Source organism: Ambystoma mexicanum, chromosome 1p (genome assembly GCF_040938575.1).
Source record: "Ambystoma mexicanum isolate Mex_15411 chromosome 1p, UKY_AmexF1_1, whole genome shotgun sequence".
In the NCBI taxonomy this organism is placed as follows: domain Eukaryota; kingdom Metazoa; phylum Chordata; class Amphibia; order Caudata; family Ambystomatidae; genus Ambystoma; species Ambystoma mexicanum.
Window position 1 is genome coordinate 1,139,179,049 of NC_090921.1, and position 144,179 is coordinate 1,139,323,227.

General features: G+C 47.0%; 1 long non-coding RNA gene across 1 annotated transcript; it reads right to left on the reverse strand.

Annotated features, from left to right (window-relative positions):
• Window positions 1-12,445: 12,445 nt before the first annotated feature.
• On the reverse strand, window positions 12,446-97,619 carry LOC138449754 (uncharacterized). The gene is made up of 2 exons (XR_011260176.1): window positions 97,514-97,619; window positions 12,446-15,649 (listed from the first exon to the last, which is right to left on the reverse strand). It is a non-coding gene; the product is annotated as an uncharacterized lncRNA (long non-coding RNA).
• Between the last annotated feature and the right edge of the window lie 46,560 nt (window positions 97,620-144,179).

Consider the following 144,179-nt stretch of genomic DNA (forward strand, 5'->3'; position numbering starts at 1 on the left):
TTTTGTCAGTGATTACTCTCTCGTCTTTAATATGCTTTCATTTCAGTCACACAGCAACAGTAATGCTTTGGGTGTGTTGCAGCCAAACAAAAGAGATGATGACTGGAAGGTTTACAATGAATTTAGGGCTACTAATACAGCGTAGCAGGGTAGAGGCGAGACGACTCATTCAACCTCGCCTTTGCAGCAAGAACGGGAGCACCAGCTCTGGACTACGACATACCCAATTCTGAGAGAGACGCATCCATATCCAATTCCTATGAGACACTACCTGGGGCAACATCCCCCACCTTCTCATCATTAATCACTGCCTTGATAAAGACTCTATGGGTAGAAAGACGTGTTGACTGACCACTTTTTAGACTATGGGCCTCATTATAAGGCTGGCGCTCCCGTAATGAAGGGGGCCGGTACGGGACCGGCCCCCTTCATTCAGGGAGCGCCGATTACGAGCTTCCCATCGCGGGACCTGGATTGCGGGTCCCGCAAGGGGAAGAGGGAGGATATAACGGGCCAGATGTAATCTGCCCGTTATTACCTCCCTCCCCATTCCCATTGGGCCCTATCGGGGCTCAATGGGAATGGGGATGGTTCCTGCAAGGAGGAATTACCGGGTCCTCCTATGTCGGAGTAACCCGGTAAGTCCCCATTGCAGGAACCCGGTAATGGAGCCTGGAACGGAGGCAGCCATGGAGCTAAGAGATCCATGGCTACCTCCATTCTCGTAATGAGGCCCCATGTGTCTACACCATAACTAATGAATACAAATATCATTGAAAACACTGCACTTAGCATGGAAATCTCATTATGTATGAGATACAATAATAAACAAAAAATTGCAATGTAATCAGGACTGCCCACATTTTGCTTATTAGAGGTGTGGGTTCGCCTCTACCAACCTGTGACCTTGCAGAGACATACCCAGATCATCAGAACTAATAAACGAGGGCAGAACAGCAGTGCTCATTTCTAGAGCCTAGCACCCCTACTAATACAGCGTGGCAATGGTATTTTTCAGAAAAATAAAGATTAAGTCATATTAAATATTGTATTCTATGTGTATTGGTGAACACATCATTGATTTTTGGAGTGTGGATTTTGTGAATGTCTTTTGTGTATTTTATAGGATTATTGTTGTGAATTAATTGTAGTAATATGTTGTTGACTTATATTATCGATGTATATGTAGTGTGGTGGGATGTTTGTTATTTATTTTAGACTACCCATACTCAACTAATGAGGAACATATTGACAAATGTTAATGTCCCTTCCTTGATTGTGTAATATTTACAATTAATGTTAACATCTGCCATTGCTCTGTGCAACCTTCCAGACCATTGTTCTTTGGCTGCCCGGCCATTGCAGAAAGGAGAAAAACCAAATGTAAACCAGTCTTGGTCCCACCCCCAAAGGGGCAGTCCAGCCCGAACTTCCAGGTCACATCCCTTTTGCACGAGACCACAAGCATTCCCTTGGCATTTGGTCTTTTCAGGAACTTTATTTTGTAAACTTGATCAACTCGGGGCAAAATCATCAGAGGTCTGTTGGTACACAGTTAGAATAGGCCTCATTACGAGTTTGGAGGTAGCCATGGTGCTATTAGTGCCATGGCTGCCTGCAAAATTGTGTTCGGGTCTGTGGTCTGTGAATGAGGAATTACCGGGTCATTCCAACCTTGGAGGACCCGATATTACTCATTCACAAAACCAGTCCCCATTCCCATTTGAGCCCCCATAGGGCTCAACGGGAACGGGGATGGAGCTAATAACGGGCCTGTTAATAATGGGCCCGTTATTAGCTCCTTGGTCCCCTCGCGTGACCCGGAAAGGACGCCTGGTTTTACCAGACGTCTTTTCCGGGTCCCGCGAGGGAACCTCATTATAGGGCAGAATGGGTTTACCAGCACCAGCACCATTACCGGTAAACCTATTCCGCAAGGGCCGTAATGAGGCCCAATGTATTAAAAGGGGCAAAAAGGGTATGTTGGGGCAAATCTATAACAGGTGTGTTTTTACAGGGTACCTTACTAGCATGTTGGGGCAAAGTGATCACATGAGTGTTGTGGGAGAGGCAAATTTAGCATATTGGTGCAAAACCATTGAAGATGTGTTGTTACAGGGACATATACTGACATGTTGGGGCCAAGACACAACAGGTGTGTTCTCACAGGCATAGGCACTGGCATGTTGGGTCAGAGGCAACACAAGTTTGTTCTTCTACCAATGAAGTCATTTCAAAGGGCTGACCCTTCACCGTGGCATATGGTGTACCTGCCTGGGGAAGCCAAGCCTTAGACTGGTGGGAATGAGAGCAAGCACAAGGGTGAAGATAGAGGAAGAGAGAGTAGGAAATGAGGTTGCAGACACATGGAAGAGCACAGGCATGGGGGAAATGCTCTACATTAGTGATGATATGTGTTTGTGCACTCGTAATGCAGAGGGCCAACTGTTGTTGTGATTTTGTGAAAGGATGTGCAAGCTCTGGCTTGCATACTGCTTACGGTCCACTGATATGGAGGGAAACGCAAGGTAAACTGCTCTGAGGGTATCTACATTATCATCTAACTTTCCGCTACCTAGAGACACAGGATGCTATTCCAGAAATGGGTTGCGAAGGGATTTTTTTAAATAAATGTCCTGAACAAAGTAACTCCTTGGTCCAATTCTGTAAAATGGACAGACAAATCGTCACAATCCAGTCCTGATTTGCTTGCTTTCGTGTTGGTAGATGTAAGAAACTACGGTAGTGCACAAAGGAAGGTCTAAATCCAGGTAGTGTGAATTCAGATTAAAATGTTGACCCCACATTGAAAACAGACCACTCTCCTAGGGATTAGGCTTGCAATGAGGCGAGTGTCTATGTGAAGCAGCTTAGAGCAAAAATATATAGTTAAAACACATACATTCGGCTGTGTATTCAAATTATTTCGTGATGGTGTAGGTGATTGACATGATATGTTATTTATAACGTGCTTAATACCCAGAGGTTTCTAAGCGTGGACCCGGGATCAAACCTGTGTTGCTTCAGGCAAGCATGTTGCCTCTGAACTATCCTCCCGAAACGGATGTGTTCGGTGGGGGCGTTTTAGTGTTTGCTGGGCTAGCAGCTATGAAATGTGTGCATAACTGGTGGGGGTGCCAAGGTGTATAGTCTGAGGTGGAGATGAGTGTGGTGTCTGATGGGGAGAGTGATGTGGGTTGCTGATGGGGAAAGCAATGCGCATGACTGATGAGGAAAGCAGCCTGGGTGTCTGTCAACAGAGTGGCATGGGTTTGAGATGCGGATTAGTAAACACGAGGTTTCTGAGATTGATTGGAATGGCTACAGTGATCGATAGGGGCATTGGAATGGTCTCTGTGTCTGATATGATCACTGAGAGGGCCTGACTGTCTGATATGCTAGACTATGCATTTACCCTACTTTCACATTCACGTATCTGTATGCCTAATGTAGCCCCCTTACCATGAGGCGTGGCTTTGCTAGACTATGCATTTACCCTACTTTCACATTCACGTATCTGTATGCCTAATGTAGCCCCCTTACCATGAGGCGTGGCTTTGCTAGACTATGCACATAGCCTACGTTAACATTCATGTAGCTGCATGGCGAACGTAGCCCCCGCCCCCCATACCTTGAGGTGTGGTCCAGCTAGACCCTCAAGAAAATGTAATGCTTGCATGTAGTTGCACTTGTAAGATTGACAGCTCGCACTTACTGTAAGTAGTGCCCTGATACCTGAGGGTTTGGCGCACTGCTATAAATGCACAAATAAATAAAATAGATAAATAAATATGGAGTTTTGGTGTGCTTGGTTGACTTATCTGGTGATATGAAAGAGGGGTTGTGTGTCCAGGGATATTCACCTAATGTAAGATTTATATGTGGATGTGAGAGTGCCTGGAGCAGGAGGGGTGTCTAGTATGAATGTGTAGGTATTTGAGTGTAGCATGCATTGTTGAGAGTATTTAAACATGTTAGAAAGTCATCAGAGGGTGTGTTGGTAGATGTGGGGGAATGGTGGGGGGCTTGTAGCCATGACATGTTTGTTTTTCCTTCTCTATCTTTTGTGAGTGCGACTTTGATGAGAGAATCAGAAAAGAGAGGTGGTTGCAGATGTCCACCCACACTTCAAACAGTAAAGGAGGCAGGCACATGGAGGTGATTGTGAAGAAATCGTCTGTCAAGTTGGTACATTAGGGACGAGGTGGCGATTCCGAAGCTGTGGCATTCTGTGGAGATGCTTGTGATGCAGCGTGGTATTCTTCTAAGTAATTTGGTTTTTCACACTGAAACAGATGTTGATAAATGGTGAAAGCCTATGTTAAGTTTGACTGTAGCTAATCTTCCCATCAGAGTGCTAACGGGTGGTCAGAGCTCTGCCTTACACCCGCCTGTGTGGCTGGACCATGGCAAACTCACTGCAATGCTTTCTTTTGCAGCTGGATATCATTGCTGATGCCACTTAAAAACGATGAGGGCACGGAAGGACATCAGCCACAGCGTGTGCAGTTTGTCTGTACCCAAGCCGCCCATCAGAGTGTCAGAAAACTCCAGAAATTCAATTCCGTATGTATGGTGAAAATGCAAACTTGAAAATCGCTATGTTGTTTCTCAAGAGTGCAGTGATGACATGACTAAAGAAATCAAATGAAACATTCGTAGCGGTAGAGGTGGGGGAGATAGCCTAACAAAATCCTTGAAATTGAGTGCATATTTATTCCAGTGAAGGCAGAGTTGAGGTAAAACAGAAGCTTGAAATTCAGTGGAAAAAAAAGCTTTAGCAGAAGTGAGGTTAAGGTGCCAATTTCATTCAACAAAACCCTTGAAATTGTGTAGGTGTGGGTGCATGCCACGTTACATCGGGCCCCTTTTTGCACAGGCCACGAGTACAATGGTGACATTATACATGACATCACATATGACAACATCAATGTGTTGGCACCTGGAAACACCGTGTATTGGCGCCATAAAAATGTCCAATAAATACATGACATCATTGGAAACTAGAGCACATGAGGGGGCAAAACAGGGTGCTGTTGGTGTGATTGATGCATCTCACTTGGGATGCTCTCTGCCTAAAATGTTTATTGCCCCTTGTCCTGTTTTGCAAACTGTATGCATCACACTGTGCTTGCAGGCATTTTGTTTTGATGCGTACTTGTTGTTTTTCTCCTGCCTGGACAAGCTATACTCCTCTGATGAGTTCTAATGAGACGGAAACATCTGTCAGGTTTTACCTTTGCCATATGTCAGTTTGGCCCTCGGTATTTTAACAACCCAAAAGATGTAACACTGTGCCTGGAATGGTAAAAGGCATTGGCCCTCATTAGGACCTTGGCGGAGGACCATGGCGCTATAAGCACCATGGTCCATGGCGCTAAGCTGCCAACTCCGCCATGGTGGTTGGCGGACTTACCGCCCCATTCCGACCTTGGCGGGGCGGTAAGTCCCCAATCCCCATTTACCCTTCCCCATTCCCATTTTTGCCCCATAGGGCATAATGGGAGTGGGGAAGGCGTTAATTACGCCACCGTAAATTACGGTGGCGTAATTAACAACAAGGTCCCTTAGCGCCATGGATTTTAACGCCCGCTAAAAGCAGGTGTTAGATCCGCCATGGCGCTAAGGGAACTCGTACTCAGGCGGTAAGGGTCGGCAAGGTTTACGCCGGCGTAAACCCCTTACCGCCTGGGTCCTAATGAGGCCCATTGTGTTTTCTGGCACAGCACGGATAGTGTGTCACGTACCCAAAAATTAAACACTTTGCCAGAATACAGGCATGTGAGTGGGCAAAAAAGGGTGCCATGTTTGTGATTGGTAAGTCTCAGTTGGGATAATCCCTGCATTAAATATTAAATAGGAACTGCCCAAGAGTTCCTCTCCTGTTTTTCCAACTCTGGTCACATGTGCAAGCAGTACTGTAGATCTTCCGCAATCCAGCATCAATCGGGAGTCGACATTGCGTGGTTACCAAAGATACCATATAAACTAATGCCGGTAATCCATACAGTTTCCCGGGTCTCTGTTCTCTTCTCTGGCCTTCTGCTAGGGTGACCAGATTTAAAAAGTAAAAAACCGGGACAGGGCAACTATCATAAAAGTAGGACTAACTCTTGAAAGTGTCTCTCAAGACACTACACTGCAGTAGAGGTTGGAGGAGAAGGGGGTTTAAGTGTTACTGTTCAAATAAACACACATTATAATGAATGTATAACTAATTTATCACAGACTAACACTATCTTAAGTTATACAATGCAGCATTGCTTCTGTGTATTTCTGCCAGCTATGAAGATTTAATACCAAAAACCAGGACCACTGCAGTTTCAAATGGAAACATAATCTTGACAAAGTGGACGGAGCTGCAATTCCCGGGACAGCAGAGGTGTTGCTAGGAGTGGTCTGTTAGGGTTATAGCCCCGGGTCTTTTGATTGTATCCCCGGATAGAAGCTCAGGGGCTACAACCAACATGCTAGCTAGCCCCATTTCCTAACAATTCTGGCAGTAGCATAGCCCCGGATCTCTTCCAGACCGTGCAACCCCCCTGCGGGACAGTCCCACCAAAACCGGGACGTCTGGTCACCCTACCTTCTGCCTTCCAGAGTCTCTGTCATCTGGACCCAAACCGTGTTAGTTCGAATTGCATGAACCAGAACATGCTCTTGCTAGCAACAACTGCTTGGGTGGAGGATTCTGGGTAATGGACTGCTGGATGCCAGAGCATCTGCTGTATATGGCTGCATCCACGATCGCCCTGATCTCCCCTCGCTGTAAGTGCTGCCCCCACAGCCCGACCATTTGAGGACCTTTGTGAATCTTGCTTGCAAGGCTTTTTGCCTGAAATCTGTCACTGGACAGAGTCGCATATTCCAGGGCGGAAACGGCAAACTATTCTGAATCCAGAAAGAAGATGATGCCGCGGACGGATTATTGGTTGGGCTGAATGAAGACGCAAATAGCTTAATACCTCTGACAGATGGAACTGCAAGGTCAGCGGTATCACTGCGTGGAAAGAATGAAAGCGGTTCTGAGTAGCTGTCACTTGGAGGGGGAGAGGGCGGGTGGAGACGGATGCGACCAGGCTGCAGAGTCTGTAAAGTATTATTTTTTGTATGGTAAAAGACACTTTCTGTGGAAATGTCCAAAATCAAATTGGATTTTCCACTAGCAATGTTCTTCAGTATCAAGCATCACTGTCCCGGCTCATTTCCCTTCCACGGGGTCATGTTGAGAAACATGTATATCCCAAATAGTGCAGTGAGAGAGCCAAACAAATGGTTCCTCCCTGTACTCGGGAATGGGGATTCCAGTAGACTTAACAGGTGTCACAGATCAGTGCTCATTAGACAACAACTCTGCAGGTAACATGGCTTCCGCCTCTCCCATAGAGTGGATCACAGATCCTCCCCTCCAGAATGAATCCATAGCGACAACCAACCCCACAAAGGAAGGAGGGAAGTACCCTGCCTGCAATGGGTGTCAAATTCTCTTTCTTCAGAGACCTGGAGTGAGGCTGTCAACAAGGTGGTGGAGCGCTCCCAAGCACATCTGGGGCCTTCTCCAGCTGTGCTGCAAGATGCACCAGGCCCCCTTCAGCTGGCACAATCATGACGCCGCATCGTGGACCCCGCAAATGCAATGTGAGCCCGGGTAGAGCGCAAACGCCTACACCATCTCTTCCCAAAAGGTTGGTGGGGGAGTTCAACGCTAGTGGAGGGCCTGCAGCTGGCCCATTGGGATCCCGCTGGATTGTTGTCCAGTTTTCCTTCAGCCCTTGGAAAAAGCGGGATCAAGGTGCGACCACAACAGCTTCCCGCTCCCATAAGCTAAATTACATTTGATTTTTAATAAGATGATCAATCTTAATGCACAGAAAAACAAACTTTGTACATATATTGGCTTATTAATCGCACGAGAAGAAAACGGATCCTTTGCATGAATGGAAGAGCAGCATAATACACCCAGAAATGATCGGCAAGCAGATTTGCCCGGGACAAGGGTTCGCCCAATGTTCCAGCCACATACGGCGGAATATGCTGGCATACTGGAGCCCTTGGCTGCTTCTGCACCCTCAGAATTCCAGTTCCTGCTGCGCTTTATGGGACTTCTCACCTTCGCTGTAGATTTCTAGGACCCCATATTTATTTACTGTATATTCAGAGCATGGGCACGAGCCCGGATAAAGGAAATTACCAATCCCAGTGGCCTGCTGGGTTCGCCAGCTCTGTTCTGCTTTCACAGTGAATGTTTGGATTGTCAGTTTAGGAATTGTTACAGTGTAACCTAACCCTGTACTCTCCTGTCATTGGCTGCCTCACAAATGGAGGCCTGACTAGTCAGGCAGCGTCACGAAGCATGGCAGTTACATAGATTGGAGGTGATGCTTTCAGTTGTTGAGACCAAGTTTGCTCCTTCAGGCTCCCTCCTGCAATGGAACATATTACTATCCTAGCCTTAATTACACAAATAACACAAGACAAATCTGAAACTATGAACAAGAGACAAAATTGCACATACAATGTGAACAGTGATTGCTTTAACCCTAACAGTGCCTCCGTGTAGAAGGTTTTACATCACCTGCTGTTGCCAGTCAATTCATCTCTTTGAGCTGCCCTGACAGCAAAATGCTTGCTTTAAACCGTTAAGCAATAGCGCGAGGAATTCGTACATCCGCACGGAGAGTGCGCTCGCCTGGGCTTTTTTGGATATTTTGAAAATAAAAATTACTGATGGGAGATCAGCCTCCGAAAATGTGTGGGGCTAATCTGCACACATTTTCTAATGCTCTCCGCATCACAAACACGTAGTCCAGTGTACTCTGGGCGACACAGCCTTCCACCGCAGTCCTCCATGTCACATTTATTTGACAGGTGACAGCGAGGAGTGCACGAAAAAATCCAGAGGAGAAGAGCAACACCTTCCTCCTCCCATGGCCGTCCTAATTAAATATCAAAGTCTCCATGGATCCGCCCTGTTCTGTTGTCTAAGTTCTGTGTGGGTGCTCTGCATACTGATGAGAGTTAATTGAAGCAGGCCTGCGAATAGGCCTGGTCACACAACTTAACAATGGGCAGGTAAACTAACAATGTGTCACCTTGAAGCTAACTCCCACCCCTCTGTATGAGATGATTCTTGACCCTGAGCCGCCGTGTAGGCCATCCTGCAGCCATCCGGTCAGCCTTGCTTGCCAAACTGCCTGCCACCTGATACCAACAGTTGTCTCCCATCTTGAACTCTGTCACAGGAGCTGCAAAGCATCCTTGAACCAACTCGACGCTGTTGAGCATCAAGATCATATTAAGCAGCATTTACATTGTGGTTCTGTCCCCCTGGTCCTTCTCCGAAGGCCCCTAGTGACATTTACAACCACTTGCTCCCTTGGTGCTGCAACCAAATAACCTTGAACAGTTAAGACTGATTGCTTTGCCAACTACCCTTCTGTCAGTATGCAGAATGCATCCATTTCCTTCATGAAACTGTCTGTCCTCTGTGTTTCTTTACAGGGTGGTTGTATTTCGCAGGGTGTGCTAGAACTGACTGTTTTAATAACAGTAAAGTAGATATTGTTATATAACCTTGACTGGACAGTTCCTTTTATCATTGGGTAATAACTGTATTTTCACTGTGTTGCAACTAAACAACGATCCAAGACCTTGTGGAGATAAGCCTGCCATTTCGTCCACATTCTCAAAATTGGACAAGGAGGATTATAAGTTACTTGTGTTTCCAATCTGTTCAGATCCCTTTTGGTGTTCTAGAGGTGTGGGGCTGATTGATGGTTTAGAAACCAATATTCATCCCTGGACCACTGGTGCCCGGGAAGTTGATTCATCACAAATAGAAAAGAAGCAAGCATCCAGTAATAACATCAAGGCAAACTCCAGAAAGAACTTTATTCAAAGCAAGGCTCCCTCAGCAGAATAGTCATCAATCATCCAATGCATTCTGTTCGTGAACTAAAACCCTTTATAAAGACTTCCTTAAGGATCTATGTTATTTGGGAAGTGCCTTAATAATAAGTATGCACATGCTGCTTTTTTTTTTTATTTTTATTTTTTATTTATTTATAAGATTTTACATATAGATAAACAAATAAATCAATCAAAACAATTAATACAGAAGAGTAAAGTATACACAGAACAGCAGAACATTATATATTCATAATCAGCCAGAAACTAGTAAATGTTCAGAAAGTCATCCCAAACGCTTCCATGCAATCTCAACTTCCATTGCCTCTTAAAAAAACACTGTTTCCATGCTGCTGTGTCCGGTTTCTGCCTCTGCTCCCCACAGTATCATTTTCACAATGCACATGCTCGGGCTACTACCAACAAACTACAACCATCTTGCGAATTTAAAAATGACCCCACTCATAGATGGAATTGTTGGAATTGACTTGCTAGCAGTGTATCGCATTCTTTTCCAATCTCCAGGCTACTTTAAGCTAGTCTCACATTCTGTTCAAGCACACGGTCTAAATTGTGGAACACAGTATGTTTTGCACAACAATGTACCTCCACCCAACCTTGCAGCGGGAATAATTTTGGAAAACCACAACAGGGCCCTTTGCCCTGTACTTTCAGATGCTTCTGTGGCTCACTGAAAACAATCTTCCCTGACTAAATAGAGGCATATGCATGATAGAAAAATAATGGACTCCTCCGACAATCCTAGATGGTTGATACCCATTGTTACATGATTGTTTCTTTAATTGCCTCCAGAAATATAATTTTGTAATAAGCATTGGCTACTCCAAAATATTTCTGCAGCTATGGATCTCTCAATCCAAGGAAAGGGTTTCTTGGCATTGTTTTAATGTTATTTACAACAAGAGGCGATCAAACCACAATGAAGTGGCACAAATATTTTGAAGAGAACGATTTAGCAGGGTTGTGTTGCTGATACATAATCTTCTTCAGCACCTTATGACAATTCTCTGGTGGTACCACACAAATGTCAGATTCAAATGTTGTGTAGGAGCCCACTACAGCTGTCAACGATGTGGTGATGATTTAGTTCAAATGCCCAAAAAGTGTGGTGCTACAGAGAGCTGTTGATCTTGGGCAGATATTCAAAGTGGGGCTATTCAATGGGTTGTGTGGAGTAGGTGTTCATTTTGAGGGTGTCATACTTGCAAGCCTGCTAATATGAAAAACATGGAGTTTGATAAGCTAAACAGTACTATATAATCTCCTAAAGGATGTTCAATCCTCTAGCTAAAGCCTGCTATAATTCATGCTCCATTGTGGGTTTTGCATGGCTGTGACATTGGGGTATACAAGGCAGGCGTCAACATATCAACAGCGGTATGGGATGACACCCCCAAGTGTTCTGCATGGTGCAATACCCGTGCAATGGCCCCAGCAGGTACAACAGCCTCACTATCAATATCAAGCACCCGCACCGCAGCAGATTCCGGCTCCAGCACCCAACAATACACCAGTGCATGTACAACAGCAAGCACAACAGCCAGCCTTCCATGTTTTTGACAAAAATGCTTTGCTACATGGCACAGTGACATCGTTCACAGGGGAAAGGGTGGTGGGTGAAAACCCTTTTGTATTCAAAGGGATGAACACCTATCCCAAATAGGACAGCCGATAGAGAGCCGAGACGTACCCAATTATGTCATTCACTGCTGACCCGGAAGAGAAACCCCTGGTAGCTATGGCAACAAATCATTCATTTTTATGGTTGACACAGGTGCAACAAAATCATGCATGAAGGAAGGGCACTTCTCCTTATCATGTAAAGTAATGGGCATGCAGGGATTCTCTGGAGCAATACCTTTGGTTTCATTTTCAGAAGATTTACCTATCAAAGTAGGTAACAAAGTGGTATTACCGCTAATATTGCTTTCATAGGCGATGCAGTAAATTTGCTGTGAAGGAATTTTTTAAGTAAATTGAATATGACCACTTCATTTTCAGAAGGAGAGGTAGTGTGTTCCATACAAGGAATTTGTTATGCTAGGGTCCTGGTGATAACACAAGCATTGTTCAGCAATGCTGCTACTAGGGTAGTACCCGTTCACAGAGATTTGTTTATGTATGGAGTAACAATGTTGTTCAGTTTAGTGACAGGCGTTCAAAGCAAGCCATAGAACGTGCCGTCAACATTTTTGTTCAGACCTGCAGTGCCCCAAGACCATGTCCCAGGAACCATTATTATGGTAGATTTAGAGGGGGTGTTGATTGGGGATTAGAGAATAGTGCTCATAGGGATTGATGTAGAGGGAGGTGAGTGGTGAACAGTTTTTAGCCATTGGCCCTGCTCAACCATTGAGTGGGGTGACTGACAGACAGTTGTTCGAAGATGCTGACAATGACGTTGAGTTGTGAGTTCCCTGTCAGATAAAGAATCAGCATAAGACTGCCCATGTCCTGAAAGATTAAAAGAATATCGAGGCTTAATACCATATAATAGAAATATGCCAGTCACAAGTACTAAGGTACAAGTACACTTTATTTTAGCAGAACAGCTGTCTAGCTCTCAACACCTGAAACGTGTGCAAGCAGACACCGTGAGATGAGAAAGTGCTGGACATTTCAAAAACATGAGTATTTATACATTCTTCTCACAATCCCGGCCACATTTTCAAGCCCCTCTTCGTGTAACACATTTACCTAGGGTACATAGTCTTTCCACAAAACTAACACTTCCTATGTTTTTCAAACATTGGACACGAAGGTAACAGTCCTTATTTTATTTACGTATATTTGGCTAACATTTGTTCTTAAGTTTAAAGTCAGCTTAGGTTGAAGGAGCGAAAACAAAGATTTCTGCAAAAGCACATGTTCAGCAATTCATCATTCTGTTTCACTGTTTGAACGGGGAAGACACTGTTTATACAGATGTCATCTAAATTACTGATTAGCACGGCTCTTGTTTAACTCCAAGGTTTCCTTAGTGCAGGACAAACAATCCACCTTAGCAGCTTCAGCATGTTTATCTACGTTGACACAATACAAAGTTCATTTTGCTCTGCTGGAGCCAAAACACAAATTCTAACATGGGACAAAAAGCAGGAGTTAATCAAAATGGTGGATAACTTAAAATGGCGGCGTAGTCAGCCTTGTTCAGGTTAATTCAATTGCGATTTACAGTGCGATGCGAATGTGCTTAGGCCAATGTTTACTATCTGATGGTATATATGTGAAATATACTTTTACAAACCCTCCTTTTGGCCTAAACCAGGAGCATTACTCACACATTAGCATCATCTGAAAACCATGTATCATCTTCAGAACAATCTGAACCGCTATCCTCAAAAACATTGACCGGCATTAACTCCTTTATAGCAATGTCCTGCATTACCAAGGCATTAGTAATCTTTCTGGGCATATGTGTCTTAGATTCTAATTTACCAACCACTTGTGCACAACTTCCCTCTATCATAGAACAAATGACAGGCAAACACTGTATGCAACAGCAGCAAAACAGTACAATGCCAAGGATCACCATTAGAACTGCAAAGATTTTCCAGCCCCAAGATCGTAACAAGTCCCAGAACCATGTGCCAATATCCCAGTTTCCCTCTGGAACGTGTACTTTAGTACTTAAGGTGTGCAATTTCTTAATTGCCTTAAATATGGTGATGGAGGGATCGGGTGCAAAAACACAACATGCAGCTCCCACCATTTTGCACACCCCACCACACTCAGCTAGAATGATGTCTAGCACCATCCTATTTTGAAGAGCCACTAATCTAATAGCATTTTGCTCTAGTGTCATGTTGTAAAGGATGTCAGTGGTTTCATTAATGGTTTTCTCTAAAACTCTCGCAAATTTTCTAATATCTTGGGAGTTTATTATCTGTCCCCAAAATGGCACAAATGATTTAGCAACATCACCCAAATCTGTGAGGAAGTGTCACCATCCTCATGCCGCCTGGGACGAGTTCTAGAAACTTCAGCAGTGTTGGTAACATATACGCATGGTAATAGTATACCTAAATCACAAGTACCCTCCCAATCTCTTGCCAACCAAGGATATGCCTCATTACCGCAAACAAAGTAAAAGGATCTCCTACATATAGAGGTCTATCTTCACTAGTTAGCACAGCAACATCCATACATCCCTTAAAAGTGCCCATTGGTTGGGAACCCTTTCTTCATATGCAAAATGGAACAGAGTTTGGACTATGGTTAACAGTATAGGAAGGAGGCATGGCATCTCTATTACCTGTAGGAGCCATTTTAAAGGTAATCATTGATTGGAAAGGTCTGGAAAGTCTATCATAAGGCCTAATAGAAGCAACATTTAGCTTGCTCCTATTCACAAACAGAGAACATCCTAAAAGTGCTAAAACTTATTTTTCAAACTCATTGAAATTAGTCCCATCAAAATTCCCAGTGACACTATTGTTCTATCGGCCAAAGAATAATGCCCTAAGTGAAGCATAATAAGCAGTAGTTAGAGGGAGAGTATGTATGTACCAGCCCAATCCCTTTTCCCCATGTTGTAGCAGATGTGAACATATCCAACAATTGGTCTTATTTAGAATGGCATGGGTTGCGTTCATGATCATCAAGAGGGTGTTGTTATGATAACGCCCTCTATTTTGGAGTTCTCGAGGATGAAGCGTGTGTGAATGCACATAAGGTGGAGACACAGTGGAGACATGCAGTTGGCAATAAAACATCAAGCTGATGTGTACTTTCCAGATACCAAAACCTGAATGTCAATGCAATCATAATACAAGCTGTTATTGTGATCATTATCCATTTGGTCCTTGGGGACCATGACCCTTAATGGGCAGACTCATTATCAGCAAAACAATCAAGATCCTTTTTTAGTATGAGTTGCCCCTAAAATAGGCATAGTTTCTCAGCATCTGTTAAGAAGCCTCACTGTTAGGCTCTTTTAATTCATCCCTGGGTGGCACTTGACCACGTGGCCTATCTTGATTGAAGGTAACTTTACCGGTCCCAGCCTCTTATTGTATGCAGCAGAGGAATGACGAGGGACTGGCTCAACAGTGGTTTCTTGTGGGCTTCTTGTGGGCACAGAATCCTAGCTGTACTTTCCTATTCTATTACATTAATGTAATGTCAGCAGGCCCTAAATCTAAATCCTGATCCGTGATCGCAGATTGTACCTTACAACTCCAGGTACTGAATGATCGGTGAACAAAGCATTGTCGTTTCCTGAAGAAGATGAAGAAGCAGAAACAAGATCAATCGACGGTGAAGAAGTAAATGAAGAAGCAGCAATCTCCCCAGGCCCCACGCGCTCAGGAAGGACTTTTAAAGAAGAAGCAACAATCTCCCCAGGCCCCACTGGCTCAGGAAGGACTTTTGAAGAAGAAGCAACAATCTCCCCGGTCCTCACGGGCTCAGGTAGAACTTTCGTGACACCCTTGGTGTCAATCAAAGCAGGCTCGTTGTGAGTGTCAGGATCATCAATTCCCTTCTTCTCCCCTTCGTCCTAGGGCAGAGGAAAAGGAATCTTCTTCACAAATGTCGTGTGGATTCAGTGTTTTATTCCGGTCTCCTATCCTGCAGTTTGCATAGCCAAAAGGATCCAGTGTGGTCCTTTCCAACGAGGTGCAAGGTAGGTGCCCCTCTCAAAATTCTTCACCAGGATCCACTAACCAGGTCGGAGTCCATGACCTGGACCCTTGTATTTTACAGGGAGGGCTGCTCGTACCTGTTGGTGAATCAAACACAAGTTTTGAGTCAACTGATCACAATAGTCAGACAAAAGCGGATATTCAATATCTTTCAACTGCTTGGGTCTCGGAGCATTCCATACATTGGCTGGTCTCCCCATGACAATCTTATAGGGGGAGAGTTAGTGCTGTCTTTGATTGTGCAGTCGTCCGCATTGATAGTAAGACTATTGGCAAAGCGGCAGGCCATTTCAGATTGCTGTGCGCACACACCTTGGCAATTTTGTTCTTTAGAATTCCGTTATGGCGTTCCACAAGGCCGGCACTCTTAGCATGTCTGGCCAAGTGGAACTGTTTATCAATCTGTAATCCCACACATACTTGCAGGATGACAGCAGCGATAAAGTGTGGACCATTATCGGACCAAATTACTCTCGGCAAGCCAAACCTAGGAACATATTCCCTAAGCATGGTCTTTGCCATTGACATTACTGTGGCATCTTTCAATGGGAAAGCCTCAAACCATTTGCTAAAGGCACAGATCACAACTAGGACATATGGATAGTTTTGGCAACATTCCTTCTCAGTCGTCAAAATGGATCACCTCTAAAGGCCTGGCGGGGGGACCAAAACTGCCCCTCGGTGATGGTGTTCCCTTCCCAATGTTATGTTGTAAGCATATCATGCAACTCTGGACCAAATGTTCAGCATTTTTCTGGATATTAGTGTTATACCAGATGGGATCAAACTGTTGGCAAATCTTTTTGGCACATATCTGTGTTGGGCCATGAGCCATGGTGACCATAGCAGTGACATAGGCATTGGGTAGCATTCATCTTTGCTTCTCATTATAAATTATGAACCACCCCAAATGCGTACTGACTATCTGTATATATATTTACACTAAGCCCTACAGAAATTTCTCAAGCTCTGGTTAACGCAATAATGTCGGCGGCCTGCACAGAATTATGCGCAGTTAGTTTAGTTTTTACAACAGTGCTTAATGTGGTCATTGCATAAGCAGCGGTGGATGTACCATCCGGAAGTTTAAAACAGGAGCCATCACAGAATAGCTCCCCTTGCGGATTCTTTAAGGGTGTATCAATTAAATCAATTCTGCCCTTAGTTTCTTGTTCTGTAATAAAGAGGCAATCATGTGACATTTCGTCACTGCAATCTTTCTCTTGTGAAGAAGGTAATAATTCAGCCAGATTCAATGAACAATATCTCTTAATTTGGATATACGGTGCAAATAGAATCCGCTCATATCTTGTTAATCGGGCTGATGTGAGATGTTTCATCTGCATTCTGTTTAATAGAAGGTCTACGGAGTGGGGTACCATCACGGTTAAAGAATGACCTAAACCCATACCCTCACTTTGTTTTACAGATGCAGCAGCAGCAGCTACAGCTTTCAAACATCTTGGCAAAGTGTATGCAACAGAGTCTAACGTGGAGGAAAAATAGCTGCATGGCTTATTCTTGCCCCCATGTTCCTGTGTCAAAACAGCCAAAGCAGATCCATCACATTCATTCGCATACAAAACAAAGCCTTTTTCATAATTTGGTGTGCCCAAACTGGTGCTGAACACAGCACAGACTTAAGCAGATCACAAGCGTTCTGGCAATCCATGTTCCACGGTAAAGGCAAAGAAATGTCCTTCTTTGTCAGTGCCAACATAGGTTTTATCAACAAAGAAACATTTGGGATCCACTGTCTACAATATGAGGCCTGACCTATTAAAGATCTGACCGCTTTCTGTGTATTTGGAACAGACATATCAGAACTGCTTTGTATCCATTCAGGTGCCACTCTTCTTCCCTTCTTCAACAGGAGATAGCCCAAATAGGCGACCTCCTGTCGACAATACTGAAACTTCTTCAATAAAGCCTTATGCCCATGCTCTGCTAAATGAATAAGCATCAACACAGTGCCTTCTTTGCAAGCAGCTTCAGAATCAGCAGCTAGAAGTAGATCATCAACATATTGCAACAATGTGCATGTGGAAGGTAACTCAAGCATATCAAGCTGTTCTTTCATAGCTTTACTATAGATGCTTGGACTCTCAGTGTACCCTTGCGGCACACAAGTGAATGTGAATGAGCATCCCCCTAGGGTGAACGTGAACAAATACCTGCTATCAACATGTACAGGGATACTAAAGAAAGCGTTTTTCAAATTCACAACACTAAAATGTGTAGCCGTGGCTGGAATCATAGTCAGAATTCGGGTAACATCAGGCATAATCGGAAACTGTGGAGCAACAACCTTATTAATTGCACGCAAATCAATAATAAAATGAAAAGGAATCGCATTATCCCCTTTCTTGTAAACTGGTAAAATCGGACTATTACACACATTCCCTGCAATTTCCTCAATTACACCTCGGTGTACGAAATCAGAAATAATACTTTTCAAAGCCTGATCACCTTCAACCAAAATCTTATACTGCGGAATACGCAGCAATTTAACTCCTGGTTTCAACACAATTTGAACGGGATACATTTTTAAACTTCCAATGTCATTATCATTAACTGCCCATAAACATGTCGGAACTTTATTCAATTGAATTGGTAAAGGCATAGACAAAAATTGTGGAATGGAAGTTTGTTGGGGTGAAATCGTTAAGTACACTCCATGTGGAGAGCAGTAAATCACAGCATTCAATTCCTAGAATAAATTCAATCCCAACAAATTTTTGCCGCAATTTGTCGTCAATAGAAATGGACAAGAATCAGTGAATGGTCCCAGTGAAATTGGTACCAGCCGAGAGACCGGACTTACCATTGGCGTACCAGAGAACCCTACAGAAATGTTGTTCTGCCCTGACAGTGGAATATCTGCAACCCGTGAATGATCACTAGAACACTTCTATGCTCCTGTATCTATCAACAAAAAGATGCTCCCTTTTCCCCACCTTCATTTCAATGAAAGGCCCTTTTTGATCGACGGGAATAGATATTGGTTCCAGACCCTGCTTTGGGCTGTCCTAACGGAACAGTATATGGTCAGATCGAAAATCCTCAGAAAAATAGACATTCAATGGATTATCAAAAATATTCCCACTAGTAACACTCTGTTGCTGATTATCGTGTGATGGTGTCTGTTGATTCTGTGCAAACTGACATCTACCAGTACCCCCTAACCCAGGATGGCCTCTGGCTCATCTACCCATGGCACCATATGTGCTGTTTCATTGCTGTTGGAGGATCGGGCATTGTGCTCGGCAATGACCCTCCTGTCTACAATATGCACACTGGTTCATGTGTATGGGACCCAGTTGTGCACCACCCAGTGGTGTAAATGGACTTCTAAACTGTGTATTCCTACCTCTGGCTCCTCTAGCTATTTGCTTCAATAATACTCTAGTTTTCAGATCTCCCTTCTTCTTTCCCACCTTCTCCTTCTCTGTATTAACCCTATTTTCATAGTACTGAGCCATGTGTAACACTTCAGATTGTGATTTTGCTTGCCATGCACTCTCAGAAGTCATGATCTGTGATTGGAATTCAGGCAATAATCCATGCACAAACTTATCAACAAACAGCCTCTTTCCTGGCTCTGTACTTAAGTCTTGACCACTAAAATCCGAAAATACTTGCTCAAATCTGTTAAACTACTCAGTTGCACTCTCTGACTTCAATTGCATGCAAGCCATACGCTTATTCCATATGATTCTTTTTTCAGGAACCAGAGTTTTCAATTTAGTCACTATTCTATCTGGCAACATCAGTATCACCTTTGGCGGTTTCTCACCGGCATTCCTTTCCCCATCTACTCGTACTAAGGCATTCCATGTATCACCTATCCCTGCCTGATCGTCTACAGTTCTAATCTGCTTCCACAAATCAGCAGGAAGGATCACGGGAAACAACAAATCTATATTACCCAGCGTGAAAACTGACAAATCCAAAACAGATTCAATTTCTTTATAAAATCATGTTCGATTCTTCCTGATATCTGGAATCGATTGTCTAATGGTATTCACTTCCTGTCTAGAAAATGGAACATGGACAAACAGTGAGACATAATGTGCTTCAATAGTAGTGGCAGGTGTTCCTGCTGCAGCATTAGCTGTAATCTCTACTTTTGGAACAAATGTCAGAGGAACCTCCCTCATTGGCAATTGTAAAGTAGGCAAATACGAAGGTCTATTAAGCAACAAGGCTAAATCAAGTGACAAAGTAGTCAAAGCAGTATCAGGCGAAAATGCTCTTTTATAAATAACCATCAAATCTGCGGGACAACATTCCTTTCGCTTCATAAATTCATCTTGTAGATACTCTACCATCACCTGCAACACTTTCCTTTGCATTGCCGGAGCATACTGACTAAACTAGTCATGCAATTCATTGGGAGAAATTGAAACATCTGAAATCCATCTAAGAGTGTTTCTTGTGCAAATGTGCATTTCTTCACTCAATGGTTTCAATGGAGGAAGAAATTGCTTCTGCACATATGAAGCTTGCCGTTCATTACCATCCATTCCATCTTCCTGTAATCGATCTAGCTCCCTTTTAAACTCAAATACCTTCTCTACATGCTCATATACTTTCTCTGCAGTGTCCCTCGAGCAGGCATGGACATTCAGATCCCTCAACCCCTGTGAGACATTCATGTCTGTTCAATCACTCAATATATCATCTAAATACGTTCTCATCCGTTCTATCAATATATTCTGTTCAGGAATACCCCCTTGATCAGGAATTGCAACTAAAACAGATGATTCATCACCCTCTTCTATGTACTTTTTAGCCCACGTGTACACTTCTCTTTTTCTGCCTTAGATACTTTGACACGAGTCACTATTCTTGGATCAGCTCCCACCCCTTCAACCACTACAGGTGGAGCAGAACCACCTGGCAAAGAGTCAATAGATAGCAGAGGCAATACCGCTGGAGGTACAGATGGAGCTATGGGGACGGCAACTGTCAGCAAGGGAGCAGGTGCAGGAGGGGGAACAACAATGGGAGGAAGAGGAACAACAATGGGGAGAGGAAGAACAACAATGGGAGGAGGCACATAAGGAGGTGGTGCAGTTGAAACAGTTCTATGTTCATTCAATAATTTATTAAGTAACTCATCTGATGTATGAACATCCTGAGAGGGATATATCATTTGCAGATCTAGTTGAAAAACCCTATCCATACTTCTAATGGATTCTGACTGTATCTGCTGATCATTCAATAATGCTTTCTCAGCATTCATCATGTGTCTACATGCATGCTTTTCTCTACTTCTGAGTTGCTGCATAGCTTTCTTCCTCCAATTTCTAACTTCATCAAATGCTGCATGCCTAGCCTTTTTTCTGAACAATACAGATTGTAAATGCTCTAGGCGGGCAATTTCAAAACTACCATAGATTGGCCACTGAAGTTTGGAAACATGTCTGGTCTGTCTGTGCCAAATTTCATTAAATACTATAGTTCCTAGGCCATACTTACAATACATAAAATAAGCCGGCGACCCATCGGGTGGTGTCGGTTGGCCTTGTTTCAAAGATTGGCTCTCTGTGTGGAATAACACCCTGAAACAGGATGACAATTTCCCAGGCATATCAAATCACTGGGCCTCATTACGACCCTGGCGGTACGGAGTGAACGGCGCCGTAAAAGGTGCCGGCGCCGTTCACTCTGTACCGCCGCATTATGAGTTCCCCTCGCGGGACACGATAAGCACGCCTGGGAAAACCAGGCGTGCTTACCGGGTCCCGCGAGGGGAAGAGGGAGCAAACAACGGGCCATCTCGTAATGGCCTGTTGTTTGCTCCCTCTCCCATTCCCATTCAGCCCTATAGGGGCTGAATGGGAATGGGGAAGAACCGTGTCCGGGTCCTTGGAGGGAGGAATTACCGGGCCTTCCGAACTCGGAATGACCCGGTAGGTCCTCATTCCAAGGACCCGGACCCCGACCTGATTTTGGCGGCAGCCATGCCGCCAATAGCGGCATGGTTACCGCCAAACTCATAATGAGGGCCACTGTCTTTACCTGGCATTGTTTGTTTTTGCAAAAACAAAACTGCAACCAATATCAGGACTTTTAAGAATAGGGGCACGACTCAACTGATTTCAAATTTCAAAGGGTTCTGATCGGATTAAAAATCATTGTGGCTGGCGTTTTTGCAAAACAGGCCTCGATACGGGGACCCTCGTCGTGATGTCCTACTAAACGCTGCTCACCATCCAGGGATCAGGCATGCAGTACTGCAGAGGAATCGCGTCTCAATTTGCAGGGGCCCCCTTCACTATCCGATCCCAGTTTGGCAGACTCGTCTTTGTCTAGCGATGTGACATCAATCCTGAGGGGCCCTATTCGGGGACCATCTGAAAGATTAAAAGAATATCGAGGCTTAATACCACATAATAGAAATACGCCAGTCACAAGTACTTGTTACGCTCACCTGGTCTCTGTAGGGGCGTTGGAGCATGGTTGGGCCCTACCTCGACTTGGCTCCCCTGTATCGGCTGTCTTCCCCAGCTGCTGCGGAGTATGTTGCTATGGATGCTGGTATCACCCCTGGCAGAGGAGGAGAGGTAATGAGGATGGCGCAGAGGTATCACAAATTCCCTCACCCCTTTCGTGCCAAAACGGAATGCGCAAGAGCCTTCCCATGCAAGCTCACCTGTTATTTTGTAATGCCGGGCTCTCTGTCCTGCTTCCTTCAGCAGGGGCGCGTAGAATGGTCCTAGTTGCTTCACTGGCCTGTGAAGTGGTGATCCAGACCGGCTGTGACCAATCCACTTGGAGGGTAAGTCTTTGGTTATAGTTATTGTTTGTTTTTCAATAATGTCTTTAACAATGAGTCTAGACTTGGTGGTAAGTAATAATGATGTCTTGTAATGTCTCTGCTCTTCTCTAGGCGTGAAGATGATATATCGGAAGCATGGAATGGAACTTGGGATTCCCCTAAGGATGATGGATTTTCAAGGTCAACAGGTAACTGGCCGTTATAATGGAAGTCAAGACTCAGGTATGATGTGCCCAAGAGTTTGTTATTATGAGGTTCTAACCTGTTGTGTTCTTTTCCCCTTGTAGGAGCAGTCCGACGGCATGGAGCAGAGTCCAGATGCTTGAAGATAGTTCAGCGGCTCCGGAGGAAGATATCGCGTTGAAGCGGAGAAGAAGCAAAGAGTCCCACATCGCTGGAAGTCCCAATCGGGTGAGAAAAGGCCCAGACTCCGATGGAATGCAGGTAGGGTGCGCGCACAGCGATGGAGTGGCTGGAATCGAGTAAGCGTGCCTTCAGCGACGGAGTGGCTGGAATCAGGTAGGTGTGCCTTCAACGATGGAGCGGCTGGGATCAGGTAAGCGCACCTTTAGCGATGGAGCGGCTGGATTCAGGTAAGCGTGTCTTCAGCGATGGAGTGGCTGAATCAGGTAGGTGCGCCTTCAGCGATGGAGCGGCTGGAATCAGATAGGTGCGTCTTCAGCGATGGAGCGGCTGGGATCAGGTAGGTGCGCCTCAGCGGTGGAGGGGCTGGGATCAGGTAGGTGCACCTCAGAGGTGGAGCGGCTGGGATCAGGTAGGTGAGATGATCTTCAGAGGATGGAGTACCAGAATCAAGGTGAAGAACAGCGGTAAGTGTCACGCTGCTAAGCAGAGTAACGCGAAGCGAGGCCAAGTGGTTGGGCTGGCCTTATATAGGCTGGCTCCGGCCCCTCCCTTTAAACACACCTTTTGGCTCCACCTGGCCCCGCCCAAGGGCTCCAGCACGTGCCTCTCAATGCTGTTCTATGGCCATGCCTTGCCCTGATGCACGTGCCTTAGCCACAGAGTGTTCAAAGCACACATTTCCATGAGCCTGGCACCAAAGGTGCCAGGACTGGGTCCATGTAGACCCTGAGGGTGATGAAGGCCTGGGCCCTTGCCCAATGGCCGTGACAGTACTAAGGTACAAGTACACTTTATTTTAGCATAACATCTGTCTGTCTCTCACCACCCCACAATGTGTGCAAGCAGACACCGTGAGATGAGAGAGTGATAGACATTTCCAAAACATGAGTATTTATACATTTTTCTCACAATCCCGGACACATCGTCCATCGCCCCTCTCCGTGTAATACATTTACCTAGGGTGCATAGCCTTTCCACATAACTAATACATGTTAAAACATTCTTGAATAGCTGGTTGTTTTCTGTTAAACACTTCATATGTTTTTCAAACATTGGACACAAAGGTAACAGTTTATTTCATTTACTTATATTTGTCCACCACTTCTTCTTAAGTTTAAAGTCAGCTTAGTTTCAAGGAGAGAAAACAAAGATTTCTGCAAAAGCACATGTTCAGCTATTCATCATTTTGTTTCGCTATTTGAATGGAGAAGACACTGTTGGTACAGATGGCATCTAAATTACTGATTAGCAAAGCTCTTGTTTAACTCCAAGGTTTCCTTAGTGCAGGACAAACAATCCACCTTAGCAGCTTCAGCATGTTTATCTACATTGACACAGTACAAAGTTCATTTTGCTCTGCTGGCGCCAAAAACACAAATTCTAACATGTGTCAGAAAGCAGGAGTTAATCAAAATGGCGGATAACTTAAAATGGTGGCGTAGTCAGCCTATTTCAGGTTAATTCAAATCTGATTTACGGTGTGATGCGAATGTGCTTGGGCCAATGTTTACAATCAGACGGTATTCATGCAAAATATATTTTTACAGTCCTGTACTTATGGACAGACAACCCTCATGACGTAGGGTTCTTGAAGAGCATAGGAGCAGTACGTATTAAGTTGAAGTAAGGAGCCGTGTTGCCCAGAATGCGACAGTACCCATTGCCAACAGAAGCAGATGAAGGGATACATGACACAATTGTTGCATTATGGTGTCAGGGCATTACAGTACCCTCTGAGTCCCTGTGTAATACAGTCATACACCCTGTCAACAAAGCAAAGGGCTCAAGTTTGAGGTTCATGCAAGGTTTGCGACCATTGAATAGTATAGTGGAGGCTGAGTTTCTAACTGTACCAAATCTCGCCATGAGTCTTTGCAACATACCAAAAGATGCCACACATTTGACTGTTATTGATTTGAAAGATGTGTTCTTTTCTATCCCATTACACCCTGATTCTGAATATCTTACCGTGTTTATTTACTGCAGGCAGCGATTTCAACACACAACACTTCCAAAGGAGTGCTGTGTGCCCCCTTGTATTTTCAACAGAGTATTGCATTTGGATTTGGGTAACATACATGTACCAAGTATGATCATTCAGTACGTAGCTGACCTTTCAATAAGCAGCACCACAGAAGAGATGTGCAGTGCAGATTCAATTACAGTACAGACATTGCTTGCAGACAAAGGATACAAAATAGATAAGGAGAAAATTCAATATTGCGAGAAAGAGGTTGTGTACTTGGGACAAATACTATCATCAGCAGGGAAAAGAGTAACTCTGGAAAGAGCTGCTGCTGTGCAAAATAAACCACACCCTACTGTCGTTAAAGAGATGCAACAATTCCTGTGCTTGTGTAACTACTGTAGAGCTTGGATTTTTGACTATTCTAGTTACACAAGAGCTCTCCTGCAGGGACTTTAAGAAGTACAGTAGAGGTAGGGGTCACTGACCTGTACAGGTGAAATGGTGACATGTTTTGCAGAATTGAAGAATGTTATCAGCAATGCTCCAGTACTAGCAACACTTGGTTATATGCAATATGTGTATTTATTCTCACATTCTAACTGACAGGTAATGACTGCTGCATTAGCTCAGCAAACAACTCTGGGGCACAACCCGTTAGCATATTACAGTGGTGTCTTAGATTCAGTAATGTAAGATAAATTCTCATGTGAGCAGGCATTGGTCTCTGCAGCATTTGCTATTGAAAATTGTTTGAACATCACTATGAGGTTCTCAGTTACGTTATATGTAGAGCATGCTGTGTTTTCACTGGAACAATCAAAATCCACATTAACCACATTAACACAGAGGGCCTCCACGTATGATGTGATCTTTTCCAGCTCATCAATTCATATCGTAAGATGCCACACAGTGAACCCTGTCATCTTTATTGCAATGTCCATTGAGGAAGGAGAGGAGGTGCATGATTGCGTTACTTATGAAGGCCCCAAAGATGATTTAATGTGGGCACACAAGGATGCACTGGAGGAAGAAAGAATCCTTTTTGTTGATGGTTCCTCAATAATCGATCAGGAGACTGACCAGAGACACACAGGTGCAGCAGTGGTGCGCCTTGTAGATGGGGAATATGAGGTTATAATTCAGAAAAGATTACCAACACATTATTCTGCTCAAGCAACAGAACGTATTACCTTAATTGAAGCATTAGAAGCAATTCAGAGATGCTTGGTGACCATTTATTTCAATTTGGCATTTGTCACCACAGCCGAACATTCAGTGTTGTCCAGATGGAAAAGGAGGAGGAATTGCAGGTCCGATGGCATGCCTGTACAACATGCAGCCTTGTTGGAGAGATCGATTTATGCATTGTCCCGCCCCCTCCTTTGTAGCAGTGGTTAAATGCACCATCCTATTACACACAGCAACGATGCAGTTGACAAGGCCACCAAGGAAGCAGCATAATATCGCGACCCAGATGTCACAGTGTATCCTGAGGAGGCAAATATGCAGCTACAATTTACAATTCCATACACTGCAATACCGATTACACAAACAATTGAGTTACAGGCAGAGGCACCCCAAGAGGAGAACGATTTGTGTGTGAGTAGGGGCTGCTCGCAGCCCCCGGTGGACCTCATTTGGAGACAAAAGATTACAGTTAAGGTGCTAGTCTCACATTACTTTCTAACGGTTGCTTTTGAGCAGCTGCACTACCCAGCGCATGTTTCAAAACAACACATTGCTGCTGATATTTCGGAGGACTGGTTTGTCCCCAATTTGCAAGAATGTCTCAACACATCTGTGGCAAACTGCACAACGTGCCAAGTTTACAGCACTGGCCAGATTCTCAGGACATTGCGCGACACATTACCCCATCGCACTAGCCCATTCTGAGAGCTTTACATGGACTATAGGGATATGTCTAACATGTCCAGTAATTACAATGACCTTATCGTTGTGGTATGTCCATTCATCCATTGGGTTGAGGCTGGCCCTTGTGCTCACCAAGATGCAAAATCTGCAGCACTAATTTTAGCATGCAAGGTATTTCCTCATTGGGGGGTGTGTGAGGTCCTAAAATCAAATAACGGAGCTCACTTTTTCAATGATGTATTTAAGGAGATTGCATCTCTATAAGATATTTTGGCATAAATTGTGCTTCATGTACAACCCTTAAGCCAACTGGATTTTAGAAAAAATGAACTGATTTCTAAAGAGCAAATTGTCTAAGTTATGTGTAACGTTAAGGAGGAACTGGGCACAATATCTCCCTCTGGCTTTGTTTAGACTGAGAACACAGCCGAGCAAAGACCACCACTTGTCCCTGAACGAGATAGTGCCAGGGAGAAGGATGCATACACCACTTACTCCTACATGCACAGCATCTGATGCTCACAGGACAGCAGGTGCTTTGGGAGAGGAGTTTCATGGGTAATGACATGAATTAACCAAATGCATTAAAGTGCTCTCTCGACAGATTCCTCCTAAAAAAGAAGATGCAGCTGTAACATCGGCGACTGATGAACTGAACTTGCTGCAGCTACAGTTATTTCCAGGAGAGAAAATATACATTTGTAACTGTGTCTGCAGCTTGAACCAGCAGAGGTTCCAGGGGCCCTTCACCATAGTGTTTGCAAAGCCTTTTGATGTTACAGTGAAGGAGTTGTATTACTGGGTTCACCTAGCCGATGTTTTGATGGCACCCGACACCGCTCCACTTTTTGAGGAAGCGTACCTAAGTAATGAAACCGAATAAAGTGCATATTGCACTACGTTACTGGCTACCCCATTAAAGTTTGAACTGACCTAATTATTGTGCCACTATGATTTGCATCGTGCATTGTGTTCCCTATTGACTTAGTACTGTGCACCACGTTCCCTTTCTGACTCAGAAGTTCATCGAGATTAATGTGCATCAGCTTCTACGGTCCCTTTTTGACATTACAGCTTATTCCAGTACCTTTTCTATAATGTTGGATTTGCCGTTTATTGCATCAATGTCTGTTTTTTTCTCTCCCTCTGCAGGTGCCACACCAGAGATGTTGTGTACTATATATATATGTTATGCTGTATATGTTGTTTTTTACTAGCAGGTTGTACATTCTTTCTATACGATTATTGTATATGGTGGGGGCATATAAAAGGGGCTTAAGGGGACTATGAAATGCTTTGAAAATGAAACACACTTGGGGATAACACGGATTAGCAGGGAAACTGCAGAGGAGACAGAGTACAATCGTTATAAGGGCATTATAATTGACACCATAGCTGATGTGCACCATCCTGAATTGGACAACATGTGATAAAATCACTTCTGTGATGTGGGGAGGGAGAGGTGAAAGGAGAGCTGCTATGTATGTTCTTTGATACCTCATGTGACAGCCGCACCCAAGTTGTATATGCCCCAAGCAATGCCACCTTGTATAGCCTGTGTCTGTACACTTGGCCCTGTGCAGAGTACAGAGTCTTTTCCAAGGGCACGCTGTCAAGGCAGTAATGATAGTCAGGGATGATGACGAATATGCCAAGAAGAAAGAACAGGCATAGTGCAAGGTGCGACCATTGTTGAAAATGGATGGAGCATTGTTTTCCAACAATAGATGGGTGGCAGGAGTAGTGAGCTGTACAGCGGGGGGGGCAGAGGGGCTACTGGGGATTCCTGAAGATTTGGTGGCATGTATGAACAGCAACTGTGGCCAAATATGCGTTTGCCATTTGCCAATATTGACTTGGATAGAGCTAAACGGTGCACCAGCCAAAGTACTAAGGCCAGCAGAGTACTCCTTTTGCTTTCGAGGGGCTGTCACTATACCCATAGAAATGAACCTCTGTTGCAACAAGACGTTGCTTATCCCTTATCTAACTGAGAGCACATCAGCATTAATGGGTGTGTACTGGTTGTGTGGACAATATACGTATTTACACCGCCTACCATCATGAAGGGGTGTATGCTCGCTGACCACCCTACACTCTGTGGTTTTAGTAGTTCCTGATGCCCATCTATCAGGTATAAGTGTGCCGGCCCCAGAACCAACTAAGAGCTCAAACATTAAGCAAGTTCGTCACTCACTAAGAGGTCATCACCAGAAGAGATCTACCTACTTGCCCAAAGACTCCTCTGCGGAATTAAAGGACATTCTCGACCAATACCGGTTGTTCACAAAGAGAGAACATTTTTTTACCTCCCTTTTGGTGCCAGGTATCCAGACTCCAGCTGATTCGAAATGGCTGCCGATAACTAGATGGGAGATGTTTCAAATGGTAAACCAGACAGAGCAGAGCATTAATTCAATAAGGAGCGAGTTGAGAGCCATTTGGTTTATGACTCCCCAGAACCTATAATTTCTGGACCTGCTCACAGCTATGAAGGGGACATCTGCAAGAAAATTGGACTGTCTTTTTGTATGTACACACCAGCATTATCAACAGTTACCATATCTTCCAAAAAAAATCTATAGGTCAATTATAAAATATTCTTCATTAGGATTTTAAAGGTAAAAAATCTCATTGCATGAGAAAAAAGTGCATATTTAGTCATAAAAAACAACAACAACAACTCTAAGAACATATACAAATATAACAATGACATAACACAAAATTCTAAAAATAGAAACTAAGATATTAAAATACATCAATTATTGATGAAACCTCAGAGTTCTGTCCTTTCAAGTGAGGTTCAGATCTCTCAGGATCTCTAAATACATTTGTGCAATTTGGTGTCACTCCAGATTATAAACTCAACATGTTTCATTCCTCTCTATCATAATGGGACTTTCATCAGGAGTGGTCATTATAATATTAGAATTTATGCAAAACTAATACAGATTCTTCTTTTACTGAAGCCTCAATCAATGTCCTCAGGGTATAACTGTTGATAAAACGAGAAAGACAGAATCAGCAAACTGCTTGTATTCTTTAGACACATTCAGAGGCCGATTCATGGAATAATTAGCGCGGCGCAAGTGGCCAAAAACGTGCGATTCGCATTGGAATAGCGAAAATCGCAGTGGAATAGCGAAAATCGCAGTGGAATAGCGAAAATCGCACGAAAAGCAGCGCACATCGATTCATGGAAGGCCGTGCGCGAGAAAACCATCGGACGTGCGATAAGAAAGTGCGCGGCGCACGTTGGCGCACAGGCCATCTAACGGCATGCGCCAGGTCACAGCGAAAATCGCACAGTCCACAGCGAAAATCGCACATAGCGCGGCGCACGCAACAAAAGTAGGCGGAACACGGGGCGTAACACTCGGAATGGGGAACAACTTGCCAAAATGTGGGCGTCACGGGGGAAGCACAGGGTAAAAGTGCGCAGAACGCCCACACGCTCGCCTACAACACGTATTCATGGAATAGAATAGGTCAAAAAAGCGCACGCTCAAACCAGCGCACAGGCACAAACACGACCGCCACAAGAAAGCAGGCGGTAGCGTCTCAGCGGCTGTAAGAAATGTGCGCCAAAAGGTGCGCCAACAAATAGCACCCATATACTGCCATGATGAATGTCCTATACTGTGGCCCTCCAGGACAAATGACGTGCAAAGGGGTACCCACAAACACGGACACGCTGACAAAAAATACGTGTGCGCGGGAAGTCTCACACGCGATTTGGCCGAGTACGTGGATTTCAGGGGTGCGCGGGAAGGTCCACACGCGAATAGGCTGGGCGCGTGTATTACAGGGGTGCGCGGGAAGTCCCACACGCGATTACAGCAGGGTACGTGTATTTCAGGGGTGCGCGGGAATTTCCACACGCGAATAGCCTGGGCGCGTGTATTTCAGGGGTGCGCGGGAAGTCCCACACGCGATTACAGCAGGGTACGTGTATTTCAGGGGTGCGCGGGAAGTTCCACACGCGAATAGCCTGGGCGCGTGTATTTCAGGGGTGCGCGGGAAGTTCCACACGCGAATAGGCTGGGTGCGTGTATTTCAGGGGTGCGCGGGAAGTTCCACACGCGAATAGCCTGGGCGCGTGTATTTCAGGGGTGCGCGGGAATTTCCACACGCGAATAGGCTGGGCGCGTGTATTACAGGGGTGCGCGGGAAGTCCCACACACGATTACAGCAGGGTACGTGTATTTCAGGGGTGCGCGGGAATTTCCACACGCGAATAGCCTGGGCGCGTGTATTTCAGGGGTGCGCGGGAATTATCACACGCGAATAGGCTGGGCGTGTGTATTACAGGGGTGCGCGGGAAGTCCCACACGCGATTACAGCAGGGTACGTGTATTTCAGGGGTGCGCGGGAAGTTCCACACGCGAATAGCCTGGGCGCGTGTATTTCAGGGGTGCGCGGGAATTTCCACACGCGAATAGGCTGGGCGCGTGTATTACAGGGGTGCGCGGGAAGTCCCACACGGGATTACAGCAGGGAACGTGTATTTCAGGGGTGCGCGGGAATTTCCACACGCGAATAGCCTGGGCGCGTGTATTTCAGGGGTGCGCGGGAATTATCACACGCGATTTGGCTTGGTACGTTTATTACAGGGGTGCGTGCGAAGTTACACACGCGATTAGGCTGGGTGGGTCCTGTCACCCTCGACGGCCCCTGCAGGCAGCCCACAAAACAGGGGACTACCCTGCACACCTGCTCATGTCTCCCACCACCCCCACCCCCCCAGTCACCAGGGGCACCCTCCACCAGGCCCCCACTCATGTCACCCACCACCCCCACCCCCCAGCAGTGCAGGGGCAGGCTCCACCAGGCCCACACTCATGCCTCCCACCACCCCCACCCCCCCAGTCACCAGGGGCACCCTCCACCAGGCCCCCAACCATGTCTCCCACCACCCCCACCCCCCACCATCCAGGGGCACCCTCCACCAGGCCCACACTCATGCCTCCCACCACCCCCACCCCCCCAGTCACCAGGGGCACCCTCCACCAGGCCCCCAACCATGTCTCCCACCACCCCCACCCCCCACCATCCAGGGGCACCCTCCACCAGGCCCCCACTCATGTCACCCACCACCCCCACCCCCCCAGTCACCAGGGGCACCCTCCACCAGGCCCACACTCATGTCTCCCACCACCCCACCCCCAGCAGTGCAGGGGCAGCCTCCACCAGGCCCACACTCATGCCTCCCACCACCCCCACCCCCCCAGTCACCAGGGGCACCCTCCAACAGGCCCCCAACCATGTCTCCCACCACCCCCACCCCCCACCATCCAGGGGCACCCTCCACCAGGCCCCCACTCATGTCTCCCACCACCCCCACCCCCCAGCAGTGCAGGGGCAGCCTCCACCAGGCCCCCACCCATGTCTCCCACCACCCCCACCCCCCAGCAGTGCAGGGGCAGGCTCCACCAGGCCCCCACTCATGTCACCCACCACCCCCACCCCCCCGCCACCAGGGGCACCCTCCACCAGGCCCCCACTCATGTCACCCACCACCCCCACCCCCCAGCAGTGCAGGGGCAGCCTCCACCAGGCCCACACTCATGTCTCCCACCACCCCCACCCCCCAGCACTGTGGGGAACCTGCCAGCAGGCCCCCACACATGTCCCCCTGGCCCCAGGTCCTGACGATACACAATCATGGCAGTAATGGCCAGCATACCCAGCACAAACACCCAGGCAAGGATTGCATCCACCCACATAGTGAATGCAATCACATGACACAACCCCAATGCCAAGCATGCAAAAGAACACATGTCCGTCACACACACATACACAATGGGTGCAAGTGAATGTCAAAACCCATATCATGACATGTAACAAACCAATGAGAAAATAACACAAGTGTAAGAAAATATAAAAAATGTATTAAATACCAAAAATAAGTGAAATTTTCAAACATACAATGATGTGGCTAAGTAAATAAATGGTCCATGTCCGAGAACAAAAGTGATAAACAAAAAAACAAAGGAAAAAAAAATTAAAATGAATTTGTCCAAAGCAATATCATGTAATAGGAAATTAATGAAAAACCATTACGTCATGGTGAAAACAATAAGAAATTAAAAAAATGTATCTCCCAAAAAAACAAACTATATACAGGAATGTTCCAGGGTCCATGAGCCCAACACCAAAAATGAAACCTACCACTAACTAATGAAAAATATATGTACAAAAAAGTGGCCATTGTCCGAGCGGTCCAAAATAATAAAAATAAATAAAGGAAACCTAGCACTAACTAACTAAATAACTATATACAAAGGCAGCGGGCAAGTCCTGCGGCTCACTTGGTGATGTTGCTGGCCAGGGCATCATCGAACTCCATGTCGATGTCCTGGAGGCGGGACTCTGTCCTGGCCCCGAGGTCTCGCAGGGACAACCCCATGTCCACCTCAAACTCCCTGCGAGCTTCCTCGAGGCACTCAGCCCGCCTCAATGCCCGACGCATGGAGAACTCCGCCCTGACCATGGCGAGCCGCTCCTCTTCCGCCCGCTGCCGCTCCGCACCTATCCGCTGGCCAAACTCCTCCCACACGGAACACACCACCATCCCAGGGTTGCCCTGCCCTCCGGCCGATGCCTGACCCTCTGATCTTGATGGCCCCGAGCCATGATGCCTCCCACGTCGAGCCCGCTGCTGCCTCCGACGCCACTGCCTCTGCCAGCACGACGGCATCCAGGCTGATGGAAACCACCGACGCCGTCGTGCACGTGCCCTGCCCGATGATGCCGTCACATCTTCCATCTGCTGGGGTCCACTTGCTGTGTTGTCCACCCCTGCTGGACCTCCGACTCCCAACTGTGGCAGGGATGGGATCCCCACCGAGCTGGCTGCATTGGTCGGGGCAGGTCCACAGGGGGCCCTGGTGGCATCTGGGCCGGAAGACGGCAAGGAGAACGACCGGTGGATAGCCTGCACAGAGGAGGAGAGGGCCGTCAGATTGGCCAACACATGCAGGAAACCCCCGAACATGGCCGATCCCAATTGGGCCACGTCGGCACGGTGCACTTCGTGATGACGTGCGTGCTCCTCCCGGGAAGCACGCACGTCATCACGAATCACAGCCGTGCGCATCGCGACCCCAATCAGGACCTTCTCCACGCGGCCAGGGGTTACCACGTCCGCAGGTGGAGGGGAGTCAGGTGACATGGACATCCCCTCTACCTGCGGACGGGCCTGGGACGGGGCATCCCTGCTGGTGCATGGTGGTGCACTCACAGGGTCAGGGACAGTGACATGCACAGGCCCCTCCACGGTGACCTGTGCTGCCTCCTGCCCCTGGCCCTGGACTGCACCACTTGCACCAGCAGGGATGCTCCCACCAGGCCCCATGTGTGCACCAGTGTCGGCCTCCTCCTCCTCTGTGCAAACCACCAACCTGGATGGCTCCTCACCGTCTCCCGCCGTAGCAGGCCCCTGTGGGGGCTCACCCACCCCTTCCGCTGCAGCCGTGGGGGCATCCCCGCCGCCTTGCTCCACAGCGCCGTCTCCGCCCTCTTCTTCACTAGCCGCTGCGTAGAGGGAGACAAAGGACACAAGCATCAGGCTACTGTACAATGGTCCCCTAGACAGGAAGCAATAGCAGATGAGCACCACTGTCAAAGTACACTTCCATCATGTCCCTCCACAACACATGGGTCAGTCCAGGCAAAACACACAGAGTAACAGGCATGGTGCATGCCATGGACATTTCTGTTATGAAGTGACTTCCAGGCTTTCTTAGTTACTTCTTAGGTTTATTACAGGACTTAAAGACAGTTACAAGAAGGATAAATACATGAGAGTATGGACTGAATCAGCACTGGCCCCATCACCCAGGCAGGGGAGCTCTAACTGCCTCAGTATGGAACCTTCAGATAAACACTCCACCATCCACACGGTAACATTCCATGTGACATCACAGGCTCACAGCAATACAGCATTACACAGACAGCCACTACATAACACATCTCCTTTCCTTACCAGACACACATAGAAGGTCACTACACAACACATCTCCTTTCCTTACCAGACACACACACAGAAGGTCATTACACAACACATCTCCTTTCCTTACCAAACACACCCACACACAGAGGCAAGACAATAAAGATTTCCAACTAAACACAGCCTATCAGGTGTAACCAGATTAGTCAAAACGACCAAATACCACAGATCACCATGAGACACTGGCCAGACATCCCAAGTCCATCTGCGTACCAGGCATTTGACCACTGATGACCCAAAAAAAAACATTACCAGAGTACTATGCCAAACAGACTGTCTGGAGAAAACGCAGTCTTTGGCACAGCAAACTATAGGAAGAATATCGCAAAAAAAAAAACGAAGGCGCTACCTTCTTTAGATATCTGTGGAAACAATCCAACGCGACACTAATCTACTAAGTTTTTAGCCCTACTCCATACTGGCAGAGGCGCTACCTGTCGCACAACAGAATGTTCCACACGCTGGAGGCGCTACTTCCCTCGCGTACACTAGGGTCCATGCTCACCAGAGGCGCTACCTCTCTTCAATACAATTCTTCGCATACGCACCGGAGGCGCTACCTCCTTCAAACACCCTGGTGACACGCACATCAGAGGCGCTACCTCACTTCCGAACTTATTTTGCTACATTAACGGGAGGCGCTACCTCCCTCTAATACCAATTGAGCCACACTCACCAGAGGCGCTACCTCTCTCACTCGTGACCCACATACCAGAGGCGCTACCTCTAACTACTACTACCATGTCACTCAAGCCGGAGGCGCTACCTCATCTTCATACCAATCGTGACACGCACATTAGAGGCGCTACCTCACTTCAGCACTTATTTCGCCACAATATCCGGAGGCGCTACCTCCCTCAAATACAAATTGAGCCACACTCACCAGAGGCGCTACCTCTCTCACTCGTGACCCAACATACCAGAGGCGCTACCTCTAGTTAATACCAATCGTGACACATTACACAACAGAGGCACTACCTCATGATATAACTACAGCGTCACTCACACCATAGGCGCTACCTCTGAGTGACAACCTGCCTCCTATTACCTTCATGCCTTTCTTTGTGCATCCATTACACAGTCAACTTTAACTCAGGCACAAAACACTTTGCATTATCTAGCTATTAAATGCATTGTTGTGACTGTAGTATAATGTAAATGAAACTTATAACTGTAGAACAACATACATTTCAACAACTTTGTCCTAAAAGTCCATGGCCAGGTTATGACCCTAATCTGACTTGTGTAGTCCTACAAGTCCATGGCCATCTTATGACCCTAAGTAGGAACCCAACAAACCTATAAGTCCATATTGCTGTATAGCAAATAACATGCCTGAAAATCCTCAAAGAAAGGTTATACTAGCCCACTCTTCCACATGCAACTCCATTTGATACAACCCAAACTCAGACTTCACCTCTTCTTTAGGGCCTACTTCGATCTGCATGTTGACTTAATAAACATTATTAACTTTACTAAAAGTCTATGGGTGATCCACACCCTTAACCTGGAAATCCTCAAACACATTATAACTGGCTCACAATACCACTCACAACTTGACTTAACGGTAAAGGATACAGTGTATTTGCTTCTTCTTTTTGTACTGTGCGCTACACAACTTCAACTGTGCCGCTTCATATCTTCCTTGTGAATGGCCAATGTCAAAGTTCCGAATCTCCTTCCCTTACCGGAATTACAGAGGTCTCCGTCATCCTTCGATGCTCCTTCACAAGACCACTTGCTTTCCATACAAATCTCTGTTCTTTGCTCTTTAACGGCATTGCGTGTCATACTTCCTGATTTTAGAACGGTCGCTTCTTATGACAAACGATCGCAGATGACACCTCCCTCGCTCCACAACTTGTTCGTAACCCGATCGCACCAAAATGCCTGCATCCATTATCTGCCGCAAGCCTTGAGCCTTAAGCTGTGATCCTTGCAGCTACAGCCACCATCGCACTCCAGATTCCCCCGCAGTGAAAAGATACCACGTATGATTCGTCGTGCGTTATCAACTCCCACAGACCACAGCGGTGTATCAAGATACGTTTCCTCTTCACGCAGCGTCGTACGGCAGGTGCTTTCCTCAGAACGTCAGCTGACTGTGCTGGGATGTGCACCAACAGATGCTCCAATTCAATTTAGCAACGTTCTCTGTACGAACGCCCAAGTTACGTTCCAGCTGATCGCCAATACTCAAAGGCCCTCAATGACGTCATCATTGCTGAACAGAGACCGGGGCTCGACAGAGCTCTCCGTTCCCAACGGCCGCTTATACACGGTGAGAGGCTGGTGGCCGTTATCACGCACTCTTTCAACTTCTACACAATGTGCGCTGCGCGCAATATGCAGCAAAGCGTCCATAAACATGCCGGAGTGACAGGGCCTTTTCTGACTCATTCCCTATAATAAAACAGGACTTTGCAGAGTTGTGGGCTTCCGACTGCTTGTTCCCACTACCGGTATTAGGAGGCCCATTAAGACAGGCAGTGTCCACTTGCCCCCCCCCAGTTGCTTGACAGGACTGTCACTTTTACCACGACACTTTTGCTGAATGCTAGGAAGGGTGGGACCTCTTCATCTTAAGGGCTTAGCTCCACCTGAGCTTCCTTCAATGGCCCTTCTTCTTTCTTCAGCCCCTCTTGATCCACTACTCCCTCTGGCTAGTGGACAGCTGATCCCTCAGGATATGGGGCTTTCTTCCTCCTCAACCCCCCCATTAGCCCTGGGTGATGGGTCTTACTTGTCATGTGGGGCAATGCTGATCTCTGCTTTGTCCTCCTCTCTCCTGCACCCCCCGCAGCAGGCTCCTTCAAACTTCAGCTTCTTCTTGTGCGCAGATCCTCGTCGCCATTGTTATGAAGTGACTTCCAGGCTTTCTTAGTTACTTCTTAGGTTTATTACAGGACTTAAAGACAGTTACAAGAAGGATAAATACATGAGAGTATGGACTGAATCAGCACTGGCCCCATCACCCAGGCAGGGGAGCTCTAACTGCCTCAGTATGGAACCTTCAGATAAACACTCCACCATCCACACGGTAACATTCCATGTGACATCACAGGCTCACAGCAATACAGCATTACACAGACAGCCACTACATAACAATTTCCATGCATGTCCAATGGACTCTAGAAACATTCAATGATATGTAACTCACATGCATCATGGCTCATGCATATCACATGCACACACTTCACCTCAGTCACATCCATCTGGCCCCAAACACACCGAACACAGGCGAAACAAGGGTAAGTTGGGTGCGTCACTGAATCTGTGCATTGTCACACACATGTGTCATGCATCCATGGCATGCACAAGTCACAGACACGCAGGTCAGGCACACAGACATGGCTACCATATATGTACCTGGCATCAGCACCCATCCTTCACCCCCATCCATGTCCAGGTACAGAGACTGGCATGCTCTCATGTCCAAAATCTGCATAGGGCTCCCCATGCCGCATTTCAACACATGCAACAACCATGTGGGTCACACATCACTGGTCGCACATGCATTACCATGATGTCCCTGCACACATACATGCATACATGGCCCATGGCACACATACAGGCAAGTATCATAGAACCAGCACACCGCAACATGCCCTGTCTCACACAGTAATGCTTGGACACATACCGCTCAACTCCAGACGGGCCTCCCTCTCAAGGACCTGGGCGTGGAGCGCTGGGCGTACGCGTTCCAGGACCCTCTTCTGGATGGAACTCATGCGGCCCCGGCCCCCCTCCACGAGGCGCCGGGCCTTCACAAGGGTCCTGGACCTCAAGTCCTCCCAGCGCTTCTTGATCTTCTGGACGTTGCGGGTTGCCACCCCCTCCGCGTTGATGGCAACCACACAGTCGGCCCAGATCCTCTCCCGTCCTTCCTTGCTGGCGCGGGACGATCCAAAGAGGGCATCATACTGCCCCAGGACATGCTCCACCAGGACACCAACTTCGGTGGCAGTGAAGCTGGTGCCCCTCTGCCCCTCTGGCCTGGGGTTGCCACTGGTGCCAGATGTGGAAGTGCCCGACATGGCAACCCCAGAGGCAGGTGTGGGTGGGCAACTGGGTCCTGGGGCTGGGCTGTGGAGCGATGTAATCCCAGTTGGGAGTCTTCAGTTCCAGCAGGGGGGGACACAGCAACTGGACCCCTGCAGATGGCTGATGTGCAGGCACCAAATGGCAGGGCACGGTGGCAGCAGGCAGGCAGGCAGGCAGGCAGCAGCAGATAGCACGTGGGAGGCTGCTCGGGGCACTGGGGGGCAGTAACTCGGCCTTCTGGGCAGGAGCGTGGTGTTCCGTGTGTTTTCGGGTGGCCAGCTTGATACGGAGTGATTTGGCACGTGAAAATCCTGCACGTCAGCGTGAAATCCGAGGAAAGGCCCTTAGCGCGTAAGCGCGTCAGCACGCATACGCGATTCTATTGGACCAGAGTCCCTCAGCGCGTAAGCGCGTCTGACGTGACCCGCACGGGCGTTCCCCACTCAGCACGTGATGACGGAACACACGTGGAAATACTGCACGTCAGAGTGTCATCGCGTGATTGGCCTATGTACGTGTATTTCATTGCGTGTAATTGGACAAAAGTGCGCGTACACGCGATTGGCCTATGTACGTGTATTTAATGGGTGCGCGGCCACTTACACACGCAAGTACGTCAGCGAACCTGTATCCCGTGGTGCGTGTGAATTCCCACACGCTACTGGACTGGGAACTGGATTCCAGGGGTGCGCGGGTCACACGCTGTATCCCGTGGTGCGTGTGAATTTCCACACGCTATTGGACTGGGAACTGGATTCCAGGGGTGCGCGGGTCACACGCTGTATCCCGTGGTGCGTGTGAATTTCCACACGCTATTGGACTGGGAACTGGATTCCAGGGGTGCGCGGGTCACACGCTGTATCCCGTGGTGCGTTTGAATTTCCACACGCTATTGGACTGGGAACTGGATTCCAGGGGTGCGCGGGTCACACGCTGTATCCCGTGGTGCGTGTGAATTTCCACACGCTATTGGACTGGGAACTGGATTCCAGGGGTGCGCGGGTCACACGCTGTATCCCGTGGTGCGTGTGAATTTCCACACGCTATTGGACTGGGAACTGGATTCCAGGGGTGCGCGGGTCACACGCTCGCCTAGAACACGCGCAAAGCATAAAATTGCGGACTTTAACAATAACAAGCTCAGACGCCAGGATGAACATACCGTTCCTAGCAGCAGTGGCAGTGGGCTACCAAAGGAGGAGGAGGAGGATAGTCAGGGCCAGAATATTCACACCCAGAACCAGCCTTTTCGGGATGCCTGATGACCAGGTGTATGGGAGGTACAGGTTTCCACCACACATCATACTGGACCTGGTGACTGAGTGGGAGGATGACCTCACATCACCCACCCTGTGCTCCCAAGCACTCAGCCCCCTGGAGAAGGTCCTCAATGTACTGCACTTCTTAGCCACTGGATCATTTCAGCGGACAAGTGCCATAGTGGGTGGGGTGTCACAGGCCACCCAGTCACGCTGCCTACACCAGGTCTTGAACATCATGACTGCACGCCCATCAGTCCGCAGGCACATATACCTGCCCAGAACACCTGCAGAAAGGCATGCTGCCGCCCTGGATTTTTACGGAGTGGCACGATTCCCCAAAGTGCTAGGTGCCATCGACTGCACCCATGTGGCTCTACGTCCCCCCAGGGCATCAGAGCACATCTATAGGAACCGCAAGCACTGGCATTCCATCAACGTGCAGGTAGTATGTAATGCCAAGGGAATCATCACCTCAGTATATGCCAACTATCCCGGGTCCACCCACGACAGCTTCATTTACCGAATGTCCACCCTATGCCGGGACATAGATGCTGGGCGGCATGGCGATACATGGCTGCTTGGTGAGTATGTATGCCACTGCACATGCATGCATGTTGGATACTGAGCAAGGTCACAACCCCACCAATGATACCAATCACCACCTCCACAGGGGACAGTGCCTACCCTCTCAGCCCCCACATGATGACGCCAATTCGGAACCCCACCACGCCACCCCAGGTAAGATATAACACAGCCCACATTACAACCAGGGGCATAGTGGAGCGCACATTCGGAGTGCTAAAGTCACGCTTTCGCTCCCTTGACCGTTCTGGCGGGCAGCTGTTATACGCTCCTCCAGTAGTGTGCAGGATCATAGTGGCAGCATGTGTCCTGCACAACGTTGCAACACGCCGGGGCCTGGCCGTGGACATGGTGGTGGCCCCACATCCCCAACCACATGCACAGCCGCTGCGCATGGGAGGGGAAAGGGCACGGGGGGAGGCAGCCCGTACACAGCTAGTGGCTAATTACTTCACATAGAAATCACACCCCTGTGGAGTGCACACTGCCCTGGCACATTCCATCTGACAATCAATGATGACTCAACCTGACACTGATCCTGAATGTCTGGAGAATGAACCGGGAATACCATGTCAGCCTGAGATTGTTCACCTGGAAGTGTCACAATGTGTGCATCCCTACCCACACAGACACCACCAATGCAGTTTTGTGAAGTTACACATTGAAGCAGCTAAAATGAATACCCACTTGCAAAATGCAACAAGAGGACAGTGCCATGTCAGCCAACCCAACCCCAGCACCGCCACACGACACACCGTGCCATGTCATGCTAATTGCAGGTAAACAAAGTAATCCCCACAACATGACATCAGTCTCACTATGTACAGTGGCACTATTAGAAACCTGCAACACCTGAAATGCTCACAGCAATGCCGGACCAACAACATACTTGAGCACGTAGTACCATTAACATGACATCACAAATGTTACATATTGGTAGTCTCACCACCTGGAAATGCCTGCACTCCCACCACTACCAACTGTGCAGTGTTGTCGCCATGTAGAGTTGTAGGTGCACTGCTGCCAACATGGTCCCCATCTCCAGACTAGAGGTCCTTGTGTGGACATGAGGAAGGGACCTGCAAATTGGGAGGTAGACACAGAAGAAGAGTTACACATCAATGCAACATGCAGTGTACAACACAACAGCAATATGCACTATGAATGTATACACAGTATTGACTACAGACTGGCCACACAGCTCATGGGAGTCCAACGTCACTGTGTAATTCACTGTCACTTGGGCACACCCTTTGCAAGCCCATGGAAACGGGAAGCAGGAGGGGTGTGTGTGACTCAAACCCAAGCATCTGAACCAAATACATTACAAGCCTGCATGTGCCCAGCCACAATGCAGCGTATGCCCACAGGAACCACGGAAGCCAACAGATCGAAGCCAACAGATCGAAGCCAACACATCGAAGCCAACAGATCGAAGCCAACAGATCGAAGCCAACACATCGAAGCCAACACATCGAAGCCAACAGATCGAAGCCAACACATCGAAGCCAACAGATCGAAGCCAACAGATCGAAGCCAACAGATCGAAGCCAACAGATCGAAGCCAACAGATCGTCCCAAAAAAATTGGGAATAAAAGAAATCAAAATAAAAATAAAAATAGGAAACAATCAAAAATGGCCATTGATGGGCCCGGGGGGGTTGGGGAGGCCACCCAGGAGGTCCGAGGACAGGATGCACACCAGAACCCACCTGCGTGGATCCTGGGAAGATAAAACACCTCCATGGGCTCATGGCCCACACGGCTACCCTATTGTGGGAGTATCACTGCTGTCGCTATTATCACCCTGTGCAGCTGCATCCGGAGGTGGTTGCACTATGGGAGGCAGCCCACGCAAGGCCCTAGTCTGCTCCTCCATGGCTGCAAGCATGCGGGTGTGGTAGGTCTGGTTCTGGAGGATGAGTGTGCGGAGGTCCCCATGCAACAACTCACGGGATGCCCGGACCTCCGCCCTCGTTGCCTGCATCTCAGCTGAGAGCGTACGGGTGAGACGCTCCAGCTGCTGTTCTGTCCTTTGGTGTGTTGAAGCCTCAAGCTCAACAAGAGTCGTCCTGAGGTGTAGGAGCTCCTGCCTCAGGGCTTCCCTGTGGCCCTGGGACTCAATGGAGATGGCCTCCTGCAGAGTCGCCAGTGCCGCCCGCCTGTCCCTGTTGGACCCCAACATGTCCTCCCTGTGTGACTGGCAGATGGAGTCGGTTGCCTGCTCTAGTCGCTCCATCAGCCTTTCTGGGGGGACAATGGAAGTGGCCACCCTATCCATGGCCTGAGCCATCATCTCGGATGATGCAGCCTGTTGGGTAGCCATACCGTAAATGGATTGCTCCCATGCGGTATTGCCGGGTGGCGTACGGCCACCACGTCGGCGGGCACCACACCTGTCTGGGGCAAGGCGAACTGCGCCTTGCTGTGCCGGCACTGCCTGAGGCTGCAGGACTGCATTCCCCCTCTGATCTGCTGGCCCAGGAACAGGATCAGATGTCGCGGAGTGTGACCCTGCATCCGTAACCACCGAAGGCGTAGCTGCCAACACTGACATCCCCATGGAGGGTACTGACCCTGGTGCAGGTGGGTGAGACAGAACAGAATCCCTCCCTGGAACACTCACCTGCGACGGCACGTAGGTCTCATCCGAATCAACACCTGAGTACAGCTCGGGGGAGGTGCAGCCAGAGACACCCCTTGAGAGCACGACCTGCAGCACTTGTGGGTTCTCCCCCACCACCACACCACGCCCTCACTGGTGGTTGGTCGGCCCTGGGACACCTCCTGGGTCTGCACCATCTCCACAACCCCAGCAGTATCAGGTGTGTCTTCCCCTGCAAAGACATGAAAACAAAGAAATGGAAACAGGCATTAGCACCATGGCACACATTGAGGGCTGAGAAGCAAGAGAACCAGTACTTGATTGACACATGTCCCACATGACTAAAACCCTCCCATGCATGCACCCTCACTGCGTATGAAGTGCAGGCAAATGGCACACACTGATGACACCAAGATGGAAGATGAACAAATTTTCTGCATGCTGCCTGGCAGTGGCATCACACATTGGCCTGTGATTGGCAGGTGAAACACACATGCCATCACACAGATGGCATGTACCATTGCTATTGAGTGAAGATGGAGAGGAGGGCAGCACCTATTCATTCAGTCCAGTTCCCGCATGTAATAGCTTTTCTAATTCTAACAGGTCAGATTTTTCACCTGGAGCTGCCAGTCTGAAATGGTCAAATTGCACAGGGACATGTGTGTACAAATGATATCCAGGTAACAAAGTCACTCCACTTTACCATACCCATGTCAGACATGTGACTAGTGGACAGCGACATGCCTAGTGAAAGTGGTGGAATGCAAACAAACTGACTGAATGAACAGTGAAAAAGAAGCAAATATGTTGTGTCAAGGTGACACTTCAAGGGCAACTGGCGTGCAGTTGTGCTAGATGTCTACTGTTGGCAGAAGGGATACTGCTATGGCCAAATGCAGCTGCGCAGGAAGGATTGCATGAAGCACATGGCTGACCCATACGACTCAGGTGCACACACTCTCACCTGGCACCCGAACAGAAGCCCTCACACACACACCATGCACATGGATGACACACACATGCATGTGCACTCACCGGACAATGCCTCGTAATCAGCCAGATCTCCCACGCCTTGGATCTGTTCCTCCGTGACGTAGGTCCCAGCGACTGACTCATGTGGAGTGAGTTCCATGTCTACTACTGGAGACCCACCTCCTGTCACTAGAGTTGCGGCATGACTTGAGGCCAGCTTACTCTTTGCCCTGCGCTTTAGGTCATTCCAGCGCTTATAGCAATCATTGGCTGTGCGCCTCACGATTCCAAGGGCACTTACGATGTCCGCAACGGTCTGCCAGTGTGCCTGGCGTTGTGCAGGTGTGGTCTTGGATCCTGCAACAATGACCATCTCGTTGTCATGTCCGGACACATACTCGACAAGTGCATTCAGTTCGTCATCCGTGAAGCTGGGCTTCCTGGACGGGCCGGACTGTGTAGCCGTGTCTGGGGCATCAGCCTGTGCCGGACGAGCACTCTTCCTCTTCCGCTTGGAAGGTGGTGGTGATCCTGAGTGTCCTGCGCCGCTCTGGACACTAGGGGCAGGAGCCCTGGTGGACTCTGTATCAGGAGTGTGGGATTGCACACTCAGCATGGGAGTTGGTGCAGGCATTGGCTCTAGTGTGATGGTGTCAGGGGGAATGTCAGCAGCATGGACTAGGACCGACACTGTCCTGGCTGGGTGTGTAAGGGCTGGGGTGGATGGAGCCGCAACTGCCCATGCAGCCTCTCCGCCCTGCCTCCTTGGTGCAGCAGATGACCTTGCTGCCCCAGATCCACGTGGCATGATGGCATCAACGTGCACCAGCGCACGTGTCGTAGCCCTGCTGACCTGGAAGTCAGCCATGGAGTCAGCCAGGTCTGGTGCCACAATGGGCTGGTCCAACAAGGGCTGAGCATGGATGGTGTCAGCCACTTCAGCCTCAATGGGAGGGGGGGGGGAGGGGGGGGATGATGGGTGCCCTTGACTGGTCCTCCACACATGGGGGGACAGGCTCACCCTGCAAGTTACGACCACGTCCCCTACCGGATCCACCACGGCCACCACTTGTGGCTCTTCCACCTTTGCCACCCTTACGGAATCCTCGCCTCCCAGCCATGGCACTGATATTAATGTGCGTATGGGAGTGGCTGTAGACAATTGTCCTGGGCAATTGGGGGTCAAAGGGGTTGGGTACCAGATGGTAATTGTACCCTAGTGCTCTAGCACGGCTGATTGTAACCCCTGGGGAAAGATGACGGGTCACGCAACGCACAGGAGGCCCAAAAAAGGGAGATGACGTGCACGCAACCCCTCCTAGACCACGTGTGCAGAAAGAAAAACCTGCACTACGCTGTGGCACCCAGTAACACAAGAATGAACGTATGCGTGTCACACGCAGCCTAGAATGACCTCTGAAGGGGTAGGCTACACACGGGGCAAGCACAGAAGTTGGATACGTGCATGACTCACCGTCTGCCAGGTAAAAGAGCGTGAAAAATGAGCGCGTTTGGCTGGCTAAACCCCCGCCAAAAGAAGATGTGTACGCTGTCTGAGAAGACAGGACAACAGTAGAAGGGGACACTGTTTGAGGGAACAGGCCCAGGTAAACCAGTAAAAGAGAAAAAAGAGAAAAAGCTGTCAGAGGTAACAGGGAATACGAACTGGAAACGACGTGGAGTAAATCGCGTGTGAAACGACAAGAAGTACAGAATTCACCCACTCGCTCTCCACGAAAAGCACGTACAAGGAAATGGTGTTCTACATGTACCTTATATACAGGCCCACACGTACAGCGTCACTTACGCGGCGTGTACGTTCACCAATCACACGCTTTGTCACTCCTGCGTGTAGATCCATTTTCACCAATCACACGCTTTGTCACTTCTGCGTGTAGATCCATTTTCACCAATCACACGCTTTGTCACTTCTACGTGTAGATCCATTTTCACCAATCACACGCTTTGACACTGGGACGTGTCACGCAACAATTTCCTGCACGTGCAGGTGACTATAGGCGCGCATATGCTGTTGACGGGTTTACGCGCTAAGGGCCTTTGCTGACGTGTGGGATTTCACTCCCTATCAGGCTGTCCACGCGTTCACACACGAGAGACCACGCTCCTGGCCAGGAGGCCAAATTACTGCCCCCCAGAGCCCTGAGCACGCTCCCACCTGCCATCTGCTGCTGCCTGACTGCCTGCTGGCCACGTGCCCCACAGTGCTGGTGGGTGGGGGTGTTGGGAGACATGGGTGGGGGCCTGGTGGAGGGTGCCCCTGCACTGGTGGGGGTGGTGGGAGACATGGGTGGGGGCCTGGTGGAGAGTGCCCCTGGTGGCGGGGGGGTGGGGGTGGTGGAAGACATGGGTGGGGGCCTGGTGGAGGCTGCCCCTGCACTGCTGGGGGTTGGGGGTGGTGGGAGGCATGGGTGGGGGCCTGGTGGAGGCTGCCCCTGCACTGCTGGGGGTTGGGGGTGGTGGGAGGCATGGGTGGGGGCCTGGTGGAGGCTGCCCCTGGTGGCGGAGGGGTGGGGGTGGTGGGAGACATGGGTGGGGGCCTGGTGGAGGCTGCCCCTGCACTGCTGGGGGTTGGGGGTGGTGGGAGGCATGGGTGGGGGCCTGGTGGAGGCTGCCCCTGCACTGCTGGGGGTTGGGGGTGGTGGGAGGCATGGGTGGGGGCCTGGTGGAGGCTGCCCCTGGTGGCGGGAGGGTGGGGGTGGTGGGAGACATGGGTGGGGGCCTGGTGGAGGCTGCCCCTGGTGGCGGGGGGGTGGGGGTGGTGGGAGACATGGGTGGGGGCCTGGTGGAGGCTGCCCGTGCACTGCTGGGGGTTGGGGTGGTGGGAGACATGGGTGGGGGCCTGGTGGAGGGTGCCCCTGGTGGTGGGGGGGTGGGGGTGGTGGGAGACATGGGTGGGGGCCTTGTGGAGGCTGCCCCTGCACTGCTGGGGGTTGGGGGTGGTGGGAGGCATGGGTGGGGGCCTGGTGGAGGCTGCCCCTGCACTGCTGGGGGTTGGGGGTGGTGGGAGGCATGGGTGGGGGCCTGGTGGAGGCTGCCCCTGGTGGCGGGGGGGTGGGGGTGGTGGGAGACATGGGTGGGGGCCTGGTGGAGGCTGCCCCTGCACTGCTGGGGGTTGGGGGTGGTGGGAGGCATGGGTGGGGGCCTGGTGGAGGCTGCCCCTGGTGGCGGGAGGGTGGGGGTGGTGGGAGACATGGGTGGGGGCCTGGTGGAGGCTGCCCCTGCACTGCTGGGGGTTGGGGGTGGTGGGAGGCATGGGTGGGGGCCTGGTGGAGGCTGCCCCTGGTGGCGGGGGGGTGGGGGTGGTGGGAGACATGGGTGGGGGCCTGGTGGAGGCTGCCCCTGCACTGCTGGGGGGTGGGGGTGCAGGGGGACATGAGCAGGTGTGCAGGGTAGTCCCCTGTTTTGTAGGCTGCCTGCAGGGGCCGTGGAGGGTGTACAGGGAACACCTGTGAGGACCCACCCAGCCTAATCGCGTGTGACTTCCCACGCACCCCTGTAATACACGTACCCAGCCAAATCGCGTGTGATGATTCCCACGCACCCCTGTAATACACGTACCCAGCCAAATCGCGTGTGATAATTCCTGCGCACCCCTGTAATACACGTACCTGGCCAAATCGCATCCCTGTAATACACGTACCCAGCCGAATCGCGTGTAAAACTTCCCGTGTACCCCTGTAATACACGTACACAGCCAAATCGCATGTGATAATTCCCGCGTACCCCTGTGATACACGTGCCCTGGCTAATCGCGTGTGAAACTTCCCGCATACCCCTGTAATACACGTACCCTGGCCAATCGCGTGTTAAACTTCCCGCGTACCCCTGTAATACACGTACCCTGGCTTATCGCATGTTAAACTTCCCGCGTACCCCTGTAATACACGTACCCTGGCTAATCGCATGTTAAACTTCCCGCATACCCCTGTAATACACGTACCCTGGCCAATCGCGTGTTAAACTTCCCGCGTACCCCTGTAATACACGTACCCTGGCTAATCGCGTGTTAAACTTCCCGCATACCCCTGTAATACACGTACCCTGGCCAATCGCGTGTTAAACTTCCCGCGTACCCCTGTAATACACGTACCCTGGCTAATCGCGTGTTGAACTTCCCGCATACCCCTGTAATACACGTACCCTGGCCAATCGCGTGTTAAACTTCCCGCGTACCCCTGTAATACACGTACCCTGGCTAATCGCGTGTTAAACTTCCCGCGTACCCCTGTAATACACGTACCCTGGCCAATCGCGTGTTAAACTTCCCGCGTACCCCTGTAATACACGTACCCTGGCTAATCGCGTGTTAAACTTCCCGCGTACCCCTGTAATACACGTACCCTGGTCAATCGCGTGTTAAACTTCCCGCGTACCCCTGTAATACACGTACCCTGGCTAATCGCGTGTATAACTTCACGCGTACCCCTGATATGCACGTTACCCGCTTTGCGTTCCTTGTTTGGCAGCCCTGTAAACTGGTCCAGGGTTAGCGCAGCCCTTTGCGATGATTTAGCGATTTTGATGGCTTTTCCTTGCGCGAGGGCGTTCTTGGGGGCGTTACTGGCGCTGCTGCAGGGTCGCTGCGATACTCTGCGCCACGGCTGGTTTGGGAGCCTAAAATCCATGAATACGCTGTGCGCGGAAATCGGTTTTAGCGCACGTGCCTGGCGCAGTCAATCGCACGCGGACACTCTGCGCCAGCCGCTTGCGACACTTTTCTGCGAAATTCTATGAATTACCCTGTTTGTTTCGCCAGTGTGATGATGCACGCCTTCTTTAGTGGAGCTGTGAACCTTGAAGAACAGCTGTTTCTCCATGTTCGGCATGATGCTGGTTTGCTCAACGGTCCTACGTATGTGAGGTGGTGATCAAGGCACTGATGCAGCCGGCACCATCTGAAACATTATTGCAGCAGAAGTTTGCTGAATCTGTCAAAGATACTGTTCCACATTTGGTTGCTTCAGAAGGATGGAGGGTAGGTTCTACCGCAACGTGAAGTAAAGCGCTCTAAAGTGAAGTCAGTTGTAGTAGCTGTCTGGACTGGCACAGGGCTAATGTCATGGGCATGTGAACGTTCTGCCATTATGTGTTCAACATGGTCATTTGCAGGCTGGGCTGCAGTTGAGAAGTCCTGGCTTTTGTTTTATGGACGCCGTCCCGACTTTGAGAGTGGAGCTGTTCAACAAGTACCTTCAACCATTGTTTGCAATTGTTTTTACTTCTTAAAGGAAATAGGAAGTTGCATCTCATAATGTTGCTCATGGATTTTGGATTGGCACTTTACAACATGTTTGATGAAAAGAATGGATATACTTAGTTCTACATATTTAAGTAGAGTTGTGCTGTCGTTGTGCACATTGGAGTTAGAACATGTGTGAGCTAATTTGGCGAGGTCTTGCATGCCTGTGTGAATATATATTTGTGAGTAGAACAATGCTAAAGGTAATCCTTTGAGGCTTTGCAGTATGTTAACGTTCCCCAAACCAGCAACAAGGATTACTTGTAAATAGGTTTATGGGCTATGCTGATTGGACATGCAAGTTTAACCTTTTGAGGATTTGCAGCATGCTAAGGTTGCATTCGGCAAGTATGCAACATTGACTTTTAGTTTGGTTAAATTACAAGAGTCTGCACATTAGAGCATGCACCTAAAATGGGTTTGAGTTTTTGCAGCTGATTTAGGTGGAGGCGATTACTACATGGACATTTAGTACAGCATTTTTTATTACTATTATGTTTAATAGTGAAAAGTGACTGCCAAGGGAGTTGGATGGCACACATTCATATTGAGGTTTTGATATGTGGTGCTGGTAGGGCCCTGCCCACACCCTGTTTGTCTGTTTAATGATCCTGATCTAGTGTATCACAACGTTTGGATTTGATTAAGTACCCAGTGGAATAAGCAACTGCAGCGCTTGCTGGTTGGTGTGAGTTTGTATTAGAAGTATGGTTAGCATGAACTGATATGTGTTTCACGTGTGCATGTGTGTTTCACGTGAAGTTTAGTGACCAGTGGGATAAGACCACCATACAGGGTTTGCTGGTCGAGAATGACTCCTGTTGTAGTTCCGGCATCCTGGGGTGGAGTTCGACATTGGACGGAAGCCATCTCTTTGGTTGGTTTTATCCTTAGGTGGGGTTTGTCTGGATCTGTACGGATGTGATTAGGAATCAATGGTTGTTTTGTCAGTGCCCCACCTAAGATTAGTTTCATTTTATTCCTGTTTTTTGACTACCGGAATCATCCTGGATTAACATTTAGATGATTCTGGGGGCTGGGAAACCTTTAACACCCTTTTGTGTCAGTGTTCAGCTAGTCCAGTTTTGGGCATCCTTCCCATTTGGAGTTTGGCATTGGGGGCTCTGGGTGTCTGGTCAGTGCAGGTTAGTTGCCAGTGTTTGAGTGTGTGGTGAGCGTGTGTCAGGTCTGAATGTTGTCATGGGTGTTGTGGTCAAGTACACATCCGGCTCATTAGACATTTGGTTGGAATGGTCTGTTATGATAGTTAGTCCTGTCTCTTGTAGTGGTGCAGCAGGCCATGTGCCAGCCCATATAGGGGCAGTTATGCTTGGGGTGACAGCCCTGAGGTTCACTGTGGCAGTTGTGGATGGGAGGTGTCAGTGTTTCTTCATGATGATTTGGATTGCAAGTTTGTTGGCCCAATGAGGGGCAGGTAGTGTTCCTGTGTGGCAGGCTGGTGACCCGCTAGTGGCAGTGGTGGGTGGAAGGTGGCTGAGTGATTTTTGTGATTGATGTGTTTGTTTGCAATGTTGGTGTGGTGCCGCTACCTGTGTGCTAGTTGTGTCTGGTTGGTCAGTCATTCCCCTGCCAGTTAAGCGGATGTGCTTGTGTCAGTTGTGCAGGTGCAGGGTGTGTGTGCGGTGCTGTCTGGTTGCGAAGTGTGCGTGTCAGTGGTGTAATGGAAGGAGGTTGGTTGTAACTTTGTGTGCGGTGCTGTCTAATTGTGAAGTGTGCTGATCTGTGGTGTAACGAAACGAGGTGTGTTATGATTGACTTTCTTGCCTGCTCCCTGCTTCCTGAATGCATGAGGTGTGAATGCAAGGTATGATGTCATGAATGGAATGCTAGGAAAGTGACCAAAATGTTGAGTGCGAATGTGATTCCACCCAGGCCAGTTGGAAGATGTAGCCTGGGTGGTGGGAGCCAGTGGGCTCCCCTCTGTACTTCCCTATCTCCTTAATGTACCTGATATAACCCGATGATCTATGTTACCTGATTAAAGTAACTTGAAGAATACCTGCAGCCTACCAGAGTATCCTTTATGAGTAACCCTGAGATGTGATCATAACAATAGGGTGATATATTTGGGAGGGTGAAAACATATTTGACAATCAGGGAAAGGAATCAGAAGAGAGGGAGAGAACTCTTCAATCTCTCTCTCACTCTCTCTCTCTCTCTCTCTTTCTCTCCCTCTCTCTCTTCTAACTAGGGGGTATGTTATGTTTTTTTAAAGGATATGTATACCGTGCACTGTCACAACCTGAGTGGTCCTCTGGTTCTCTGGCAGATCTGAAAAGCAAGAGGGTAATGTTTGGGGGTAGGTTAGTAGGAATGAGTGTGTCAAAAACGCAAGAGGGCTGTGATGTGCAGTTGACAGCTTCAGTTTGGTTAACAGCATTCGCTGATCATAGGTGTGAATTATCGGTCACTAGTTGTCATGTGCTGTTTTGCCATGCTACGTGTGGTTTGTTTTGATGTTGTGGTGTAGTGAAGTGCGTACGGTTTGTTGTGCTCTAGTGGTATGGTTGTGTTTAGATTAAAGTTTGAGAGGTGTATGCAGAGAAATGGGATTTTTAGTGGTGGGGTTGATTGGTGGTGATACTTTATCGTACGCCCTCAGTTTTGGCTGCCTTTTGCAATATCCCTGCCAGTGTCCTACATTGTGGTTTGCTGGTTTCCCACTACTATTTGCTGTGCAGAGTTGTGGGTTCTTCACAGGGCTATTTAGTGGTGATACCTCCTTCACCCCCGCCCCGTGTTGTGACTAAATGATGTCTACATTACTTTATTCCCCGGCACATTCTCGTGTGCAGTCACGACCGCCTCCCTGGACCCCTCGAGGGCGGGGGGACCTCTTACTCTGTGCCCTTGAGCTCCCTGCTGGGCCCGTGGTTTATCTGTTTGGTCACTCTCTCTTTCCCTTTAACTCTGATGTCCTCTGTCTGTGGTTCAAATTAGGTCAGTCCTATCTCTTTCCTTTGTTTCTTTGTTTCAGATATGGCCCTCTATGGGCAATGGGTGCATCTGGGTCTCCCTCCCATTGGTAGGACTCTCTACTTCCCAGCACTTCTTCATAGTCTTGCCTAGTCCCTCATCTTTCTATTTGTGTGTTCATTCCATGAGGTGTGGGTGCTGTTCATTCGTTTTTATCCCGTTCTGTGTTGAAGATCCAGGTTTTTAGGAGTTTTATATGGTCCTTCATGGTTCGAATTTCTTTCAGGAGGGAGTTCCAAAGTTTAGTGGCTAGACAAGAGAATGCTAATCCACACCAAGTTTTTTCCTTGTGTATGGTTTGGGTTCCAGGTGGATGTCATCGCTGGATCTGAGTATTGTGGTCAGCTGGTAAGTGGTGATTTTCTTTTGTATGAATTTTTCTCCTTGGCCATGGATTGCTCTGTGTGTTATGCACATTGTTTTGAATGTAATTTGTTATTTGACTGGCAGCTAGAGTGATGTGGTCCCTTCATGAGAGTTTGAGGAGAAGTCTGGCCTCTGCATTCTGTTTGCATTGCAGTTTCTTCAGTAAATAATCTGGCATTCTGAGATATAGGCTGTTGGCGTATTCTGTCCTGGACATGATGAGGGAGATGATGGCCAGTGTTTTGTGCATGAAGGAGAGAAATGGTAGAATCTTTTTGATCCTGTGAAGGTGGAAGAAGTATTTTTTGATTATCGTGTTTACTTGTGGTTCAAATGTTAGCTTGTTTTCCATTAGGATTTTTGATATTGTGGCTGTCGATTTTTGGATGGTGTGACTGCTGTTCCTAGTTCTGTGGGCCATGCCATGTATTGATTGTTTCCTTGGTTATTGGATATAATCATGATTTCCGTTTTGCCTGGGTTGAATTTGAGTCTGTTTGCATTCATCCATTCGTAGAGTTCTTTTAGAAAGTCTATTAACGTTGTATTCTCCTCTTGAACATCTATCAATTATGTAGATGATGTGGGCGTCATCTGCTTAGCTGTAGCAGGTGAAGCCATTTCTTTTGATGAGGTTGATTAGTGGAGTCATGTAGATGCTGAATAGGAGTGGGGATAGGGAGGATCCATGTGGTACTCCACAGGTGGTGACCTGCGGCGTGGATTTGAATGGTTTTATCCATACTGTTTCTGTTCTTTCAGATAAGAAAGATTTAATCCAGAGAAGCAATCATCCCTATTTCTTCTTGTCTCTTGATGAGGATGTAGTGGCTGACTATGTTGAACGATGCAGAGAGGTCTAGTAGCATCAGTTTGTGTTGGAATCTGCATTGGTCTTTAGGTCGTCCCAAGTAGAGAGAAGTGCCATCTCTGTCCCTGACATGGGTATGAAGCCGACATGTGCCTGGTTCAATAGTTGGTTCCAGTGTTTGTTCGTAGATATAGGTCTCTAGTATTTTTCCCAGTGAGAGAATGTTTGATATCAGTCTCTAGTGAGAGAGGTCTACCATGTCCCCCTTTGTATCCTTGAGGAGTGGTTTGATGTATGCAGATTTTAAAGCCTGCAGTACTCTCCCCATTGAGAGTGATTTGTTGAAGAGGTTTATGTGGCATTTCAATGGTGAGCCATGTGCAAGGATTGATTTGTAGATGTCAGGTGGGCAGGGGTACATTGGGGATCCTGCTTTGTTGCTTTGCTTCACCAGCTTGTAGAATTTCTCTCCTGATATTTGGGTGATGCTTTGCAGCTGGCTGTGTGGTTCCAGGGTAGGTAGGGGATGGTGCACGGTCTGGTTGATTGGTCTACTTTGTATGACCCGATGTATGTCAGTGATTTTATTTTTGAAGAGGTCTGCAAGATCATCGCATAGTTTTTGTGAAGGTACAAGTGTGTTATTGCATCCATGTGGATTTCACATATCATTTACGATGTTGAATAGTACTTTCTGGGTGTTGGTGGCTTTTGTGATTTGGTCATCGTAGTATTTCTTTTTGGCTTTGAGAGTTTCCTTTTGTATGCTCATATTTATTCTTTTGGCCTGTTTGTGGTTTTTCCTCCATTCTAATCAAGCTTCCGTTTTTTTTTTAATTGTATTGAGGTGGGGTGTAAACCATCTTGCCACTGCTTTCGTTTGTGATGGTATGAATGGTTTTTTCCGGAGAGATGCTGTCTATTGTTTTGGCGATCCATTTCTGGATTAGGTCTGCTTTTTTATCTATGGCAGTTCTGTCCAGGGTTGCAGCTGTTGGTTTCGTGGATTTCAGTTGTTCTTTTAAGTTACCGCTTTTGATTGTATTCTAGTTTCTTTGCTAGATCGAGGGGAACTTTTGGGGCTGTTTGGGTGATTTAGCTGGTAGTTGGATCACAAATGGTATGATGAGGTGGTTGTTCCTTATTATTTGTATTGGCGGCACAGTTGAGATCAGTTTTTTGTTGGCAATGATTGCGTCAAGCGTGTGTCCTGCTGTGTGTGTCGCCCTTTCACTATCTGGCATAATTTCATTGTCTTGAGCTGCTTGATTAGTGATTCTTGTGAGTTTGGATTCTCTTCTTCAAACCATATGTTGGAGTCCATGAGGATCATCAGATGATCATGTTTTAAGGTCAGGTTCGTGATGGCTTCTATGAAGGTGTCTATGAAGGTTGCGTAGTAGGTTGGCAGCCTATAGATGAGTATGAATGCAATGTTTGTTGTTTGAGTGATGAGGTGGCTAACGGGTCACGAGCAAGAGGCAGTAGGATGAGCCATTGTCCTAGCAATGTTTTTATATACTTGCATTGTACTTTAGTCATAAAACTTGCCAACGTTTCTCACATTTGCTTAGAGAGCTCAGTCATCCCATAAGGTTCTCATATTCTCCCACAGGGCACAGCCAATGCTTTAAGTTCCTGAGTGCTCTCAGATAGTATAGCCACCTAGTAGTGTATCATTTCTTTTTCAAAGCTTTATTTGGTTTAAAACCTTTAGCACTCATTTCTATCACAGGGTGCAGCCACCCACTAACATTCTTGGGTTCTCTCATAGGGCAAAATCACCAAATAACTTGGATACTTCTATAGAGCACAGCCACTCCTTAAGGTTCTAAGGTTCTCTCATAGTGTGCATGCATCTAGTAAACTTCTTGGGTTCTCCTAGAGGCAGTGGTCACCCCTTAAGGTTATTGGGTTCCCTAACAGGGCACAGCCACCCACCAACCTTCTTGGGTTCTCCCCAAAGGGCGTAGCCTCCCCTTAAGTTTCCCATGTTCTCCCACACAATGCAATCACACCTTAAGTTTTGCAATTTCTCTCACAGGATGCAGCCATCCAAAGTTGTCCTGCTCTGCCACAGACAGCTGCTGCTCTTGCTGGCGGGGAGGCTCCGCGTGAGGTTAGTTCCTCTCTCACAAGTGTCTCTTTCCTTCCTCTTTGCACAACGCCTACAGGAGCAAAGGATAGTGGACCTCCATGTGTTTTCTCAGGTTGGCAGACATCACTATGTGATCAAGGGCCTCTGCCTAATGGGTTGGCAACAATAAATACAATAGGGGTCTCCATGCCACATGATGTAATTGAGGGAATCCTTCCCAAGGATGGTTACTTTTGTCTTTGGGCAAACTTGTTGTGGGCCTGTCAGCATCTGTTAGTGAGTGTCTGTGTCTTTATGCATCTGTGTGTGTGTATGTATCTTGGTGTGTATCTGTGTGTGTGTGTGGGGGTGTCTCTGTTGGTGTCTGTCTGTGTGAGTTTGTGCCGTACTGTGTGTGTGTGTGAGTGTGTGTGTGTGTGTGTATGTGTGTATATCGGTGTGTGTGTATCTGTGTGTGTGTGTATATGTGTATGTGCTTCCATGTGTGCATCTCTGTATTTGTATCTGAGTATGTGTATGTGTAAAACCAATCCTCAGAAACAAACTGTCCCATACTCCTCCTCCAGGGTACTTGCTAACGCACCTCCTCTTCCCGCATGATTAACATGACCTCCTACTTTTCCTCTGATTGTGCCTTTGTGGGTACATTCAGTTAAGGCACTGTCTCCCCTACTTCTGTGGGGCAGCCAAAAGATGCCCTTCATTCCCTATTTTCGTGGGGGCATCCACTAGAAGCCCTGTTCATAAGATGTCATTCATCTTGCCCCTGTGCTACTAGTCAGGCTTCCTCTAATATACCCAGCATCCTCTCAAATTTATTTTCTTGCTGGCTCTCCCATTGCCTGTTTCTGCCCTGTGAACTCATAGAATCAGTGAGGTGATATGGCCCATGGTATTAACATTAATCCTTCTAACATTTTCCTCACCCTCATCTTTGAAGGGGGTGGGGGCATCAGGAAAAACGCAAATCTTCTTCCTGTTCCTCCCCTACAACCTTCTGTCCCCCTTCTAGAGATTTGAAAGGGTGGTAGCCCAAAGAACCGGAAGGTAAAACAATTCATAAGGCAAAAAATTCACTGCACCTCTTTGCAAGAGAAACACAGGTTTATTACATACAAAAAGGTCTCAGACGGTCCCCTAGAACCAAACTGACACCGCGCTTGTCTTATCTCAAAGGGTTAAAGTTTATATAGTGGGAATTCCACAAATTAACAATACTATGCATAATATTGAGCACTGAAACATCCCACCACCCTCATTGGCTACCACCTATAGAACATGCTAATCACCCCCTATAGTCCCTTTTTCCAATTGGCCACCTCTACACTACCCACATTCCCCTAGACACGTGGTCCCCTACATTGTCACTGTCGAACCCAGCCATATGATTGTTGGGTTTGTATTAATAGGTTTGTAAATTTGGGTCCATCATGTGATGTACACCCTCCTTTTAAAGATGCAATCATTGTAACTTGGCAAGGCCAACCCTTCTTTTGATGAGACAATAGGCTTCTGCATTAACCCAGATGCAATGGCGCACCAAATCTGCCCCCCTGACTTTGTACTAAATGTATTGTCATCACCTCTGCTTCTCCTGTCCTGAATCACAAGACACTCCAGACACGTCTCCCTCCTTATATCCTCCCAACTCCAGGTGCCAAGAGATAACGTGACCAGGGCACTGCTCTCAAGTCTACATTTTAAGGATTTATTTGCTTGCGTTTTGTGTCTAGGTGTAATTCATAACAGGTAACTGCTGCGGGGTGAGGGCGGTAGAGTTCTAAAGTTTTGCCTGGCTCATTGGCATCAAAAAGCAGTGTGCCCTATTCTCATGAATTTGTCCTTCAAAGGGTTCATCCCTTTTTAGTCTTCTACCAGCTAACATTTTATTCCCACCATGTTTAGGGCCCCTAGGTGGATATAATTAGTCCCTATCTGCACACGATGTGTACCTCTGATTTCATCTTCTCTTCTGGGGAACAGAACAAGGTATTTGTTTTTGGAGCTGAACTACCAGAGCCACGGCTCCACACTAAGGACTGTGTTCTCTTCAGTTCATCATGTATTAGGCCATAACACCCGAAATGGTGTCACTTGCGCCAAGTTAATACAGTACTAAGTAAAAACACAGTTTTCAATTAACTGAAAACTAAAAAGATTGATTTAGAATGACCGCTCTGTGTACAGAGCGGTCATTCTAAATCGAACTGTCAGCCCCTGACACATATAAATGCGTGCAGGGGCTGGTAGGCTGACAGGTGAGTGTGTGTGTGTGTGTGTCTGCGTGAGTGTTTGTCTGCTTGAGTGTTTGTGCATACAAATGTATCTGAACCGGGTGTGTGGTGTGCTGGGAAGGGGTGTTGTGTGGGGAAAAGGAGGTTTGGGGGGTGAACCCCCCATTTTATACAACAACCGGCATCAGAGGGTTGGGGTGGAGAAGGGATCACCTTGAGGGGTTGGCCGACACAAAAAAGGCCACAAAAATCGTTCTGTTTTGTGTTAGGTTTTTACAATGCAGTACTATAACATAGAACCATTAATATACCGACCTCGCTTTTCCCACCCTACCTTGTTGACTCCATCTTCTGCCTATTTCAAGCCTTTATGCACATCATGCTATCATACGTCACCATAATACATCAACTAAACACTGGGCCTATAGTACTGCTGTATCTATGACCTCTGCAACCACAACATTAATAAATGTGTTGCTCTTTGTTTTGCTGTATGTGAGTATCTAATATGTATCAGACCTAACTGCCTAAATGAAAAAATATATGTGCTGTTCATGGCACAACCTTCACTTTGCTCACACAATGTTTCACTCTAATAGGTTTCCCTCAACCTGAAACATTTTGCCTGCCTGTTTCATCCCAACATTCCCCCCTTTAGGTAATGCTCCATTAACAACCATTCTTCTTCCTTCTTTCTATAGTCATCGTCCTTGGGTACCCATGCTCTACATACGTGATGTAAACTTCCCCCCTCTGGAATATTCCTCTGGGGTGCCAGTAAAAAACCAGCACCATCCATCTCCTGCTAAATCGACCCAACACTCAATATCCTTCTCTGGGTCTGGTTGGGCTGTGGTGACCGTCCACAGGGGTTCCAAATGATGCTCTATTTTCACCATTCTTGGCCTGACAATCCCATCCCACCAATCAGTCTGGGTATACTTATGTTTTTTGAGAGGAGGAGCTTTACCCGCTCTTCTCAAAATCATCATCATGGCGCTCTTCAGCAAAGTCTACACGCAGCACCTCAGGATCATCTGACACAAGCAAAAATGCATGCACAAAAATGCTACAATGGGAACCAACATTTTTACAGTGATGGGGCCCCAGTAAACCTGGCATCAAACCAGTCATCGCCCTTCATTCCAGCTTATTTCTCCATGGCAATTCTCAAAATGTGGAGGACCCCTATCACATGGGACAGCGATTCTTTGGCAGCATCATTTGGGGGTGTGTACATACTCAAAACGATTTAATTGGGAGAACCCAAATGGCCACTCCAAACCGGAGTGGTCTTCTACCTTAGTTTAGGGAAAATTAGAATCAATTATAAATGGAAAGGTAGAACACAGAATTATCAACAGTTACCCTATCTTCCCAAATAAATCTATAGGTCAATTATAAAATATTCTTTATTAGGATTTTAAAGGTAAAAATTCTCATTGCATAAGACAAAAATGCATATTTAGTCATAAAAACAACAACAACTCTAAGAACATAAACAAATATAACAATGACATAACACAAACTTCTAAAAATAGAAACTAAGATATTAAAATACATCAATTATTGATGAAACCTCATGGTTCTGTCCTTTCAAGTGAGGTTCAAATCTCTCAGGATCTCTAAATAAATGTGTACAATCTGGTGTGACTCCAAATTATAAACTCAACATGTCTCAGTCCTCTCTATCGTAATGCGACATTCATCAGGAGTGGTCATTATAATATTAGAGTTTGTACAAAACTAATACAGATTCTTCTTTTACTGAAGCCTCAATCAATGTTCTCAGGGTATAACTGTTGATAAAACGAGAAAAACAGAATCAGCAAATTGCATGTATTCTTAGACATATTAAAGATGTCGAGGTGAACTTTTGGTTAAATGAATTACCTGAGCTCCCTTGTGCAGTCGGTCCCTCGTAGGAGGAAAGGTCCAACAAATGGATGGATTAAACAGAAAGGTCTAATTTATTCCACGAAATCCTATAAACAAATTTATAAAACGAGGGAACCGTTAGACGGCCATTTACCTTAGGGCAGGGGTATTCACATGCCTTGCAGGGTCAAAACCTGGGGAACTAAATATAGATGCTAAAGACGTGTGATGGGACAGAATTTCTATCTCTTTAGGTGGAGCCTATAATTGTAAATTTCGAAATCATTCTGCCAATGTGTGTGGCTTCTTACCTCTCTTGGAATAATTCTAATACATTCTTCAATGTAGTCCTTGCTATGGAATCATTAGCAAGGAATGACAGTATCATTAAAAAAGCCGATAAAGGAGGAGCTATTGTAATGCTCAATAAGAGGGACTAGATTGAAGAATGTCTTAAACAACTCAATGATATGCATTACTATAAGAAACTGGTAATAGATCCCACTAAAGAATTGAAGAATCTTATTGAATTAAAAACCACAAAAGCCTGTGATAGGTGTTGGATTAGCAAACAAGAATGGTCCTTCCAAAACCACTCAGAAACAGTTGTACCCAGGTTCTATTGTCTACCCAAGATTCATAAATCATTGATAAAACCTCTGAGTAGACTTATAGTTTCAGGTATCGACTCCATCTTGGAGCCTTTATCTACATTTGCTGATCATTACCTTAAAGGTTATTCGCTACAAATGAAATCATACCTTAAAGATACTAAGGACGTGATAAGAAAGTATGAAAACCTGCCATTTGACTCCAATAATTCCTACCTGGTGTGTTTGAATATTGTTTCATTATATAACAACATTCCGCAACAGGAACCTTTAGAAACAATTGGAGAGATCCTGCTTACTAGACCCGACAGTGATCCGGTACCTCGCTCTTTTATTCTGCATTGAATTGGCCCTCACAAGGAATAATTTTGAATTCCAGGGGTCCTTTTTTCAAAAGATCGAAGGTACTGCAATGAGGGCAATGATGGCCCCGAATTTGGAAAACCTTTATGTTGAGTTCTTTGAGAAAAAGTTCATCTATACAACTAATCCATTTGAACAACATGTCCAGTCCTGGGCACGGTACATTGATGATGTCATTATGATCTGGACAGGGATGGTAGAGCGAGCGCAGGAATGTCTCCTTTGGCTTTATCACTGTAACCGCCATTTAAAATTCACCATGAACATTCAGAAAGTTTCTATAGATTTTTTGGACTTGACCATTTTCCATGAAGAAGGCCATCTAATTTCACAAATCTACTGAGAAAAAATTCTCTACTGCATTACCAGAGCCACCACATCAAACATTTGAGACATAATTTGTACGGACAATTTTTACATCTAAAGAGAAATAGTAGTCACTGAACTGTGTTCGAGGAAGAAGCAACAAATCTGGCTTCTATACTGAAACAAAGAGGCTATCCTAAATAAATGAATTAAAAAATCTCTAAAAAGAGCATCTAATAACAACCAGGATTCCCTTTTAGAAGACAAGATGAAACAGCCACTCAGGGAAAGTTTGGTGTGTGTAAACACTTTTATCAATCTTAGTTTGAAGATCAGCCAAATCGTCAGAAAACATTGGAGGGTGTTTACGGATACTAATTTAGAAGTACCCTCACCCATGTTTGCGTATAAAAATCTACTAGCATTGGAAATCGGGTGAGTAGTAGTAAGCTAAAAGAGAAGGTACCCAAAATTAAGAGTTTAACGCAATCATTGGGCTTTACACCGATTACTGGTCATTACCCATGTGGGAATTGTGCCACATGTAAACTCACGTCAAAAACCAAAGAAGTAAACAATGGACTACCCAAGTTATGGCAACAAAAACATCGGAATACCTGTAGTTCAGAATACGTAGTCTATATGATCACATGCCCTTGTAACCGGCGGTATGTAGTGAAGACAAACAGAAAGGTCAATATACAGATTCTGGAACACAAAAGCTGTTTAAAGAATAAAGTCCTCACAGCCCCTTTGGTGAAACATTTCATTGAGGCACAACACGGGCATGAAGATTTCCAATGGACGGTTTTATTGATGATACGGGGTGACAACCATAACATGAAAAGTAAGATACTGTTCGAAAAAAAAGAGAGCCTCATTTTCCTGACTCAAAGTGACTCGAATGGTCTGAACGAATCAATTGATTGGCTAAAGATATGAATGCTAGTTTTTTTGAGCAATCCCCAGAGGGCTCAAGCTTTTTCTGATGCTGGAAGATCAATCTATTTTGCAATTGGAGCTAAGCGCGGCTTAGCCCTATGAGAAGGACTGTTGTTGCGATATATTGATGCAACTGGTTTGATGGTAACTGTGGTTCAATCCCTTCATGAAACTGAACATTAACAAAAAGGATTAAGTGATCATCCTGGGTGTTGTTTTCCATGTGTTAATGCGGTGGAATACTTAGCTGTGGCGGCGTGTTTTAGTGCCTGCAATGGTTCAGAACATTTGGCTCATGATCAGGTAAATGAGAGACCTGATTGGGTGGCTGACTGCTCCAATCTACGAGTAAACTAGACAAACTTTACACCATGACCAGTGTTTCTCTACATCCATTCAACTTCATTCATGAAACATTGGCCATAACCATCTGAGAAAACACAAACACTAAAAAAGGATTAAGTATCGTATTCTCAATAGAGTAATTTCAACCTCCTAATTTGGTGGAATATTGTGGCGTTTTGCGGCATTTTCCAGTGTTTATCTCATTTGGATTTACACCAGGTAGAAGAAAGATTTAAGCTGTCGAGTGATTATTTCGAACCTGAGGAGAGATGATTTTTCTCACGCATTACCCGAGAGCTACACTGATTAAGGTAAGGGTTCATGGGTTTGTTGATGTTAGTCGATAGCATTAGTCATGGAGCACCCCTCGGAACCTTTCCCTTTGTGGAGGGAGAATTTCATAATAATCCACCATAGGGACAGAATAAAACACTCGTGGAGAAAAGCCGACATAATGAAAGCTACCTAGTGACAAGTGAGAGTTAAAACAGGGTGGTTATACTCTCTAGTATTTTCTTTATACATAAGTAGGGCTAGCACTGTCATAAGTACCGATCTGCACGGGACAAAGACTGAGGTGGCCCCGCCTAGAGTTCACATGGTTGGAACACTAGGAGGATTTTTAAGAGACCCCTTTGTCCTGATAATAGTCCTAAAAAAAGCCTTTTATTTGTGGGCATTTTTTCAGACGGTGGACGGACCCAAAGTTACAGTCATGGATGATAAACACCAGCCACCTGACCATTGCAGTGAAACCAGTTGATTCCACCGTGACCATGGATAACTACTAAGGTGCTAATAATTGTTCGCAGAGAGGTAAGAAGCCACACACATCGGCAGAATGATTTAGAAATTAACAAGTATAGGCTCCACCTAAAGAGATATAAATTCTGTCCCATCACACTTCTTTAACATATATATTTAGTTCCCTGGATTTTGAACCTGTGAGGCATGTGAATACCCCTGTCCTAAGGTAAATGGCCAATCTAATGGTTCCCTCGTTTTATACATTTGGTTATAGGATTCTGTGGAAGAAATTAGACCTTCCCATTTAATCTGTCGATTTGTTGGACCTTTCCTCCTTCGAGGGACCGACTGCACAAGGGAGCTCAGGTAATTAATTTAACCAAGAGTTCACCTCGACACCTTGACAGGGTAATTCATAGAATTTCGCAGAAAAGTGTCGCAAGCGGCTGGCGCAGAGTGTCCGCGTGCGATTGACTGCGCCAGGCACGTGCGCTAAAACCGATTTCCGCGCACAGCGTATTCATGGATTTTAGGCTCCCAAACCAGCCGTGGCGCAGAGTATCGCAGCGACCCTGCAGCAGCGCCAATAAGGCCCCCAAGAACGCCCTCGCGCAAGGAAAAGCCATCAAAATCGCTAAATCATCGCAAAGGGCTGCGCTAACCCTGGACCAGTTTACAGGGCTGCCAAACAAGGAACGCAAAGCGGGTAACGTGCATATCAGGGGTACGCGTGAAGTTATACACGCGATTAGCCCGGGTACGTGTATTACAGGGGTACGCGGGAAGTTTAACACGCGATTGGCCAGGATACGTGTATTACAGGGGTACGCGGGAAGTTTAACACGCGATTAGCCAGGGTACGTGTATTACAGGGGTACGCGGGAAGTTTAACACGCGATTGGCCAGGGTACGTGTATTACAGGGGTACGCGGGAAGTTTAACACGCGATTAGCCAGGGTACGTGTATTACAGGGGTACGCGGGAAGTTTAACACGCGATTGGCCAGGGTATGTGTATTACAGGGGTATGCGGGAAGTTCAACACGCGATTAGCCAGGGTACGTGTATTACAGGGGTACGCGGGAAGTTTAACACGCGATTGGCCAGGGTACGTGTATTACAGGGGTATGCGGGAAGTTTAACACGTGATTAGCCAGGGTACGTGTATTACAGGGGTACGCGGGAAGTTTAACACGCGATTGGCCAGGGTATGTGTATTACAGGGGTATGCGGGAAGTTTAACATGCGATTAGCCAGGGTACGTGTATTACAGGGGTACGCGGGAAGTTTAACACGCGATTAGCCAGGGTACGTGTATTACAGGGGTACGCGGGAAGTTTAACACGCGATTGGCCAGGGTACGTGTATTACAGGGGTATGCGGGAAGTTTCACACGCGATTAGCCAGGGCACGTGTATCACAGGGGTACGCGGGAATTATCACATGCGATTTGGCTGTGTACGTGTATTACAGGGGTACACGGGAATTTTTACACACGATTCGGCTGGGTACGTGTATTACAGGGATGCGATTTGGCCAGGTACGTGTATTACAGGGGTGCGCAGGAATTATCACACGCGATTTGGCTGGGTACGTGTATTACAGGGGTGCGTGGGAATCATCACACGCGATTTGGCTGGGTACGTGTATTACAGGGGTGCGTGGGAAGTCACACGCGATTAGGCTGGGTGGGTCCTCACAGGTGTTCCCTGTACACCCTCCACGGCCCCTGCAGGCAGCCTACAAAACAGGGGACTACCCTGCACACCTGCTCATGTCCCCCTGCACCCCCACCCCCCAGCAGTGCAGGGGCAGCCTCCACCAGGCCCCCACCCATGTCTCCCACCACCCCCACCCCCCCGCCACCAGGGGCAGCCTCCACCAGGCCCCCACCCATGCCTCCCACCACCCCCAACCCCCAGCAGTGCAGGGGCAGCCTCCACCAGGCCCCCACCCATGTCTCCCACCACCCCCACCCTCCCGCCACCAGGGGCAGCCTCCACCAGGCCCCCACCCATGCCTCCCACCACCCCCAACCCCCAGCAGTGCAGGGGCAGCCTCCACCAGGCCCCCACCCATGTCTCCCACCACCCCCACCCCCCCGCCACCAGGGGCAGCCTCCACCAGGCCCCCACCCATGCCTCCCACCACCCCCAACCCCCAGCAGTGCAGGGGCAGCCTCCACCAGGCCCCCACCCATGCCTCCCACCACCCCCAACCCCCAGCAGTGCAGGGGCAGCCTCCACCAGGCCCCCACCCATGTCTCCCACCACCCCCACCCCCCCCGCCACCAGGGGCACCCTCCACCAGGCCCCCACCCATGTCTCCCACTACCCCCAACCCCCAGCAGTGCACGGGCAGCCTCCACCAGGCCCCCACCCATGTCTCCCACCACCCCCACCCCCCCGCCACCAGGGGCAGCCTCCACCAGGCCCCCACCCATGTCTCCCACCACCCCCACCCTCCCGCCACCAGGGGCAGCCTCCACCAGGCCCCCACCCATGCCTCCCACCACCCCCAACCCCCAGCAGTGCAGGGGCAGCCTCCACCAGGCCCCCACCCATGCCTCCCACCACCCCCAACCCCCAGCAGTGCAGGGGCAGCCTCCACCAGGCCCCCACCCATGTCTCCCACCACCCCCACCCCCCCGCCACCAGGGGCAGCCTCCACCAGGCCCCCACCCATGCCTCCCACCACCCCCAACCCCCAGCAGTGCAGGGGCAGCCTCCACCAGGCCCCCACCCATGCCTCCCACCACCCCCAACCCCCAGCAGTGCAGGGGCAGCCTCCACCAGGCCCCCACCCATGTCTCCCACCACCCCCACCCCCCCGCCACCAGGGGCACTCTCCACCAGGCCCCCACCCATGTCTCCCACCACCCCCACCAGTGCAGGGGCACCCTCCACCAGGCCCCCACCCATGTCTCCCAACACCCCCACCCACCAGCACTGTGGGGCACGTGGCCAGCAGGCAGTCAGGCAGCAGCAGATGGCAGGTGGGAGCGTGCTCAGGGCTCTGGGGGGCAGTAATTTGGCCTCCTGGCCAGGAGCGTGGTCTCTCGTGTGTGAACGCGTGGACAGCCTGATAGGGAGTGAAATCCCACACGTCAGCAAAGGCCCTTAGCGCGTAAACCCGTCAACAGCATATGCGCGCCTATAGTCACCTGCACGTGCAGGAAATTGTTGCGTGACACGTCCCAGTGTCAAAGCGTGTGATTGGTGAAAATGGATCTACACGTAGAAGTGACAAAGCGTGTGATTGGTGAAAATGGATCTACACGCAGAAGTGACAAAGCGTGTGATTGGTGAAAATGGATCTACACGCAGGAGTGACAAAGCGTGTGATTGGTGAACGTACACGCCGCGTAAGTGACGCTGTACGTGTGGGCCTGTATATAAGGTACATGTAGAACACCATTTCCTTGTACGTGCTTTTCGTGGAGAGCGAGTGGGTGAATTCTGTACTTCTTGTCGTTTCACACGCGATTTACTTCACAGCGTTTCCAGTTCGTATTCCCTGTTACCTCTGACAGCTTTTTCTCTTTTTTCTCTTTTACTGGTTTACCTGGGCCTGTTCCCTCAAACAGTGTCCCCTTCTACTGTTGTCCTGTCTTCTCAGACAGCGTACACATCTTCTTTTGGCGGGGGTTTAGCCAGCCAAACGCGCTCATTTTTCACGCTCTTTTACCTGGCAGACGGTGAGTCACGCACGTATCCAACTTCTGTGCTTGCCCCGTGTGTAGCCTACCCCTTCAGAGGTCATTCTAGGCTGCGTGTGACACGCATACGTTCATTCTTGTGTTACTGGGTGCCACAGCGTAGTGCAGGTTTTTCTTTCTGCACACGTGGTCTAGGAGGGGTTGCGTGCACGTCATCTCCCTTTTTTGGGCCTCCTGTGCGTTGCGTGACCCGTCATCTTTCCCCAGGGGTTACAATCAGCCGTGCTAGAGCACTAGGGTACAATTACCATCTGGTACCCAACCCCTTTGACCCCCAATTGCCCAGGACAATTGTCTACAGCCACTCCCATACGCACATTAATATCAGTGCCATGGCTGGGAGGCGAGGATTCCGTAAGGGTGGCAAAGGTGGAAGAGCCACAAGTGGTGGCCGTGGTGGATCCGGTAGGGGACGTGGTCGTAACTTGCAGGGTGAGCCTGTCCCCCCATGTGTGGAGGACCAGTCAAGGGCACCCATCATCCCCCCCCTCCCCCCCTCCCCCCCTCCCGTTGAGGCTGAAGTGGCTGACACCATCCATGCTCAGCCCTTGTTGGACCAGCCCATTGTGGCACCAGACCTGGCTGACTCCATGGCTGACTTCCAGGTCAGCAGGGCTACGACACGTGCGCTGGTGCACGTTGATGCCATCATGCCACGTGGATCTGGGGCAGCAAGGTCATCTGCTGCACCAAGGAGGCAGGGCGGAGAGGCTGCAGGGGCAGCTGCGGCTCCATCCACCCCAGCCCTCACACACCCAGCCAGGACAGTGTCGGTCCTAGTCCATGCTGCTGACATTCCCCCTGACACCATCACACTAGAGCCAATGCCTGCACCAACTCCCATGCTGAGTGTGCAATCCCACACTCCTGATACAGAGTCCACCAGGGCTCCTGCCCCTAGTGTCCAGAGCGGCGCAGGACACTCAGGATCACCACCACCTTCCAAGCGGAAGAGGAAGAGTGCTCGTCCGGCACAGGCTGATGCCCCAGACACGGCTACACAGTCCGGCCCGTCCAGGAAGCCCAGCTTCACGGATGACGAACTGAATGCACTTGTCGAGTATGTGTCCGGACATGACAACGAGATGGTCATTGTTGCAGGATCCAAGACCACACCTGCACAACGCCAGGCACACTGGCAGACCGTTGCGGACATCGTAAGTGCCCTTGGAATCGTGAGGCGCACAGCCAATGATTGCTATAAGCGCTGGAATGACCTAAAGCGCAGGGCAAAGAGTAAGCTGGCCTCAAGTCATGCCGCAACTCTAGTGACAGGAGGTGGGTCTCCAGTAGTAGACATGGAACTCACTCAACATGAGTCAGTCGCTGGGACCTACGTCACGGAGGAACAGATCCAAGGCGTGGGAGATCTGGCTGATTACGAGGCATTGTCCGGTGAGTGCACATGCATGTGTGTGTCATCCATGTGCATGGTGTGTGTGTGAGGGCTTCTGTTCGGGTGCCAGGTGAGAGTGTGTGCGCCTGAGTCGTATGGGTCAGCCATGTGCTTCATGCAATCCTTCCTGCGCAGCTGCATTTGGCCATAGCAGTATCCCTTCTGCCAACAGTAGACATCTAGCACAACTGCACGCCAGTTGCCCTTGAAGTGTCACCTTGACACAACATATTTGCTTCTTTTTCACTGTTCATTCAGTCAGTTTGTTTGCATTCCACCACTTTCACTAGGCATGTCGCTGTCCACTAGTCACATGTCTGACATGGGTATGGTAAAGTGGAGTGACTTTGTTACCTGGATATCATTTGTACACACATGTCCCTGTGCAATTTGACCATTTCAGACTGGCAGCTCCAGGTGAAAAATCTGACCTGTTAGAATTAGAAAAGCTATTACATGCGGGAACTGGACTGAATGAATAGGTGCTGCCCTCCTCTCCATCTTCACTCAATAGCAATGGTACATGCCATCTGTGTGATGGCATGTGTGTTTCACCTGCCAATCACAGGCCAATGTGTGATGCCACTGCCAGGCAGCATGCAGAAAATTTGTTCATCTTCCATCTTGGTGTCATCAGTGTGTGCCATTTGCCTGCACTTCATACGCAGTGAGGGTGCATGCATGGGAGGGTTTTAGTCATGTGGGACATGTGTCAATCAAGTACTGGTTCTCTTGCTTCTCAGCCCTCAATGTGTGCCATGGTGCTAATGCCTGTTTCCATTTCTTTGTTTTCATGTCTTTGCAGGGGAAGACGCACCTGATACTGCTGGGGTTGTGGAGATGGTGCAGACCCAGGAGGTGTCCCAGGGCCGACCAACCACCAGTGAGGGACGTGGTGTGGTGGTGGGGGAGAACCCACAAGTACTGCAGGTCGTGCTCTCAAGGGGTGTCTCTGGCTGCACCTCCCCCGAGCTGTACTCAGGTGTTGATTCGGATGAGACCTACGTGCCGTCGCAGGTGAGTGTTCCAGGGAGGGATTCTGTTCTGTCTCACCCACCTGCACCAGGGTCAGTACCCTCCATGGGGATGTCAGTGTTGGCAGCTACGCCTTCGGTGGTTACGGATGCAGGGTCACACTCCGCGACATCTGATCCTGTTCCTGGGCCAGCAGATCAGAGGGGGAATGCAGTCCTGCAGCCTCAGGCAGTGCCGGCACAGCAAGGCGCAGTTCGCCTTGCTCCAGACAGGTGTGGTGCCCGCCGACGTGGTGGCCGTACGCCACCCCGGCAATACCGCATGGGAGCAATCCATTTACGGTATGGCTACCCAACAGGCTGCATCATCCGAGATGATGGCTCAGGCCATGGATAGGGTGGCCACTTCCATTGTCCCCCCAGAAAGGCTGATGGAGCGACTAGAGCAGGCAACCGACTCCATCTGCCAGTCACACAGGGAGGACATGTTGGGGTCCAACAGGGACAGGCGGGCGGCACTGGCGACTCTGCAGGAGGCCATCTCCATTGAGTCCCAGGGCCACAGGGAAGCCCTGAGGCAGGAGCTCCTACACCTCAGGACGACTCTTGTTGAGCTTGAGGCTTCAACACACCAAAGGACAGAACAGCAGCTGGAGCGTCTCACCCGTACGCTCTCAGCTGAGATGCAGGCAACGAGGGCGGAGGTCCGGGCATCCCGTGAGTTGTTGCATGGGGACCTCCGCACACTCATCCTCCAGAACCAGACCTACCACACCCGCATGCTTGCAGCCATGGAGGAGCAGACTAGGGCCTTGCGTGGGCTGCCTCCCATAGTGCAACCACCTCCGGATGCAGCTGCACAGGGTGATAATAGCGACAGCAGTGATACTCCCACAATAGGGTAGCCGTGTGGGCCATGAGCCCATGGAGGTGTTTTATCTTCCCAGGATCCACGCAGGTGGGTTCTGGTGTGCATCCTGTCCTCGGACCTCCTGGGTGGCCTCCCCAACCCCCCCGGGCCCATCAATGGCCATTTTTGATTGTTTCCTATTTTTATTTTTATTTTGATTTCTTTTATTCCCAATTTTTTTGGGACGATCTGTTGGCTTCGATCTGTTGGCTTCGATTTGTTGGCTTCGATGTGTTGGCTTCGATCTGTTGGCTTCGATGTGTTGGCTTCGATGTGTTGGCTTCGATCTGTTGGCTTCGATCTGTTGGCTTCGATCTGTTGGCTTCGATGTGTTGGCTTCGATCTGTTGGCTTCGATCTGTTGGCTTCCGTGGTTCCTGTGGGCATACGCTGCATTGTGGCTGGGCACATGCAGGCTTGTAATGTATTTGGTTCAGATGCTTGGGTTTGAGTCACACACACCCCTCCTGCTTCCCGTTTCCATGGGCTTGCAAAGGGTGTGCCCAAGTGACAGTGAATTACACAGTGACGTTGGACTCCCATGAGCTGTGTGGCCAGTCTGTAGTCAATACTGTGTATACATTCATAGTGCATATTGCTGTTGTGTTGTACACTGCATGTTGCATTGATGTGTAACTCTTCTTCTGTGTCTACCTCCCAATTTGCAGGTCCCTTCCTCATGTCCACACAAGGACCTCTAGTCTGGAGATGGGGACCATGTTGGCAGCAGTGCACCTACAACTCTACATGGCGACAACACTGCACAGTTGGTAGTGGTGGGAGTGCAGGCATTTCCAGGTGGTGAGACTACCAATATGTAACATTTGTGATGTCATGTTAATGGTACTACGTGCTCAAGTATGTTGTTGGTCCGGCATTGCTGTGAGCATTTCAGGTGTTGCAGGTTTCTAATAGTGCCACTGTACATAGTGAGACTGATGTCATGTTGTGGGGATTACTTTGTTTACCTGCAATTAGCATGACATGGCACGGTGTGTCGTGTGGCGGTGCTGGGGTTGGGTTGGCTGACATGGCACTGTCCTCTTGTTGCATTTTGCAAGTGGGTATTCATTTTAGCTGCTTCAATGTGTAACTTCACAAAACTGCATTGGTGGTGTCTGTGTGGGTAGGGATGCACACATTGTGACACTTCCAGGTGAACAATCTCAGGCTGACATGGTTCAGGATCAGTGTCAGGTTGAGTCATCATTGATTGTCAGATGGAATGTGCCAGGGCAGTGTGCACTCCACAGGGGTGTGATTTCTATGTGAAGTAATTAGCCACTAGCTGTGTACGGGCTGCCTCCCCCCGTGCCCTTTCCCCTCCCATGCGCAGCGGCTGTGCATGTGGTTGGGGATGTGGGGCCACCACCATGTCCACGGCCAGGCCCCGGCGTGTTGCAACGTTGTGCAGGACACATGCTGCCACTATGATCCTGCACACTACTGGAGGAGCGTATAACAGCTGCCCGCCAGAACGGTCAAGGGAGCGAAAGCGTGACTTTAGCACTCCGAATGTGCGCTCCACTATGCCCCTGGTTGTAATGTGGGCTGTGTTATATCTTACCTGGGGTGGCGTGGTGGGGTTCCGAATTGGCGTCATCATGTGGGGGCTGAGAGGGTAGGCACTGTCCCCTGTGGAGGTGGTGATTGGTATCATTGGTGGGGTTGTGACCTTGCTCAGTATCCAACATGCATGCATGTGCAGTGGCATACATACTCACCAAGCAGCCATGTATCGCCATGCCGCCCAGCATCTATGTCCCGGCATAGGGTGGACATTCGGTAAATGAAGCTGTCGTGGGTGGACCCGGGATAGTTGGCATATACTGAGGTGATGATTCCCTTGGCATTACATACTACCTGCACGTTGATGGAATGCCAGTGCTTGCGGTTCCTATAGATGTGCTCTGATGCCCTGGGGGGACGTAGAGCCACATGGGTGCAGTCGATGGCACCTAGCACTTTGGGGAATCGTGCCACTCCGTAAAAATCCAGGGCGGCAGCATGCCTTTCTGCAGGTGTTCTGGGCAGGTATATGTGCCTGCGGACTGATGGGCGTGCAGTCATGATGTTCAAGACCTGGTGTAGGCAGCGTGACTGGGTGGCCTGTGACACCCCACCCACTATGGCACTTGTCCGCTGAAATGATCCAGTGGCTAAGAAGTGCAGTACATTGAGGACCTTCTCCAGGGGGCTGAGTGCTTGGGAGCACAGGGTGGGTGATGTGAGGTCATCCTCCCACTCAGTCACCAGGTCCAGTATGATGTGTGGTGGAAACCTGTACCTCCCATACACCTGGTCATCAGGCATCCCGAAAAGGCTGGTTCTGGGTGTGAATATTCTGGCCCTGACTATCCTCCTCCTCCTCCTTTGGTAGCCCACTGCCACTGCTGCTAGGAACGGTATGTTCATCCTGGCGTCTGAGCTTGTTATTGTTAAAGTCCGCAATTTTATGCTTTGCGCGTGTTCTAGGCGAGCGTGTGACCCGCGCACCCCTGGAATCCAGTTCCCAGTCCAATAGCGTGTGGAAATTCACACGCACCACGGGATACAGCGTGTGACCCGCGCACCCCTGGAATCCAGTTCCCAGTCCAATAGCGTGTGGAAATTCACACGCACCACGGGATACAGCGTGTGACCCGCGCACCCCTGGAATCCAGTTCCCAGTCCAATAGCGTGTGGAAATTCACACGCACCACGGGATACAGCGTGTGACCCGCGCACCCCTGGAATCCAGTTCCCAGTCCAATAGCGTGTGGAAATTCACACGCACCACGGGATACAGCGTGTGACCCGCGCACCCCTGGAATCCAGTTCCCAGTCCAATAGCGTGTGGAAATTCACACGCACCACGGGATACAGCGTGTGACCCGCGCACCCCTGGAATCCAGTTCCCAGTCCAATAGCGTGTGGGAATTCACACGCACCACGGGATACAGGTTCGCTGACGTACTTGCGTGTGTAAGTGGCCGCGCACCCATTAAATACACGTACATAGGCCAATCGCGTGTACGCGCACTTTTGTCCAATTACACGCAATGAAATACACGTACATAGGCCAATCACGCGATGACACTCTGACGTGCAGTATTTCCACGTGTGTTCCGTCATCACGTGCTGAGTGGGGAACGCCCGTGCGGGTCACGTCAGACGCGCTTACGCGCTGAGGGACTCTGGTCCAATAGAATCGCGTATGCGTGCTGACGCGCTTACGCGCTAAGGGCCTTTCCTCGGATTTCACCCGGACGTGCAGGATTTTCACGTGCCAAATCACTCCGTATCAAGCTGGCCACCCGAAAACACACGGAACACCACGCTCCTGCCCAGAAGGCCGAGTTACTGCCCCCCAGTGCCCCGAGCAGCCTCCCACGTGCTATCTGCTGCTGCCTGCCTGCCTGCCTGCCTGCTGCCACCGTGCCCTGCCATTTGGTGCCTGCACATCAGCCATCTGCAGGGGTCCAGTTGCTGTGTCCCCCCCTGCTGGAACTGAAGACTCCCAACTGGGATTACATCGCTCCACAGCCCAGCCCCAGGACCCAGTTGCCCACCCACACCTGCCTGTGGGGTTGCCATGTCGGGCACTTCCACATCTGGCACCAGTGGCAACCCCAGGCCAGAGGGGCAGAGGGGCACCAGCTTCACTGCCACCGAAGTTGGTGTCCTGGTGGAGCATGTCCTGGGGCAGTATGATGCCCTCTTTGGATCGTCCCGCGCCAGCAAGGAAGGACGGGAGAGGATCTGGGCCGACTGTGTGGTTGCCATCAACGCGGAGGGGGTGGCAACCCGCAACGTCCAGAAGATCAAGAAGCGCTGGGAGGACTTGAGGTCCAGGACCCTTGTGAAGGCCCGGCGCCTCGTGGAGGGGGGCCGGGGCCGCATGAGTTCCATCCAGAAGAGGGTCCTGGAACGCGTACGCCCAGCGCTCCACGCCCAGGTCCTTGAGAGGGAGGCCTGTCTGGAGTTGAGCGGTATGTGTCCAAGCATTACTGTGTGAGACAGGGCATGTTGCGGTGTGCTGGTTCTATGATACTTGCCTGTATGTGTGCCATGGGCCATGTATGCATGTATGTGTGCAGGGACATCATGGTAATGCATGTGCGACCAGTGATGTGTGACCCACATGGTTGTTGCATGTGTTGAAATGCGGCATGGGGAGCCCTATGCAGATTTTGGACATGAGAGCATGCCAGTCTCTGTACCTGGACATGGATGGGGGTGAAGGATGGGTGCTGATGCCAGGTACATATATGGTAGCCATGTCTGTGTGCCTGACCTGCGTGTCTGTGACTTGTGCATGCCATGGATGCATGACACATGTGTGTGACAATGCACAGATTCAGTGACGCACCCAATTTACCCTTGTTTCGCCTGTGTTCGGTGTGTTTGGGGCCAGATGGATGTGACTGAGGTGAAGTGTGTGCATGTGATATGCATGAGCCATGATGCATGTGAGTTACATATCATTGAATGTTTCTAGAGTCCATTGGACATGCATGGAAATGTCCATGGCATGCACCATGCCTGTTACTGTGTGTGTTTTGCCTGGACTGACCCATGTGTTGTGGAGGGACATGATGGAAGTGTACTTTGACAGTGGTGCTCATCTGCTATTGCTTCCTGTCTAGGGGACCATTGTACAGTAGCCTGATGCTTGTGTCCTTTGTCTCCCTCTACGCAGCGGCTAGTGAAGAAGAGGGCGGAGACGGCGCTGTGGAGCAAGGCGGCGGGGATGCCCCCACGGCTGCAGCGGAAGGGGTGGGTGAGCCCCCACAGGGGCCTGCTACGGCGGGAGACGGTGAGGAGCCATCCAGGTTGGTGGTTTGCACAGAGGAGGAGGAGGCCGACACTGGTGCACACATGGGGCCTGGTGGGAGCATCCCTGCTGGTGCAAGTGGTGCAGTCCAGGGCCAGGGGCAGGAGGCAGCACAGGTCACCGTGGAGGGGCCTGTGCATGTCACTGTCCCTGACCCTGTGAGTGCACCACCATGCACCAGCAGGGATGCCCCGTCCCAGGCCCGTCCGCAGGTAGAGGGGATGTCCATGTCACCTGACTCCCCTCCACCTGCGGACGTGGTAACCCCTGGCCGCGTGGAGAAGGTCCTGATTGGGGTCGCGATGCGCACGGCTGTGATTCGTGATGACGTGCGTGCTTCCCGGGAGGAGCACGCACGTCATCACAAAGTGCACCGTGCCGACGTGGCCCAATTGGGATCGGCCATGTTCGGGGGTTTCCTGCATGTGTTGGCCAATCTGACGGCCCTCTCCTCCTCTGTGCAGGCTATCCACCGGTCGTTCTCCTTGCCGTCTTCCGGCCCAGATGGCACCAGGGCCCCCTGTGGACCTGCCCCGACCAATGCAGCCAGCTCGGTGGGGATCCCATCCCTGCCACAGTTGGGAGTCGGAGGTCCAGCAGGGGTGGACAACACAGCAAGTGGACCCCAGCAGATGGAAGATGTGACGGCATCATCGGGCAGGGCACGTGCACGACGGCGTCGGTGGTTTCCATCAGCCTGGATGCCGTCGTGCTGGCAGAGGCAGTGGCGTCGGAGGCAGCAGCGGGCTCGACGTGGGAGGCATCATGGCTCGGGGCCATCAAGATCAGAGGGGCAGGCATTGGCCGGAGGGCAGGGCAACCCTGGGATGGTGGTGTGTTCCGTGTGGGAGGAGTTTGGCCAGCGGATAGGTGCGGAGCGGCAGCGGGCGGAAGAGGAGCGGCTCGCCATGGTCAGGGCGGAGTTCTCCATGCGTCGGGCATTGAGGCGGGCTGAGTGCCTCGAGGAAGCTCGCAGGGAGTTTGAGGTGGACATGGGGTTGTCCCTGCGAGACCTCGGGGCCAGGACAGAGTCCCGCCTCCAGGACATCGACATGGAGTTCGATGATGCCCTGGCCAGCAACATCACCAAGTGAGCCGCAGGACTTGCCCGCTGCCTTTGTATATAGTTATTTAGTTAGTTAGTGCTAGGTTTCCTTTATTTATTTTTATTATTTTGGACCGCTCGGACAATGGCCACTTTTTTGTACATATATTTTTCATTAGTTAGTGGTAGGTTTCATTTTTGGTGTTGGGCTCATGGACCCTGGAACATTCCTGTATATAGTTTGTTTTTTTGGGAGATACATTTTTTTAATTTCTTATTGTTTTCACCATGACGTAATGGTTTTTCATTAATTTCCTATTACATGATATTGCTTTGGACAAATTCATTTTAATTTTTTTTTCCTTTGTTTTTTTGTTTATCACTTTTGTTCTCGGACATGGACCATTTATTTACTTAGCCACATCGTTGTATGTTTGAAAATTTCACTTATTTTTGGTATTTAATACATTTTTTATATTTTCTTACACTTGTGTTATTTTCTCATTGGTTTGTTACAGGTCATGATATGGGTTTTGACATTCACTTGCACCCATTGTGTATGTGTGTGTGACAGACATGTGTTCTTTTGCATGCTTGGCATTGGGGTTGTGTCATGTGATTGCATTCACTATGTGGGTGGATGCAATCCTTGCCTGGGTGTTTGTGCTGGGTATGCTGGCCATTACTGCCATGATTGTGTATCGTCAGGACCTGGGGCCAGGGGGACATGTGTGGGGGCCTGCTGGCAGGTTCCCCACAGTGCTGGGGGGTGGGGGTGGTGGGAGACATGAGTGTGGGCCTGGTGGAGGCTGCCCCTGCACTGCTGGGGGGTGGGGGTGGTGGGTGACATGAGTGGGGGCCTGGTGGAGGGTGCCCCTGGTGGCGGGGGGGTGGGGGTGGTGGGTGACATGAGTGGGGGCCTGGTGGAGCCTGCCCCTGCACTGCTGGGGGGTGGGGGTGGTGGGAGACATGGGTGGGGGCCTGGTGGAGGCTGCCCCTGCACTGCTGGGGGGTGGGGGTGGTGGGAGACATGAGTGGGGGCCTGGTGGAGGGTGCCCCTGGATGGTGGGGGGTGGGGGTGGTGGGAGGCATGAGTGTGGGCCTGGTGGAGGCTGCCCCTGCACTGCTGGGGGGTGGGGGTGGTGGGAGACATGAGTGTGGGCCTGGTGGAGGGTGCCCCTTGTTGACTGGGGGGGTGGGGGTGGTGGGTGACATGAGTGGGGGCCTGGTGGAGGGTGCCCCTGGATGGTGGGGGGTGGGGGTGGTGGGAGACATGGTTGGGGGCCTGGTGGAGGGTGCCCCTGGTGACTGGGGGGGTGGGGGTGGTGGGAGGCATGAGTGTGGGCCTGGTGGAGGGTGCCCCTGGATGGTGGGGGGTGGGGGTGGTGGGAGACATGGTTGGGGGCCTGGTGGAGGGTGCCCCTGGTGACTGGGGGGGTGGGGGTGGTGGGAGGCATGAGTGTGGGCCTGGTGGAGCCTGCCCCTGCACTGCTGGGGGGTGGGGGTGGTGGGTGACATGAGTGGGGGCCTGGTGGAGGGTGCCCCTGGTGACTGGGGGGGTGGGGGTGGTGGGAGACATGAGCAGGTGTGCAGGGTAGTCCCCTGTTTTGTGGGCTGCCTGCAGGGGCCGTCGAGGGTGACAGGACCCACCCAGCCTAATCGCGTGTGTAACTTCGCACGCACCCCTGTAATACACGTACCAAGCCAAATCGCGTGTGATAATTCCCGCGCACCCCTGAAACACACGCGCCCAGGCTATTCGCGTGTGGAAATTCCCGCGCACCCCTGAAATACACGTACCCTGCTGTAATCGCGTGTGGGACTTCCCGCGCACCCCTGTAATACACGCGCCCAGCCTATTCGCGTGTGGAAATTCCCGCGCACCCCTGAAATACACGCGCCCAGGCTATTCGCGTGTGGAACTTCCCGCGCACCCCTGAAATACACGTACCCTGCTGTAATCGCGTGTGGGACTTCCCGCGCACCCCTGTAATACACGCGCCCAGCCTATTCGCGTGTGATAATTCCCGCGCACCCCTGAAATACACGCGCCCAGGCTATTCGCGTGTGGAAATTCCCGCGCACCCCTGAAATACACATACCCTGCTGTAACCGCGTGTGGGACTTCCCGCGCACCCCTGTAATACACGCGCCCAGCCTATTCGCGTGTGGAAATTCCCGCGCACCCCTGAAATACACGCGCCCAGGCTATTCGCGTGTGGAACTTCCCGCGCACCCCTGAAATACACGCGCCCAGCCTATTCGCGTGTGGAACTTCCCGCGCACCCCTGAAATACACGCGCCCAGGCTATTCGCGTGTGGAACTTCCCGCGCACCCCTGAAATACACGTACCCTGCTATAATCGCGTGTGGGACTTCCCGCGCACCCCTGAAATACACGCGCCCAGGCTATTCGCGTGTGGAAATTCCCGCGCACCCCTGAAATACACGTACCCTGCTGTTATTGCGTGTGGGACTTCCCGCGCACCCCTGTAATACACGCGCCCAGCCTATTCGCGTGTGGAAATTCCCGCGCACCCCTGAAATACACGCGCCCAGGCTATTCGCGTGTGGAACTTCCCGCGCACCCCTGAAATACACGCGCCCAGCCTATTCGCGTGTGGACCTTCCCGCGCACCCCTGAAATCCACGTACCCGGCCAAATCGCGTGTGGAACTTCCCGCGCACCCCTGAAATACACGTACCCTGCTATAATCGCGTGTGGGACTTCCCGCGCACCCCTGAAATACACGCGCCCAGGCTATTCGCGTGTGGAAATTCCCGCGCACCCCTGAAATACACGTACCCTGCTGTTATTGCGTGTGGGACTTCCCGCGCACCCCTGTAATACACGCGCCCAGCCTATTCGCGTGTGGAAATTCCCGCGCACCCCTGAAATACACGCGCCCAGGCTATTCGCGTGTGGAACTTCCCGCGCACCCCTGAAATACACGCGCCCAGCCTATTCGCGTGTGGACCTTCCCGCGCACCCCTGAAATCCACGTACCCGGCCAAATCGCGTGTGAGACTTCCCGCGCACACGTATTTTTTGTCAGCGTGTCCGTGTTTGTGGGTACCCCTTTGCACGTCATTTGTCCTGGAGGGCCACAGTATAGGACATTCATCATGGCAGTATATGGGTGCTATTTGTTGGCGCACCTTTTGGCGCACATTTCTTACAGCCGCAGAGACGCTACCGCCTGCTTTCTTGTGGCGGTCGTGTTTGTGCCTGTGCGCTGGTTTGAGCGTGCGCTTTTTTGACCTATTCTATTCCATGAATACGTGTTGTAGGCGAGCGTGTGGGCGTTCTGCGCACTTTTACCCTTTGCTTCCCCCGTGACGCCCACATTTTGGCAAGTTGTTCCCCATTCCGAGTGTTACGCCCCGTGTTCCGCCTACTTTTGTTGCGTGCGCCGCGCTATGTGCGATTTTCGCTGTGGACTGTGCGATTTTCGCTGTGACCTGGCGCATGCCGTTAGATGGCCTGTGCGCCAACGTGCGCCGCGCACTTTCTTATCGCACGTCCGATGGTTTTCTCGCGCACGGCCTTCCATGAATCGATGTGCGCTGCTTTTCGTGCGATTTTCGCTATTCCACTGCGATTTTCGCTATTCCACTGCGATTTTCGCTATTCCACTGCGAATCGCACGTTTTTGGCCACTTGCGCCGCGCTAATTATTCCATGAATCGGCCTCAAAATATGGTCCCTTACTCTAAGCACTCGGCGATTTCAGTGCGAGAAGGTAGGATCGCTGCGACCTTCACATTCCAAATGATTACACATCTTAAGCAGTTCTGAGGGTGGGGGCAACAGAGCTCCTCATTACACACAGCCCAACAGTGCTTCTCACGCTTGCATCGCTGCTCTCATGCCAGCACCACTGCAAATAAATGAAAGGATGCTGCCAGAGAGCAGGGGGTCCCATCTCCTTCGTCACCACGTGGGTGCCTCCTCATTACAAACTTCTACTTCTCACCTTAAGGTCACAGTTATCAGTGTTTAGCAGCTGTGTTTGAGCACTGTACCAGCTCCTCCAGCAGCCACATTGACGTCATCAGACTTGATGAGGGAGGGAACTCAATGGACAGGCGCAGCATGGGCAAGTGATCGCACCACAGAGGCCATCATCACCTGGCTTCCATTTAAACACGCCAAACCCACCGTTCCTATTCTTAACTGGGTGCTCATGCCAGGCGCGCTGCCAGCCCTACAGCCATAGTTCTAGTTCTTGTGACTTGCACTGGGTGCCTCACTGAAAACCGTCTCTGAAGCACTCACTTGCCCTGAATGCCAGACCGTTCTCTGCTTGGGTGCTACAAATCAGTTGATGGCACCTTCATGTGTCCTGGGTGCTAACAAGACAGTCTCTGATGCTCTCGCTCTGGGTGGTGGGGAATTAACTTTTGGAGGCAGTGGACCACCTCTCTTTTCCTATTCAGCTTTACTTCTTGTGCTGCACCCCTCGCAGCAGTCTTTTTCTCTTCTCTGAGAGACATACACACAGGTACCTGTCTTCTCTTGGGTTCTCCTGGGTCCTCATAAGACCAGCCCATTGCCAGTTGTTATGATCACATCTCAGTGTTACACATAAAGGATATTCTGGTAGGCCACAGGTATTGTTCAAGTTACTTTAATCAGGTAACATAGATCATCAGGTCACATCAGGTATATTAAGGAGGTAGGGAAGTACAGAGGGGAGCCCACTGGCTCCCACCACCCAGGCTACATCTTCCATCTGCCCTGGGTGGAATCACATTCACACTCAAAATTCCAGTCACTCTCCTAGCATTCCATTCCTGACATCATACCTTGCATTCACACCTCATGCATTCAGGAAGCAAGGACAAGGCAGGAAAGTCAATCATGACACCCATCTCTTTTTTTCCCTTTCTTTCTAAAGTCCTTGGGCAGGTGGATTATGCTCAAGTCTAATTGTTTCTAGACCACCACTCTCTTCTTCACCCTATCAGTCTGGATTTCATCCTCATCACTGTATTACAACTTGCCTTCTTCATGTCACTAACTCCTTGTCCGTCACTCAAAGCTATCTTCTACTCTGGCTCTTTTGGATCTGTCTGCTTCCATGCCTGCTGTTGATCAACCAACTTCGTTTCCATCTATTTCTCTCTTGTCCTGTCTGCTCTGTTGTCCAGTGGTTTCTCTCCTATGTTCACAATAGCGACTCTATCTCTTGAGCTGGCAAACTCTCTCCTTCTTGTCCCTTTCACTTTTGCATTCAACAGGGCTCTTTGCTTGGTACTCTTTTGTTCTCTCTCTTTGTCATCCCTGTCTAGGCTCTTGTTGCCTCTTTCAATCTTTTATGTCACTTCCACAATGAGGATTTGCTGATCTATTTCACCTTCTCTTTTTCTGACTTTCTTCATGTAAATATGTTCAATAGCTTACTTGATATCCAGTGCTGGATGCACTTCAACTTCCTCTGCCTTAATCCTGCAAAATCTGAGGTCGTTTTTCCCCCTCTCCCTCCTCGTCTCCCTCATCCCTGTTCTTTCTTTTCCTCACTCATCTCTACCTTTCTGAATGTCACTATGCAATCAGGCTTTTCCTGGTTTCACGGGAACATTCAGTAAGGTAGAGATCCTTCTCACTCCATATTTTTAACACCGCCTCTACCTGCCATTGTCAGCTCTGCATTAGCCGCAAAAAAGCTGACCTTTCCGTTCTACCGGGTCTGCTAAGCCTTTAATATGATCTCTTCTTTTTTTCTGTCTCAACTACTACTCTACTGCCTTAGTCAGAGTTTCTGCTTCTTCGTTCTATTTTTAACTCTTCTGTCTGCCTTCTTATCACCATGGATCCTTGTTAACTCTAGTATTCCCTCCCTTCTCTTGACCTCTCCCTGAAACAAATTGCCTCTACCTGCCAGGTTTACCCATCTCTTGCAATCTTTCTAACACGTCTTAAATATCTCAATTCTCTCTACTCACTCTGACCTATAACTTTTGCCTTCTTTGATGGTTTACACTGTATTGTGTTCATCTGCAATGTTTCCATTAATATTGTACTGTTACTACTTATCCTGTGATTTAGCAAATGTGCTATATAAATTTCAAAATACAATAAATTAAAAAATATGTTCACATTCGGCAATGATACATACACAACAGCAACTGATCAGGGCCTCTCAAGTACTACTACAGCTACTGGTTTCCCAACCACATTCACCCTGAAACAGCCCTGCTCCACTTTTCAGTTTCTGACTTGTAACGGCTAACAAATAATCATTGCCATTATCCAAGCTGGCGTATTGGTTAGGGGTTGATGTGGTTCCATAGTCTTCCACAATTAAGTGACTGTTCAGTTTTGTACATGTCAATTGTTCAACATGTCTCACTGCAAGCTTTCTCCCGTGGTGAGAGGCAATACCCCTGGCCAAACCAAAAAGTCTCTCAGACTAAACACTGACATGGGGGCAAGTGTAATGATTCCACAGCAAATACCAAAAGTGCCACTTTTCAGCCGGACCACTTGCTGTATTAGTACTTTAATAGGTCATAATTCCTTTCTTGGGTGAAGTGTCCAGTAGAAAGGCATCGAACATTTGTGTGGATGAAGGTCCACTGTCTGTTCCTGTTGATGATACATCTGTATTCAACATACCCGAGTCATTGAAGACTGCATAGATCACATAGCTTCCAATGGTTGTCCATTATGCACTGCTGGTTGATGCAGTCAATCATGAACTTGACTTTCCTTTTGTATTTGGTAAATATGGGCTTGTTGTTATTTTCCTGCTGCCGACATTCTTTCTGCAATGGATGTTGCAAGGGATGCAGCAAAGTGTCCTCACATATTTTCACTGCAGTACCTCCTGTGATACTCTTTTCAAGTCGCCCTCCGCTGAGACATGCAAAAGCCACTTTTACTTTGAAAAATGAATCAATAGAGGAGACCAGTAATGTTGTATTTCAATCCACCTTCCCATGGATCACCATGCAAGGTTGAAAATATGTCCATCTGTGCAGCATCCACATCACATGCCATGGCAGGGACCCTATCCATGTTGGTCAGGTTTAGATCAAGCAGGTACACCAGAGGTAGAGCCTCACACAGGGATGCATTGTGATGATGAATCTGCTTGGTGGCCTCCTAGACATGTTATAGCACAGTTCAGAGAGACAGCAGCTGCTACAGACAGTGTTAGAAATTCCCCATCTAGGGCTCTACTGAGATTGTTGCAGTAATCTATGAGCGCATTGTACTGCCCATGTAGCCTGCCCAACATGTGCAAAGTAGAGTCCCAATGGGTGGTGTGTTGATCCTTCAGACAGTGTCACTTTTCCCCAGGGGGGAGATCCTTTCCATGAGGCTAGGGAGGTGCGGCCACCAACCAGTAGTCCCCCTTAGTGGTGGTAATACGTGAGAGGATCTCCCCTCCTGGGGACAAATACACGAGTCGGGGACACAGCCTCTTTAACACCCGACCCCATAAGGTGACATCGCCCAAACCTCTTTTTCTTAGACTTATATTGGAAACCATGTGTTATTATACTGCGTAAAACAATCTAAACATGATAAGTGCAGGGACAAGGAACAACCTGAGAACGATGCAGTGAAGCGGGAAACACGCTTGACCACCTGTTGTCAATGGGGCAGACGTTACGCCAGGGTGGACCCTGTTATATCAAGACACCAGAAACAAATGATGACAGAAGGGAGATGGATACAAAGAGAGAGACGGAAAGATAGTGTTGGAAAGCGAGACAGAGGTCAAGGCGGAGGTAGAAGCAGAAGGAAGCATTGAGAGGCTCGACAGAGAGATGTGGAGGGTGTGGTTCAAGAGAATGCACCAGAATATCTCGCAGGCCGAATAGGTGTTGTCAGTAGTGAAAGCAGAAGCAGAAAGTGGAGAAGGTGTCCCGCACTGAGTCAGAAATGCCAAACGTGATACAAGTAAAACCTAGTGAGCGGTGGGCGAGAGTAAGGCCAGGAAAAAGAAGAATCAGCATAATTCCCAGGTGAAAATAAGCATATTTTATTTGTGAGGTGTCCAGAAAGAGTTTTACCAGTCAGCCGGGAACTGGCCCAATGGAAGGAAGGAGATTGGGTTGTGGAGGGATGACCTGTAGAGGGTGAACAGTGCGGTCTGACAACTCAGCCGAGGCCACTAACCCCAGGCTTCTGCAAAGTTGCATAGGTGGGCACGAGAAGCATCCAGAGAGGTGGTGGCTGAGTGACCCATATGGAAGGGATGCTCGAGTCCATTACCAACATCAGAACAGTCAGCAGTACAGGGTCCAGGAATCAAGCACCGAACAGGAGAAAAATATATCTCGTCACAAGATCCCAGGCAGAACCACTGCTGCATTTTGACTCAAAGAGCAGATAACAGGAGTTGTTAAAGTCCAGGAGGGAGCTGAGGTCCTGAGAAAACAGGCAAAAAGAAACCAGTATGAAGAAATGTCAACTAAGTAAACAAATATAAAGACAGGTTAACTAACAGAGGTAGCACTCAACTCAGCGAATGTGAATTGATTCTGTCTTTAAAACTCCAATCCCAACTCCATGAAATGTTATCCGAGGGGTTATCTTTTCGAAATCCGACAAAGGAACAGAACACCTTCCAGAAGTCTTCGCTAGCATCATTGGTGAGAACAGAGATCTTGAGGAGACTTTTGAGAACAATCATTGACAAAGATGTAACATCCTAAAACACGTAGGAATGTCCTCCTGCACACACAAGAATCATCAAGGGCTGGTCTTCAGAACAAAAGACAATCCCCCTCTGTCAAAAGGCTATTCAGAACATACGACACCAGACCCAATGAAGAGTCCAGGCCATTCAATCCAGTGGGTCATTACTCCCTTTTGAAATAAGGAGAAACCCATTGTCTTCTTCTTTGTCATTTCCTTCTCTTTTCAAAAACTGAGAATCATGCCCTTCCATTTAGAAGGTAACTTGGAAAAATCTGGGGAATAGAGAGTACTTGAGACTGTAAATGTGAAGAAACCAAGAAAGTAGTGAATCGCTTTGTACCACAAGTTCCTGGCCAGCGCCCCAAAGGTATGGTGCTGGAGAGTTGAGAGGAACTCATGGAAGAATCTGCATCATCCAAGTAAGGATAAGTTAGGAGTATAAACAAAGCTAAATGTGTGGAAACTTGCTTAAAAGCATATGGAATATTGGGGAACCAGCTAGGAGAAAGGAAGTCAGTGAGAACCTTGTAGAACTCTCTTTGTTTTGAAAACTTTGGAACATTTGCTGTGGGAGTGAGAGACCAAGGGAAGCAAATCTTCCTTGCCTCTCACTCATTTGGCTTATCCGGACATGTTGTTCCAAATGTTACATGATCACACTGCATGGTGTTTAACCCACCTCCCTGAATCTCAGCTGCTTCATCGCAGGAAAGGCAGACAAATGTACCTCTCCAACTAGCTTCCCTCAAGTTTTCAAGTCTCCTCCAAATCGACTCCTATTTGTCACTCAGTCAGCCTTGAGAACGACAGAAGTCGAAACACGTGTCGGTTGACAACTTCAGCAATAAATAATCAATTATAACTTTTGTTTTGCTGACATTTATGTTATCAACAACTACTCTCAACTGAATCTTATCAAGTTTATTCTTGACCATGTATAGCTATTTAGCGATTACAGTAGAATAAGAAAGGGGAAAGCGCGCAGTACGTGGCATAGCTTATATAGTTGTTCTCTGAAATTAGGTGTGAGTGGGTACACCATCCCGCTTAAGTATCATTAGGTGAGCATAGCGCACCAGTACAGGCCGTCTACCCGCAATTCTCTAACTTATTCATTCTATTAGGGCCATCAGAGCCCTATCAGGGTGTGTCTGAGGCTTGCATTCATCCATAATATGGCTAACTATTTATTAAATCGAGAAGAAGCTAGGGCAGCCCTTTTTGCCCCTAGAGGGAGTACAGAGAATGCATTTAAAAACACTCCAGGTATACCAGAGACTTTAAGACAGAAATGTGTCAGATTAGAAAGACTTTCACGTAACGAAATTAATAAATATTGGGAGATACCAATTATATAGATAATTCCAAAATTCCTAGAGGCTTGAGAGTACTTATTTTTCCGAACTTTGACAATGAAGAAGATAAAGACCTCGCTGATCAATGGGAGGCTAATTTACAATAAAGCTCCAAAAATATGTTAGAACTGTTGGTCAGTCATGCTAAAAGGGAACACAGTAGGGTGACCAAACAAATTGACCTCTTAAAAGAAGAAATTTCCAAAATGCCCAATCTGGAAACCACTAAACAAAACAACTTTGAAAAAATGTATCAAATCATATCAGAATATCAAGATGAGATTAAATTAAGGAAATGTCGTACATTTTTTCGTGATGAAAAAGACTATCGCCAGGACAGAGTGTACACATTTCAAACAAAGTATGACGATGTGATAGCCAGATCATGGGGTAATACACCAATTGCCTCTGCAGTCAGTTCAGACCCGGACTCAGAAAAAGAAACCGCTTCACAAGTTGAGGATCCCACCACTAGACGTACAAGTTTTTTAGACCAAATAAGGAGATACAAAAAGGGCTCCCAAAGGACACTGAAGCAAGTAAGATTTCAGTTAGACCCATCTTCAAATATTACAACACCAACCACCATCTTAGGAGCAGAAGGGGGGGTGAAGAAAACGACGAGGCTTCAAGACCAAAAGGAATCCTGACAAGATCTGTAGCAAGGAAACAACAGGGGAGATGAACATTCCTAACCTAGTCGTGTATTTATCTAATAAAATGTTGACCCCAACTGAGTTATCTGTTCTCAACAGAGGTCTTTCCTATGCTCCCATAGCCAATACTGATTTTGTTGAATTTCAAATAGATTTATTCAAATTTATTCAAAAGCTGAAATTAAAAATATTCTTTGCGACACAAGTCAAAATGTATACTCCTAAACCACCTCTTAACCCTCTGAGCTTACACACCATGGAACAGATTGATAATATTTGCACATTGCTTTCTCTTACTACAGAGGATATTCCTGAACACTCAGCCATTTGTAAGGATTTAGAAGTACTTGACAGAATGCTGAACCTTCCGGAGCTCAAACCCAGGTCCAGATTCACTCCAAATTTGGGGGCAATGTTATTGATACTTTTTATCAGGCAGTCACAAACGATATCCATAAGCATATGGATCATACTCAAGCAAATGAAGGACGTATTTTTCAACTTAACATATCAAGAAAGAGCGTCTCTGAATAAATTGGCTAGTGATAACTCTTTAACTATCAAAGAAGCAGACAAAGGTTGTAATGTTGTTATACTCAACATTTCAGACTATATCGAAATGGCCCACAAACATCTAGCTACCCCAAATTGTTACAAAAAGTTACCAGCTAACCTTACTAAAGAAGTAGTGAAGAATATGTTGTCATTGATTAATGAGTGGCATACCCTTCGTTTCCTGACAGATGAAGAGAAGACATTTTTGAGTATTACAGAACCCACAATGCCAACCTTGTATTTTTTACTAAAAATACATAAGACTTTTGAGAAATTACCAGAAGTAAGACCGATTATGAGTGGGATAGGATGGGCCACCGAAGGATTGTCCAAATATTTAGACCAAGCTTTGAAGAAATATGTGATTCAAATACCGTGTTATATTAGGGATACGACTCATGTGCTCCAAATACTTGCACAAATTATCTGGCAGGAACACTATTACCTGGTGACTCTGGCTGTTTCTGCTTTATACACCAGTATTGATCACAAGCTAGCTGTTGTCACCTTAGACTATACATTTCACAATCAATCAGCATCATATCGAACCCACATTATTATGCTCAAAATGTTTCTACAATTTACTCTCAACAACAACATCTTTTTGTTTAATGAACAATACTATGCTCAAATCAAGGGCGTTGCCATGGGGCTAAGTATGTCCCATTACTTGCTAATTTATTTATGGCACAACTGTTGGAAACTCATATCATGTCAAACTGAATTCAATAACAATATTGTTCTCTGGAAGAGGTTCATAGATGATGTTTTTATGATCTGATCTGGCACACAAGAAGAGTTTGTACAATTTCTGAAATATTGTAATACCAATACATTTGGAATTAAATATACTGGACATGCCAGCAATACATCCATAGACTTTTTAGATCTCACAATATTTATAGAGGATGGTAAAATTAACACTAGAACTTTTCGCAAATCCACTGAGGCTAATTCAACTTTGCATGCCACAAGTTGCCATCGGGGCTCTACCATACAGAATATACCAAGAGGATCATTCTATAGAGCCCGCAGAAACTACAATAAAGATGAAGACTTTAAAACAGAATGTCAGCTCCTCATGGAAAGGTTCAGACAAAGGGGTTACTCTAAACAAAATATTGAGAGCAGCTTAACCGGATATAGCACCATGGACAGATCAATCACTCTACAACCTTCCAAACATGCATCCCAATCGCACAACACCGTTGATGTAATTACCAAATTCTCCAGAGATTCCAAATGCCTACACAAACTATTTCATAAACATTGGAACAGTCTCTTATTGGACAAGGATATAAAGCACTTCTTAACAGATAAGCCTACATTTGTGTATACAAGAGCAACAACAATTCGGGATATAGTCAGTCCATCCTTTTTTCAACTCAAATGTGCTGCTCCAGAGAAACCAGCTACTTGGCTGACTCCCACTACTGGTTTTCATAGATGCAGTAACTGCTCAATGTGTAGATTTGCTTGCAGTGATTCTACCAGATATACAGACATTAATGGCAGTGTGGACCAATCAGAAACGTTATCAATTGCTGCACCACACATGTGGTTTATGCATTAAGATGTGTTTGTGCTAAAACTTATATTGGTTCCACTATTAGACAACTGCGTTTAAGGAAACGCAAACATATCTCAAGTTTGGGCAGCCAGGACCCTTGATTACCTTTAGCTACACATTGGCAAACCATGCATCCAAACAGCAACAAGGAAGATATACATTTTATTGGTTTGATGAAAGCGAGGAGAGGCAAAAGAGGTGGAAACTTAATATTAAAACTCAGGCAATTGGAAGCTAAGTGTATCTGCTTACTTCGCAGTACTAAGGATGGTTTAAACAGTGACAGTGAGATGTATAATTTTCTATGAATATTAGATCATAGACATCAGTTCAGCTTCAAATAATCCTCTGATAATGTATGATGGATTATCTGCTAAGGATTGATTGTTCATTAAGGTTCTGTATCATTTCATATTGTTCATATTGAATTTATGGATTATCTGTCAAGGATTGAATGTGCATCAAGACTGTGCATCATTTCATACTGTCTATTTTGAACTTGACCATTAATATTTGAACATACCATACTGTGTGGAACATACTTAAGTATCAACACTTCCTATTACTATCATGCAAACTAGTAATGTGGTTCACTGTCAAATATAATGTTTTGATCATATTTTTCACACACCTATTCATGTACCAAATCGATATAATTGGTGTGGGCTGGGGGACCACATTGTGACACCATGCCCGTAATGATTTCTATGGTTGCTCTATCGAATGCAATAGTACCTAATAATAGAGGGAATAAACGTATCAATTTCAGCAGTTTGCCATTACATACTATGGTACTTTCGTTTTTGCAGAATTCAAATAGAGCATGCGCACTAGATTAGTGGCTTTTCGATTGAACATGCGCAATGCCTTCTAAAACGGCACCTTTGACGCATCCGGACTCGAATGAGATATATACTGGTACGAGTGGGGGCGGAGCGTCTTATCAGCACCGAACACCATAATGTAGGGATCGAGCCCTGACTATAAGGTAAGCAGATTATTACTTTCGCCACATCAGAGTATAGTGAGAATTCTATTCTCATATGTATGCATCGGAGCTCATAGATGTACGTTTCTGTACTTTTATTTGATAGGATAAATAGCTTGACAAAGCTTTTAAACATACTCCGCTATTATACAAATGCTGAGCCAGACCGAGGTACATACAGTACATTTGCCTGAAGTCACACAGTGGTATGGAACATTCCATTTGACATGGTGAGTTTATAACTGCACGTTCGTAACTGAGATTTGCTAGGTTTAAATTTTCAATATTTTAATCCTTTGATCTGAGTAGTCTGGCTAACCAGCAGGGTATCATTGTGATTTTTTTCACAGAATACTGACTACCAATTAGGACTAAAAGGGTTGTGAAATTAATCCCCGTTAATCTACCAGGACTAAAAGGGTTGTGAAGTTAATCCACGTTAATCTACCAGTAGACTCAGATGAATTTAGGTGAGTTATATCCCACTTTATGCACAAATGCACCACAGGTGCATTATGCAGCAGCATTTTTGTGGCACTACAGAATAATTAGAGTTGAATTTCAAGCATATTAGCTAATCCTACTATCTTCATGTTATGGTTATTGGGATTCACATTCACATTTTTCTACATTAAATTACGAGTGCATGGTGTCACTTTGAGGTGTCTTCTACACACACCAATGTCATGATGCTATTTTTACATTATTGCCATACACAAACGTAGATTGATTAATGTGCCAATGAATCTTATTTTTGTTTGTTTTCTTTGCTTACCCCCGGATATCCTGATCATTCGACTATTACTGGGGTATGTTTACCAACCTTTTATTATTCAATTTCCCTTTGCTTGCATCATACTATACACTCATTGAATCAATTGTTGTTGTTACTTGATTTTATGGATACATTACGTGTATTGTATTTATTCAATCTCACATATCAATGGACTAATGGTGACATACATGACAATGCTATGGTTCACTTCTTGCATCCGATTGTCAGCCTTGAGAACGACAGAAGTCGAAACACATGTCTGTTGACAACTTCAGCAATAAATAATCAATTATAACCTTTGTTTTGCTGACATTTTATGTTATCAACAACTGCTCTCAACTGAATCTTATCAAGTTTATTCTTGACCATGTATAGCGCTTTAGCGATTACAGTAGAATAAGAAAGGGGAAAGCACGCGGAACGTGGCATAGCTTATATAGTTGTTCTCTGAAATTAGGTGTGAGTGGGTACACCATTCCATGGTTCACGACACGCAGCTTAATCCCGCTTAAGTATCACTAGGTGAGCATAGCGCACCAGTACAGGCTGTCTAACCGCAATTAGCCCACATGTGATGTCCTCGATGGGAACTGTCCTTGGACTTCTGGGTACCCTTTCTCCAAAGTTCCCCACAAAATGGTCATGCCGTTTCATGTTTTTCTCTTACAGGACCTCCAATCCATAGAGTATTCCTGGAATTATTCTAATATTATATCTGCGGAGGTACCCTTCGATCGAGTGGCCACCCTTCTTCTTGATAAAACCAAGTATAAGTAAGGTTCAATTGTTTTCAAATGTGTCTACCAACAGTCTGCTCATAATGTCGCAATATGGGGACATTACAGGTAGACACATCCAGATAAGTATAGTAATCAATGATCTCTAAGGGAACTTCAAAAAATTTCCAATTATAAAAGATCTACAATGGTCATGACCTTTGTTTTGTGAAAATAGATGTTTAAATGGTTATTATTAGAATTCATCATTATGGCATTCAAAGATCTCTGAAGACCCATAGGAGTGTGATCAATCACAATCGTATATTCCGCAAATGAGAGCCAAACAACAGGCTGTTGACCAATATTAGGAGGAAATTACAAAAACTCACAAAAGCATTAACAAGGTCGGTGACATAGAGGTTAAATAGAACAGGTGCAGAGACACATCCCTGCTTTAAGCCGTAGTTGGTAGAAATAGGGCTGGTCATTTTTCCCTCCAAATCCAACCTAATGTGAACATTTGTGTTCGTATACATAGATTTTATAAAATGTAACAAGCTCGGGTCCATGTTCCAGTATTCTAATTTACGCAGGAGTTTATATCGAAAGCCCCTGAGTAATTAATGAAGCAGACGTACAATTGTTTCTCCAGATCCCTGTGGGTTTCAGTCATAATATGATATAGTGCCCATATGTTATCTGGGGTCTGATGCCCCACACGAAAACCAGTTTGTTTCCAGGGTAAGAGATTATTTTCATGAATCCATCTGTTAACAAAAGATGATCTTTTAATGTTGAGAAAATCTTGGCACGGAAGTAAATCATTGCTAACACTCTATAATTCAGGGTTACATTTCTGCCACCCTTTTTATATACCGGAACCAAGATAGATTTTTTACAGCTAGATGGAATCACACCACTATACCAAATGGAAGTGTATGCTTATAACAATAAGGGAGCCCAAAACTCAGGGTAACGCTTGATTACTACATTTGCAATACAACTGGGCCAAGGAGCCTTTGATATCTTTAATTTACCAATAACTCTGGTTATGTCTTTCAAATCAAAGGAGAGATCAGCAGGCATATGTTCATGATTATCTGGTGTTTCATGAATTAATGCCCCTTCATTGGTGCAAAACAGTTGAGGTGTTTGACCCATTCGGTCTCACAAATGAGGTTAACCTCTATAGCCATATTTTCAGTGAGATGTTTTCGATATTGATACCAGAATTCGTTATTGTCATTGGATTTTAGAATTCCAAAAAGTAATTTCTAATTAGCGTAATTAATGTCCTGCCTGTCGGACCTTAGACATGTCTTATATTCTTGGTGCAAAAGACCAGAGCATTTCTGCTTATCTGCCATTCTCAAGACTATGCCTTGTATGTAGCGTACACTCTTTTTCAAGCATTTATTTTTCTATCAATGATGATGTCAAAAACATTATCATGGATCTTAAGACTAGTGTGAGCCACAATTGTTCTTAGCATGGACTGTAATATTTCATCCAAAGTTTGAAATATTTCTATACTGTTTGTTTGTTTATTTTATTTATATAGCACACCAGACCCAGGGGTAAACGGGCGCTAAGGTAAGAGGTTGCAAGATTCAGATTATACATTCTTCATGATGTATACAATTTATACAGTTTATATAATATATACACATTTATGTACCAGGCGGTTATAGTCGAGACACATAGGTGGGAGAGAGTGAAAGCAGACGGTAAGTATGTGAGATGATAGGAGTGGGCCGAGGCGCAGTTAGTTTTTGTTCAGTGACCATGTAATGACATTATTTCTGAATGACAGAAAGGTGGAGATGGATTTAATGTCCAATGGTAGAGTGTTCCACAGTTGGGAGGCTAGAACTGGGAAGCTGGTACCTCCGGCTCTTTTTAGGGAGAATTTGGGCACCTCCAGGCATAAGGTATTAGAGGACCTTGTAATTCTGGCTGAAGATTTCCAGGTGAATTTGTTAGTAAGATAGGGAGGGGCTAAGTTGTTCAAGGTCTTGTTTGTCAAGAACATAGTTTTTAGGTACATTTTTGTTGTATGGATAGCCTTTTGCAAGATTTTCTGATATTAGAGTTATGCTCACGCCTAGGAATGTTTAATGTCACCCGTAGTGCATTATTTTGGAGGACTTGCAGTTTGTTAATTATGGATTTGTTAGAACCTAGGTATAGGCTGTTACAGTTGTCCAGTTTGGATTGTATAAGAGCTCTGGCTAGTATGAGGCAGCTATTAGAGGACAGAAAAGGTCTACAGGCTCTGATCAGCTTACCTGTGTAGGCGGTGGCTGAGGCGGTCATATTAATTTGTTTTGAGAAGATAGCGTTGGCATCGAGGTAGAAGCCAAGTGTTTTTACACTTTTGACAATGGGAATGGTGTTTCCATCGATGATAATACTGTTGTATTTTGGGCTAGGTTTCAGCAGGTTGTTAGGGGAGCCAACCAGGAGCAGTTCAGTCTTGTCATCATTCAGGCAGAGAGACCATGGGCCTCATTACACGGACGGCGGTAAGGGTTAATGGTCACCGTTAATGGCAACGGTGACCGTTAACCCTTACCGCCGTACTACGAGGTCCCTTTGCGGGTTGGAGGATTTAACGCCTGCTTCTTGCAGGCGTTAAAATCCAACCCGCTAAGGGACCTCGGAGCTAATTACGGCACCGCAAAATTGCGGTGGCGTAATTAGCGCCTTCGCCATTTCCATAGAGCCCTATGGGGCAGAAATGGGAATGGGGAAGGGCAATGGCGGAAAGGGGATTTACCGCCCCTCCAACCTTGGAATGGGGCGGTAAATCCCCTTTCCGCCAAGGCGGTGCCGGTATTTTACCGGCATGAGCCATGGCGCTAATAGCACCATGGCTCACCGCCTACCGTGTAATGAGGCCCCATGTGTGGCCATCCATGCCTGAATGATGGTGAAGACTTTGTTGATCCAGTCGACATCAGAGTTGTAGTTGCTTGATAGAGTAAGGAGTATCTGGGTGTCATCTGCATAGTTAGTGTAGGTGCTACCCAGAAGGTCCAGTTTGTCAAAGAGTGGTTTTGTAAATATGTTATACAAAGTAGGTGAAACACAGGAGCCTTGGGGGACACCACATGTAATGGGGATGGGGTCAGCAAGCGCTACGGGAGAGAAGACCTGCATAGTTCTATTGGCAAGGAAGGATTGTATCCATGTGACAGCTGAGAGGGAGAAGTGTGCTGCAGATGACAGGTGATTGCAGAGAATGTTATGGTCATCCAAGTCGAAGGCTGCAGAGAGGTCTAAGAGGAGTAGGATGGCGGTGTTGCCTTTATCTTTGAGTTGATCAATCTGACTTTTAAGGTCAACAAGGGCCGTTGCTGTTCCATGTTCAGGACTAAAGCCAGATTGACAGATTCCTAGTAGTTGGTTAATGTCTAGATAGTCTTGGATTTGCAGATGGGCAACTCTATGCAAGATTTTCAGAAGAAATGGGACGGTGGTGATTGGTCTGTAGTTGGTGGGTATGGACGGGTCTAGGGTTCATTTTTTTAAGAGTGGAAGAACCCATGATTGTTTCAGGTTACTTGGGACTGAATTAGCTGGGGGTCTGTGAATCTGAGTGAGCAATAGAGTATTGGTTGTATATGCACAGAGAAATTCCAAGAATTTGTGAACATTGCATTCATTCCAACAAATCCTGTTACCCTAGTTGTCAATAATATATTCTTGCTGTTCTTGGCAGTTTGACAATATCGGATCAAGCTTCTTGGCACTATGTGAGTGGTTCCAAAATCAGGAGAGGGCCAGAAGCAGCACCAGAACGTCCTGGTTCTTCAAATGTGTTGAGCGGGATCAAAACATGGCTCAAAGCAGTTTGACGGCAAACAATAGGGATCCTGGCTACCCTGGCTCTCAGCCAAGACAATAGTGCAGGGACAAGGTACAACCTTGTTATCATTCCCCCAAATTTGGGGGAGGATGGCAAATACCTGAAGGGAAGGGCTGGGTGCTGATCTAGCTGGCAGAAAGGCAGATCTTGCTCAAGCAGCAGGTCAATCCCAATGTGCTCTGGTGATGGTTATTAGGCAGAGCATTACTCTGCCTTAAAACAACTGCCTTCACCTAGTGGTTGGAGGACTCTTGAAAGGACTGCTCTCCCAAAAGCCTCCAAACAAATTCTTCTTGAAGTCTTGAAGTCTAAAGATATATCAAAGGAGTGGGAGACCACTGCTTTTGTAGGCAAATGTCCACAGGTTATTGGGAAAAAGCAAACCTGATTAAAGGTGTCCAAACTCTGGCCTTGTGACAAGGGGTCATTTCCTTCTGACATTGTACCCAGCGTGCATTGTGCTAAAGGATGGAGGCGACAGGAGGGAAGGAGAGGTACAGAGAGCAGAAGGATAGTGAAATCATTATCCAACAGTGCTGAACTTTCTCTGTTTACACTAACCCACCCCTTCCCTTGCCTGCAGCACCAAAGGCCCTTTTGTATGCAACACCTTGGTGTGAGGCTAGTCCTTTTTTGTATGGTGTGCCCTTTGATTCCTGTTTCTCAGGACAGTTTCTGCTCAGAGGCTGTCCTGCTGGAAATCCCTGTTAACCGACCTCACAAAGAATCAAAGGAGAGTCACAATCTTTTAGTCTCTTGTCCTGCTGGCTGGCATGGACAGGCTATCTGACCAGAACATACACAACCCTTCCACAGCAGAGCTGGGCTCAAAGTGTTGACACATGTATGATATAACAAGTTTCTGCAATATCTCCTGTAAAAGAAAGTACATTTTGTCATGAGAAATATCCTCACAGCTCTTGGCTAGATTCCTTTTTGGTGAAATATTGATACAAGGTTCCTTTCAGTAATGTTTCTTTGCAATCAGTATGAATAAAAAATAAAAATATTTTTTTATATTAAGCCCAGTCTAAAATCACCCTAGCCACATTCTTTCCTCTAAACAATAGATTGCTTGCAAATAATCGTTTGATCACTCGCTGTCTGTAAAATTACTAAATACCAGGGATGTTGTTAGGTCTGGAAAAGAAACGGGGCTACACTAATTTCAGGACTGTCGGGACTCGGGGCTAGCTAACCTTTTGGTTGTAGTCCCTGAGTTTCTATCCGGGGCTGCAACCAAAAGACTCGGGGCTATAGCCCCATCATCCTCCCCGACCCCCAGCGACGCCTCTGCTAAATACTGTTCTGTTCTGTTATAGTCTGGTCCGAGTTCAAATGCTTTTTTTAGATAATCACCCTTTCTCGACTAGGCATCCGCAGATTTGATCCAAGAAAAAAAAAACGAATGGTATATGTGTTCGAATTTCAGCTGAATGAAAAAAAAGAACAGCCGAAAATGTTGAATACATGTACCATTGGGTGCCTTTATAGTGAACAAGGGGAGCAGGGATTGCAGGGTGTCCCCTCACTCTTGTTCACTATAAAGGCATGGGGGTATAATAAAGTTAGAAAGAAAAAAAAGGACACTGCGGTGTCAGTTCCCATACACGGAAATGAAGGGAACCAGCGTTGCAGCGAGATGCAGTAGAACGTGGCACACAAGGGGGTGTGCCGCCCACAGGTTAGTAAAGGGGTGAGGGGAAGTGGGTTATCAGAAATGTTCACAGGAGAGAAAACCAAAAGTTATATCGTTCAAATGACTCTGGTTTTTCTCCCCCAAACATTTCTAATTCGTTTAATTCACGTTAATCCCAACAACTATGCTCTTAAACAACCAAAGCAAATTCTTAAAAGTTTGAGAAGTTTGGGGAATTCCAAATACAGCAGAGAATTCAGGCGCTTCAAGGTTCAGCTGAACATATTCACCCGTGGACCTTCAAAAGGGCACATACTTTGAAATGTCATGGTATTATAATAATAAGGGGACGGGTGGGTGCTATGTCCAAGAACACCAATGAGGTGTGTCAAAAAACATGTTTGGGGCCAGGAATGAGTGCAAGACCTGCGATTAGTGTACAAGAGGGAAATGGTTCCACATAGACTCTGACAGAATAGGCACAACCTGTTCGCCGGACATGGAGATTGCCTGATAGACCGATCATGTGAGGCAGACGCGAGTGCACATCTTAATAGAAACGTCCAATAGGGCGATTGAGATCTGCTGGGGAACAAAGTGCGCCTCTTATCGCTCGCTCCCTTCAGCAGAGAGTAAGGCGCATGCCTGGCGGATCCCTACGGAACAGGCCGAGATGCGGGGTTCACTCCCAAGCCTGCGCTCTTCACACACAGGGACAGATAAGCGGTATTAACGTGTCTGGGAAAGCAGCACGCGATAAGCTTGCCTTTCAATCTTTGCGCGCGACAAATTGCTCTGACTTTCCAATATCAAAACGAGACGCTCTATTGTGACCGCGATAACATTAATATGAAATGCGAGGATACCTGTTTAACATTCAGTTTAGTCCCCGGGGTTAAAAGCGGGCATCACACCCTCTGAAAAATACGGTGGCAATTCTTCTTCGCTCACCATGGCTACCTCCCCAGTCCATCCTTCCCTTTCCTGCAGTCAACTCTAGCGCTCGCCTATAAACAGTTCATTTGGTTGGGATGAGTCAGCCTTGCCGGGAGGGCGGACTTTGTAATCTAAAATTACAAGTTTCACAGGGAAACGAAAGAGTTTCTCATACTGCAAAATGATGAGCTCCACAGTAGTAGAATGCACATATCTGCCCATGAGCAAATCCTCTTATTTTTAAATGTGCGAATGAGCTAATTCCCAATAAAAAGGCACTAATAGCAACTAATGTCAGCGGATGCTACTGTGGCTTTGCTGACCTGTGGTCCTGTGCGTACTGTGTGCCTAATCCATACGGCAGTGCCATTCATTGTGTGAACATCCGCTGCATGATTTAGCCCTACCCCGAGTCACACCAATGATTTGGGTATTCAACACGTTTGCCGAATACAACTTTGCCAAAAAAAGTTGTCAATTTGTTTACCACTTTTTTCTACCTCCAAACAATGCATGGTAATTATGGGTATGGTATATAGACGGAGGTGTCTTTTCAAGGTAAAAAAAACGTGGTAAAGTCAGAGGAAAAATAATCTGAAACATTGCATTTGGCAAAAGGAAATGGGAAAGACTCATAGATCCATGACTTGCATGTTCCACAGAGTTTACATCCATTTTAACGGGGATGCAAAATGAACCAGATGTCAAAACCCGCCAGAAGATTGTTTCCATGGGTATTGCAAACTCCACACTATTTTGTTTCAGCTGCACTGCAAATCACAGTGGGACATCTACTCTGTTTGTTTACTGTTCCTGTCCGTCGCCATTAACATTCTGAAGATGGGCCTACCAACTCTACCTGATATTTGCAGTGTGCTAAAATCAGGCAGAGTTCATAGAGATCTGCCGCATTAACAACCGCCATGTTTTTTCGCAGCAGCCGCAATGTACCGATCTACGCCTTCTGTGCATGCCCGCACGGCAGATAATCTAGTTGCGTAATGGTGTATTTAAGCACAGGAAGTCTCAAGGCTGCATTGAATTCCCATGACTTTTTACACTTCCATGCGAAAAAGACGATTAGAATCTGTCAGAGAGCCCCTCACTGTGGAGACAGAGGTCATAGGAAACTTGATGACAAACTAATTAGGCCCAACGGGCCAAACCTATTGTGATGAATCAACTTCCTGGACACCAGTGGTGCAGTGGTGAATATTGGTTTCTAAACCATCAATCAGCCACACACCTCTAATACACCAGAAGGGATCAAAACCGATTGGAATAAAAAGCTAATTATAATCCTCCTTGTCCAATTTTGGTAACATGGACGGAATGGCAGGCTTATCTCCGAAGGGTCGTGGATTGTTGGTTAGTGGCAACACAGCAAAAATACAATTATTACCCAATGATAAAAGGAGTGTCCAGAATATGTACTTTATTAATCACAAAGTCTAACAGCACTACGAAATACAACCCAGCCTGTAAAGGAATGCAGAGGACTGACCGTTTCAAAGAAGGAAAAGGGATGCACTCTGGATACTGACAGGAGGGTAGTCAGCATGGTTGATAACCACAACAGTTTGTTAAGGTTTCTTGGCTTCAGCACAGAGGGGGCAATAGGTCTTAAAATGTCTTTATCAGCCTTCTCGGAAGGACCAGGGGGACAGAACCACAATGTACATTGTGCTGCAGGTGCTCTGGGACAGTGGTGTCGCCAGGAATCAAATTTAGGAAGGGTACAGAGGGGGTCAAAGACAAAAGTAGGGGGGCACAGACAAAAGTAGGGGGAGAACATGGGCACTGCTCGTCTTAGGTAGGGGGGGCATAAGGGGGGCACAAGGTTTCACAGGGGGGGCCTGGGCCCTCCAGTCCCAACTAGCAACGCCACTGCTTGGAGCTTGACAGGGTTGAGTTGGCTTTAGGCCGCTTTGCAGGTTTCAGTGGCAGAGTTCGAGATGGGACTCAACTGCAGGTATCAGGCGACAAGATGGCTCAGCCTGCAAAGCTAGCCGAATAGCTGCAGGCTGGCCTACATGGTGGCTCAGGGTAGCTCAGAGCTGATCGGAGGTTCTGTAGCACTGGTTGAGATGTCTCGGATGTCTTTAAGTGACTGCAACTTGACAACGGTCAGTTGTCAGTTGCAGAGCGAGGAACTCAACTGGCTGAAAATTGTCCTTTAAGGTGGTCATCAGAAAATGTTTGATGAGTTACTTCTCCTTGCTTCTTCAATGGGCTCATGTCGTCCTTTAAGTTGGACGTCCCACAGCTGTGGAGTGTGTTGCTGGCAGCTGTCTTGTCCTTGGTTGTAGGTTCAGAGACCTTCTGGCACGTCCTATCCAGGAAGCTTGCTGCAGAGCCTAGCACAGCATGCTGTGTGCTGGCAGTGTACCAGTTCTGGAGATGCTGAAGGGTCCTCTAACTTCTGAATCTCCCTCTGTTCTGTGGGAGATGTGTAGAGGAGGGATCTTGATTCCCACTTTGGATACCCTGGCCTTCCTTCACGTGCGGAAGATGTAAGGCAGACTGTACCTTCAGCCAGGGTCCAAGGCTGAGTTCTTCTTTGGTACTTCTGCTGAAGTCTTCAGATGATCTGCCAAAAGAGGGGCTCAAGCCCTTTCTTATGGCCAAGTGGGCCACAGTGATTGGTGTAGGCTAAGGCCACCTTAGTGAACCAATCCTGGGGTCCCTACCAACAATTTCCTCTGTGTGTGAGTTCATAACCAGAAAGCTTTGCAACATGAAAAGGGAAGGGGGGTTCCAGAACCAAAATGGCTGAACACTTCTCTCAACAGAAAAAGTTATTGGCTCACTCCCCTGTGATACTAGACCCCACCCACCTTCTTGTCTGCTGTGATCAACGAGTCTCTCTGGTTAATGGTGTTATGACCCGAGTATAACTTATAATAGGAATACACAGGAGCCGCACCTTTGAGACCTTAACTCTTTAATGTTAATCCAATAACTGACTTGTCCCACATTCCAACATTCTGGATCTTCCCCAAACCATTCTACAGTGTTCATTATAAATGGGGCTGCTTAACTAAGCATAAGACAAAGCAGTTGTTGGTTGCACTACACCGGGGCCCCTCTGCTTCTGTTTGCAAGCATTGGCACCTATCATCTTGTCTCATACAATGCCTCTTTTCTTGTTTCTGTTTTATTGCTTGCACCAGCAATGTTATTTAATATTTCATCCCTTTTGCTATTTGGTTTTCCCATTAAATTTATATGTAACTAATGTTTTATATGCTTTTGCACTTTAACGTGCTTAATATGTAATCGCGCATTATTTCAGTAACATGTGCTCCTTCTTTTATTGGTTTGTTTTCCCGGTCATCAGCTTGGTGCACTTACCGAGTATGTTTTGGGTATTTCCTGTCTATATATACCTATGGTATTCAGATTTTATCAGTGGATGAATTAATGTACTTGCTATCCCATTCATATACGTTTTACTTTCACACGCCATGTAATTGTTGTTTACCCATGATGTCATCGATGCAACGTTTTCCACAGCACTATCACGCACCACGCTTTGGTTTGTTTACCTATGACGTCACCGATGCAACGTATTCCTTGCACGATGATGCCTTCGTCACTAATGTGACATACGCGGCAGTATTTATCCAATTAACGCCACCAGGATGTTTGCTTTCTGGGATTCCCCTTACATAATTGAACGCTCGATTTAACGAGTAAATTTGCTGCAGTTTCCGCTCCTTTTTCTTTCTCATTCTCTGTGCTATAACATAATCATCCGTGGTCTATACTCTGTTTGCTATCAGGCTCCTTTTGTCAAGTGATGATAATATCAATTTTCTACAGGTTATATACTGATACTGCCACTGTGGCGTCCACTCTTTTGATACGGGTTACCAGTTCCCCATTTGAATACCCTGATGCTCCACTAGGTATGTGGTTTCATTACGTTACTGTCCAAAATGCTAATTCTTGATTTGTTCTGACTTATGACTTGGGTTACATGTCACGATTTTGGTTACCTGTACAGGGAGCGCGTTAAAGAATACTTTAATACAATTGATTTACGTTTGGTAAGCGTTTTCCCAATTGAATTGGCATGCATGCTTACACTGGATTTGGGGCAGTTCTGTCCACGCCTTTTGTTCCACCTGACTTTGAAGGGTTATCTATTTGATTTCAGTGGTTTTGTAGCCATTAACACTACTGCTATAATGGTGATTGATGCTTTGCTTTGCATGAGTGGTGGCTCCGGATCTGTGTACCACTTGGGGTTTCTTCAGCTACCCCCCACCATATATTTCATGATGCATATTTTCAGTAAGCTCCTAACATACAATATTATACTTGAGGGTTACACAACCTTATACACCATTATTCATTATATTTCTTTTGTTTTATTTTATTACATTGTTTCCTTATCCCTGCAACTGTCTTCGCTTCCCTGGTTCCACTCTCCAACCCGGGTGCATGGTATGCTAATATATATATATATATATATATATATATATATATATATATATATATATATATATATATATATATCTTTTTCAATATATATATTTTGTTGCTTCATTGTGTCCAAACAACACCTCACATGTTGTGGTTTTCTGTTTATTATGTGAAACAATTACTTTGCATATGCAATATGTATGACTTTTAATACTGTTTGTTGTATTATTTTGGATCTATATCTTGATTTGTCAATAATTCTGATGTCTTTGACCATATTCAATTTTGTTTTGTTACGTGACAATTTGCTTTTTGTTTTTGTGTATACAAAAATGAACCAGCCTTGAGGACGACCTGTGTGTCGAAACACGTGTCGGCTGTTCCTGTCTCAATTAAAGCATCAACAATTTTATCACTGCGCCTTACTGTTATAGTGTTAAGCACATTACCACCTCACCCTTTACTTTATCATTCTACATTCCGATGTAACATTCTCCATACACTTTGTACGAGCTACAATTGATAATGCCTGACAAACAAGTAATACTAATACATAACAACCCCCACCCCTTGCTTATCATCCAACTACATGCTTACATATTAATAACTTTCACTTAAAGGTGTTCAAATAACATATAGATTTGTAGTTACAAATTGATGAACTCACAAATTGATGAACTCACACCTATATCTGTTCAATTAATCGGTCTGGTATATGAACCACTCTATGAGGGCGACTCCTCAGGATCATGCCTCTTGAAACAGAGTTCCCACAATCAGCTAGCTCCACAGGATTTGAACTGACTGACACGGCAGCATCACCACCACCACCCACCTGCTCAGATTGTCCCACAGGAAATTGAATACCTCCCGAGTCCAACAAAACATCATCCAAGACAGAACAATTTGGTGAATCACCAACCAAACATTCATCGTTCTCAGAGTCATTGCTGGAATCCTCTTGAAACATTCTCCTAAAAAATGAGGCATTTCCCGTGACCTCATAGTCATCTTCTCCCTCTGCTGTGACCATTGATCCTTTCACTTTTTTTACTCTTAAAACCATTGGTTTATATTGTGAATCCAACTTTGCGTGTATCCTTTGTCTCACTAACACAGAATCTCCTATTCCAAAGTGGTTATCCTTAGACTTTCTGTTTCGATCAGTCCATTCTTTAACTCTTCTTCTTTTCACTCTGTCATGCTCCCTGATCTCCTCATCCTCCTCCAACATATAATCTTCCAACTGAGGAAGTCTAGTTCGAGGTTTATACCGAAGCATTAACTCTGCCGGCGAATATCCAGTTACTTCATGCACATTAAGCGTTACGTCTCCTTTTATGTAGAACAACGCTCGCTCTACAGGTGAGTTTATGACTCCTTTTTAAATGATGCAGCGCCTTTATAGTTTTCTACATTTTGAGTTCACTCCAACAACAGTCACCTCACTTTTGTCTTACTATTTCTCTTCTTATTTGTGATTCTTCGTTTATCAGTGCCCATCTTGCACTCCAGCTTTCCACTTGTGCAATATTTTCCGTGTCACTGTTGCTGCCAGATTGCCGTTCTGTTTCCCTCTTTTTTTTTCTTTTTTCGCCTCACTGCTTCTGTTCCTTTCTTCTACCAGTTTTGTTTCCCCTAGTCGCCATTGTTATGACCTGAGTATAACTTATAATAGGAATACGCAGGAGCCGTTACTTTGAGACCTTAACTCTTTAATATTAACCCAATAACTGACTTGTCCCACATTCCAACATTTGGATCTTCCCCAAACCATTCTACATTACGATGTAACATTCTCCATACACTTTGTGAGAGCTACAAATGATAATGCCTGACAAACAAGTAATACTAATAAATAACAAATGGTTCTTCCTACCACAGCCGTCAGGGAATATGAAGAGGATAAATGGGCATTTCAGAGAATTACAAAACCAGCTGAGCGATATTGTGGTCAGGATTGAGCATTTTGAAGAAAGACTTGACAGGGCTTTCTACAGGGGTGGCCTCTCATCAAATTGTATATTTTATATGAATATTTATTTGTGAGTGGACAGTAGCACAAACCATTTCCTTTCACTTTAACTATTGTGGTACTGCTGTGAGGTAACTGTTTTTATTTATTTTTTGTAGTAAAAATGTGTTTGCACTGTCTTGAGACATATGCTATCTTATGTTGTTCAGCTCAGTCAAGCCACTCAACTAATGTCACAGTGTCAAGGTGAGCATTGACAGGATGTATGGGTGATATAGGGCCTAAGTCACATGGGCTACTGCGCTTTAGTAGGGGTGTATGTTGGTATCTTCTTATATAGCTAAAAAGACTTATAGATCCTATTTGTGAGGCAAGTAGTTACATTACATATCTGTTCCTGCACAATGTCACTTAGTAGGATACCTGAAATACTTAGCTCGGATTAAAGTGTGGTGTGCATTGAATAAATACATTATATAAAAGATAGAGTCCAATGATCCACTATGGCATTGCAGTTGAAACATTTGCCAGTTCTTGTGGAAGACAAGCTTCCTGTTCAAAGAAGACATACTGTATCTCAGCTAGCTGTGCTTCTGTTGTTGTGCATTGTACTGTGTTGTCAGGTGCATTTCAAGGCCCTAAACAGAAATCCCTTTCACTTGAGAAACCGCATTCAAACACTGCACCATATACAGCCGTACTGTGCTTTCTCTGTCACACGAGTGGCAAGCAGTTGAACACTGCCTCCAAAAATGGCCCTGCATTGCTTTATTTCACCTGAATGACATGAAGTTATGCACTGCATCCAAAAACAACTGTGCATTGCTTTTGTTTCACCTGAATGACATGAAATTATGCACTGCATCCAAAAATGGCCCTGCGTTGTCTTTATTTCACCTGAATGACATGAAGTTGTGCACTGCATCCAAAAAGGGACCTGTGTTGCTTTATTTCACCTGAGTGACATAAAGTTATGGCCTACATCCAAAGAATAGCCCTGCGTTGCTTTTGTTTCACCTGAATGACAAGAATATCAACACTACAGCCAGACACAGCTTTTGCTTTCCATTTCACTTCAACAGCAGCCATTAAAACATTGCAAACGAAAAACGGCTTGGTATTTCCTTTTGTTCATGTCACATCAAAGAACCATGTGGAAGGGGCCTACCCCTCATTGGCAATGGACGAACAGCAAATGCAAACCCACTCAAAAAGAATAAATTAAAGAATCCCATGACATACAAGACAGGATTTCAACCTTTAGATGCAAAAACGGTTTCCACACGTGTGATAAAGAAAAATGACTTAAAAAAGCCACAGTGAAAAGATAGTGCTGCTTGCACAGCAAATGTCAGGTAAATATGCTTTGGGGGTGGAGGGGTTATGGAAGTCGAACCTAGCAGTCAACCATCCCACAATATACTTTGAAGCTACTGCGGGCATCAAAATTCCCTGCTTTGTCAGACTTGAAGGCAGGGGCTCAGGGATTTCAAAGAAAGCAAGTGTGGCTAAAGCTTGACTAGGAGATGTGAGCTCCATCCTGCACCCACTACAAAGAACAAACTGACAACTTCAAACGAGGTCATAACAATCTCTGGTCACTCTCTTTGGGGAATGAAGCACCCATCCCCAGGGGGGACAGACACTCCCAAATTGACATTAAAAGACTGATTTAATTTTAGACATTTTTTGCAGCAATCAGAATAAGAATCAATTTAGTTTTGTGCTATTTTTTCATGTAATTTCCAAGCAGTGTTAAAGAGACTAATTGCATTTCCATAGGACTTTGGGGACTAAAATGGCTAGTTAAGACTAGGTTCTGGCTGCTCGGAACATGTGACATTTATGAGATTTGATGGAAAGATGGAAGATGAAATTAGGAACATGCGTGATCGTTTGCAGAGTCATAACTGTTATACATTTTATGGAAATTACGAAAATGTGCCAAAGGGCCATGCTACCACGTACAGAGTTGGCAATTGGCTTACCTAATTCCCTATGACCCACTAAAACCGCATATCTATTTCATATGGCCTGGGCTAGTATAAGTATGAAGTTATGAGGCATAACTCGTTTTTGCCAAAAAGATGAGCTGAGAACAAAGCAGTGTAATAAATGCAAACAGACAGATGGTGCTTTCTTCCCTTGAACTAATAATACCAGGGGTGGAGAGAGGAATGGTATCCTGTCCTAAATGAGCGGCAGGGATAATTACAGGGTAATCCCCCTAGATTGTAAAGTTTGCGATGTCATTTGTGCTATATAAGGGGGACTGTACTAAATTAGGGACACACATACAATCCAGGGAGACAGGAGAAGGAGGTGGCTGAACCATACAATCTTTGAGAGTGCAGTGACCAGACCCTTGCCTAGCTGTCCAGAGTGTCCTGAGATCCAGCTGGCTTTCCAGTATCCTAAACCAAAGCAGAGTGCAGTGACCAGGCCCCTTGCCTAGCTGTCCAGAGTGTCCTGAGATCCATCTGGCTTTCAAGAATCCCAAACCAAGGCTCACTTTGTAAGTAGCAAACACCCCAGCCCGACATTGTGTCAACCCTTCCATTTTGTAGCATTGCACCCAATAATTCCCCCATTGAAAACCCCAAAGTGCCAGAGTAATTCAGTTACCTTCCCATAGAAGAATCTGTGTTTAGCCTGGGTATGTTAGCATATTCCATTTGGTAAAACTCTCAGTGTCTTGTACATCCTTAGCATATTTTGAAGTAAATCAATTAATTCGACCACTGAACTTCATGGTACAAGTTGGTTGAAATTCAAAACCATCAGCACCCAATTCTGAAACAAACATTAACCATAAACTGTCAGATAGAAATAACCTTCTATACAGGTTGAGTTTTCATCCTCCTTCAACTATTACGAGTGTACCATACAGTCAACTGCTGAGGGTCAAAAGAATTGTCAATACTAGCAATAGTTGGGAAACAACCAATATGCTTGACAAATTCAAAACAAGAGGGTATCAAGAATCAGAACTCCAACAGGCGAAACTAAAAGTCAACTGGAAAGAGCACAACCAATTGTTAACACCAAAAAGTCAGGACACCAGAACGGATACACCATTGGTGTTTGTAAATAAATATAGTATCCAGTCAAACAAAATCAAGAAAGCAGTATTGAAACACTGGCCACTGTTGTCATGCGACACACAATTACAGAACAACTTCAACAACAAACCAATTTTCGCTTTTCAAAGGAGCCACAATCTAAAGGATCTTCTTGTGGAGACTAACCCAAACCATTCAAAGAGGCAATATAGCAAACACACAGGGACTTATTCATGCCTTTCTTGCAGTAACCGCAATAATGTAATAAAAGGGAATCATCATAACACATTCGCAAACTGGAGAAAAAATACAACTAAAAGATTATGCAACATGTGAATCCCAGAATGTGGTGTATGCAATGAAATGTTCATGTCGTCTGACATATGTTGGACAAACCAGCTGCAAAGCTCGAATACGCTGGAATTAACATAAGTCCAATATAAGAACAAACAACCGCCATTTGCCTATTGCAAGACATTTTCAAGACCATAAGCACCAGCTCTCGCAAATACGTTTTCAAATTCTGGAAGTGATCAAAACTAAGGATCTACGAATGAATGTAACAAAAAAACTAGAACAACGCGAAGCGTTTTGGATTGACAGGCTTGAAACTGTTGCCCCACCAGGTCTTAACAAAGAGCTTGACTTATTCTGCTTTCTATAAACAAAGTATGATGGGACAGTTAAATATGAATACTATATGCAATGTGTTGCTTATTTACTAAATGTGATAGCAAGCAGAATTCTATGATACGTAACCTTGGCATCAGATGTTTTTGATGGGTAACTAATGATGAAAAAATAGTGATAAGACTCAGCTTTATAAGTTATAAGCACCATTTTGTAAATTGGCAAAGTCATTACGAAGAACAGATTGAGCATGTCCAGTTGCATCTGGGATTTTTTTACTCAATTGGTAAAACACATAGAAGTAGCATCAAGAAATATGCTTCCTTATGGCTGGCGCAGCATATACATATCATCAATCACTGATTCTGTTTTCTACATATATGCACACTGATGGAAAGCGCAATTCAAAAGGTATAATCATGTCAGACAGGCAAATAATCACATGCGTTTTTGTATTCGTGTAGCTCTGTGATTTCTGGTGTGGACATACCTTGAATCTACAATTCCCGACACACAGGACTTCCACGCTTCCACGTCATTGTGTGTTAATGTAATGACGTAGTATGTATAGAGCTCAGTCGCGGGTCGTGGCGTCCTGTTGCCAGTGGGAACAGCAATGCAGACCCTCGATGCGAGCGAAGAATGAAGTAAAAATAAAGTAAGTGTTTCACTACAAAGCACTGAGCGATAACTCTTATCACATAATTTTAAATCTACTCCCAAACACTAAATCGAGGTTCCTTGTTTAGAAAGGACAGGTCACAACATGAGCCTCCATGACCGGGTTGAATCAACAGCACGTTCTGTGAGCGCACAGTATAGGTAAGCGCTCATGTCTATATCATGTGCAGAATTAAGAGAGAATGTAAGCAAGCAGTCAGATGTTAGCAGAAATTCAATAAGGATTTAAAGCATGGCAATCTCATTTCTTTCCAGTGGATTACCTTCATACAGGTATACCTACTAAATTAAGCAGCATAATGGCTAATTTCAGTACAACATGTTCACTTGAACTACAATATAGAGGTACGAGACACAACTGAGACGCAGGCACCAAGCTTTTGTTTAATACTGGACATTTAAGGATTGATTATAAAGCAGAGTGCACAGCAAGTTGGCAGGTATGTGTAGTTTGATGTTGAAAAAGAAGGTTGTAAAGCTTGAACAATGTGATATGTTATGTTATCTAAATGGAATTTCTTGCAAATAGGGGTGGAGTTAGAGCCCTCCCTGAGGAAGGACTTAGTCCGAAATGCATCAGCAAGGGCCTCTGCTAATTAATTATGAATAAAGATAATCTGCGAACAAAATTGAAAAGTGAATGAAGTTCGAGTGAATCATTTTTTTCAATCTTCTTCAATTGACTTCATAAGAAGCATTATAAATTTGGATTATTCTGAGGATCAATTTGAAAGTAGTATTTACTACAGATCAGGCGTCTCCAAGGTCAGTGGACTTTCCACTGAGCAATTCTTGCCTGAAATTCGAAATTACCCACCTTGTCTTTGGTGTCTTTCTTTAATTACTATAGTCATTAAAGTGTAGCCTCAAAAGAAATTAGTTTCCTTGTAACTGAAAACCGAGTTTGTCAGTGTATTGTGTGCATTACCCCATGAATTCCTATTCGCATCTGTCCTATTAAAACCCCAAACCGTAGTCCCATTGAGAGCAATCCCTTTTGCCTACAAGTCTATCTGTTATGTGTCCCTGTCCTTGTCATTGAAAACTGATGTTCCTATTCTGAGCTAAACCCCTTCCCTGCACTGGCTGTCATTGTAAATGCAGTGTAAAATGAATTTCCATTTGCCAATGTATGTTTCCCTTTTGCATTTGCTTTCTCTCAAAACCAATTTTCCTACTTTCTTTCTATTGTTGCCCTGGTGTGCGCAATAGTAGACTCTAAGCTTCCCTATGTCCTCAAGTGTAAGCAACATGAATTTTCATTCATTCTGTCCCCTAGCAGTTCTGGGTAATACTCGAAATCCTTTTCTGCCATTTTGCTCCAAAAACAGGTTTTCATTTTCTTTGCTGGCTTCCCATCTTGGGGTGGTGGGCTTTACTCCAAATCCGATTTTCTCTTTCTATTCTTACTCCTTGCCACTGCCTTCCATTCAAAGGAATCAAGTTAGCTTATGTTTGGGGGTGATTGTTGAAGGGGGAGTGCTAAACCGTTGGTGTTGTCTCTTAATAAAACCGTTCTTTTTCTGTGTTGCCATTAAAGATTGGTGGAATTGTAACAGTATCTCTTAACCTAATTGTTTTGTAGAGATTAGTGCATTTGTGTTACCACCCCATTGGTGGCTGTGACATTGTTTGTTGATTATTTTCCTTCTTCATTAAATCATGAATTAATAAATAGCATATTGATACACACCGGCCTGATTCCTGGTCCATTGTGTGGAGGTTGGGTGCGAGATGGGTTGGAGGCCTACTCAAACAAAAGAATCTGTGGTTTATTAAAAATAAAAAGCACTTTATTTTACGGCACATTCATTGTCGGGGAAGGAGTCCCTGGCTGGAGTGTGCCGTGTAATAAAACTGTGACAAAGTGGTGGTTTCTGCCGTGATAAGAGTTTTCAGCCGTGACAGTGCAACACAGCAGACTAACCCATTGAAAGTAGTGTTATTTTTAGTGGCTAGAAAGCTGGGTTGAATTGTAAAGGCGCCATTCAAAAACTTGTACCCAAGGTATCAGGGCTGTGTCTCATAACAAAATATTGCAACTATAAACTAGGCAAGAGCAGGGTGGAGATTTTGTCCTTGCATAGATAACCCACCAGCAGTAGAGCACTTTTCATAATGAGCACCATGGAAATTAACATTGCTAGACAGCACCCTGTATCCAAATTGTTCATTAGAGGGGAATGGGCAGAACAAAAAAATGAAGCCTGGCTATCTAGTATGATGCAACAGGTGACCTCTATAAGTATGGATGTGTGGCAGGACAGTTGCCTGTTATATGAAGCCCTGACCGGGTTCTACATGACGCAGAACATGATATGATATGATATGGCATTTGTAACGCGCCTATATACAAGTGTTTCAAGGTGTGATGAGGCGGGGGGGGGACAAAGGGAGACAGACAACGATCCTACTAGGCAAGGTGTCATTCAGACCGCGCAAGTGCAAGGGGAGAGGGGACTGGGAAAAGTGCAAGGGGAAGGGGAGAGGGGGAAAGTGCTGTACCTGGTTAGTAGAATACAAGATAATTAATAGGGCCAGCTGGTGGCAAGTGCAAGGAAAGTGCAATACGTGGTTAGTAGAATACAAGATAAATAATAGGGCCAGCTGGTGGCAAGTGCAAGGTAAGTGCCGGGAGAAGGGGCTGTGGGATACAGAGACAGTCCCGTAGTGCAGGTAGGCAGTGCAGGGAAGAGAGGCTTGGCCAAGGACCGAGATCGGTGAGTGGCCCAGTAGCAGATTCGGTGCGGGTTCAGTGATTTTAGCAGGGGAGAGAGGGAGAGAAAGCAGAGGTAAAGAGGAAGGTTTTGAGGTGCTTCCGGAACCGGAGATGGTTCTCCTCAAGTTTCAGGGAGGCAGGAAGGCTGTTCCAGAGGGAGGCCCCTGCTGCGGAGAGAGATCTACCACCAGCTCGTTGCTTGGAGAAGCGGCTGACCCTGAGGTAGTTGGAGGTGGATGAGCGAAGAGCTCGAGAAGGAAGATATTTAGGAAGAGAGAGTTGAAGGTATTTTGGCCCAAGGCCCCAGAAGGCCTTGTGGACAATGCAGAGGGTTTTGAACTTAATCCTCATAGCCACTGGGAGCCAGTGTAGAGATTTCAGTCCTGGAGAGATACGGTCCTTGGGCTTGAGGCCAAGGACAAGTCTCGTAGTCCTGTTCTGGATGAGTTGCAAAGGGCGGAGAGTAGAGGCAGGAAGATTTAGATAGAGGCTGTTACAGTAGTCCAGCTTCGAGAGAACCAGGGCTCTGGAGAAAGTGAGCTTCTGGGGGAAGGAGAGGAAGGATCCCTCTGAGGAGGTGTAGCTGGTAGTGTGACTTCTTAGAGACGTCAGATATGTGAAGAGAGAAAGAGAGTGTGGAGTCGAAGATGACCCCGAGATTTTTTGCCTTGCAGGTAGGTGCAGGAAGAGGACCAAGGGAGGCCGGCCAGAGAGCTGCAGGGAAAGGGGGAGTGGGCGTGCCAATAAGTAGAATCTCATCTTACTGGCATTAAGGCAGAGGTCGTTGGCGGCACACCATTCCTGGATAGCAGAGAGACAGTCAGAGATGAGGGAAGGGGAAGAGGAGGCCAAGGGTAGCCTGAAAATGAGCTGGGTATCATCCGCGTAGCACTGAAAGTTGGGACAGAGAGCGGCGATGCGGTGAGCAAGAAGTGCCAGATACTGGTTGAACAGCCAGGGGGAGAGGTTACAACCCTGGGGGACACCACAGGTAGAGAAAAAGATGTCAGAGAGGAAGGAACCCAGTTGGACCTGGGAGGGTCGATTGGAGAGGAATGAGGTCAGCCACGCCAGAGCCTGACCAGTGATACCCAGGTTATCACAGAGGCGGTTGAGCAGGATGGTGTGGTTGACAGTGTCAAAGGCAGAAGAGAGGTCGAGCAAAATGAGAACACAGGGGGTGTTAGAGTTAAGGTTAGAGAGCAGGTCCTCACAGATGTTCAGAGGAGCAGTTTCCGTGCTTCTGGCAGCTCTGAAGCCAGACTGATGTTCATGAAGACTACCAACAGATTCAGCATGGAGATTAAGCTGGGAGATGGCCAGTTTCTCCAGGAGCTTGCCCAAGAAGGGAGTGATAGAGATTGGGCGATAGTTAGCTGGGCAGGAGGGGTCGGAAGAGGGTTTCTTAAGAAGGGGGTGCACAAGGGAGTGCTTGAGGAGGGAAGGAAAGACTTCTGAGGCGAAGGAGGGATTGCAGAAGTCAGCCAGGGCAGGAGCCAGGGAGTCAATGTGGTCCTTGATAGTTTTGGAGGAACAGGGGTGGACCTGTTTTGACAACACTTTCATAGATCGGACTTGTCTCGAAACCTCGTCAGCAGAAAAAAGGGGAAAGGCAGAGAAGGAGGGAGGAGGGGTTGATGGAGAAGGGCCAGAGGGAGAGCAGGGAATAGAGGGGTGGGGGGTGATAGGAGGAGAGTGAGGACAGGAGGCACTGAGTTTTTGAAATGAAGTGAGAGGCCAGAGCCGTGCAGAGGGCCTGAGAGGGGACAGGAGAGGTGGAGACTGCAGCAGGGTTGGCCAGCTCCTTGCAGATTTTAAAGAGTTCGGCCAAATTGTTAGATGCAACAGAGATGCGAGCTTGGATAAGGGCTCTCTTCTTAGTGAGAACGGAGAGCCAGTATTGCCTTTGGAGCAGGCGGCAGGCCAGTTTGTCAGAGGATGAACATGAAGCACGCCATTTCCTCTCTGCCACCCTGCAATTGCGTTTAAGGGTGACGAGATCTGAGTCATACCAGGAGTTACATTTGGCTTTGGGCTTCAGGCGGATCCTCATGACAGGGGCAAGGATATCAAGGGTATCAGATATAGCAGAGTGGAGAGTGGAGAGGGCTGTGTCAGGGTGGGAGTCAGCCAAAGGGGAGGAGGGGGCGAGAAGGTGGTAGCGAAAGCCTCAACTGACACGGGCTTCATGGGTCGGATGACCGTGAAGGTGGGTGGCATTGATGAGGGTGGCTTTGCCTGTGGGGAAGGGAGAGTGAGGTGGGAGGATAGGAGAAAGTGATCACTCCAGGAGAGAGGAGTGGAGAAAGGGACAGAGAGGGGAAGGTCAGAAGAGTTCAGAGCATCGAGAGTGTGCCCTGCAGAATGGGTCGGCCCAGACGGGAGAATAGAGATTGAGAGAGAGAGAGTCGCAGAGGTCGCGAAAGAGTCCAGAGGGAGGACAGGAGGCATCAAGATGGATATTGAAGTCTCCAAGAAAGAGGAGTTGAGTGGTTGAGGACAGGAGTGAGGAGGAGAGGTCAGCCCACTCCGAGAGGAAGGTGGAAATTTGACCAGGTGGCCGATAGATAGTAGCCACGGTAAGGGAATAGCTGGGAGAGAGAGAGTCGGCAGACAAGGCATTCAAAGGAGGAGTAGGTCTGTGTAGGAGTGACAGTGGCAGGAATCCACTCAGGGAAGATAAGGGCCACATCCCCCCTGCACGGTTGGACCTGGGAAAGGAGAGGATCTTGTAACCGTCAGGTAGGAGTGTGTCAAAGCTGATGACAGAGCTGCCCCTGAACCATGTCTCAGTGAGACCGAGGATGTCAAAGTCCAGTTCCTCAAGAAGGCGACAGATATCAGAGGAATGTTTGACGGCAGAGCAAGAGTTAAGAGTGGCAATGTGGAGAAGGTTGCCCTCTTTGAAGGACTTCCGGGGAGAGGTACAGATCAGAGGTACGCCCTGCGGAGGTGAAGAAGGTGGAGCCAGAGAGAGGGCAGGGTGGGAGGGAGGAGGCAAGGTATCTGAGGACAGGGAAGAGGGGACAGAAGGAGAGGAAAGGAAGTTGATGAGGCGCAGGAAGCGTCTATCAAAGAGGTGGATGTTGGCCTGAGGGCCTTGGACCAAGACGGTCCCATTAGCGTAGACATTAATGATGGCCTTAGAGGAGCGGAAGGGGGCCAAGAGGACATCCCAACGTGTGCCACCATTAATGGGAGAAGAGGAAAAGGGAGAGAGCACAGAGACCATATGAAGGGTCCATTGGTCAGGGGAGGGCACGTAAAAGAGGATGTCAGTAAGAGTTTCCTTGGAGGAGACACTGGTGTAGGTGTCAGCGATAGGGAGGCCTGGGTTTGAGACCAGGATATCCTTTTTAAACTTTTCCTACTGGATTTAGTGAGGAGAGCAGGATAGTCAATTGAAAAGCAGTTGGAGAAGATAGGAGAGATAGAGAGCACCATGGAATAAGGAGGGAGGGGGGGAAGACAGATAAGAGCAAGCAGACAGGAATGAAGCGGCAAGCTCTAGTTTACCACAATTACAGAGCAACAGTAACAGTAAATACGAGTTAGGTACCCAGTGCAGGGGGCACCTAGGTTTGAGAGTCCTGCGAGGGGAGAAAAAAGCCCTAGTTTTACCACAATTACAGAGCAACAGTAACAGTAAATACGAGTTAGGTACCCAGTGTAGGGGCCACCTAAGTATGAGAGTCCTGTGAGGGCAGAAAAAGCCCTAGTTTACCACAATTACAGAGCAACAGTAACAGTAAATACGAGTTACGTACCCAGTGTAGGGGCCACCTAAGTATGAGAGTACTGAGAGGGGAGAAAAAGCTCTAGTTTACCACAATTACAGAGCAACAGTAACAGTAAATATGAGTTAGGTACCCAGTGTAGGGGCCACCTAAGTATGAGAGTCCTGCAAGGGGAGAAAAAGCCCTAGCTTACCACAATTACAGAGCAACAGTAACAGTAAATACGAGTTAGGTACCCAGTGTAGGGGCCAGCTAAGTTTGAGAGTCCTGCAAGGGGAGAAAAGCCCTAGTTTACCACAATTGACGGAACACACTGAAAGGTGCAGGTTGGTGGGCGAGCAGGTGGAGCTGACCAGAAGAAAGAATGGCAGACTGGCGCCTGGCATCCCCTGTGGACACCTGCAGACACACAGGGAGCTGCAACAGTAGGAGCCGCCCTTTGCCTAAGGGGGGCCCTTAGCCGAGGGGGTCTGCCGGGCAGGGGGCTGCCCAGGGGGGGTGGGACTAAGGCAGGGGGAGAGGAAGGGGAGGGGGGTGTGGGCGGGCAGGGTGGCAGGAAGGGAGAGGGGAAGAGGAGGCTCACAAAGCGAGGTGGAGGGAGGGGGCAGGGGGCAGCACAAACGCGCACGGAGCGCAACAAAACAAAAACAGTACAAACTCAGAAAAATAAAAGGAAGCTTACTGGAGCCCAACGGGGCTTGGATGGCAGCCTCACCAGCAGGCCACACAGGGCTACGGGCGACCGCTCGAACCCGCTCAGGCTCAACAGAGAAGCGAGCGTGGTGAGCGGTCATCACGTAGTCCTGGAGGGACTTAGAGGACAACGAATCAGAGGGGGGTGTGGGCAGGCAGGGAGGCGGGAAGGGAGAGGGGAAGAGGAGGATCAGGAAGCGAGGTGGAGAGAGGGGGCAGGGGGCAGCACAAACACGCACGGAGCACAACAAAACAAAAACAGTACAAACTCAGAAAAATAAAAGGAAGCTTAGTGGAGCCCAACTGGGCTCGGATGGCAGCCTCAACAGCAGGCCACACAGGGCTACCGGCGACCGCTCGAATCCGCTCAGGCTCAACAGAGAAGCGAGCGTGGTGAGCGGCCGTCACATAGTCCTGGAGGGACTTAGAGGACAACCAATCAGAGGGGGGTGTGGGCAGGCAGGGAGGCGGGAAGGGAGAGGGGAAGAGGAGGATCAGGAAACAAGGTGGAAGGAGGGGCGGGGACAGCACAAACGTGCACGGAGCGCAACACAACAAAAACAGTACAAACTCAGAAAAATAAAAGGAAGCTTACTGGAGCCCAATGGGGCTTGGATGGCAGCCTCAACAGCAGGAGCCCAACTGGAGCCCAATGGGGCTTGGATGGCAGCCTCAACAGCAGGCCACACAGGGCTACGGGCGACCGCTCAAACCCGCTCAGGCTCAACAGAGAAGCGAGCGTGGTGAGCGGTTGTCATGTAGTCCTGGAGGGACTTAGAGGACAACCAATCAGAGGGGGGTGTGGGCGGGCAGGGAGGCGGGAAGGGAGAGGGGAAGAGGAGGATCAGGAAGCGAGGTGGAGGGAGGGGGCAGGGGGCAGCACAAACGCGCACGGAGCGCAACAAAACAAAAACAGTACAAACTCAGAAAAATAAAAGGAAGCTTACTATAGCCCAACAGGGTTTGGATGGCAGCCTCAACAGCAGGCCACACAGGGCTACGGGCGACTGCTCGAACCCGCTCAGGCTCAACCTATCAAAGATAAACAAATTAAAATGGTCCAACTTACTGCATATATGTACTTCCACATGATAGTCATGGAAGAAAGGTACCAGAAAAGTGTAACCTCTGTGCAAAATCAGTTTGACCTTTTAAATCAAACATAGAGTGAGTTAAGGCAGGAAGAGGAGAAAATGCGAGAGAGTCAAAATTCTGAGATAGAATTAGGAAACATCATTCAGCGGCTCAAGGAGGAGTTGGCAGTTCAGCAACAAACTAATTCAGAGCAGGAGGCGCAATTATCTGCACTGAAACAAGAGTGCCAAGAAAGGGTTGACTGGAAGAGAGGCAGCTAAAATTGAGTCAACAGGTGACGTACAATAGAATTTGCTTAGAGGATGTATGCGCTTTGCAAAATCAAGTAAAGCAATTAAGAGAGGAGAACAATCAATGGATTATTAAAGAGGTACATTCCCAAGCAAATTTTGACCAGGAAAGCCAGAAGATGGGCGCTATAAAACAACAGAGAGATAACCTGACTGAACAGGTTGGCACCCTGTATCAAGAAAAAGATACTCTATGCCAGGAAGTGTGCAAATTAAAGACAGACCTGGAGAAAAGTGAGTCAAGCTTTCAGGAACTGACATAAATACAAATAAAGAATGAAAAATTAATGGGGCACATAAGACAAATAGAAGGTGATTTAGAGCAGACAATACAGACCAAAAATACGCAGGGTGAAGAGATGCATCTGGTGCAACCGAAATGGTCTGAGTACTCCCAGACAATACAAGAAGCACAGAAAGAAAATTAGGCCCTTTGTGATGAGAATAGAGGACTCCAGAGCCAAGTAGTAGCACAAGGGAAGGTCACAGAAGTCAGTCAAGCCCTGATAGCAGAGCACAAAGCTCAGGCCTTTGCAAACTATCAACAAATAGGGGCTGAGAAAGAGAAATTTGAGAGGTTAGAAAAAGAGTGTGCTAGATATAATAAGGTCTTGAGGAACCCTGAACAGTTAGAGAGTGGCTGGGCAACCCCTGATCACAGTGTGATTCCCTCTGTATCAAGGGCCTCAAGCCACCTTACCACCCTATATGCACAAGGTGCTGCTAACTTCATGTCCACAGGTTCACAAGAAGCAGGAACCATGAGGCAGCCAGACTCAATTAGGCCCAGCATGATTGAGCCGGCAGGCCAGTGTCCATCAGAGATTGATGGCCTTGCATCCCTGTTTAGGTTCCAAAATAGTGTGGGCAATGTATCTGATCAGGAAAACTCCTATGAAGAGAACATGAGGGAGTTAGACTGGCATACACATCAGCTACAAAGTAACCACCTGGTCCACTTTTTAGATAAAAAGGAGTCTGAGTTTAGGCCCGGAAAGAGCATCTTGAAAACCTCCACCCAATCAGGGAGGTGGGAGGAGCTCTCCACCAACCCTGGAAGAAGGGAGGAGTTGGATGAGTACTCCCGTGCACGAAAGAGGAGTTCAAGGAAAGTGACCCAGAGAGCCCACAATACAACAGGGGAGAATACATTAGGCCCCATCATTCTGACCTTCAGTCTCCAGGAATAAGGGAGTACCGAGAGGATTGGGATAGGACTTCAAATAGCAGCAACTCTGAGTCTGAGGGCGAATGGGTGCAGCGGAAAAAGAAGGTACCAAACAAAAAAGAACTTTGTTAAAAGAACCCATTAGACAAATAAAAGTCATTAGAAACTTCATGACCCTTTCCCATAAAAATGACAAGTACACAAACTGGAGAATCAGGAGGTGTATGACCAGATAATGATGTCATTTGGCATTAAAATTGTCAGAGTTCTATGGAATTTGCACTCCCCAGAATACTCCAGCTTCTTTGCTGGGCTGGAGGATCGGAATCATTCAAGGTGGTCTACCCACAAGGCGGTCATCTTAGAGCACTTCTCCATGCACTGAAACCCCCAGGAGGCTCACAAGGCGGCCAACAACCTGCAGTGCAGAGAGGATCAGGCCCCAAGGGAATTTGTCCAAGAATTGAAGAGGGCATGTGCACAACACACTAGGCGGATGCGCACAAAAAGTATGGAGTTCATCTATACCTATTTTCATACACTCCCTAAGTATATTATGACACAATTGGTTAGGGACTTTCACAAAGAAAGGACCCTGGACTGGGTAATAGAGCAAGCTACCTGGATTTATGAGCTCCAAAAGCCAGAAGAAAACAAGAATTCCCCCAGAAATCTCAAACCAACCAACACTCCTGCTGCTGCCAAGGTGGCAGAGGTGAAGGTTACCCTCATTTTGGACCTAGAGATGGGTGGGTCTAAAAATACACCTCCCACTAACCAATGAAACCAGAGGCAAAGAAGACCCTCTGACCAGTCCCAAGCAGGTGGTAGCCAGGTAGGGTACCCCACAAATGTGTCACCTGATTCTGCCACCTACATCAGCCCAAGGTACAAGGGGAACCGACCCATCTTGGGATACGTCTGGACTCCCCTGGCTCAGGGGAGTGAGTCCAATCAGGTGAGTACTGCCCCAGGAAACATCCCTCAAAGCTTCCCTCAAAACTTCCCTCAGGAGAGCAGCAATCATCCACCCTCTAGTTTAGGTTTCTTCCCCAGGTACCTTCACAATTCCAACATTCAGAACAACCTTCCTTACTCTCCCCACTTTCAGGAGTCTAGACCACCAAATCAGGGTGAGGGAAGGCCAAGGATAGAGGGCTACCAGGGAAACCCTCAATACTCAAGTTACTCTGTTGAGAAGGGACACTTACCCGTCCCGAGAGAAGCAAAGATTTGACTCAAGACACCTGTATCAGCCGGAGAGGGTGTCACAACTGCAGCACCAGGTCCAGAGTTTGACCCAAGACCTGATTTGCGTGTTGAGGGCTCAGCAGAACCCTCAGATGAACATGACCACTCAGAACAGCTCAAACCCAGGGTCTAGCAGCCCAGAACAATGACGGGGAGAGAACCCCGATAACCACCAGGTTCCAGAGGAGGAGGCTCAGGAGGAAGGGGCATGCAAAGCCCTAGAGGAAGCTTCCTTCCTTACCCGTGAAAAGCCCCTAGAAACCTCTGAACCTGAACCCAAATCTCTTAACCCCGAAAAGCTGCAACCTAGGGAAAAGAGGGTAAGTAAGAGAAACCAATGGACAAAGAAGGCCCTTTTTGTGGAGGAAGTCAGTGTCCTCCGGTTTGAAGGGGGAGAATCCCTGGAGGATTCTGGGAAGAAAGTCTTCTCTTTCAAGGATGGGCGGATTCCTCCCAAAGAAAAATGGGTCCCAAAAGACCATCAGTCAGACTGGGTAGGTATGGGGTCTGACCTAGACTCGCCTATCCCTGAACCCCAGAAATGTCATCCTGAGAGCTCAGCAGTAACTGTGGGATCCTCCCCCCAAGTCAGTTCAAGTGATTGTCTCCAGGAAAGGGGGACAGCACAGAATCAAGGGAAAATTGGGATTCCCAAATCCCCCAAAACAATTCAAGTGACTGACTCCAGGAAAAGGGGAACAGTACACAATCAAGGGAATAAGGGGATTCACAAACTCCCCAAATCTCAGGATGACAAACTTTATGTACAGATTCCCGAACTCCGACACAGAAAACTGCCCAAGATCCCATGGTGTTGGGGTCCCAAAATGCCCATTTCCTTTGCCCCCTGGAGGAGAAAGAAGGTAGGTTTTATGCCCCTGTCTGGATGCAAGGGCAGTGTGCATTTCCAGCACTGGTGGATACCGGATCCCAAGCCACCATCCTGTGTAAAAAGGCATTTGAGCAAATCAATTCAGGAAGGGGGAGAGTCATCACAATCCCCTCACACCTCTTTCTGGACAACTCCAGAACTTTGACGGGAATGACATTCCCATCGAGGGGACTGCGGATCTGGAGATCAAATTTGGGCGACACAAGGTGAAACACCCGGTCATAGTCATTATTCCAGAGGGAACCCCCTGTCTCTCAGGGTATGACCTCCTCCGGAGGTTGTCCCCACAAATAGACTGTGTGAACAATGTCCTCTGAACCCAGACTAAGTGGCCAATAAAATTAAAACAGAGCACCAGCTATGTAAGCCTAATTGGCACATGCCACATGGTTCAGCAGCGGGGTGACAAAATAGAGTTCCATTTTAGGAACAATTACGTCCCCGTCTCACTGTAATTGCTGTAGGACAACAAACTGGTGATGGGAACCCTTTTCCATTCCTGAAAATACACCTTCCTTCCAGTTCTAAGAGGCATTCCACACTGGAAGGAAATACACTGACATTTTATACTGATCCACAATTTGAAAACCCAAATTCCATGATAAAAAGTGATGAAAAACCAGCTCACAGCTTGGCCGATATTTAGAAAAAGGGTGAACAGCTGTTCCTCACCATTCAGGTAAATGAGGGGCAGGGGGCCTGTTCTCGCCAGAGTGTGCCTGAATAATGGAAAAAGCTTAATCAGTGAAGCGTTATTCAGGAAACTCCCAAACGATCAGACCATTCCCACATTTAAATTGATTGATAAGTGGGAAATGGGCCTGGAAACTACCAATTCCAAACATCTCCAGACTTGCAGGTGCATGCTAAAAAATGTCCATTGGTGATAAAAGTATAGAGCATAATTGTTGGGTCGTGTGAGATGTGCCCTCTGCCTTCTATTTAGGCAGTGACATTCTCAATCAGTTTGCAATGAATTTGGAACTCATCAATTACAAAGCCTGGTCCCGACTGGGGGGCAACCCAATGGGCTTTGACAATCCTGAAAAGGCATTTCGGTCAGCTCAATTGCTACTGTATGTGGTTGAAATTCAAATTGGAGAGGAGGTCACCATCCCAGGACAGACCCAATCCCCCTAAAAATTAAGGGAGGACAGAAACTCCAAAACCTGGATGCTCATGTACATTTAAATCATCATCTCCAACAGAAGGGGTTGGTTTTGAACCCAACACCATTAGTTGACTTAGAACACAACACCATTCCAATATTGGTGGATAAGAGAAACCCTAGGATTATCACTCTGGGCACAGACACCTTTAATGGAATGGTGGTTGATGACCAACATTTCTCCATTGACTTAGGGAATTAAATCATGGGACAGATCCCAAATGACTGCTATGACTGTGACGATGACTTACCGCCAGAAAAGATCTTCAACCGGCAAGGGGGAAATTTCTTGGTGTACTCTTCCTGCCCTTGCAGGGGGGCAAGATCTCTCTACGCAGTTGGAGGATACCACAAAGATTGCAAAATATGAGGTCTTTCCAGGCTTCAGACAGATGGTTGAGAAACGGGTCAACCTCGCTGATGCCTGTGAGACTGAGGAGCAAAAGCAAAAGCGGAAGCAGGTGCTTTTAGATTTTCAAGAGATATTTGCTGTAGACTCGTACGACTCTTGTCGCACCAAAATACATTCTATATCCATACCCACGGACCCTGGGATGACTCCCCTATTTATGAAGCAATATCGGTTGCTTCTTGCATCTATGGAGTCACTCACGGAAATCAAAAAGAACCTAGAGTCTTGTGGGATAATTTGTCCAGTCCACAGCACCTTTAACAATCCGGAACTGGGAATGGTAAAACCTAATGGCCAATGAAGACTATTCGCAGACCTTAGGGAGTTGAAAAAGCGGGTCCACATGTCCCCATGGCCTCTTCCCTACATTCACAGGGACTGGCCCAGATCCAGGGGTTAAAGGTATGCACTGCCATTGATCTGACCAATGGATTCTGGTAAGACCACTACAAGCTGGCCTTCACCTTCAGGGGGCGGCAGTACACATGGACCCGAACTCCCTTTGGATATATAAACTCTGGCAATGAATTTAACATCTTTCTGCACAAGGCCATGCCTGACTTGTGTAAAAGTGGAAACCTGGCCTATGTGGATGATGTCCTAATTAAAAACTCAACTGTGTAGGAACATATAGCGGAAATCCGCTATGTTCTGACCCAGTTCAAGGAAACTGGAGCAAATCTGTCCTTCGAGAAGGTGCAGTGGTGTGAGACCTGTGTGAACTTTTTAGGGCATGAATTCACCCCTGAGGGTCTCTGTCCCCAGGAAAAAAGATGGAAGCACTACTAAAATTGAAAGACCCCACAACTCTGCGTGAACTATGGAGCCTTCTTGAACTGAGTACTTACAGTAGAAAGTTCATAGAGGATTACGCAGAGGCCATGAGACCCCCGGTCCATTTATTAAAGGCTTGGGTCAATTGGGAGTGGGGCCCAGAGCAAGCTGAGGCAGTGAAACAACTGAAGAGAAGCCTTGCACAAGCACCTTGTCTAGCTTACCCCGTCAAAAAACATGGAGTTCTTCTTGGAGACATGGTTCTCGAATACGTGGTTAACAGCAGTATTATACCAGAAGCATGCCAAGGTCAATAAAGTCATCTCCTATGCGAGTAAGACTGTATCCTCTGTGGAGGAAAAATTCAACGATTGTGAGAAGGCACTCCTGGCAATGGTGTGAGCATTGAAAAAGTAACGCCTGTTCATCCAGGGGGAGCACATCATCGTTGAGAATCCTCACCAGCCTTTGCAATGCCTCCAAAGTGACACAATCCAGGCAGGGAATGTAAGTAATATCAGAATTACTTCCTTGATTCTGTCCATGCAAGGCTTTCATGTGGAAGTCAGAGATGGCCAAAACTTGAAGAGTCCTCTCACACAAGGTTTGGCTGACTTGCATGATTGTGCTCGAGAAAACTCTCGAGGATGAAAGTCTCAAAACACCAGACAACATGGAGGCGTACCTGACTTCCCCGCACAAGGTCTATGAAGAAGACACATGCCACGGGATACCCATAGTTTATGTGGATGGGTGCTCCTACCATGTAGATAACAATGGGGAAAAGGTACTGGTGGCCGGCGTTGGGATTGCCTGGGTAAATGATGCCACAAAGAAATCCACTGGGTACAAGATTTGTCTCTGAAGTAGTGAGGTGGCGGAGTTGATGGTGGTTCATCAGCCTTCCTCACTGCCGTGAAACACCAACTCCACGAACAGGTCATAATCACAGATTCAGATTATGTCTGGAACGGGTTCATGGAGCACCTGATTAACTGGAAAACCAGAGGCTTGACGTGTGCAAATAATAAACAACTCACGCATGGCAAACTAATAAAATCCATTGATTATCTGGTCACCTCTAATGAGATGATCATCTACTGGAAGAAGATCAAGGGTCATTCCAGAATAGAGGGACCAGACAAAACTGGAAATGGCTTGTCTGACCAGTTGACCAAAACCAGAGCCATTCATGGGGATCTCCTTGAGATCAAGCCCTGTTGGGGGAAATTCAGGTCACTGCTGTCACCAGGTCCCAGACACTTGCACAAAATGAACTCTCAACTGCCCAGTGGAGTAAGAAGACCCCAGATGCTGATCTGATTACAGCACAAAAAGGAAATCAGATTATTGGAAAATGTTATCAACACATTGAAAACCCCATGAATTTTCCTCTGACCAAAACAGATTACATCGGGAAAGAGGATCTCCGGGTGTTGATGAAGTTTCCCAAAATGTTCCAAATCCAAGACGGTTTGTTGGTATGGAGATCCATCTCTGGATATGACCAGTGGGTGGTGCCTACCTCATTCCGAAGCCTGATGCTAAGTCACGCCTATGACGCGGCTACAGCTGTTCATCGGGGGTTTCATACTACTTCGGAAATCTTGTGAGAGGTTTCATAATGGAAACACATGGGTCAGGACCTCGACCAATATTTGAAGGGGTGTCTTATGTGTGCTCAATTTCAGCCAAGTTCCCTCACACACCAAACTCCCCTCCAGAAAAGGGGGATGACACTGCCTTGGTCAGATTTACAAATAGATTTAATTGGGCCTGTGATTCGCTCCTCTAGGGGAAACAAGTACATGTTGACAATAACATACTTGTTTACCAAATGGGTGGAATGTCTCCCGGCCCCAAATTGCAAGGCAGAAACAGCAGCTGCCCTGATGATCAGCCACATCTTCTCGTGCTTTGGACTACCCCAAAGGATTGAGTCACACCGAGGTAGCCACTTCACTAATGAAGTGATGACAAAGATGTGGGAGATACTTGGGGTCAAAAGGAAATTACACATTGCCTACCGGCAAGCCTCTAGTGGTGGAGTTGAGAGATACAACAAGACAATTGTGAACATACTAAAAAAGTTTGTGGCAGATTCTGGGCCAAGTTGGGACATTTGATTACCTCTTGTCCTGATGGCCATCAGATCTACCCCTTCTTCTGCAACTAAAATGTCACCTTTGAGCTGATGTCTGGACGAAGGATGGTGCTTCACCAGCATCTGCTCTACAGAACCCAAGAGCAGACTTTGATAAATGCCTCCACAACTCATGAGGATGTTGAGAATCTGAGAAAACACCTTCAACATGCTTTTGCCTATGCTCAGCAAAATCTAGAAAGATCTGCAGACAGTATGAAGACCCACTATGACCTTAAGACAACTAGAAAAGAATACCAAGTAGGAGACCGGGTCTACTTGTACAATTTCCAAAGGAACCAGGCCAAACAGCGCAAATAACTGCCTAGCTGGCGGGGACGTTTTGAAATTGTAGACAGAATCTCACCTGTAAAATCTGTCTCCCCAAAGGCAGTTTGACAGAAGGGAAAGATAAGTGGGTCCACATCAACCAGCTGAAGTGTTGCCATCCTAGGCATACTCTGCACCAACTTGAGGTTTCATCTGGAAACCCAGAGGGGGACATTCCAGCTCCCTAGAAAATTCTGATTGTAAAAACCATTCCATCTGCTATAATTAGTAATAAGTATAAACGCGAAAGATTGTCATGTATCTATCAAATGTATGCGTCTGCCCCACTACATGAATAGTGGTGGGGAAATGTCTACAAATATGCTCTGTTTTGTCATCCTAGACTGAAACCATGGATCGTAAGCCCAAGGAGGACCACTCAGGGACCAGGAGGATAAACCCAACGGGCCTGGGATATCGCTCCATACACTTCCATTTGGAACCGGCAAGGAGAACCTGTCGATCCACCACTGATGGGTGAAGCAGACACATTTTTTCCATTTGGACCGAAAAGAAAACTCAACATCCCAATCTCCCGACTTCCCCTTCACAGGCGGTCAAAAGTCAAGTCGCGAGGGTGCACTTTTGGATGTTTTAACCCACTCTGCTCTGCCTTGCAGCATCATTGTGTGCTGGCAGCACCAGAATCATCAAAATGGCTGCGAAAAACCCATGCGTGCCAAAACCTAAGGAAATTGCGCTCTACCAAGCACAAAAAGATGGCTGCCAAATCTATCATGCATGCTGTCAGTGGTGGAATGGAGACCGCACTTCAGAAACATGTCATTGGCTGCCCAACATGTAAAAATGGAGCACAGATGAAAAGCAGTGCTTGCTGAAAGAAATCAGAAATCTTGCAGTTAAATCTTTTCTTGGTTGCTGAAAATACGAAATGCTGGTCCTAAACACCCACAAACATCCAATGTTCTTGTTGGGTGTCCCATGCTATTGAATACAAGAAATTATTGTGGAATTGCAATATCCTGGAAAGCTGAATTGGTCACAAAAACATCCACAGCCAGTTTGCCTGCCTGTAAAAGCTGTCAAAACTTAGGCGCAGTACCAGCGCCTGCCCGAAGGACTATTTCAAAAGCCTGTTTTAAAACTGTAAACTTGTACTATTAAGATCTAATGTCTATAATCTAAGTGACCTGTTATCAAGAGCAAACTAGGTTGCAACTATTTAAACTTCATGGTTTAGAGCCTGGAATCAGTGTTCTAGATGTTTGTTTTAAAATTGCAAGTTTATTTTCAACAAATAAAAATGTAACAAACTGATTTTTAAAGTAAGCCTGATTCAGCCAAAACTACAAACAACTTCCCCCATTGGGCAAGGTACCTCCCTTCTGCTCTCTGGGCCAGGAACTCACATTCATGTGTTGATTAAGAGGAGAGGGGCACGGGGGCTGCTCTGGCAAGAGCACAATGGGCTTCCTCCCAGGCATGGAGATGCTAATCAGGAAGGATTGTAGAGGGCCTCTGCCAGAAGGAAGTGGGCGGAAATTGCTGCTGATGCTGCAAAAAGGAAATTGAGGTGGGGACAGACAATTTTGTTGATTCACAATGGACAAAAAGCAGATTTCTAATAATACTGATAATTTACTGTGGACAATTGTAAAAAATATATAAACCCCGGACTTCTGAACCTAAAGTTTTGCTGCACATTTTAAGAGAAGCCAGAATTCTGTGCTATGTTTTGGGACACAACTGTAGAAATTGTGGTTTTATACCAAATGTATGGATGTCAGAAGCATGAAACTTTGCACGATGATGCCCATATACAATGCGCACATGTGTACACATTTTGGACAAATTAGAGATAGAGTCCCGGACAAAAAGTGTGAAATTCTGTCAAATCCAGACCCAAAATCTTACAGAGACGGGGCTTGTAAGAATGTTTGCTCCACAAAATATGTGATCTAGATATGCTATTGTTATAAAGTTTGCAAAATTGTAAATATGTATTATCTGAAAAGTAGATCTTATGTTCAAAACCCAAGGGGAGGATTCCCTGCCTCATAAAACCACATCATCATGGTGACACACTGTTTTCTACTCCAATCAAGGGAGAGGAAATATTCTAGCCTATAGCCTACCTAGGGGGTGCGCTTAGGATAATTCAGCATACACATCCCTTTATCGAATGCATAAATAGAGACAGCTGAGGACTTAGAAGGACAGACACACATTCACCCACCAACCGATTGCTGGTGGAGCACTTTACAAGAGAACTATCCATATTACAGACTCCAGACTCCAGAAACTTGACAAGCAGAAAGGCCCATTTCCATAGCTGAACTACTATCAGCTTGGCCTTAAAATTCCAGAAACCAGAATTTACCCCAGACCTCTAAGGGGAATCAAAGAACAGACAGGCTGTGCTTTACTGCTTTCCTGCTAAGAATTATTGCCAGAATCCAAAGACCCAACCCAGTAGAGCCGTGCTGTGACCAGATAGATGTGAACCAGAGCCATTGCAGATCCAGTCCATTCCTACCGTGTTGTGACCAGAGCACCTTGCTGATTGCAGACCAGAGCGCCTTGCTGTCCAGTCTGGTGTGCCCAGCAGATTTCCTGTCCAGAAATCTTGACTGACCTGAATCCCTCACGGTTCTGTCCATGTAGTGAGTATCCTTAGTATAGGAATTTCACTAGCCATTTACTGTCCATAGTCATCCCTATCCAAACCCATCTTCTATTATATCCAGAACTGCATTGTTAGAATATTTTTGAACTGCCTGAACTCTCTATCTCATCCCTATTATCCCCTTCTGTACTAGTAGTTTTAAACCAATCTTTACGCTGATATATATTTTTCTGAAGAAGGCGAGCATCTCGGCAGGCAAAAACCTGATCCAGAGATGTCCTGGGCTGGTGGCTGTGCTGTCGTGTACTTTTCTTCTTCATAGCCCATCCCTAGTGTAAAGAAATCCTGTTTGTCTTTTTAAAAGCGCATCTTTGTTTTACAATTTGCCTCAATCTGAAAAAAACGACCTCCACGAAAACGTCCATAACTTCTTCAAATTGCACGCTAGAAACAAAATTTAAGTGTCTGTTTGTAGCTAATATCCTTGGCTTTCCATCCCACATCTTTATAGTTCTCCTGCGATTGTGATTACCGCGCGTGGAAAAGTTTGCTGCAAATTTTCATTTGGGCAAAATCTATAACGTCTAAAATAGCTTTTCATTGCACCTGACATCAAAATTACGTTTTCCCATTGCTTATTGCTCTCAAATCATTGCTAGTGTTTGTCTACAACCATATAGAGCAGTTCCCATTAGAATTTAAACCATTTCAGTGATTTAAGCCCATCTTTAGTGTTTTACCTATTCCAATCAAAGCCAACTTTAAAACCATTTTGACAGTTTGCCAATTAGTTCTGTTTCTCTCTTGCGTTTGCAGGGGGGAAATTGGGATTGATATATATGCTTGAATTCTGCATTCCTGAAACCTGTTTTCTCTCCTACTATATCTCTACATTGCACATTGGGGGGTTGAGGGGTGTTCAGGGGGCGAAATATTAACCAAATTGCTATTTGATTTGAATATACACCCAAAGGTATTATTTCTGTGCTGCATTGTTTTTGCTCATTATTACTCCTTATGATTAAATAGATTGTTAAGTGTGATATCACCCCATTGGTGAACATTGTATTCCCATTACAAATAGTGTGATTATATTGTGAATTTCTAAATAAATATTTTAACTTTGCAAACCAGCCTGATTCCTGGTTCAGTGTGACCAGGGAGGTTCAAAGAGAGGGGCGTGATATAAGTGGTACATCGTTCAGAATAAAAGAACTTATAGACACGAATAATTAAATGAGGGTTTCAGTTGTGCATTTCACGCTAGGCATTGACTTGGGTGAAGTGCCGGATTGAAATCACTTACATTTCTTATTTTAATGTTATCATACTTCAAAATACATGTTGCTCCAAAAAATGGGGAGAACTCAACTGACAGTCCATTCACCCGCGGGACTGCCTCCACACTGTAATGCAAAGAATGCAGTTTATGTTTCCTCTCTCTGCCTATGAACAAGCTGTGCCTTCCCTGTTGCCCTTCTTTTCACAGCTTCTGCAAACAGAAGAAGGCCTGCTTTCTTCAGGAATGTGGCTTTCTGCCAGCCATAACAAAGGCTGCAGATTTTACAATGTCCTAGCACCACGGCTAAACCTTTCATGTTCAGCTTTAAAAAAGGACAGAAAAACATAGAGCATGCACATAAGTTAGATAACATTGTGAAGGTTAGCCATAGGTACAAATTAGCCATGCATCACATTAAATACATTTATAGAAATTAGCCTCCTAAAAACTATAAAAATACCCAATATACTCAACACTCCTGTTCTCCTCTAACACACCTCTCTGAAATTATACAAGCCCTATGGGCTACCCAAATTACACACAAACACACCCTTCATAAAACACATTTACATCTAAAAACATCCCAAAGCGCACAACCAACTCACCTACAAATTAACAAGCATAACTGTCCTTTTGTCTTAGTCTTTGACCTATCATGTCCCACTATCCTCACTAAGCCCCTACAAAAACAACATCATCTCAATACAATATATATACAAATAATCATACTTAAAACACAAAGCTGGCACCAGCAATCTCTCTCCACATATGGGTGCACCCCCGAAATAACATAACACTTCAAGAACCCCTTGCAGCTGTCTCCCTGTCTTTTCTCTGAGAAGGTAATCCTCTTTTTCTCTTAAAACTGACTCATAGGGAATGGCACCCTTTTCTGTGCCCTTGTCACAGGATATTTCTTCATACTTTTTCATAACTGAATACCCCATCTCGAGGTTTAAGGTGCCACCTTGAATAACCCTGGTTACAGGTATCCAACATAAATACATTATTAATCGCTTCACAATTCATCCAATATATAAAACAACTTTCTTTGCTGGCTGTGCATCGCTCACTCACCATAATTCATGGAGCCTGCATTCCAATTCACGCTCACTGAGAGACCCTCAGTCTCATGCGTTCCTTATCCGATTCCGTAGGGCTGTCTGCGACCTTCAGTTCCAAGCATCGAAAGAGCTCCAGGGCTTCTGTCACCGCAGTGTACAAAGGGCTGGGCGTTCCTTTGTGCAGTCACCAAATGTAAAGAGGCACCCATTGTCAGGCATACTCCCGAAATAAATTAAATAAAACAATTCCACAGGCAAATGGAGATCCCCCTTGCACCCCCAGCAGCTGGAGGGATACAGATTTGAAAACAGCCCTGCACCTGGGCTGACTGGAAGAGTAGTTCTCAGCTCTGCCATTAGAAAAATGAACTTTTATAGAAATGAATCACAGAATTAAAATAGAATACTTTAACAATAATTTAGATACGTCAAGCACACTGATTGGTTAGGTAATTTATATTGAATACGCTCCACCCATTTTCGAGCATCAATCTTTGAAAACCCCCTCCCTCTTACTGACATCACTATGTGCTGACCAGCAAAATTATCTTTGGAAAAATACTGGTTTCAACTAGGTATTGGTTGCCGGGAAAACGAAAGGAGACAATGCCCAGTACCAAGGTCAGTTTATAGTAATCCATTGTCTCACCTTACTTTGATCGGCTATCCTGTTTTCCCTATTTGTTCCCTGCCTTGTGCCAAGTTTTAGTTAAAAAAATATTTGCGAGTGTACTGCTAAAATATATATTCCCCAGTATTTAATTCTATTTGATACTATTTTTACCATTCACACACACTATTATGAGCCGCCACAACCCAGACAAAATGGTTCGCTATGCCATAAGGTAAGGTTAAAAACACAAGCAGACACCACGCACATACACGCTTCATACAATGTAAAGGTAACAGAGCATTTCACATTTACAGTGAGATGTTGTTCCAAACATTGGTGAAACTGTGGAAAACATATATGCTCAAAAACATTGCATCAACACATATACTCAGTGTTTTAAAAAAGGTTTTATTTATGTACTAGACATTTGATTAGTGCCTATACACAAGTGTTTCCAGGCGCCACAAGACAAGAAGGGGGGACATGGAATATCATGCGAAAACAGCAACAAAAACAATTGCCTTGTGGCAATCCTACCGTGCAAGTGCATAGCAAATTGATAAGTGCAAGGTTTTTTTTGAAGTGGCTACCTCGGTCTGACTCAATCCTTTGGGGTAGTCCAAAATGCGAGAAGATGTGGTTGATCATCAGGGCAGCTGCTGTTTCTGCCTTGCAATTTGGGGCCGGGAGACATTATACCCATTTAGTGAACAAGCATGTCACGATCAACATGTACTTGTTCTCTCTAGAGGAGCGAATCACAGGCTCGATAAAATTGACTTGTAAATCTGAGCAAGGCAGTGTCAACCCCCTCTTTTGGAGAGGCGCACGGTGTGTGAGGGATGTTGGCTGAAATTGTACACACACAAGACACCCCTTCAAATATTGGTCGAGGTCCTGCCCCATGTGTGGCCAGTGTGCAACCTCTCTTAAGATTTCAAGTGTTGTATGAAACCCCCTATGACCGGCTGTGGCCGCATCGTGGGCGTGACTTAGCATCGGGCTTTGGAATGCGGTAGGGATCACCCACTGGTCATGGCCAGCTAGGGATCTCCTTACCAACAAACCGTCTTGGATTCTGAACATTTTTGGACATTTCATCAACACTCTGAGGTCATCTTTCCCACTGTAATCGGTATCCGTCAGGGGAAAGTTCTCAGGGTCCTCAATGTGTTGATAAAACGTACCAATTATTGGATCCCCTTTTTGAGCCATGATCAAATCAGCATCTGGGGTCTCCTTGCTCCATTGTGCAGTTGAGAGTTCATTGTGAACATTTGTCTGGGACCTAGTGATAGCAGTGACCTGGATTTCCCTCAACAGGGACTCGATCTCAAGTAGATCCCCTTGGATGGCTCCGATTTTGGTCAGCTGATCAGCTAGGTAATTTCCAGTTTTGTCTGGTCCCTCTACTTTAGAATGACCCTTGATCTTTTTCCAGTAGATGGTCATCCCATTTGAGGTGACCAGATCATCAATATTTTGGTTTAATTTCCCATGTTTCAATGGTTTGTTATTAGCACATAGCATGCCTCTGGTTTTCCAGTTAACCAGATGCTCCACGAATCTGTTCCGTACATAATCTGAATCTGTGATTATGACCAGTTTGTGGAGTTGATGTTGGACAGCAGTGGGGATGGCTTGATGCACAGCCATCAACTCTGCCACTTGACTACTTCGGGGACTGATGATTTTGTACCCAGCGGAGGGTTCTGGGGCATATTCACCCATGCATTCCCTACGCCGGCCACAAGTTCTTTTTCCCCGTTGTTGTCAACATGGTAGGAGCATCCATCCACATAGACAGTGGACATTCCCACACTGGTCTTCTTGGGAATTAAGGTATGCCTCCATGTTGTCCTTGATTTTAAGACTTTCGTCCTCGAGACAGTTTTCTCTGGCACAATCATGCAAGTCAGCCAGAACTTGCGCGAGGGGACTCTTCTCGTTTTGGCCATATCTGACCTCCACAGGAAAGCCTTGCATTGACAGAATCTAGGAAGTCATTTGGGAATTACTCACATTTCCGGCTCAGATTCTGTCACTTTGGAGATATTGCAGAGGCTGGTGTGGAGTCTCCACTATGATGTGTTCCCCCTGGATATTCGGGTGGTAATTCTTCAATACCCACACAGTTGCCAGGAGTGCCTTCTCACAATTGTTGAATTTTTCCCCCACAGAGGATAAAGTTTTACGCTCATAGGAGATTACTTTATTTACCTTGTCATGCTTTTGATATAATACTGCAGTCAAGCATGTATTTGAGAACCCTGTTACAAGAAGAACTACTTGTTTTTGACAGGGCAAGCTAGGCAAGGCACTTGTGAGAGGCTTCTTTTGAGTTGTCTTACTGCCTCGGCTTGTTCTGGACCCCACTCCCACTTGACCCCCCTTCAGTAGATGGACCAGGGGTCTTGTGATCTCTGCATAGTCCTCAATGAACTTTCTGCTGTAATTAGTTAGTCCAAGGAGGCTCCTTAGTTCCCGCAGAGTTGTGGGGTCTTTTAATTTCTGAAGTGCTTCCACTTTCTTTTCCTGGGGACAGAGACCCTGAGGAGTTAACTCATGCCCCAAGAAATTGACACGGGTCCTGCACCACTGTGCCTTTTGAAAGGAGAGTTTTGCTCCGGCAGCCCTCAACTGTGTCAGAACATAACGTATCTCCGCTGCGTGTTCCTCCACAGTTGAGCTTTTGACTAGAACATCATCTACATAGGCCAGGTTACCCCTTTCACCCAAGTCAGGCATGCCCTTGCGTAGAAAAATTTAAAATGTATTGCCAGAGTTGATGTATCCGAAGGGAGTCCGGGTCCATGTGTACTGCTGCCCCCCGAAGGTGAAAGCCAGCTTGTATTGGTTCTCCCTACTGACAGGTACAGTCCAGTACCCATTGGTCAGGTCAATGGCAGTGAATTCCTTTGACCCCTGGATCTGGACCAGCCCTTGTTCAATGTAGGGAAGAGGCCATCGGGAACTATGGACCCATTTGTTGAGCTCCCTAAGGTCAGCACAGAGTCTCCACTGGCCGTTTGGCTTAAAAATCCCCAGCACCGGATTATTGAAGGTGCTGTGGACTGGACGAATTATCCCACGGGACTCAGGGTTCTTAATTATTTCAGTAAGGGACTCCATTGATGCGAGAGGCAAGCGATATTGCTTCACAAACACTGGGGTCATGCCATAGTGCGTGGGAATTGTTGTGTGGATGTCGGTGCGACCACAGTCATATGAGTCCACTGCAAAGAGATTTTGAAAATCTAAGAAAACTTGTTTCAATTTTTGCTTTTGCACCAGAGTCTCACAGGCATCAGCTATGTTTACTCTCTCTTCAACCATCTGCCTGAAGCCCGGAAAGACTTCCGGATTTGCTATCTCAGCGGCCTCCTCCAGCTGGGTGGAGAAGTCCCTGGTCAAAGTGCTGATTTGGACTGGTGGCTTCAGCTGGGGAAGGCAGTCCTCGCGGACTTGGAATATCACCTCATCCCTCCTGAAGTCACAGGTCACATCTTCTTTACCACAAGGGCAGGAAGTGTACACCAGGAAATTCCCCCCATGCCGGGTGAAGATCCTGTATGATGCTGTGTCATCGTCACAATCACTGTCACAACAGTCCTTGGGGATTGGTCCTAACAGTTCATTACCTAAATCTATGGAAAAATGTTGGTCATCAACCGCCATTCCAATGATGGTGCCTGCAGCTAGAGTGATACTCTTTAAGTCACTGTTATCCACCTCTATTGGAATGGTGTTGTGTTCTATGTTGACTGGTGGTGTTGGATTTACCCCCAGCCCTTGCTGTTGGAAATAGGCATTAAGATGAATATAGGCGTCAGGGTTTTTCAGTTTCTGTCCTCTTTTAACTTTCACTTCCTATGAGAATTGTCCGGTCCATTCTGGGATGGTGACTTCCTCTCCAATCTAAATCTCAACTGCATAAGGCAGCAATTGAGCTGACCTAAATGCTTTCTCTGGGTCATTAAAGTCCATGGGATTACCGTTAATCGGGACCAAGCTTTGAAGTTTTTAGGTCCAAACTAATGGCAAAGCGATTGAGAATGTCACTGCCTAAGTAAAATGCGGCAGGGACGTCTCGCACAACCCAAAAATTATGGACTATGCTCTTGTTGCCTATGGAAATTCTGAGCATACACCTGCTAGGCAGGAAATGTTTGGAATTGGGTGTTTCCAGGTCCATTTCCCATTTGTCTATCAGTTTAAATGTGGGAATGGCTGGATCTTTTGGGAGTTTGCGGAACATGGCCTCGCTGATGAAGCTCTTACCGTTCTTCACACACACTCGGGCGAGAACAGAGTCCTTCCCTTCATTTAACTGAATAGGGATGAACAACTGCTCTCCAATTTTCTGAATATCAGCCAGGCTTTTAGCTGATTTCACATCTTTCTGGACTATCGGAGTGGGAATGTCTGATTGTGGATTAGTAAAGAATTTCAGAGTGTTTCCTTCCAGTGTGGAATGCCACCTTAGACTGGAAGGAAGGTTGATTTTCAGAAACAGAGAGGACCCCCCATCACCAGTTTGTTGTCCTACTGCAATTACTGTCACGTCTGGGATTTGGTTGTTCTGGAAGTGAGATTCTATTTGGTCAGGTTTTTGTTCAACCATGTGGCAGGTGCTGTTTAAACTAACATGGTTGACACTATGTTTCAATTTTATTGGTCGGTTAGTCTGCATCCACAGGACCTTGTTTACACAATCTATGAGGGGTGACAACCTACGCAGGATGTGATTCCCTAGTAAACAATGGGTGCCCTCTGGAGTCACAACTATGACCGGGTGCTTCACCTTGTGTCGCCCAATTTTAATGTCCAAATGTGCAGTTCCCTCAACAGGAATTTCCTTCCCGTCGAAGTTCTGAAGTTGTCCAGGAAGAAGGGTGAGAGGAATTTGGTATTTCTCCCCCCTTCCCGAATTCAGTTGATCAAAGGCCCTTTTTGACAGAAGGGTTGCTTGGTATCCAGTGTCCACCAGTGCCAAAATTATACACTGCCCATGTATTTGGACCGGGGCATAACATCTTCCCTCCTTTTCCTCAAGATTGCAAAGATAATGTACATTTTTGGACACTTAGTGGGTTAGTTTCTTGGTTCCAATGTCTTCCCGCAATACCCTGTTAAAAATGCTGGGGCTTTCGCAATAACCTTGTGGGAGTCTGCAATGTTCATACCTGTTGTTCCCTAATGTAAATGCTGTCAGGTATCGGGATCCTGGGTCAAGGGGTATGGAGATGAAGGGGTTTTTCAAATCAATTACAGTAAAACATGTTGATTCTTTTGGCACACTACACAGTATTGATGCCAGGTTAGGGACTAGAGGGAACTCCTTTTGAATGATGTCATTGAGTGGGCGGAGATCCTGGATCATCCTCCACGCTCCGCCCTTTGCTTTTTTGATCGGGAAAATCACTGTATTGCATGGGAAGGTTGATGGCACTATAATGCCTTGTTTCAGGAGTGCATTTATCGTTTCTTTAATTCCCTCATCTGCTTCCTTTGATATGGGATATTGTTTTACTCTCACAAGCATTGCACCTGGTTTGAGTTTTATTTTTATTGGTGTCACCTCATGCAGCAGCCCTACATAGTGGGGCCCGGTAGTCCACATTTCAGGTGCTAATTTTGTCATGTCTTCCTCAAATATAGTCAGTGGCGCTTTAACACTAGCCATCAATGGGTTATGTACCTCTCTGTATTGGACCATAATATCACATGGTATGCTTATTTCCATTATTATTTCTCCATCATCCTCACCATCAGTGAACAATTCCTCATCTGTTATGTCTTGTAGCATTACATTTGGGTCTATGCATAACACAGTCCTCCACTCGCACCACTGCGCATCCAGTCCTATGACCTCAATACGTTTATTGGATACTTGAACTGCCTCAATGTCTATGGATATTATCGTGCCTGGTACAATGTCTGTGTGTGCAATTGGGCGAAATATGAAATCTGATGGTGTTCTCCATTCTTTTCTCGTTATCTCAGGCACCACCCGTGCCAACACCTTGATACCATACATGAACATTCTTATATCAATGGGTACCCCTCGCACCACAACTTCATTCATCACTGTGCTTATCATTAACATTGCTCGTACTGGGCACACTCCCGGTGTTGAGCACACTATTCCTCGTTCTGTAAAAGAAATAGTCATATTCAATTTGCTCAACAAATCTCTACCCAGCAGGTTTATTGGCGCGTCTTCATGGTACAGTAAGGGTGGGCGCACGGTTTTACCCCCCACCGTTATATCAAGATCTTTAGTGTAAGGAACTTTTAAAATAGCCCCCGAGAACCCCTGCGTCTCTATATTCCTGCCTGAGAGCGGAAACTGCCCTTCCATAAGGCATGATTTCTCTGCTCCAGAGTCTACCATGAAGATAAACTGCTTATTTCCTATCTCTACCCCCGCTAGTGGTTCCTCTTCTGCACATAGGGTGGTGGATAGGACTGGACACGCAAGTGTACCCTGTGGGCTGTCCTAATCTGAATGTCTTTCTTGCCCTGGCACGGAGAAGATATTATATCCGATCACTGTCATGCCGCGGTACGGTGCAGGTGCACCGTTCGCAGATGTTCCATAACAATCATTGGTCGCTTTTCCCACTGCATTTTGTCTTACCATTAGTTGTGGTGGTGGTTGCTGTCCATGCTGTACGTGAGGTTCGTTATAGCAGTAGTCTTGTTGTCTCCCACTTCCCATTGGTAGCCCGTAGGGGCTACCTGGGTGTGGACACCCCCAACCTTGTTCGTTCGCCATGGGCTGTTGCCCCTGGAAATACCCTGAAGGCTGCATCATACAATCTCTAGAGTAGTGTCCCCATCTCCCACAGTTCCAGCACGACCCTTGTGCCTCTCATTCCTTGGCCGCCAAATCCCCTATTTCCCATACCTCCAAACCCCCCTTTCTGGCCATGGTACCCACCTCTTCCTCTTGCCGGTCGGTCTTGCCACTGTTGTCCACTGTATTGCTCTTCTCCGATCCACTGTCCTGGCCCTCCGGCAGCCCGTAGTGCTGCTATTGTTGCTGGTCCGTTCTCTGCTCCTTCGTCCCCCTCGTTTTCTCGGTCTGTGGTTGCGCTGCCGTTGACGGCGGCTACCTTCACTAATTTGTTCTGTACCAACTTCGCCTCGTCTGCCAGCCTTTTTTGTGCTATCTCCTTTTCTCTCTCTTTGATCCTCCGGCAGTGGTGCACAATTATACTCTGTATTTCAGGCCAACACTTGGCTTCTATCCCAGCAATTTTGCCCAAGGCCTTCTGCAGCTCCTTCGGGAGCCCCTTCTTGATGATAAAATAGAAATAGAAAGGCGCTGGACTGGTTCCATGCCATGCCAGTTTCGCTTCTCCATAAATCCTGCACCCGTAGTATGAATTGCGTAGGATCCTCGTTCTCCTCCATTGTGCGCTGCATCACTAAGTGTAAATCTGGAATATCTGGAAACGTGCGCCTCAATGCATCCCATACCTGTGCTCGAACATTATTGAACGCTGATCATTGTGGCGATCACAACTCATCGTCACTCCGGGAAATCCGGCTCTTTCCAACACTGCGTCTGCTTGATCACCAATTGCTGACACTAGTAAGCTCTTCACATCCCCTATCGCTAGCGGCACTCCTGCTGTATTTTTCTCAAAGGCGTGTATCCATTTCCCAGCCCCTCCCGACAGTGGGGGGAGGACCTTTAGCAAGTTGTTTTTATCCATTTGCATCCACAGAATGTAATGCGGCCTACCTGCTCCTTTAAGTATCAATGGCATTTGCAACTTGTGTTTCTTCCCTACCTTACTCACCGCACCTTTCTTGTCATATTTCCCCCTCGCTGTCTTAACTGACCCTGCCATAGTGATGGCGATGGTGTCTCTGGGTACCGGTGGTTTGGCAGTGGGGACCCTGTCTCGGCAGCTGCCTCTTCATATTCGTCTAAGTCACTCCACACTTCTTCTATTTCTGATTTTTGCTCATTGTTCCCTTCACATCCTTCTCCTCTCTCACTTTCTGGGGTAGGTGGGCGTATAATCCTCACGGGTTTGTCATTTAGATGGAATAGGAACTCCCCTGACCGCCACTCCTTCTCTTGTCCTTGTGGTATGCGTGTTCCTTGTGATGATACTGATGGTGCTTCCCCTGCTGTGCTTAATGTTGGTGTTAGATCCGCTATAGATATGGTGGCACCTCTCCTCCTCCTGGCAGCATCTGGCTCCTATCGCACAATGCTCGTAGCCGCGTTATCTCCATCTGTGCATGCGCTAGCTGGCGGTCTAATTCTCCAGTGATATGTGCTAAATTCACGGGGTGCGCTTGTTGGGCCATACAAACCTCCTTTATCATAGGGGGGTGGTGCTGTGGCAACTGCTCCCGTTGTGGGTGTAGGAGTTGGGCATGCTGGTACGTACAGGGGCTCACTATATCCCACTGCTGGTCTGGACATTAGAGGATATTTTTCAGTTGTATCGCCTTCAGCTGTAGTGGTTGTGCACTTGCCCTTTGGCGTTCCACTTACCTCTTCCTGTGTTTTTTGTGTGTCATTCACTTTCTCTTTACTTACCTCTGCTGCAGGAGTAACTTCTTCAAACATTCGCCACAGGTCTAGTACTTCCCTTCTGTTTTGCAATTGCTTGCTCTTATACTTTGCTAACAAGTGTGTAGATACTAGATCTAATACTCTTTTGTCGAATGACCCACCCTCTGGCCAAATTGGTGTCACACTATCCCCTTTTATCTCCGTCAACCATTGATCATGGTATTTTTGTATTTTCTCACTGTATAACGGAAGGTGCTGACAAATATGTGCTAGTGGTGTTATTCCTCCCATGCCAATGTATTTCCTTCCCTTCCTCTGTCTGTACTTACCTTTTTGACCTCCCTATCCACTTAATCACTTCTTCACCGGTTGGATAATATATCACAAACTCTGTCAATTTCTTGTAATGTATATGTATATATATGTATCAAGATATATATATATATATATCACCCCCCCTTCAGCGTTAACCTTTTAGTTATTGCTTATTCAAATTCAACAGTTCATTGTTGCCTAGTTTGCCACTTTAACCACAAATTAATCACACTACTTGGGTATCCTTGACAAAAAATAGACAAAACAAAAAGCACATATAACACTTATCATGCACATGCACTACCTGTGCGTTTTTTCTTCCCCGTTGCTCTTTTTTCCCACTCCCTTTCCCGTTTCGCCTACTCTTCTCAGTCACTCCCCACCTCTTACACCCTCTTACTCTTTTCCAAGAATCCTTTCGTACCCAGAAAAAGAATGTTCTAAATAACTACTCCGAGTCTACTCAATATACAAGCGTCCTACTATTTTCTCTGTAACTTCACTTATTTATTCTGCACTGGACGAGACAATGTTATGCGGCGCCGCCTTCTACCCCGTTCGGGCTACGATACTACTTCTCTTTTCCTCTTCACTTCTTACCAAAACCTAATGGCCATATAAAGGATAGATCAGAAAAGCCTCACCATCACTCACACAGGCCCTACTCTTTCCCTGCTACCCGTTACCACCTGTCCCCCCTATTTCCCCCTTACCTTTCTTTCGTAACCTTTGCAACCGGCACTCACGTGTTCAGTCAGGTGACCCGAGGATCGCCGCTCGCAGTCCGACCCCAGTCAGGCTCGCACCCCAACCAAGCCATGGCCCGCCTCGGCAAGCAGCTTTTCAGTCGGGTATTCGTCAACCGGGAACCCTTGACCTTTCTTCGTAGTGCGCGCTGGCTGGTCGACCGCGGAGGCGATGGCTTTGCTGGGGGGCGACCCGGATCTCGCCGCTTGGCGCCGGCGTCGAGGCACCTCTCCGATCACGTCGCAGGGGTCACCAAATGTTTGTGCCCACCCTGACTAACACGTGTAAAAATGAATAAGACAGACACTCCCTGGACAGGGAATAAGGCACAAAAGCGCAGGCTGCGAGAGTTCCAAGGAAGGTTTATCTAGATCTCTGAGAGCGCTCTGACCACATCAAAGTTACAACACGTTTGTATAGTACATTTACATTTTTAACATATGATACTATGTTGGACCAGGATTGGTGTGGGCATCATCTCTTCCTCTGGGTTGGTTGCTTGGTTGGCGGGAGGATTGACGTCAATCATTTGTGCTCCGGATGGGTGAAGGTCAGGTCGCTGAGAAACACGGTGGTCACTATCTAAGCTAAGAAAATACATTCTGAATAATACATGCACTAAATAACAGTTGATCAAAAGACTCTCAGTAGTGTATCATGTCGTTATACAAATCACTCAAGGGCTTACACCATCTACACATCTGGGTTACACAGGTCACAGGTTTAAGGGCCTTGACTACGATAATACTGTCATTGAACTATAGGGTTAGTCTCACAAGAATCTCAGGTATGTGGCATTTGTTAGTACTGGGAATGATATACTGCACCAGGGTCTAATGTTAGCTGGGGGGTTTGTTGGGTGGGCTTTATAGCTAGGTTGGCAGTCTGGCACATGAAAGGGATTCCTCGCAAGGACATAAGGTTAGAATGGCAATAGGTTTCGACTGGCGAGGGTAAGAGGGCAATGACACTTTTGTGGAGATGAACAAGCTCTGTGCTTGACTCATGTCAGTTCACATGCAGGACAGTGATCTCACAGGAAAAGGGATGTGTTACATTCATTATTTGTTGCAAGCAGCTCCGGCATCAGCATGAGAATGGAGCCGCAGAGTTTTCCAGTTGGTGTGGGGACGAGGGTGGGGGCCATGTGCTCCGAGCTGCGGCGGCAGCAAAGGGGAAGGATGCATTTTGTACTATCACAGTGAGGCCTAGCTACCAAGATGGAGTCAAAAGGGGGTACAGAAAATGGATGCCCTCTGTCCTGCTCGGTGGTCCCATCTACGCGAATATAACCAGGAGTTAGTATCGCATAAGGGCAAGGGGCGTACCCACCACTAGAGGCACTTGGTCCAGGTTTTGTACTGAGAAGTGATGGTAGAGAGGGGCCCTTGGCCCCTCGCTCCCACACAACAGCCACCAGCCCAGGACATCTCTGGATCAGGTTTTCACCTTCTTCAGAAAAATATATATCAGCGCAAAGATTGGTTTAACACTACTAGTACAGAAGGAGATAATAGGGATGAGATAGAGAGTTCAGGCAGTTCAAAAATATTCTAACAATGCAGTTCTGGATATAATAGAGGATAGGTTTGGATAGGGATGACTATGGACAGTACATTGCTAGTGACAGTACTATATTAGGGATACTCACTGTATAGGTTTGAACAGAACCATCAGGGATTGAGGTCAGTCAAGATTTCTGGACAAGAATTCTGCTGGGCACACTGGACTGGACAGCAAGGCGCTCTGGTCTGCAATCAGCAAGGCGCTCTGGTCACCGCACGGTAGGACTGGACTGGATCTGCAATGGCTCTGTTTCACATCTATCTGGTCACAGCACGGCTCTACTGGGTTTGGTCTAGATTCTGGCAATAATTCTTAGCAGTAAATCAGTACAGAACAACCAGGCTGTTCTTTGGTTCCCCTTAGAGGTCTGGGGTAAATTCTGGTTTCTGGAATTTTAAGGCCAAGCTGAGATCAGTTCAGCTATGGAAATGGGCCTTTCTGCTTGCCAGGTTTCTGGAGTCTGGAGTCTGGAGTCTGGAATATGGATAGTTCTCTTGCAAAGTGCTCTGCCAGCAATCGGTTGGTGGGTGAATGTGTGTCTGTCCTTCTAAATCCTCAGCTGCCTCTATGTATGCATTTGATAAAGGGGTGTGTATGCTGAATTGTCCTAAGTGTACCCCCTAGGTAGGCTATAGGCTAGAATCGTTCCTCTCCCTTGATTGGAGGAGAAAACAGTATGTCACCATGATGATGTGGTTTTATGAGGCAGGGAATCCTCCACTTGGGTTTTGAACATGAGATCTACTTTTCAGATAATACATATTTACAATTTTGCAAACTTAAAACAATAGCATATCTAGATCACATATTTTGTGGAGTAAATATTCGTCCAAGCCCTGTCTCTGTAGGGTCTTGGGTCTGGATTTGACAGAATTTCACACTTTTTGCCCGGGACTCTATCTCTAATTTGTCCAAAATGTGTACATATGTGCGCATTGTATATGGGCATCAGCTTGCAAAGTTTCATGCTTCTGACATCAATACATTTGGCATAAAACCACAATTTCTACAGTTATGTCCCAGAACATAGCACAGAATTCTGACTCCTCTTAAAATGTGCAGCAAAAATTTTGGTTCAGAAGTCCGGGGTTTATATATTTTTTACAATTGTCTACAGTAAATTATCAGTCTTATTAGAAATCTGCTTTTTGTCCATTGTGAATCAACAAAATTGTCTGTCCCCGCCTCCTTTTCCTTCTTGCAGCTTCACCAGCAATCTCTGCCCACTTCCTTCTGACAGAGACCCTCTACAATCCTTCCTGATTAGCATCTCCATGCCTGGGAGGAAGCCCATTGTGCTCTTGCCAGAGCAGCCCCAGTGCCCCTCTCCTCTTAATCAACACATGAATGTGAGTTTGTGGCCCAGAGAGCAGAAGGGAGGTGCCTTGCCCAGTGGGGGAAGTTGTTTGTAATTTTGGGTGAATCAGGCTTACTTTAAAAGTCAGTTTGTTACATTTTTCTTTGTTGAAAATAAACTTGGAATTTTAAAACAAACATCTAGAACACTGATTCCAGGCTCTAAACCATGAAGTTTAAATAGTTGCAACCTAGTTTGCTCTTGATAACAGGTCACTTAGATTTTAGACATTAGATCTTAATGGTACAAGTGTACAGTTTTAAAACAGGCTTTTGAAATAGTCCTTCAGGCAGACGCTGGTACTGCGCCCAAGTTTTGACAGCTTTCACAGGCAGGCAAACTGGCTGTGGATGTTTTTGTGACCAATTCAGCTTTCCAGGATATTGCAATTCCACAATAATTTCTTGTATTCAATAGCATGGGACACCCAACAAGACAATTGGATGTTTGCGGGCGTTTAGGACCAGCATTTCATATTTTCAGCAACCAAGAAAAGATTTAACTGCAAGATTTCGGATTTATTTCAGCAAGCACCTCTTTTCAACTGTACTCCATTTTTAAATGTTGGGCAGCCCAATGACATGTTTCAGAAGTGCGGTCTCCATTCCACCACTAACAACATGCATGGTAGATTTGGCAGCCATCTTTTTGTGCTTGGTAGAGTGCAATTTCCTTAGGTTTTGGCGCACATGGAGTTTTCGCTGCCATTTTGGCGATTCTGGTGCCACCAGCCCACAGTGATGCCGCAGGGCAGAGCAGAGTGGGTTAAAACATCCCACAGAAGTAAGGGGCAGGGTATTGAACATTTATGAATGGTGGTGGGAAAAGTCATGAAAAGTGGATGTATTTTTATGTGTGGGAGGCAGAGAAAGGCTTTGACAAGTTTTGGAAAGGTTTTAGTTGGAGCATTTGGAGGGCAGAAGAGATTTGTGTGAGCGATTGCCTTAGAACGTCTAGTAGGGTTGGGCTGTTGCAAGTTGAATATTTGTGGACAGCGTTGGAAACAATTATGTGAAAAGCTGTTAGTAAGGAGAGATATTTATAGAACTGTGATGTTTGATTTATTTTG